This window comes from Micromys minutus, assembly GCF_963924665.1.
Source record: "Micromys minutus genome assembly, chromosome: 21".
Classification (NCBI taxonomy): domain Eukaryota; kingdom Metazoa; phylum Chordata; class Mammalia; order Rodentia; family Muridae; genus Micromys; species Micromys minutus.
In genome coordinates this window covers 40080525-40224703 of record NC_137956.1, presented here as the reverse complement: position 1 = coordinate 40224703, position 144179 = coordinate 40080525, and the positions used below count along the sequence as shown (strand labels likewise).

At 41.4% G+C, this 144179-nt stretch overlaps 3 protein-coding genes across 11 annotated transcripts in view; 1 reads left to right on the top strand and 2 right to left on the bottom strand.

Annotated features, from left to right (window-relative positions):
- Positions 1 to 8067: 8067 nt before the first annotated feature.
- CSPG5 (chondroitin sulfate proteoglycan 5) lies at positions 8068 to 22088 on the bottom strand (the record flags this gene model as incomplete). Of its 2 annotated transcripts, none has more annotated exons than XM_080934799.1 (5): positions 8068 to 8229; positions 14576 to 14732; positions 16633 to 16821; positions 20294 to 21404; positions 21992 to 22088. In XM_080934799.1, the coding sequence occupies 5 exons, from the start codon at positions 22086 to 22088 to the stop codon at positions 8068 to 8070; spliced, it is 1716 nt and encodes a 571-aa protein (XP_080790925.1). The 2 variants fall into 2 exon arrangements, with proteins under 2 accessions (XP_080790925.1, XP_080790926.1); XM_080934800.1 differs by having other exon boundaries at positions 14657 to 14732.
- Positions 22089 to 27200: 5112 nt separating this feature from the next.
- On the bottom strand, positions 27201 to 117801 carry SMARCC1 (SWI/SNF related BAF chromatin remodeling complex subunit C1). Of its 2 annotated transcripts, XM_080934716.1 has the most exons (28): positions 117507 to 117801; positions 114350 to 114469; positions 111639 to 111724; positions 105741 to 105822; positions 103085 to 103177; positions 100060 to 100129; positions 97318 to 97387; positions 92146 to 92221; positions 89125 to 89250; positions 86670 to 86791; positions 83971 to 84095; positions 82794 to 82853; positions 79294 to 79331; positions 77740 to 77861; positions 76826 to 76897; positions 74691 to 74804; positions 73712 to 73865; positions 72896 to 73009; positions 70432 to 70491; positions 65604 to 65862; positions 64255 to 64416; positions 57605 to 57660; positions 55800 to 55914; positions 54029 to 54183; positions 46734 to 46868; positions 43103 to 43364; positions 31980 to 32156; positions 27201 to 29479 (listed from the first exon to the last, which is right to left on the bottom strand). In XM_080934716.1, exons 1-28 carry the CDS (start codon positions 117696 to 117698, stop codon positions 29388 to 29390), a joined length of 3309 nt encoding a protein of 1102 aa, XP_080790842.1. In that variant the 5' UTR covers positions 117699 to 117801; the 3' UTR covers positions 27201 to 29387. The 2 variants fall into 2 exon arrangements, with proteins under 2 accessions (XP_080790842.1, XP_080790843.1); XM_080934717.1 differs by lacking the exon at positions 82794 to 82853.
- A 12916-nt stretch (positions 117802 to 130717) lies between these two features.
- The window catches only part of DHX30 (DExH-box helicase 30), a 29796-nt gene continuing 16334 nt past the window's right edge, over positions 130718 to 144179 (top strand). Inside the window, exons 1-5 of one of the 7 annotated variants that reach the window (XM_080934523.1) lie at positions 130718 to 130785; positions 132463 to 132554; positions 135207 to 135261; positions 139697 to 139792; positions 140820 to 140848. In XM_080934523.1, coding sequence (XP_080790649.1) covers positions 139722 to 139792; positions 140820 to 140848 — 100 coding nt within the window. In that variant the 5' untranslated portion in view covers positions 130718 to 130785; positions 132463 to 132554; positions 135207 to 135261; positions 139697 to 139721. Of the gene's footprint in view, positions 130786 to 131442; positions 131464 to 132462; positions 132555 to 133078; positions 133204 to 135141; positions 135262 to 139696; positions 139793 to 140819; positions 140849 to 144179 lie in introns of those variants that run through there. The other 6 variants (XM_080934518.1, XM_080934519.1, XM_080934520.1 and 3 more) reach the window with 6 other exon arrangements.

Here is a 144179-nt window from a genome sequence, read left to right as displayed (position 1 = left end):
GGGCTGGACAGATGGCTCAGCAGTTAAGAGTATTCTGTTCTTGCAGAGGATCTGAGTTCTTTCTAGCACCTATATGAGGCAGCCCAGAAATACCTGTAACTCTAGTTTCAAAGGATTCAACACCCTTCTAGGCTCCCGCGGGTACTGGACAAAAGTGCAGCACACACTCATACATGTACACACAATTTAATAAATATAATCTTTAAAAAATAAAGACTTGGAGGCCAACCCGAACTCGATATTTTTGTTCTGTGTTTGACAGAGGGTCTCTTGCAGTCCAGGTTGGCCATGGGTTCTCTATGAAGCCAAGGAAGGCCTTGAACTTCTGATCCTCCTGTCTCTACCTCCCAAATGCTGGGAGTATAGGCATGCTCTACCATGCCCAGTTTTATGCAGTTTAGGGAATCAAACCCAGGTTTCATACATGCTTGGCAAGGGTTCTACCAACTGAGCCTGAGCCCCTGTGGCAATGTTTTGGGGGAAAAAAAGAATATGTTTTGTACATGGTAAGGTGGTATTTTGAGGTAAATTACGCTCTTTTTTAAAAAAGATGTATTTAGTTATTGTATATGAGTACACCGTAGCTGTCTTCAGACACACCAGAAGAGGGCATCAGATCCCATTACAGATGGTTGTGAGCCACCATGTGGTTGCTGGGATTTGAACTCAGGACCTCTGGAAGAGCAGTCAGTGCTCTTAACCACTGAGCCATCTCTCCAACCCTTAAATTATGCTCTTAAAAGATATATTCTAGGGCTGGAAAGGTGGTTCAGTGGATAAAGGCACTTGCTCTTAAGCCCAATGACCTGAGTTTGATCCCCAAAATCCATAGACTGGAGGGAGGGAACTGACTCCATGACGTTATCCTCTGACCTCCATGGGCTGCTACATACATATGCTTACTCACGGCACATGCATACAAGCATGCACACATGCACATGCACACACTTGCACACACACGCAAATGTAAGAATAAGAAAACGATGTCAGAGCAGCTGCTGGTAGCTATAAAAACTTGTTCTCTGGCTGATGTATTTTCTGCCCAGCATCTACCTTGAATACACATGAGTTCTGCTTTGGCTAGTTCTGCATTCCTGTGATCAGAATACTCCTGGGAATCCCTGAAGGTTTCAGGGCAGTCTCCGCCCACCGTGGTGGGGAAGCATGGTGGTAGGATCACATGACAGTGTTCTGGTATCGGTGTGAAGTGGACCAAGAGCCAGAGGTACATTCAACCTTCAAAGGTCCGCCCACTTGACCAGCCAGGCTGTACCTCTCAAGGATCCCACGAACAAGGGATTTTTCCTCTCATGTCATCTGTCTCCTTGCTTGCCATCTCTTTTTCTTTGTTGTGGTGTGTGCTTGTGGAGCCACAGGGCCATCCTTCAGCCTTCTCTACTGCTCTTCCTCTTTGTTTGAGACAGTGTCTCCCGTGGAGCCTAGAAACTCACTGATGGACTAGGCTGCTGCTCAGTGAGACCCTGGAAAGTTGAAAACCTGAACTCCCCACGGTGAAAAGTCACCCCACCCACTCGGGGAAGTAAGCAGACAGTTCTTTCAGCTCTTTACTGAGGCTCTCACCACTGCTGTGCTTACTGCTCAGAGACGAGCTGGCCATGAATAGAAGAGATGTCACTAACCTTAGGCTTATGTGTCCCCAAAATACCATCATCCTTAAAGCTCTTTCAGGTCCCTCCCCAGGTTATAATTCGAACAATTTCCTTCCTTCCTTTCTTCTTTTCTTTTTAAGACAAGGTTTCTTAGGACTGTCCTAGAAGTCACTCTGTAGACCAGGTTGTCCTGGAACTAACAAAGATCCACCTGCTTCTGCCTCCTAGTGCTGGGATTAAAGGTGTGTGCCACCATTCCTACCTGCCTCCTCTTTTTTTTTCTTCTTTTTTGAGGCAGGGTCTCTCTGTGTAGTCCCATCTGTCCTAGAATTCACTGTGTAGACCAGGCTGGCCTCGAACTCATAGAAATCTACCTACCTCTACCTCCAGAGTACCAAGACTAAAGGAATGAACTTCACAATTTGAACAAAGAAGGAGACTATAAATCTGGCCACTTAGGCAGATGGGAGGTTTACACAGCAAAGATCCCTATTGCTGGACTTCTCTTAAATACACCAGTGAGTTTTTGATTTTTTTTTTTTTTTATGAATAGTTGTTACCCAGGACTTTGTGGTAGAATCATGTTTTTCCTGACCGATGCACAGAAGACTTAATGGTAGGTCAGGACTTAAGGATAGTGTGTCCCCACACTGCCCCTTGAGCTGCCTGTTAGAAGTATGTCTTTTGTGTGGGAATGGGGCTGGTTGTAAATCCATGATGTCTCATTCGTCAGTCCTGGAGAGCAAACATTAACAGGCCTGGGTGGCATCCCTTTAGCTAAATTCTACTTGTGTGACTTGGTGTCTCCTAACATAACCTGTTCTAACATCAACACTAATACCTTGAGGTTCTTTGGTATCAGGCACTGGGATTACAAGCACATGCTTGACCTTTATGTGTGTGCGGGGCTCCGAGCTCAGATCCGCTCCCTTGCATGGCTAACACTTTACCTACTGAGTCATCTCCCCAACTCCAGTCTGTCCATTAAAAAATATTAGAATTGTGTGTTTGTATGTCCATGATACAAGTGTGTGAATGACTGTACTGATACAGCACACATGTGAAGGTCAGTGGACAACTCTGTGGGACTGGTTCTCTATTTCCATCTTTGTGTGGCTTTGGGGAATTGAACCCATACAGCTAGGCTTGTCTGGGAAGCTCTGTTACTAAGGTGAGCTAGCTCCCCGGCCCTAGCCTTTCCTCAGAGAGAAGATTCAGGATAGAATCCAGGGTGGAAGTGAGACAACAGAGAGAAGCCGGTGCTGTCTGAAAACAGGATGAAGAGGGGCTGTCCTGAGAGTAAAGTAATCTTTGTGCGGGGCATAGAGTCCCCAGAGGTGGAAAACCCTATCAGGAAAGAAGGCAGGCACAGATAGAAATCAATACATCCGACTCTAACACTCAGTCCCTTCTTTGCCACACAGATTCCTGGCAGTGCATGGTGACCCTCCTGAACAGGCTTCTACTGTTTCCTGCTTCCCCTTCAATCCCGGTTTTCCTGTCCCCCCAACCCCCCGCCAGGACACAGCCAGGTCTTTGAGACACATTTCCTAATATGGTCGTGGGAAAACGCGCAACAGAACGCAGTACTTACAAACTCTGGATTTTGATTCACAAGGGTTTTTTTTTTTTTTTAATAATACAGAATAGAGTTTATTTAGGTCATGGGGAGAGTTAAGAGGGTAGTAGAGGCAGAGAGAGGGAAGAGAGGAGTAGAGAAGTAGAGGAGTAGAGGCCATGAGCACGTGGAGAGAGAGTGGGGAAGGGAAGGAGGAGAGGAGGGGTAAGGGTGGGAGAGCAAGAGGGTAAGAGCTCACAAGGTTCTTTTACATAGAATTTCTGTTTCTTTGTGAAAGAATCCAGAGGTGGTTAGTCTCAGAAGGAAGGCCCTCTAGTTAAGAGACTGTTCCATAAATCCCAAACAAGCCACACTGACTGCATACCTACCCACCCCCAGCCCAACCCAATTAGATAAGAAACATGGTCAAGAAATTGTTATATTCAATATACACTGTGCTATCTGGTAATGACAGCAGACTTCAAAGAACTCTATCTGGGCAGGAGTTCAAGCCCGGAACACAGGACTTCTGTTGCCAGTCAATAGGAGACTAGGTAATTGGACCACTTTTTCCTCTAAACACAAAACCACACACCAACAGCGGACAAATATCAAAGAGCTAACCTGGTGCTACTGAGATACCAGGCTGACATCCAGAGAGGGCAGGGACCCAGACAGGTGGGCTGGGTCATCAGGCCTGCCCATGGGGGTCATAAGGTGGCTAGTACAACCCACAGGGTTTCCGAATGTCTTGCAGGGTGGCTGGGATTGGTAGCTGTATTCAGGGTCTATCAAAAGTGGAGTGCTGGGCTGGAGAGATGGCTCAGCATTTATAACGCTGACTTTCTTCTGGAGGTCCTGAGTTCAATTACCAGCAACCACATGGTGGCTCACAACCATCTGTAATGGGGATGTTCTCTTCTGGTGTGTCTGAAGACAGCGATGGTGTACTTGCATACATAAAATAAATAAATCTTTAAAGAAAATAGTGGAGTGCTGGCCAACATTGTCTGTTTGGGGTGGAGACTGCAGGGGACAGTCCCTGAAGGCTAAAGAGTTACCAAAGGTAACGTTGCATGGTCTGACTGGCTTCAGTGGCTTAGAACACATCCACTGGGATTAAACACAGTCCCAGAATTCCAACCCCACTGGTTGTCATAACGGAAGTGACCAAAGAGTCAGGGTGTCATAACAGAAGTGACCAAAGAGTCAGGGAGGAACTCTCCCAGGTCTGAAGATGTGCTAATCAGTTTTTCAGATGCAGTGCCTCTCATTAAATAAAAACTAAGACCGAGTGTGGTAGTTCACACTGTATTCCTGGTACTTGTTTCTGTTTCTTTGCATTTATTTTGAGAAAAGATCTCATGTAGCCCAGGCTGGCTCACTATGTAGCTTAGGATGACTTTGAACTTCTGAGTTTCCTGCTTCCTCCTGCTTTGTGCTAGGGTTATAACAACTTGACACACATAGTTCAAAAGGTATTTAGAGTTGCACCCAGTGCTTTGTGTATGAGTAAAAAATATAAAAAGCATTCCACCACCACCAACATCACCAGCCCTGTAATCAGAAGTTCCGGTCTAGCCTGGGCTACATGATACCCTGTCTCAAAATAAAGAGATGAAACCAGATGATATAGAAGCAAAGAGAAAAATGTAAAATGTGTATGACAGGAGAAACCAAGGAGAAGCAGCCAGAAGTAGCAACAGAGATACATGTCCAGTAGCTGGAATCAGATTGAACACAGGCAAAAAGTTCTAGAAAATTCCCCACTTGTCAATCAGCTTGTCTAGTTAAACTGTTCACTCTCTCTCTCTCTCTCTTTAAAGATTTATTTATTTTATATATGTAAGTACACTGTCACTGTCTTCAGACACACCAGAAGAGGGCATCGGGTCTCACTACAGATGGTTTTGAGCCACCATGTGGTTGCTGGGAATTGAACTCAGGACCTCTGGAAGAGCAGTCAGTGCTCTTAACCACTGAGCCATCTCTCCAGCCCCGTTCACTCTCTTAAATCCACCTCCATTGGCACAATCTGGATTGGGACAATCGGTATTCATTCACTCCATCCTCAGCTTTTGAAGCACTGAGGACTGAACCCAGGATCTTGTGTGTTGAGCAAATATAGCGCTGAGCTGTATTCCTGACTCCTTTTACTGTTCACTGGCACCGGGAGGGCTTCACTGGGTTGCCTAGGCTGGCTTTGAGCTCACTCAATAGCCCACGAAGCTCTTGACCGTGTGATCCTCTCCTGCTTGCTAAGTAGCTGGGATTACAGGCCTGTGCCTGGAGCCCAGCCTCCATTTAAGTCCTTAAGAAGCAAATCAGACCGCTCAGCCCTGTGATGACAGCCTTTCCCGTTTGTCCTCAGGGGCCCTTTTCAGCCCTGTCTCTGAACTCCTTCCCACACAATCTGTTTACACAGCACTGCTTTCCTCGGAGGCTTACCTCTGCCTTGGAGGGCCTCTTCTCTTGTTTCACTCTGAGAAATGTTTCTTATTCCTCAAAGTCTACTACTTAGGTCCACTGGCTTGGCAGCAAGCCCCTTTACCCACGGAGCCGTCTCGCTGGCCCTTCAAAGTCCACTTTGAGTCTCTTTCCTGAACTCTTCCCACCTGTCTCTATTACAGACAGACACACTGTGCTGTTTGGGTCTGTTTCTCAGGTATTCCTCTGTGGTGTGGTGTGTACATGTGTGGATGGGCGCACTCACCCATTCCTCAGACACAGATAATGGAAGTCTTCCTCAGTCACTCTTTACCTTGTTTTTTAAGACACGGTGTCCCGGGGAACTGAGATCTCATTGTTTCCTGCTAGACTGGCTGGCCACTTTGCCTCTGGGGCTGTCGCTTCAGCCCTGGATTACAGAAGCATTACCATGCCTTTTACATGGGTGCTAGGGATTCGAACTCAGGACTTCATGTTTGTGCAGCAAGCACTTTACCAACTGATTGCAACTTCTTGAAGTAGAGATCCTGTTAAGTTTTCATTGTTAATTTCATTCATACTGCTCAGAACAAACAAGGCTTATTTAGGGAAGAATTTTTTTTTCAGTATCTTTGTTCAGTTTATTGGGTTTTTTTTTTTTTTGTTTGTTTGTTTTTTTGGAGACAAGGTCTCCCTGTGTAGCCTAGGCTAGCCTGGATATCTCCTGGCTTCATGAGTGTTAGGATTACAGGCATATGCTGGGATCAAAGGCACAAAACACTATGCTTGGCTATACATGGTCTTTAACAGTAGATGAAACCAGAGTATTATAGATTAACCTGTGTCCCTCCCCCCACACAAAGGTCATATATTGAATCCTCAACCTCCAAAGTGACAGAAGTTGGAGGAAAAGCCTTTGCAGAGATAGCTAGGGTTAAGTCCAATGTTCAGAAAGGCTCACATTCCAGTAGAGTCTGTTTTTAAAAGAGCAGGAAGAACCAGGTGTGCTCCAACACTCATGTAAGCACTTAGGAAGTAGGGAAGATCAAGAGTTCAAAGCTGACCCTACCAGGTTTCTATATAAGACTCTATTTTAAATAACAAAGCAAATGCAGCAGAAAGATCTCTTGGCTGCTAAAATTCCTTCCAGGGGAAATGTAAGCAACCTCTATCTCGCCTAAGGCCAGGAAGACAAACCACAGAATAGATCCTCCAAAGTTCACTTTGGGAAGCTTGCACACACTGGCACAGACGGAGCCCCTTCCCCTATTCTGTACCAACATATATACTCTAGCCCCTCCCTGGGGCTGTGTGCTATTAGGTCAGAGTTGCATACAAGAGGCAGCAGCCAGCAGCTGTGCCGCTCCGCCTCTCTTTGGTGGAGATAAACAGACAGTAAGCCCAGCTGGGATGCTTGGTTTTGAATGGACACAGCTGAACTCGGAAAATGATGGCTATTTTGGCTTGAAGGATGGTCTTGTGCTATGTCCTCTTTTCATGCATGTTCCTCATCCAGGGAAGATGCAGAGAATACAGCTGTCTGTGGGCAAACCAGGAGAAGAGGTCTCAAGAGACACCAACTCTTTCGGGCACCTTCATCCTCTGACTTCTGCTGTCTGAGGTCCTTTTGTCCTCTTCACTACGACAGCGGAAGAAGATGAGGCACCGCCACTGCCAAGATTTCAAACATTTCATTTAAAAAAAAAATGTATTTAAGCTGGATGGTGGTGGTGCATGCCTCTAATCCCAGCACTTGGGATTTAATGCCAGCATTTGGGAGGCGGAGGCAGGAGGATCTCTGAGTTGGAGTCCAGTCTGGTCTATACAGCGAGTTCCAGGAGAGCCAGGACTACACAGAGAAACTGTGTAGGGAAAGAAAGAGGTTTATTTTATGTGCATGTGCACCACGTACAAGTCTGGTGCTGGAAGAGAAGGTAATAATAAGGCGTGCAGTCTTGTGGAACGGTTACAGATGGTTGTGAGCCTTTTTTGGGAGTTAGGGAGCCGGGGTAGAGGAACCGAAGGAAACCTGGAAGAGACTCAGAACTCACAACATCCGAGCAGACAGGAGGCACTGGCACTAAGAAAGTGGACAACTTTTTAAAAAGTTTTATTTCAAGAACCTTGTTGTTGTTGTTGTTTTTAAATTGGTATTCCAAAAAAAGGTGGGTCAAAGTACAAAAAAAAATAAAATAAAATAAAACAAATAAACAAAAAAACCCAAAGTCAGCTGAGTCCCAGCAGAAGCAACATACAGAGAGCACAGACAAGAACCATCCAATATATGCAACCCTGCTCGGTTTCTTTGCTTATTTTAAGTGTTTCCCCCTCCTCCAAAACACATCAGAGCATGCCATGAGATCAGAAAAAGAAAATCTTAACAAATGGTTATGAGAAGCCGACTCTGCCCGAGAGGAGACAACGGTCCTTCCCTCCCCCACCCCCACCCCTTTCCTCTCTTCTTCCTCTGGCTCAGGTTAGGTTATTCTGGAGACAGTTCACCTCCAAGTCATCCTGGTCACCTTTGCCACCTTCAAGTTTGGGTGACAAGGAATTCTGGATGTTAAAGGACTCTTCCTCCTTCAGGCGGGACTTGAGAGCTTCCTGGATTTTGTGGGGAGCGCTGGGGTCATCCTGGAAGAGGAGAGAGTTGGGGGGATTGTCAGGAAGGAAGACAACATATAGAAAGATCAAAGCCATTGTGCCTGGCTTTCCTAGATAGCTGAGAGCAGGCTGGGGCAAAAACATTGATGCTAAGTTTAGAACAAGCCAGAAGAGCCTAAGGGGCTGAAGAGCAGCTGCTGCTGAGGAACGTCACCCTCCTGAAAGCATCCATCCTGACCAGAAGTTCACGTGTAACCATCCACTAGTGGGGAAGTGGAGGCAGGAGAGATGGAAGCTCAGAGCTCGCCATGTACTATGTACAAACAGGCAGGCAGACACGGTAATCCGATTTAAATAGTTTTACTTCAGGCCATTTATCTTTTCTCACAGAGAGGTGGGGAAGAAACTGGTCCACTTATTTATTTATTTATGGACAGGGTCTTACAATGTAGGTAGCCCCTGCTGGCCTGGATTATGTAGACCAGGCTAGTCTCACAAAGATCTGACTGGTGCTACCCGGCTGGTGCTGGCACGAAAAGGTTTTTCCCAGTAAGGATTTCTTATTAACTTTAATCACTTGTATGTGTGTTCATCTGTGTATTTGTGTGTGGGTATGTGCACCTAAGTGGAGGTGACTACAGAAATCAAGAGGCCTCAGGGTCCCTTGAAACTTGACTTAATGGCAGTTGGGAGCTGCCCAATATGGGTGCTAGGGAATCTTCTGTAAGAACAGCTTGTGTTATCCCCTAAGATATCTTTCCAGCCCAAGAAACAGATCCTTCAAATACTTGACTAAGGATTCAAAGTCTTGTGTGGAAAACAGTTTTCATAAGAAGACCTGGTGAGGGAAGATGACTTATCAGTGTTCCCCGTGGGACATACACAGGTCTATGGTGACTTCTCCCATAGTCAACTAGAAGCTAAAGACGTGGGTTCAGGCCATTAGAACTGAACCTGCTGGAGACATTAATTCAGAAGGCATTTGCTCAAGCCAGGCCCCAGGCCTCCTCCAGCCACCTCAGCAGACTCACACGCTCCTGTCAGCCCACACTCAAGCCGATGGTTCAAAAGGCACTTGGCAGGTACACCTGTGTTTTTGGCAGGTACACCTGTGTCCTTGGCAGGTACACCTGTGTCCAGGCACACCTGTGTCCAGAACCTGACCTTGAGCCACATTTGCCTGTTAAGGATTTCTAGGAGGCTCACCCCAGCACAGGCCTCTGACTCCACATTCTGAGCTGTCAAAGGCTGTCATGGCAACCCCTGCCTCATTCCTCATAAAGAGCACTGGAGGGAGCAGGACAGTCAGGGTGAAGCCTCAGCAACAGCTTCCCTGGTGCCCAAACAGTCATTTGAAGACTCTGTTGGCTAAATAGACAGTGCCATGGTCCCCAAGAACGGTAGAGATGGAGCTGAAGAGGCAGCTCAGTGGTTAAGAGCGCCCACTGCTTCTCCCAGAGGACCCAGGTTCAGTTCCCAGCACCCACATCACTCCAGTTCTAGAGGATCCCACACTCGAGCCTCCTCAGATACCAGCAAGCACATGGTGCACATAAACTCACGTGTACACACAATCTGTACTTTTTAAGGGGGTGGGGGAGAATACGCTCATCTTTTTAAAAAATAAAAAAAAATTTAAGTATTCTTCTTAAAATTTATGTTGTGTATTTGAGTACACTGAAGTTATCTTCAGACACACACCAGAAGAGGGCACTGGATTCAATTACAGATGGTTGTGAGCCACCATGTGGGTGCTGGGAATTGAACTCAGGACCTCTGGAAAAACAGTCAGTGCTCTTAACCACTGAGCCATCTCTCCAGCCCAGCTTCTGTTTTTTAAAAGATCTGTTTTTCACTGTGGCCCTGGCTGTCCTGGAACTCACTATGTAGGACCAGATGACCTAGAACTCACCGAGAGAGATCTACCCGCCTCTGCCATTGCCGCCTGAGTGCTAGAATTAGAGGCATTCAGCATCATCCCCAGATTAGTTTTCTGAAGATATTTCCTTAGTTATCTGCATGTGTCTGTGTGGATACACTGTGTTACATGTTTGTGTCAGACAGAAGGGCACCATAGCTCTTCAGTTATCACTCTATTTTTTTTTTTTTTTTTTTTGAGGCAGGAACCAAACCCAGGGCTCATGTTTTCTCAGCTAAGGTAGAAGGCAGCAAATCCCAGCCATCCTCCTGTTTCTGCCTCCCTTGGAGCTGCAGGTGTGCATGTTTTCAGGTGTCCATGAATGAAGGTGTGCCTGATTTCAGGTGTGTGTGACTGCAGGTGTCCATGAATGAAGGTGTGTGTGACTGCAGGTGTGCATGACTGCAGGTGTGCATGACTGCAGGTGTGCATGACTGCAGGTGTGCATGACTGCAGGTGTGCATGACTGCAGGTATAATCGGCTTGCTGTGGAGAGTGCAGGGGTTGGAACTCCAGTCCCCAGGACTGTGTATCAAGCTCTGAACTCCCAAGCCAGCTCTCTAGCTCCTATTTGTTTAAACTCTTCAGAAAGGAATTACTGATTCTATACGCACATGAGCCACCGTGCTCATGTGGAGGTCAGAGTGCAATGTGTTTGACTTGGTTGTCTTTCAACCACATGGTTTCTGGGGATTGAACTCAGATCATCAGGCTTGGGAACAAGCACCTTCACTTGCTGAGACATTTTGTCAGCCCTGTTTGTTTTTGAGACAAGGTCTCTTGTAGGCTAAACTGGTCTTGAACTTAGGTGGCCAAGAAAGAACTTGAGCTCCTAAGATTCTTGTTTTTACCTTCCAAATTATAGCACGGCACCATGCTAGGCTTCCTAGGCTTTTCTTGCTTGGCTACTTCTTAGTTTTTGAGACAGGTCTTACTGTGTTGGCCAGGCCAGATTTAAACTTGCTATGTTTAAATCACGATCTTCTGCCTCAGCCTTTCCAAGTACTGGCCTTACAGGTACGTGCCATTGCATAATGGCCCATTCTTGCTTTACACTTTCTAAGTTCAAGATGGGGCAGGGGATACAGCTCAGTGCTTGCCCGGAATGCAGGAGACTCTTTGCCCAACTCCCACCCCTCCCAAGAAGGTAGGATAGTCTGGAAAGCTGAGGAACACACACAGTAGGGCCAGGAAAACACAGTAAGGCCTGTAGTCACCTCTCCTCTTACAAGAACCAGGTTTCAGGTGCCTTGAGTGACCCTCTAACCTTCAACACATGCTCTTCAGGATACATAGAGGAGCTCTAATGTCACAAAGGTGGCCAAGCCACCCCAAGGTCTCAGAGACTGCCAGCCAGTTCTGGTGACTCAGGCCTGTGATCCCAGGTACTTGGAGGGCTGGGGTGGGAGGACAGTAAATTCAAAGCTACGAAGAAAACTGCCCTCTAGGCTGGGGGTTGGAGAAGCAGGTCCTGAAAGTATGGAGCAGAAAAACCCAAACAGGGATCTCAAAAAAGCTATAAACCCTCTGAAAAGGAAACAAGGGAGGAAGTGTCTAGCCCAAGGTGGGGTTCCTTCAGCCCAGAGCTGATCCTGTTAAGCCCAAGGTCACCGAAGCCACAGCAGACAGGCCATCTGCCTTTGAGTTGGCAGATGTACCTGGTCATGAGGGAACAGGACAGATACTTGGCACACATCCTGGGAACCACTGTGGACCCCTGTCCCCAGTGTTCCACTCCAGCCATATGGGCACTCTATGCCCAGGAGTGATGTGGGCTCAGGCCTGGCTTAGGTGCAAACCTCTAAGGGATGGCAATCTGGGAAGCAGGCAAGATTTAAGCAGGAGACAAAGTGCTAAGGGGGATGGTGAGGAAAGACCAGATAAATAGAACCCCTGGAAGCCCTTTCAGGTGTTCAGAGGACCTAGGTGTCCTCTCTGGTTAGAAGGGTAAGGGACAAAAGGCAGCTGGGGGCTGGGCAGTCTGCCTGTGGGTTTCGGGTGACTTTACTAGAAAGCTGTGCTTGGACCCTCCCACATGCTCTCCAACCCTCCCCTTGCTGGTCTTCATAGAGGGCTGGGCCACAGAGACCAAGCCTGTGGTGGTGACAGTGCCTCACCTTGTTTCAGACGAGGGACGAAGGAAGGGGACACTGGTAAACACACCAGGAACTGATTTAAGATTTTTGAAATCTTTTAGACTATGACACATGAGTTTATTACAAGAGGTAAGACAATAACTATAAAAGAAATAGCCCCTCCATTAAAACATCAGCGGAGAAAACTAGCTCCCTCAAGTTCTCTGCTGACTCTCACAGTGAGACTGCATACACACAACCCAGACACATGCAGGGAGAAGAAGACGCTCCTGGGCTCAAGCTCAGGGGAGGATCAGCAGGTAGGGGTGTGTGTGTAGGTGTGCACGCTTGTATGTGGTGTGCATGTGCACAAAGGGGCCACAGGTGGATTTCTGGTGTTAACCACAGCCTGGCCCTGCACTTCCCTGAGGGCTGGCCCAACTGTGTGTCTGCCATCCTCACAGCCCCTTCTTAGCAGCATCCAAGGCAGCTGACCTGCTCTCTGCTGTTTTCATAGCTGAGTCTCTAAACTCTCCACAGAGAGCCAAGAGCTGCTTGGCTCATGCAGACCCTGGACCCTAGGAGGAGCTGTTTCCTTACCACCCCTTTCAGAGAGGACAGGAGTCAGTGACTGAAGCTGCGGGAAGAAGCAAACCTTCCTGAGGCAGGTTCCACAATTAGGCAGGAACAACTCCATACTGGTCACATCTGCTGCCCCAGGCACACAAGATGACAGGTCCGGCAGAGGAACCACGAAAGCCTGCACAGACCACTGTCCTCTAGAGATCTGCAAACCCTGACTGAATGCACCTCAAACTACCTCCCAGAGCTTTTGATGTTTATTTATTTATTTATTTTTGAGACAGGATCTCAATACGTAGTCCAAGTTGGCATCAAACTCTATTTTTTCAGACAAGCTCGTAAGAGATAGAACTAATAACAATCCCCCTGCCTCAGCTTCCTAAGTATCAGCTTCAGACAGGAAACATTCTTAACCTACAGGAGGGGCCTCTGGACAGAATGGGTCTAGAATATTAAGGAGCAAAGAGCCATCATTTCCTAAGTTCTAATCACAGAGCTTTTCAAACCTCTGCTCCAACACCATTGCTCAGGAGCCTCCCTGTGGTTCTCAATTCATGTAACTGTGGTCTCTATACCGAAAAACTGCTCATCTGGAAGCACAGAGCCTGCATTATGTGCAGAATTCTTGGATCTAGATATGATATAATTTGGTTCGGATGGCTCCTACTTTATTTTTAAGATTCTCTGAGCAGGGTGGTGGAGGCTCGTGCATTTAATCCCAGCACCCAGCAGGCAGAGGCAGGCAGAGCTCTGTGAGGTCCATGGCCCCCTGATCTACAAAAGTGAGTTCCAGGAGAGCCAGGGCTACACACAGAGAGACCCTGTCAAACCCCTGCACCTTCCCAAACAAGGTTCTCTGATAGTATCCAGTATCACTGCTCAGGCTGTCAGTTAGCCTGTGTCTTCAGAACATGGTTATTGTGACCTTTTGGGGGTAGAGGTTCAACTGATATTATGAACATATCCTTCTAAGAACAGAATGAGGAACGAGGCATGTGATTTACCTGTAATCGCAATGTTTAGGAGACAAGGGGAGGATCGGTAGTTCAAACCCATTGTAGGCACATAGAAAGTTTGGGGCCAGTCAGTCAGTCATGACAGTAGCTCATGCTTCCATTTTTAACAATTGGGAGATGGGGGCTGGAGAGATGGCGCAGCGGTTAAGAGCACTGACTGCTCTTCCCGAGGCCCCGAGTTCAAGTCCCAGCAACCACACGGTGGCTCACAACCATCTGTAATGGGATCTGATGTCCTCTTCTGGTGCGTCTGAAGACAGCGAGAGTGTACACATATAAATAAAATATAATAGTTCTTTAAAAAAAAGAATTGAGAGAAGGAAGTAGGGGTGCCCTGCATATTCAATGTTAGTCTCGGAATTAAAAATACAAACCAAGGCACTCCCCACCTACACTCAGATCAGAATTATTCCTAGACTAATGATTCTAGTGGTTTCTGTGCTTGTCTTGGCCCTAAAGAGCATGAGTAAGTCTGCTAGTTGTTAGGGGCCTCAGAAAGTACTGTGTGGCAGGTTTCTCTGTCTGTCCCAAGGGGCAACCTCCACTTGCTTCAGTAACCATCTGGAAATTCCCCAGCTCAAGTGAAGCTTCAAACCATAAGCCATCCTACAAGAGTCTAGTAACTCAGCCTGTCAGAGAATCAATGCACCATTCCCTTGCACCACTGGGTTGCCCTGAGCGCTGATCTTTGAAGCTGTCTGGTGACTCTGAGACAGGGCAAGGGGACCCGGGGTGGGGGTGGGGCAGGGGCATGCGAAAGGGGAGATGTGAGGAAGATGAGTTACCTGACAGACAATGTTATCATAGTGAGCCAAGGCACGGGCATGGGGGGAGGAGACACAGGGAGTGTCGCAAAGTTTCCTTACATTTGGATGAGAGCCCTCGGCAATGGTGGAGAGGGAGAAGTTATCATTGTGGAGCTCAGAAGGGGTCCGGAATTTGCTGGAAGGACAGAAGAGGGAAGGGAAAATAAGTCAAGTCACCGTTGCAAAATCCTGGCAGTGATGCCTCAGCTTTGTGATCAGATACTGTATTACATCAGAGCAGAGCAAGAGGCACCGGGAATTTGACTTGCCCCTGGGAATAAACTTCAGCCACTTAAACGAATCCAATACTTTCTTATCCCCTGGGATTTTTTTATACTTGAAGTAGCACATTGGGACTTTAAAGGACTGACAACGATATGAACAACTGTGACCGTGTTTGTGCACGCCAGGCAATTACAACTGCATCAAGACAACCATCTGGCCAACAGTGATCTCACGATGCCAGCAATTGTAAGACACAATCCAATTGCAGAGATGCTAATATGAGAGAGGAAATATGTATCTCAGAATCAATAAATGTCCCACTATCTGCAGGACTGAGTGCATGTGGCATCCTCAGAGCAGTGACGTTCCTTCTCAGGCACCCACCACCAACAGCTGCCCTGAAGTGGTCCTGTGTCCCCACTCCCTGCACATCCATTGATTCAGTGTAGCCATGGAATGAGGAGCCGAAGGCCGCGGCTTGTATTGCTCTGGAGCGATCACGTGAACAGATTTATGTCCCTGCCTCAATGCACAGGGACAATAGAGGAGGGCCCTCTCAGTCCCACGGCAGTTAGCTGGAAGGTCACGGGGCTGCCGCTGTCTGCACACTTGACCCAGCACAGAAGCAACACATGGTGTTCTTTTTCCCAGGACCCAGGGAAAGTCCTTCAGCCACATTCTCTGTAGGGCATCTCCTGCCAGCAGGATTAATATCAGAAGAAGATGAAAGAAAAGTTGAGGCCAGTGCTCGGTAAATTCTCTTGGGTCTGGGGACTTAGTCTCCTTTTGAGACCCCTGTGACACTTTAAAAATGTTCTTAACTTCGCTTCAACATCAGAGAAGCCTTTCCCTAGTGTATCCGACTGTATGCTGAGTGTTCAAGGTGTGGACTTAACGGTTAATGTGGGTCAGTGGCACAGCTGGAGGGCTAAAAAATGAGACCCTGCATTCCTGTGTGGTCCTCAAGATGCACAGTACAGGAAGTTAACTCTGGTGACTTGTTAATGCCAAACTCTATTCTGTTTGGAGCATGGGTTGAGCAGTGTTTGTGTGAGCATACGTGTGCAAGTGTGCATGAGCCTATACACATGTATGTAAATGGGAACGATTTAATTACAGGTAAAGTGGATCACTCCTACGGGTGAAAGTGGACAATGACCAAAGGGACTATTGCAGACTATGAACAGTGACTACATGGGGCGGGGCTCAAGTGGAGAAAGGGTCTCACATAGCTCATGCTGACCTTGAATTTCCGGTCATCAGGCTTCTACCTTTTCTGAGGCTGGCATATGCTGTCACCCCCGTTTGTGTAGTGCAAAGGATCAAATGGTAGCTTTGAGTACCGGAGGCAAGCAACCTATCAACTAAGGCAACTCCCAAGTCTAAGGGGGTAGCTTTTAAAAGGCAATGCCATGTAGCCTAACATCTCTCTCTTCAGTATCTACTGAGGAGGGGGAGCCAATATATGATAGCAGATTTGAAGGGGCTGGAGTTACTCTATACTGACTTGTGAGTAAAATCCTTGTACCGGCCACTGGGTGTCAAAGACCAGGGAAGCAGGTGTAGACAGGCAGAGCCGGCGGAGTGAGTGTAGTAATTTACCTAGGGACATGGTATATGCTGGTAGCCCTCTCTTTCCTGGGCTTTAGGTGCTGGAACATGGCTGATAGTTATGTAGCCCCAAGGCTTTAACCCAGCACGAGTGAACTTTTAGCACGAACCAAAGGGCTAGAGAACAGTTGCCAAACACCCTCCGAGAACCCTGGGACGGGGCCGTGCATCTGCTGACAAAGCTGCAGGTACAGACTTACTTGGTCCTCCGCAGTTTGGTGTTCTCAGTCTTGAGCAGATAGAGCTTCTTGGCAAAGAACACAGTCATCATGAAGAGGAGGAGCAGCACCAGCGCAGCAGAGCCAACGGCCACGCACATCACCTGGAAGTCGGTGATGATGGACTCACAGCGCATCCCCTTGTGCCAGATGTAGTCCTGGGTGTTACACCTGCAAGGACAGAGAGGGGCTCAGGCGATGGGGCAGGTGGCCCTGGTCACGGCAAGAGCCTGACTCTGATGCCAACCCACAACTCAATAGCCTGCTCTGAGGAAGGACTGCGGGATTGCGGCAGCCCCAGTCGGAGCAGACCTCACCCCTGCCTTCGCTCCAGTGTTTCAGGTATTCTATGAGACGGGCCAGGTGTTCCAAAGCCTGGGATATAAATACATGAGGTGAACAAAGCAGAGAAACTGACTCGTAAGTGACAGGGCAGGAACAGGATTCTGGGCTTTTGCTTTGCAGAGATGCCTAGAATTCTGCCTGCCCTGGCATCAGGTATAAGATGGTGGTGTGATTCAAGGTGACATATTGGAACCTGCCCCGCACGTGGTAGCCTCCATCCCATCTAGTTCCTATGACACTAAAAAAATGGACCTGGCAGACAGATGGATATCCCTTTTTACCCCTGCAAAGGTTCTGCCCCTAAACCTTCTTAGGACTGTGAGACCCCCCCCAGCCCCCCACCAGCCAGCATAGTGAGAATCAACCCCTTGGGGTGGGTTTTCGTTCTTTTGTTGAGTGACTTTCTCTTGCCCTTGGGGACATTCCCAGGCTCCAACTCTTCCAATGACATTGCTGTTTCCATGGGAACCAGGCTGCTTCAAAGAGAGATGTGGAAGGATACAGAGGCAGGCAAAGGAGGGAGGACATGAACCTCGGGTGAATGACAGACTAGAGAAAGGGGCCCAGAGACGAGGAAATTATGCGCTAGCAAAATGGCTCCCTAACACCCAAAACAGGGTGGGGAGATGTGCCTAATAAGGAATTTTTGTTTTCCAACTTAATCTGCCTGCAATGGGAGGTACAATCTGTTTGAGGTTGCTAGGGAATGCAGACCCCTCTAGGTGGGGGCCCTCTCACCCAGTGTTCTAGAAAAGTTCTGCCATAGCTCAGATCCTCTCCCTGCAGTGGGTCAGGGTGACGGAGACAAAGGCATGCTGCAGTCTGCAACCAAAGACTCAGCAGTCTTCTGTGAGTGGAATGTAAAACAGTTTGCGAGCAGTCTCCGGCCTGGGTGTACAAAGCTAAAGAGGAGCCCAGGTTCAGAGATCTGTGTGTGATCTTGGGGTAGGAGCTGAGCAAGGGAAACTAGCTTGTGGAGAAGGCCCCAGGTTGGAGAAAGCAGCTCCGCAGACTGTCCAGGAGGACAATCTTTCTCCTCCCAGAGACTTCCCTGAGAGAGCCCGGAGCTTCTGGTGTTTCCACAGCTCCCCAGAGGCTCTGGATTTCACACTGTGGTAGGAAGCTCGGGGTGTAAAAACATCGGCTTCCAGTAGGATGGAAGATGATTTTGCAGAGACTGCTGTTCCCAACCTGAAGTCATCACCACAGTTCCCCAGATTAAAGACAGTGCAAACTTCACAGAGTCTTTTCATTTTTTGGTGGTCTTCAGCTAGCAAGTTCTTTTTAAGACCACCATAAATTTTTTTTGAAGACCACCTTTTTTTTTTGTTTGTTTTGTTTTTTTTGAGTCAGGATCTCACATAGCCCCAGGTGGTTTCAAACTCAAAATGTAGTTTAGACTAGCCTTGAACTATTGCCTCTGCCTCTCCAATGCTGGGGGAATCACAGGCATTAGTTATTACATTCCTCCTTCACCACAGTTTTTTTTTTTTTTTTTTTTTTTTTTTTTGATTGAAGAACTTACTGTTGGGAATGGCTGGACAAGTCCAACTAGAACTGCACGGTCACATCCCCTGTGGGTGATCTTAGTGTCACCTAGATGATGTCAGGCAGAACTGGAACGCAAGCTTCAATGCCAAGGTGCTACAGTAAAATCTTAAGTACTTCTTACAGGAATAGAAAGAAACATGGAGACAGTGGAGAGATGGCTCAGTGGTTAAGAGCACTGACTGCTCTTCTAGAGGTCCCAGGTTCAATTCCCAGCAACTACATGGTGGCTCACAACCATCTGAAATAAGACACATTCTTCTGGTGTGTCTAAAGGCAGCTATGGTGTACTTACATATAATACATAAATCATTATAAAAAATATGACATGATTCGGGAGTTCAGGGCCAGCCTAGACTACATGACTCTAATGTCTTTTACAAACAACAAGAAAGAGCTGGGCATGGTGTGTGTACACCTAAAGCCCAGCATTCAAAGGCAGACAGATCGCTATGAGTTCGAGGCCAGCCTTGTCTGTGAAGTGGCCATAGCCAGGGCCATACAGTAAGATCCTGTTTCAAAATAAATGAATAAAAATAAAAACAATGGGGGGGGGAAATGAGGCCAGTGGAGGTGCATGCCTTTAATCCCAGCACTTGGGAGGCAGAGGCAGGCAGATCTCTGAGTTTGAGGTCAGCCCTGTGTACAGAGTGAGTTCCAGGACAGTCAGGGATATATTGAGAGAAACCCTGTCTTGAAAAACAAAAACAAACAAACAAAGGAAGGCAGGCAGGAGATCTGTGCTCTTCTTCTTTTCTTAAAGCTCTGCCCAGAACACCCTTGGCCTGGGATCTTCTATAGGTAATGTTCTTCATCAGGGAAATCTCTCCCTGTGAGGTGACTCCCGGGGGTGACATGACAGCAGTGAGTGATGAGGTGTGGGACGGTAGCTTTAGACAATGTCCTTGAAGTCTCTAACTTCTTATCTTTGAAAACATTATAGGAGACAGGAGAGATGGCTCAGTGGTTAGAGCACTGACTGCTCTTCCAGAGGTCCTGAGTTCAAATCCCTGCAACCACATGGTGGCTCACAACCATCTGTAATGAGATCTGATGTCCTTTTCTGGTGTGTCTGAGGACAGCTACAGTGTACTTACATATAATAAATAAATCTTAAAAAAGAGAAAACATTACAGACTTAATACCCCAGTACAGGCGGTTACCAGTACAAACAAGCTGCCGCCCAAAACCACGAACATCCCTTACTGGCAAGGTTTTCTGAAAAGGTTGGCTTGACCACACATTCATGTGGCATGGCTGCTTTGGGGGTGCCTTAGGGGTGCTCATTGACTGTACAAGCCCACAGCCCCTGCTCTGGCTAAATACACACAGCCTAGCAGGAACACTTGGGAGCCATTTAAGCTTCCCAGTGGGGCTCCAGGCCTCCTCCCTTCACAAGTACAACACTTTCCTCTGCCCTCTGAGAAACCCTTTCACTTAGCCTTTAAGGAAAATAATATTACTTCTGAGGAACTTGTCCTGGTGGCAAGATCACAAATAGCTTTTTTTTTTTTTTTCTGACTATGTAGCTCATGTTGGCTTCAAATTCACAATTGTCCTGCCTCAGCCTCCCCAGTGTCAGGTTACTGGTATGTACCCAACATGCTGGCTCTTAGCAAACCTTAGGAATCCTGTGAACGTGTCTCATCTGGAACATTGTCATGCCTCTCAAATGCCCATTGGCTGAGTCTGTCCCATTTATATTTTAGACCCTGTTTTACCAGCACCTCAACACCTGTCACTCCCTTACCTGCAGAAAGCCCCTATGTTCTCCACCAGGTAGCACTGGCCGCCATTGTGACAGTAACTTGGAAAGAGGTCACAGACTGACCGGCAGGAGCCATTGTGCCTGACGAAGCCAACTCGGCACTCCGTGCCATTTTCATCTGAGGCCAGGTCCTTGCCTGGATCTCCGGGGCGGGGCCTAAGAGAGATGCTGCTGCCAGGTACCATCCCCAGAGTATGCTGCGGAGGAACAGCATGCCACCGGCTGGTGGGCTGTCCTGCTCCAGGCCCCACACCAGGCTTTTGAGAGGGCAGGAGGTCATTTTCATCTTCCAGGTCTCCACCTCCTACTGCATCCTTATCCTCCTCCTCTTCCTCTTCCTCCTCTTCCAAATCATCATAGAAGGATGTGGTGGGGTAGAAATCTGACTCATCAAAGGGGGTGAAGTCATCATATAAGTCAAGCAGGCTCCAGGAAGGGGTCTCTCCTTCAGTATCAGGGTGATTTTCTGAGGTTCCTGGTGACACCGGGAAGCCGCCCATGTCTGTACCACGACCCTCACTATCCAATCCTTCAAAGTAATCAATGTCAATTATATCTGAGGCTGGTTGGGTCTCTAGAGTGCTTTGAAGGGGAAAAGTGGGCTCTGGCTTTTGAGGGTCAGGTGTGCTGCTTCCCAGGTTCAGCCAAACTTCCAAGGGGATCTCCTTAGGGAGTTCAGGGCCTAGGCTAGGCTTATCCTGGATAGTGGGGGAAGGAGGTCCACTGGCTTCAGTAGCCTCAGGGATGGCAGGGGGCATCGTAGATGACCCAAGGGCCTCATCAGGAGCCTGGAGCGTAGCTGGAAGGGTCTGGGCGTCGCCACTGCCAGCCTCTGCAGTCACTCCACCCAGGCCTGGACCATCTGCCTCTAGCCAGGCAGTGCCAGTCACTGCAGCCGATGCCTCTAGTGCCTCCTCTGGCCCGACCCCAGGGCCCACCGCAGCCAGCTCACTGCCCGGCTCTGTCCACGAGGTCTCATCTTCCCCAGCTGCTGGCAGGCCAGCATCCTCCCGCGTGTCATTGGCACGAGACTCCCATGCGAGGCCGCTCCTCACCAGCTCTTCAGCCTCGATCGCACTGCCTGCTTCCCGAGCTGTGGGAGGGAGGGCAAGGGGCAGGGTGTCAAGGTGGCATGTCAGGGTGAGAGGCTGAGGGAGATCCTGTGAACACCCTGGGACATTGCTTCGGTTTCCAAGGCCACGCCCCACTTTTAAGGCCCGCCCCTGAATCTGCCTCCCAAGCTTGGTAAATACACATTGCCTATGGTTTCCCGCCCCAAATAGCACCCGCAGTCTGCGAGACGAGGTCAGGGTACTCCCCCAACTTTGGCTCATCCTTGCCTCATTTTCCGGACCCCGCCCCGCAGCCTCGCCCACAAATTGCAATCCAGGCCCCCGCCCCCGATCAGACCCCGCCCCTACCTTAAGACCCCACCCCCACCCTAGCCCACCCTGCTGTCTGCTCACAGGCTATGGGCTGCTCCCCGCTGGCCTGTGTCCTCTACCCCCTACAGGTCCTCTCTTCCTCCCCTTTCCCGCCGGGTCCCGGGCTGCAGGCCAGGCGGTGCCCCGCCCCCTTGTCAGGGCTTTTGGATTCCACCTGGACCTGATGCCAACGAGACCCTGGCATGGGGTGGGGCGCAAGGGGCTGGCTGGGGTCGCGGTCCGGGTGGGTACCTACCCGGTACGGCCCCAGCGGTGAGCACCAGCGTGACCCCTAGAAGCAGCAGCACAGACGGTGGCCCCCAGCCCGGGCCCCCGCCTCCAGCTCGGCCCATTGCGCGGAGCCCCGGCCGCGGTGCGCGTCGCGCGCGGCTTGGCTGCGCCCTCGGTTTGCCCGGCCGCTGTGCCTGCCGCCGGTCTGCGGCCGCCTCAGCCCACGGTGGGAAGCATGAGCCGCCGCATGCCGCCGTCAGCCGCTGTTCTCCGCGCGCCGCGCCTCCCCGCCTCCCGCGCCGCCGCCGCCGCTTGCCGCTGCCGCCGCGCTCGGCGCCGCCCCCACTCCGCCCGCCCCGCAGCACGTCGCGTTGACGCCGGCCCCCTCGGTCCTCCTCGCCAGGGGACAGTCAGACCCCTCTGGCACCGGACGTGGAGAGCGATGCACGCGCGGGGCGGCAGCAGAGACACTGGGGGAAGCCGACAGGTGCACCGTTGGCAGCCCACGGGGTCCGCCTGCGCTTCCAGTGCTGAGAGCGCCCGGCGGCGGACCTCCGAAGAACCCACCCGCCACGCGCGCGCAGGGGAGGCGGGGACGTCGCGGTCTCCGACACCCGCAGGCTCGGGGCGGGGCTCAGAAGGGCCGCAGGGGGCGGAAGCCCGCGCCCCCAGTGTGGAAAGAGTGGAGCCCGGGGCACGGACTCTCAGGTTTCGGTGCCGGGAAGGTTCTCCCGTCAGTCCCTAAGTCTTCACGAGAGCAGGGACAACGTCGACAGAGCCTGGCAAGGAGGCGAATACTACGTTACGGCCTAGACTGTAATCGGATCAGACCTAATCCGTCCACAGCCAAAGCCATTAGTTTAAATCTTGCACAGCCAGGTCCACCCAACGCATTATCGGGCAAAGGGTGAGACCGGTCCCCAGTATTTGGATTTCGTCTTGCCTCCTCTAAATTCAGGGCAGCCTTTTCTACCTCCGCAGGTGCCCAGTACTATCAAAACCCAAGTTCCTGGTTAGATCAGGTGCACGTGGAATGTGGAGGCAGGCTTCTCTGTTCCTAACCCAGGTTCACTGCTTACAGGGAGACCTATTGGAGGGGAGCTTAGTCACCTAGTCTTCCCCGCCTCTGAATAGCCTACTTCTTGATGTTTTATTATCGTCCTAAATGATTTTGTTCAGCTCAGCTGAAGGGCATGGGTGCGATGCTGGTGTTGCTGGTCTCGTTTCTGTCAGACACCAAATATGAACACGATGGAGAGCCATCATTTAATGTCTCACGTTTATCTTCTTGTGGGGGTTGCCTTAGTTCAACACTCACAACTAAGGCTGCACAGCCCGTTTGCCCAGCCTAGAGTCCTCTCCAGGCTGACAAAATCCCAGCAGTTAGGGACTTATATCCTGGCTTGGAAGTGGCTCTGTAGAGCCTGTATGGCATCTATGGAATAGCAACCACACACTTGTCCCAGTTTGGAGTTCCAGTCAAGACAGGACTTACCCAGACAGATATCACCTATTTCTCTGTTCAATTCTTGGGTGGTAGTTGTCAAAAGTGGATGTTGGTAGAATTTCCTACCTCCTTCTAGTCTGCACGAAAGGTCCTTTGAAAGTCCTCTCATGTCTAGGACATGGTCACAATAAAGTGTTTTTTCTTACTTATGGAAAAAAAACTAAGAGTTAGGGAGAGCACTTGCCTAAAATGAGTGAGACTTCAGGTTCAACTCCTAGTACTGCAAATAAATTTTCTTTTGATCAGTATAACAAGTGTACAAAATTTGAAATATTTCCTTCCTCAACTGTTTTGTCCCCTCCCTAGAGAGAAATTTTGCTACCACTTTGCTCGATTTTGTTTCTGTTGTCTGAAATTGAACCCAGGGCCTTGTGTCCATGCAGGTAGTGATGCCAATGAGCTATATATCCAGCACCGATTGGGTATTAAACACACAAGCAAACTGCTGACTGATCCTCTCTAGCACTGGGAACAGAGTAACTGGGTGATGCCTATGAATTGAATGGGGAAAACTCATCCTGTGGTGAGAAGAGCAAGATTTAGCATCAAATCTGTGTGGCCCTAGAGATATCACTGGTGACTCCAGCATGAAAGGGTCTGGCAAGCAGTGTCAAATGTATGGGAAGGGGGTACATAAGGGCTGTGAGAACTAGATAGTGAAAGCAGCACTATCTATAGCTTCCATGTCCTCTGTTCACAGCATGTACCATTTGGGCACCACACATGCTTTAAATGGCAATGGCTTCTTCATGCCTGTTTCCTCCTGTTTTGGTAACTTGTCTCCAAAGTCAAGCCATAAAGACCATTGCCGTGACTGCGGCACAATCCTTATGTGCAGAAGAGACACCTGCTTCACTGAGGCTACTGTGGCTGTTCCCATCACCATGGCTTGGTCTGGACAGAAAATTTCAGTTTGACTTTAAATCCTCAGTATAAACAACAACATACTGAAACTTTGGCTTTTCTTTTTAAGTTGTATTCCTAGGGAGGCTTTTTAATTTTACCCTTTAAGAATTAATTTTCGTGCAGAAATGTTTTGCCTGCAAATATCTGCACAACACTCATACCTGGTATCCAAAAGTCAGAAGAGTACATCAGATGCTCTGGAACTGGAGTTACAGTTGTAAGCTACCATGTGTGCTTTATAGACTCTCATTTCATTTCTTGTCGTTCAGAAGAGGGACCAGGATGAAGAGCAGGGCAACAGAAGTCTTATCTCCTTACCTAGCCCAGTCTCCACTTTCACCTGGGTACTTAATGCGATGTCCTACAGCCCCGAGGCCTTCCCTCTACTTCCCACATACTGGGGTTACAGAGATGTTGCTATGCCTAAATTAGTATTGACCATCAACAAGCTTCTGATCTTAGGCATCCTTTTTGGGGAGGGTGGGGTGAAATAGGTCTACCCACACCACTCCTGGTAGGAAGAAGAGGGCTAATGGGCCTTTGTCTTACTATAACTTCCTCATGGAGATCAAGTGTCCTCATTTCAGAAAAGGGTATCACAAACCTGGGGGTGGTTATTTTGCCAGGCAATGTTTGTTATTATGATGCAAAGGGCTTTTGGATTTATTAACTCCAAAGCCAGTCCAGTTGGAAGAAAACCACTCAACTAACTAGAATGTAGAAGACACATGCTGCCTGGGTAGAGGACTTCTCGGGGACCCTTAGCTGGGTGGCACATGGTCAGTAGATGTAAGAGAATCAGAAGCTGAAGGATGTCCTGGGATACATGAAGGCCTGTTTTAACAACCAGCAGTGAGGGGACATGGGGCAAGGGAGGGATGCTACAACCAAGATGGCTATTACAACTCTGCCAGTGTCAAGACCAAGCCAGATACAAGACCCTGGCCTGTCAAAATCCCTGAGACCTACCACACCTGCCCCAACACCTGCTGCATTGTGGAGAGCAATGATAGACTGCTAGGGAATCAGAAAGATCTTTCCCCTTATTGTCAGGTGCCCACATATGGTGTCACTACTACACTAAGGTCTTCACAAACTACCTTTAGGGCAGGTGATTTCTCCTGTAAAGGGCAAAGCTGCTGCCAACACAGGCTATCTATGTGGCTGCTTTCCATGAAGCTACAGGGGTAAGCTAAGGCTTGGGGGGGGGCACATAAGTGGTTATGGATTACCTCCAATTTTTGCAAACACAGGAACCAAAGACCCTTTCCACCCCTGGTCCCCCCCCCCCAGGGGTTAGAGTAGGCCAGTCCTGTAAAGTACAGTGTATTAACTGTAATTGGTTTGCTGAACTGTCCTCCCATTAGCCACCCCTAACCCCCCCCACAGGTTTTCTCTGTGTAGCTCTAGCTGTCTTCAAACTCAAGAGATCTGCCTGCCTTTGACTTCCCAGTGCTGGGATTAAAGTGTTACCATAGCTAGGCCACTATCAGTGGTCTTAGGCCCTTTGAAAATATAAAAGCTATGAAAGAAGTCTACCATGCCAACTACACCTGGCCCCATTATCCATCCTTTGTTCTGTTTTTCCCAGATGGGGTTTCTCTGTATAGCCTTGGCTGTTCTGGAACTGACTCTAGAACAGGCTGTCTTCAAACTCAAGAGATTTGCCTGCCTCTGCATCCATACAGAGATTAAAGGCATGAGCCATCACTACCTGGCCCATTAATCATTCTTTATGACAGTCTGTTATAAGATCTTTGCCCAAAGGCCAGCCTTTATGATAAATCTATACACTTTCCCAGAATTTAAAGTCTAGCCACCCCCACCCCAGCATATCAGAAACCATTATGCACCCTGAATTCAGGATAATATACAGAAATAGGCCGCCCAGTTCAGAGTTTACACATTGTTTCTCAGTCTTCTCCAGGGGAAAAAAATTTTTTTTGGATAGGTCTTGCTTCTATTACAATACCCTTTCATATTCATATTCACAGGATACTGTGAATTACTTATCCTATGTGAAATGCTACTGTTTACTGTTTTTCATTCTGGTGGTTTGCATGGCACAGCCTGGCTACTTTATTTACAGCCGTGACTTACTTGTAATATAAGGTTACATACCTCCAACACAGCAGGGTCTCCTATTTTTATTGGATAAAATGTCGAGAAGGATTTGTAGAGTTCTGTGCTACCACACAACATTTTTAAGAAGAAAAAATTTAAACCCACATGTGGTGGCACTTGTTTTTAATTCTAGTACTCAAGAGGCAGGTGGATGTTTGTTAGTGCAAGACTGATCTGTCAGTGAGTTCCAGGCCAGTCAAGACTAAACAGTGAGACTCCATCTTAAAAAGAAAACCCATATAGACACACATATATGCACATACTAGTGTGCATGTAAAGGCTACTTTTGGGAATCAGTTTTCTCCCACTTGTGGGCAGCCAGGAGACTGAAGTTATGTCAACTGAACTTGGCTGCAAGCACCTTTTATCGGCTGATAAAAGATTATGTTACATCTAAGTGTTACCTGACCAACTCTTTGGTTCCCTAAGACCATTCCCCTTTAGAGGAGGCACCAGGACACTAGGTTACCTTCCTTCCGGAGAACTTCTATTAATCTTTCTTTGTATATTCAATACTGAAGCACCTTATAAATGATCAGACTGTGGGCTCTTTAGAAGCTTACCAGGACCAGATGAGACTTGAGTACTCTTTCCTTACAGGACACATTATGAAATGGATGGATGAATGCAGAGAATGGGAACAGAATTCATAAATGGTATTTCATTTATTCAATGAAAAAGAGGGACATTAAGCCACTTTCATTCATTTTCTTCCAAATTCTCAAAACTCCCTTCCCTCAATAAAACAAAACCTAAAGGATAAACAACAAAAACCAAAACCCACACTGAGACACACGTTTGTACAAAAACCACACGGTATCCAAGCCCGCCCCTCACAAAATTGGATGGGTGTTATTACAGGAATGATGCCTGACTAATAGTCATGGAAATTGTTGGACTCAGGCTCTGTAGATTATCAACACGGTTAAAGTATCTCCATTTGCATCTCTCAAACTAGAAAGCGATCACATTACAGACCTTAGGTTACAAACAATCACAGTATGAACCAGAGTCCTATTCTTCTAGAATTCCAAGAAAAAGGCAAGTGCTTGGAGTCAATTTACTGTGGGAGAATGGAGGGAGGGGAATCCTGGCCACGGTCAAAAGGCACTGGGGTCTTCCTGGAGGCAAACAGTAAAGTAAGCTTCCAAGGAACAAGCTCACTTCCATTTCCACTCCAAGACTCTGGAGTATACAGAAGGAACAGAGTTTCTTTATCTCTCTCTAGCAACCCCAGGACTCTGGCGGTGACTCGGGCACCTGGTTAGAGGCAAACCCAAGAGTCTCAAAGGCAAATCTCAATTGTGTGTTTTTTGTTGTTGTTGTTATTAAGAAATGCAAACCTACACCTCTCATATATAAAGCTTTAAAACACACATAGAAAATACACCCATAAGGTGTTCTACCTTGCATTCTCAAGAATGAAATTGCCACTGAAATTTCTGCCAAAAACACCCTTTTGCTACTAATGGAAAGACAGAAGGGAGAAGGGGAGGAGGGAAGAAGCTGACAAAACCCAAACCCATCTATTGTTCATCAGCAGGGGTAGATACAGGCTCAAATTAAGGCATTTTTTTGTGGCTTTCTCTGGGATGGTGCCCTGAGCCTTAAAGCCTGACATTTTGGAGCCAAGTGAGGTCCTTGTGCCATCAGCACAGTCTTCACAACCCTGTGACAGGTGGAATGTGAGGTCTCAGAAAAGAAGGTACAGGGGGCTGCTGATCACACGTGGGCATTTCCACTCCCATTCTGCACCTCAGTACCGCTTAAGAAATCCCATTCACCCTGGCTACAGCAAGAGGTAGTTTAGGGATCTGTACCCCGCCACCCTAACCATTGCATGAGATAAAATGTTTAACATAATCTACTTAACACACTTTACATTTTTTTTCCTTTCTTATAGGAGGAAAGTTTAAAAACCGTGTAACAGGGTGAGTGTAGAACAAGCATATTTGGTGAGGGTTGGATAGGACTCCTAAAGGTGTGTAGGTAGGGCTCCAGACTTTTTATCTGTTAGACTGAAAAACCCAGCAAATTCCTCTCCAAATTCCAACTTTCAAAGCTCACACTGCCCTTAGAAAAACAACCATCTAGTTCCAATACTGCAAATCTTTTGCACAGAACCAGAATGGTGAAAGAAGGAAGGAGTGGGCGTGTCCCACTGTCTGTGCTCTTTGTTGTCACATACCAGGCACACTCAGGTACACTGGTGTGTGTGTTCTTCCAGGCAGAGTGGAGTCCTTCATGGTCCTCACCAGGAAACTTAATCAAAGGGAACCCCCCCCCCTTTTCTCATTTAGGTGCATTTATGTGTGACAAGTCTCAGGAACTTTACCAGTAGCACCACTCTTAGCTCAGATAAGCAGAAATAAGGTCACTTACAATGCCTTAAGGTGTGTCCCTCTGTGGCTATCTCCTTCTGCCCATTACCATTTTTTGGTTTCTATTAACTTAGGATACTTTCCTTAAAAACAACCACAACAGAGAAAGAAAAAACAATAATTATAAAAAAAATTATCCATTGAAGCCTCAGACAAAGCTGAGAGAGAGAGAGAGAGAGAGAGAGAGAGAGAGAAACAGAGACACAGAGAGAATACTAATGTCAACAGGACCTGCAGACCAATCACCATCATCTGTCACGTGGGACAGGGGAGACGTGTGGTACACTAGTGAGCACACTAGCCACCACAGGCTTTCCATTGAGTATCAACTAAGGACCCGGCACAGGAAGTATCAGGGAGTGAAGAGACATGAGACTTGTGCTTGGGGTTGTGGAAAAAAAAAAAAAAAAAATCCAGCAAGAAAACCAAGGAAGCTGAGACACAAGTCTTGCCATCCCCATTTCAGCTTGTGGTGGCTGTGGAGGTTCCCTGTATCTTCCAGGCTAGGGAGTAGCCGAGGCGGGTGGGCCTGGAGCAGGAGGTGGAGGGACCCCATCTGCAGGTGGAGGCGGCTGCTGCTGTGGTGGAGGAGGATCTGCAAACACATTCAAGGCAACTCGTCATTGCTGGAAACACAGGCAGGGTTGGGAAAGTCCATTCAATGGAAAGTAACAGAAAGGATTTTTCTTTTTTTCCTTTTTTGGGACAAGGATTTGCAATGTAGCCTAGGCTGGTCTGGAACTTGCTGTGCAGACCAGACTTAGCCTCAAATTCAGAGATCTGCCTGCCTCAGCCATTATGCTAGCATTAAAGATATGCACCACCATCCTTAGGAAGTAACTTTTTATCTAGTAGGCAAGCAATAATGGTTCATAGGCTTACTATCTGAGGTCAAGAGCACAGAAGCCAACTGCTGCTTAAAATACTTACCCTAACCTAAGAGATAAGAGGGAAGTGTAGGAATTCAATCCACCCCTCTCCAAGGACCACTCATTTCAAGAATCACTGTAGATGGGCTGGAGAGACGGCTCGGTGGTTAAGAGCTCCGGCTGCTCTTCCAAGAGGTCCTGAGTTCAAATCCCAGCAACCACATGGTGGCTCACAACCATCTGTAATGAGATCTAATGCCCTATTCTGGTGTGTCTGAAGACAGCTACAGTGTACTTATATATATTAAATAAATATTAAACAAAAGAAAAAAAAATCACAGCAGACATTTTTTTTAAAGAACTTAGTTATATTTCCATTTTATTGTATTCTAATTGTTCCCTCTACCAATTGTGTTTCTTCATTAAATAATCACAGCCTTCATGGGCTAATTTTGTATCTCTATCTTTTTTTATTCCATGGTGTCTATCTTAGCTGGGCACAGGAGAGATATCAATAACTTCTTGCTGATTAACTGTTTCTACCAGAACCACAGAACCCCACTGAGGCAGCTGCTCACAAGCTGGATACTCTTAGAAGGCCTTCAACTGCTATCCTCGGATTTCTGGCCCAAACTAGGTCAGGTCCTGAAGGGAACAATCAGCCTGAGTGTCTGGGGTTCTTTTCTATTTCAACTCCAGCCGCTTTTGTGTACAAAGGAACCCTAGAGATCATTTAATCCAAGACAGTAAAACCTCTAGATCTTGCCAGGAATGAAAATATATCAAGCAAATAATTAAAGTACAGCCACACTATCAGGAATTCACAGTCTATATTCCCAAAAGGTTTCTACCAAACCTCTACAGCTTTTGAAAGCATTCAGAGTCCTATTGTCTCATCCCTTTGTGATCTCCAAGAATACACCAAGTCCTGAGGTCAGGAAGCTACTCATGTAGTGTGGCCTGTCCAGAGTCCAGGAGCCACGTCAGAATCCCCAGATCCTCTAGAAAACCCCCTTTGTGCATGGACTCCATATGCATTCTCAAGGCACTCCTTCGAAGACCCTTCACAATAGAATCCTAAGTCAGAAACAAAGCAGACCAGTGGTCAAGTCCAGTGACATGATCTGATGGTGAGAGATGGCAAACTGGGTCTGCTCTCCTGGAAGTCCAGTTCTTCCTTGCCTGGAAGGTGACTTGGAAAGTATTTTATTACCCACTCTACTATGATACATGACTACAAGATCAAGAGAAGTTATTTTTAAAATGGGCCAGATTCTATACATTCAGTTAATTGAAGACTTTCTTCTCTGTGACTACTTTGTCTCAGCCTCTGGGATTCATATGTCTCCACCTCCTGAGTGCTAGTGGGTGAGCCATAACTGCTCAGAAGGCCAAGGATTCTGGTTATTTATTCTGTCTGTGAATAGGAGCTAATTTCTGGCCACATACAACTTCTTCAGGAATCAGAGATTATGGCTGGATCATTCTCATTGAGCATGTCTACCAAGCTGGAGGCAGACCACAGCCTCGGATATGACCCTGTGGAGGTCAAGGCTTGGGCTGGGGTAGGAGTAGGGCTTATGGGAGAAACAACCTGAATGGGGGCTCTGAACACAAGCTCAGAGGGATGCTACTAAAGTCCACTAGCACCCATCTGATATACTTCTTAGCAGTTTCTAAACCATCTCACTTCAAGTCTATGTAGGAACTACTTAAGTATCAAGAATAGCTATAAGACCTCACTCCTTTCTTTAAACCAATTCCCTTCTTTCTTTTTTGAAAGAAGGGAGTCTTATTATATAGCCTTGGCTGGCCTGGAGCGCCTCCCCCATCCCACACACAAAAACACACACGCACGCAGGCACAAACACCATCTCTGCTCTGAGTACTGGGATTAAAGGAATGCACCCTTTAATTGGACTAGGTCTGGTCCAATTTCTTTTTTTCCCCCTGCTTACCACTTTTAACCCTACAGCATAGAGGGAAAATAATAGCCAGGAACTATGTATGTCAGTTGAGATTCAAACTAGTCAGATTTAATCACGAGTGACAAACAAATCGGTGGCTTACCCACAGACCTCAGTACTGAGTATACAACCTGAGTTTCACACCAAAATGTTATTTCTCACAACTTATTGTTGCAGGCTTGCTACATCTCATGAAGAAAGCCTTTCTTCCTTATCTGTAGCTTCATCTGGGGGAACGTCTTCCCACTGTGCTACTTACACATGCCGTTTGGTGCTGTGAGGGGTACCCGGGGTCCTAAGATGTTTCCGGGCATTGGAGGTATACCAGGAGGGGTAGGGCCACTCCCAGAAGGGTGAATGTTGGCTGCCACAGTGGGAATCATGCGACCGGGCATGGGCTGCCCAGGCATCATGGAGCCAGGGCCTGGTATTTGACCTGTGGAAAGAGATTTAAAGTATTGTTAAGTAGATATTCACTGGGGGTGAGTAGGAATCAACTCAATGTCTGATTGCAGAACACAGACAAAGATTTATTTAGTATGTAGATATATATGCACAAACATGCCATGGTTCAAGCATGGAGGTTGGAGGAGAACTTATTATGTGTGTGAGCTCTAAAGGACTGGACTTAGAAAGCCATACTTGAGGGTAAGTATTCTCATTATCTCACTGGCCTGATGATCAGCTTTTTATTCATTTCTTTGTAGAACACTTAACTGAGGATAGTTCACTGACTGACATCTCAACTTTAGTATAGGAAAGGTAGTTGATATTAAGAATGAATTACAAGGCTGATGTCATGGCTCAATTAGTACATGAATACAACTGGTAAGAACGATTCCCTCAAGAGGTTGTGAGCTCAATCCCCAGCACCACATAAATAGTGCTGTGATATATGTCTATAACCTTATCTGGGTGGTAGAAGTAAGATTTCAAAGTCACGACTGGCTAAACAGAGTGAGCATGAATCCAATCTAAAATACACGAGTCCATCTCAAAACACAAGCAAGCAACAATAAAGGGGAGCAGTTTTGAGAAAGCATCAGGCAAAAAGAACAGATTCACTCTGGTTACTCTACATGAGCACTGGCTTGTCACGCCACATCACGTCACATTGAGTGCCTGGTGCAGACCAGAGATCAGAAAGGACTTCCAAAGGAAATTGGTGCACCAAGACCACCACCATAAAAGGTTCTATGTGGAATTTCAAAGTCCTACCTTTCCCTGACATGAAGCACTGGCATGGTGAGATCACAGGTGGGGTTGGGGTGAGGGGGGAGATTAGGATAAATAACCGACAGTTTCATCTCTTTCCTGCATTTTTACACTAATGATGGGAGACAGAACAAATAATGTCTCTGATTTACTTGCACACAAATACATTTTTTCTTTGAAGACGCAGTAAGTAGACTCTGCTACTGAATGATACATGCATTCAACTCTGCCACTGTAGTCGGCAAGCAGTCACAGATCTAGGTAGAAAGCTCACTTTTGAGCTCACAAGTACAAAACTCTAGCTTGGAGACAAAGGGACACTTCTGGTCATATAAGAAAGGCAAACCACCTTTAGAGTGACACAGTCCTTATCTATCTTTGTGTTACCTGTTCTACCAAGCATGGCTATGACAGAGCTTCAGAAAGATGACAGTCTGGGAGCCTCATCATCACAAAGACAGAGCCATCATGAGGTAATGGCATAACATACAACTGTATAGAAATATCTCAACAGTTCAGTTTCACACCCTGATTCCAAAGTACGGTCTGGTGAATCCATGGACCCAGGTAAGAGTCAAGAGACCAACACCCAACAGGCAAAGTTGAGCAGAGTAACCATGGCCCCCCCCTTCCTCTTCATCTATTCTTGGCATGTGTTTCAAGGCAGGTTACTTGGTTTCCCAAGACTGTACAGAAAAAACCCAAATGGTTCTCCTCCATGGTTTTATTATGATCTGGCACCATCATTCTTTATAATAGTGCCTGATTTTGTCAGTAGTTCCTCTAACATGCTTGTGAGAGGCAGTGTGTGCTGGGTTAGTAAACTTGACACAAACTAAAATTACCAAGAAAGATGATTTTCAGCAGAGAAACTGCCTTTATCATTTTGACTTAGGATATTTCTGTGGTGCATTTACTTGATTAATAATGACTAATGTGGGAGGGCTTGACACACGATGGGCTGTGTAGTTATAGAGGAAAGCAATGGAAGAACAAGCCAGGAAATAGTGCTCCAATCTTGCCCTGACTTCCCTCAGCGTCAACTATGATTATAAGAGCAAACATAAAGAAAGCAAATGAGGACCAAGAACCAATACTATTAACTTTAAAAAAAAAAAAAGTGTATGTATGTATGTATACTGTCCTCAGACACAGCAGAAGAGGGCATCAGATCTCATTACAGATGGTTGTGAGCCACCGTGTGGGTGCTGGGATTTGAACTCAGACCCCTGGCAGTCAGTGCTCTCACTGCTGAGCCACTTCTGCCCACAATATTATTATTTTATAGGGAGTAAAATGAAGCTCAAAAGTCTCAAAGCAATTTGTATTTTATACAGGGTCTACAGTCCAGGTTGGCCTACAGCTATGTACTTCAGGCTAGTCTTGAACTTGTGATGATCACCCTGCCTCAGCCACCAGAAGGATGGAATTACAGCAATATGATACTGTGCATGGCTTCAAACCTTTCTTTATGGAAAGAAGCAGGGAAAATAAAATATACTCAAGCCATCTAACTCAAGGTCCAGTTCTCTTCTCACATAATACTCTGTCCTCATTCTATCGCATCTGTATTGTATCTATTTGCTTATTTGAGATAGGGTCTCACTATGTGACCAGGTGGCCTAGAATTGCCTAGACAGAACACACGGGCTTGACATCAGAGACCTGCCTGCACCTGCTTCCCGATAATAAGTCCATGTGCTGCAATTGCAAGTACAAGTGAGCAGCATCAACACTCCTTCCTTCAGTCTTTTTACACAACTAATTTAAGCACCTTTTACCAGTGAAACATCAATAGCCCCCAATTTTTAAATAAAAAAAAAGTGTGAGTATTGGAAATTGTCTTTAAGTTTTTCAATTTTTTTTCTTTTATGTGCATTATTGTTTTGCCTGCAAGTTTCTGTGGATGAGGAAAACAGAGTCCCTGAAACTGGAGTATAGACAGTTGTGAACTCCATGTGAGTGATGGGAATTGAACCTGGGTCCTTTGGAAAATCAGCCAGAGTTCTTATTCACTGAGCCATCTCTCCAGCTCCTAGAAATGTCTAAAAATTAACATCTGGAGAACTGGGGGGAAAAAAGTTCAAACACTTTTCTCAAGTTCTGGGTTGATATTCAGTGTGTAGCAGTCTGGATGGCAGCGCAGGTATGACTGTGGTCTGAGAGGAGATCATTAGATCCTGAGTGGTTCTAACTCTAGTAACAAATATCCAAGAAAGAGTACAGGAAGACAGTGGGATAGAAACAGCGCTGCAGAGGAATGTCAAGTAACCAGTGGAACTTAGGAGGAACAGAGATACAGCTTCACTCAGATCCCTCATAAGGAATGTGCCAGAGACCTAATCTTCAGACAGTGAGAATAAATTTCTACTTTTTGGACACAGGATCTCATATATTCCAGGCTACCCCATATTCTCTTTGTAGCTGATCATGACCTTAAACTAATATTCATCATTCTATTTTTTAAGTGCTGAGATTACAAGTGTGGGCTTTTATCTGTGTTTTGACGCCTGGTCTTATATAGTGTTGGGGATTACATTAAAGTCTTCACACATGTTCAGCAAGCCCTCTACTAAGTGAGTTATATCTCTAGCCCAATTTTCTATTGTTTTAAGTCACAGCAAATGTGTGATAAACTATGATGACCCAGAAATCTAATGCATAAAACACATGCTACTATGCTCTAGTATTTTAAGAGCTTTAAAAGCATAAATTAATTCAATCCCAGTGAGATTGTTTTGCCTGATGAAGAAAGGGGAAGAAGTTAAGTAAGTAGCTACCTGAGCAATGTAAACATGGAAATGGGGAGCAGGGTCTGAGGATGTAGTATGCCTGGCTCCAGACAGTGTGCGTGTAATCAATGCACATGTGAACAAGGACCAGCCACCCTCAGCCTGTGCTGAGATGTACTATGAAATATGAAGCCCGAGAAATCATCTTTTTTCTTCAATTGCCATAGACAGGATTATGAAGCCATCCTCACTGGAAGTGGGTGGTATCAAAAAAGGAAAGGTTAGAATAAAACAATTCCTTCTGCTTCTGAGATGCATCTAGACTGGATGGCCAGCAAGCCCTAGGGACTCCTGTCTCCACCTGCCCAGCCCCGGAACTGCAAGTGTGCTAAGCCAGACTAGGCAGTTACATAAACACTACAATCAGAGGAAGGTCCTCATGCTGGTACTAGCAAGCAGTCTACAGACTGAGCCATCTCCAGAGCCCCAGAGAAGGTGATGCAGAAACATCCCACTTGAAATAGAAATTAAAAAGACAAATAAAGATAAAAATCAATGTTTTGTTTACCTAAAATCTAAAGATCCTTTTCTTTGGAGGGTGGCATTACCTAACACAAGTATTATCATTTAAAAAAATAACAGTTAAAATATACTCTCACTAATTCTTACAAGCTTGAAGTACAACTCACATAAACCTAAAATACCAAGATATTGCTAAAGAAAATGTGTGCTCTCCCCGCCCCCCAGTTTCTGAGGTGGGAGGAGGGGGAATAGAGGGAGGACAGAGAGGGAGAAAGCTTCAAAACAGCAGTGGCAAAGCACAGGATGGTGGGAGTCTGACCTACATACAAACATGTTTGAACAGCAGGCATCTGAAGCCTGGGAAATGGAAAGGTTTGCTAAAATTAGGTTTAGCTAGTAGAGAAACCTTCTCACTCCCATGTTTATTAGATCACATACTAAAGCCTTACACCTATCATGTCTAATGGGATATTAGCCAAGGATCTTATTTTTATTCATTGGAAGAGTAAGGCGAGAAAAGAGAAAGACGCTGGGAAAGGGACTGTGAGCATAGTCTTGAGCATGTGTCATCCATCCATGTCTGTGCACAGACACCCTCTGGCTGAGGCCCCAGGAGATCAGAAATAACACAATTGGGGCCAAACAAGGGGAAGCCCAGGATCCACAGAGGCTTCTTTCCTGCAGCAACTTCCTGGGGGTGCCTGTCACAGATGCTCTTTGTTAAGGACTGAGTCTTATTGCTTTCTTTGTAGGCAACCTGCTACTCCAGAGAGTGGCAAGGCAGCTTTGTTATCAGACAGTATAAGGTGCCACAGACTACAAAAGGAGCCTGGTGTGATGAGCCATTTTTCTTTGTGGAGCTGAGTCCACAGTACTATGTTCTTGAATACTGCATTTCCCATGGATAAAAGGCTGTAACTGGGGGTAACTGGAAAAAAAACAGACAAAAAAAAAAAAAAAAAAAAAAAAAAAAAAAAACCCCACAAACAAACTTGGATCCCAATAAATATACTAGCTTCCGAGCACCCAACTTGTAGCTACAGCTTGAGAATAAAATACCCACTTCTGCCTCTGTGAGCAACGCAAGGTCTAACTATGCAGACACCCTCTGGCTGAGGCCCCAGAGAACAGAAATAACACAATTGGGGCCAAGTGAGGGGAAGCTCAGATCCTCAGAGGATTCTTCTCCATTAGCAAGTTCTAGGAGGGGAAAGGCTAGAACCTCAGGAAAGACCATTTTGGTTTTTCTTACAAGAAAAAGAAACACAGTAAGCCAAATGGTTAGTGCCTCAACAGAAAGAAACATCCTACTTTTGTTATTCAAATAACTTTTTTTTTTTTTAAACCAAACTACACGCATTAGTTACTTTTTTAGGGATGCTATAGATGGACAGGGCCTTGGGCATGTTGGGCAGGTGTGCTACCAGGGCCCACATGTACTGGTTACATAACTCCCCTGTGGTTGTCTGTGTATTTGTGGGTACCACAAAGTCCAACAGTTGGGAACACCAACAAATGTCTCAGTCAAGACTCCCTAGCTGGGCCAATGAGGTGGTTCAGTGGGGGTAAGGGGCTTGCTGTGAAGTCTACTGATTTAAAAAAAAAAAAAAAACTAACTTTTAATTTTATGTTCATTATTTTGCCTCCATGTATATCTCTGTGAAAATGTCAGAACCCTGGAACTGGAGTTACAGACAGGTGGAAGTTGCAATGTGTATGTTGAGAATTGAACCTGGGTCCTCTGGGAGATTAGCCAGTCCTCTTAACCACCAAACCATCTTTCTAGTCCTAGCAGTAAAGCTGAGAAACTGTTAGGTGTCATTTTACAGCTTAAGGGGAGATAATGAATTGCAGCACTGTCTCTTAACAAATTCAGCAAAACGTAAGATAAGGTAAAAATAGATGTGCCAACCATACAGCAGAACCACTCTGGGATAGAGAGATAGCTCAGTGTTTAAGAGAGCACAATGCTCTTCCAGAGAACCCAAGCACAGTAACTAGCTCCATTTGTGGTGGTCCATAACTGCCTCTAACTACAGCTGAAGGGGATCCAAAGCCTCTGGCTCCAGCCTCCAAACTACCTGTATTCACCCTAACACCCGCATAAGTAAATAAGTAGAAACTGGAGACGGAGAGATGACATTCTCCAGGACCTGGGTGTGATTCTCAACACCCACTTGTTGGCTCACAACCACCTATAACTGCAGTTCCAGGAGATGCAAGGCTACTTTGGCTACTATAGGCACAAGGTACCCAAGTGGTACACAGACATAAACACATGTAGACTAAACCTCCATACACATAAAATAAAAGCAGTAAAAATAAATAAAGATCAATATAAACACCATGCTACATGCTACTACATATAATGTCTTTTTGTTATGAAAAACACCATCTTGGGATCCCCTCCACTCCCCATGCATGCAAAGTTTGTGGAATCAAGATTACATATGCAATTAGTAGAGAGGCGCAGCTTATCGAGTGGGCATCAGCTACTGGATAACCAGCTCTCTGCACTCACAGCCTAGGAGACTCACAACAGTGAACAGTCATTTCATTTTTTTGAAATAAGCTCTCATTGTGCAGTTGTAGCTGTCTGTCCTGTCTCTACCTCCCAAGTGATGCATTACAGGTGTGGGCTTTCACGCCTGAATGAACTTCTATTCTAATGGGTCCTATCACCATTGATGAACAGTTCTGGTTTGTGTGTGTGTTTATGTGTACTCTATCATCCTTCACTTTATTCTTTTCTTCTGAACCTGGAGATTGTGCTTTTGAGCTATGTCGACAGCCACCAAGCCCCGGTTCCCTCAGCGATAGGGTTAAAGGTTTGCAAAAGAGCACACCTGGCTTGTGTAGGTGTTAAGATCTGACCTTGGGCATTTGTGGTTGCATTGGAAATCAACTTCCTCTAAAAAGCCTTATGAATTAATCAATCACTCAGCAATAAATCTGTCTTGACTCTTTTTTCTCCAATTTTCACCGTCACCTGACAAGATTTTCCTGCCCATTCGCTCCACAAACATTCTGGCCAAATACCAAACACTCCCCAGTTACCTGACAGCTGTCTTCAGGTCCTAATGTAAATGCTATGATTTGTGACTACTTTTGTCTCTTTTCTGGTTTAGGGAATGACATTCCTATTAGTAAGCACAGGCTTGAGCGTTCTGCTTTCTGAGTGATGGGCCCTTACCACGACTATTATTATTACTAGTTGCACTGGTAAGAAAGGTCACTATGAAGCCACAGCTGACCTGGAACTTGCCATGTAGCCCAGACCAGCAATCTACCGGACTCCCTAGAGCTGTCATATATTACTGTGCCCCAATCATCTGTAAACTTTTCTAAAACTCAGAAAATGTTAGCTGGAAGAACTTTGTGTTAATTAGCCTGTGTTGCTGGGATAAACTACAGGCAAAGCCCACTTAGAGAAGAAAATAGTTATTTCAAGGACAATCAACACTATAGTTCAATGTGGAATCCAGAAACAGAAACTGTGGAGGAATGCTGCTAACTGGCTGCTCTCTGGCTCCTGCTCAGTGTTCTTATCCAGCCAGGGACCACCTGCCCAAAGAATGGTGATGCCCACAGTGAGCTAAGCCCTTTCATATGAATCAGCAAGCAAGAAAATGCACCACAGGCCTGCCTACAAGCCAATAGGCTCTAAGCAATTTCTCAACTAAAGGTCCCTCTTCCAAGGTGACTGCAGTTTGTCATGTTGATGATAAAAAATAATCCAGTACAGATTTGCTCACAGGTCTCAAGTTGTATCACTGACAAATCAGAAATGGAAAATGACATTTACTTTACCAGTTTCATATGAAAGCCATTGAGATAGTGTGGCAGAGGCAAGCGGATCTTTCTGCTTGTGAGGCCAGCTGAGAACCTGTCCAAACAGCAAAAGTGGATTGGCTGATGCTAAGTACAAAACTCACCAGCTTTGTTGCTTTTTTTATTTTGGGTTGGAAATGGTGTTTCTCTGTGTTATTCTGGAACAGAACATGTTGGCGTCAAATGCAACAGATCTCTTGCTTCTGCCTCCTGAGTGCTGGTGTTAAAGGTATGTATGCTAGATGTGGAGACTCACTTCCTTTTTTTGAGCCAGAGTTTTTCTTTATAACCATGGCTGTCTTGGAATCCACACTGTAGACCGTGCAGGCCTCAAACTCAGATCCATTTGGCCTTCCAGTGCTAGGACTAATGGCTTGTGCCACCAGTCAGCTTTCTTTTCTTCTTTAAATACAAGTCTTACTATGTAGTCCTACCTGACCTTGAATCTACAGTAAATTTCCAGTCTATCTCCTGAGTTCTGGGGATTATAAGTGTACATGACCCAACCTGGCTGGCTGCATCTGCCTGTCTGTCCTGGTTTTTTCTTATTTATTTATTTATTTATTTATGAACTAGTAACAAAATCTTGCTTTCTGAATACAGGGATTGTAGACACAATACCAACTCTAGATGCTGTTATTAATTTTATTAACAGAGATTTAAGCAAGAAACCAAAGCAAACAAACAAAGCAAACCAACCCACCAAACAGAAAACCACTATGTTCATATGATAAAAATTTAAACAGGGCTAAATTTCTGGAAACATTTTTGGCACCATCTACTAATATCATCATTGCATATTCTATAACTATTCTCAATTCAATACACAGAAAATGCGTACATAGAAATGTGTGCAGATGCTAGCTAAAACACATGTTTCTGTTTGTTGACAGCTGAATCAGCTATTCAGATGACTTAAGTTTGAAAAGCAATCCAACCTTTACCAAAAGAATTCACAAATTAAGAGTGGGAACAGATGAACACTACAGAGCGAACAGAAGGATGTAGTCACTCAGAACAGCATACACACATCTCTGACGGTATTAAGGAAGCCAGACAAAAATCACTAGGATTACAACCATTAAACTAGTCACTATATTTGGAAGTTCAGACAGTTGTGTCCTGGGAGGACCAGAGATGAAGAAGAACATGATGAAAGATTGATACAGAAGCTATAATCTCTATTAAACTCATCAAAGTAACACAGTTTGTATGTTCTCTCAAATGGATATTACTTTATATCTTAATATTTTATGTATGTGATTTGTATGAATGCAGGTATAAGCATTAAACAAAAAAGAATGTAGGTGGTGAGAAGCAACTTTTAGAAATCTCACTGACCCATTGTATAGCCCCATATACTTTATATACACACATACACAAATATACATGAAAACAGCTTGACACATTAAAAAATACCCTCTCACAACAAATGATCTTTTCCATTACATATTTTATGTGGAAAAGCCTATTTGGTGAGAAAGTGCAAAAACGACCTTTGTTCGTAAAGGTGACATTATGAACAGACAGCTGGCACCACCTCACTATGAAGAGCTGCATCTAAGGTCATCTGTGTCCGCCTCTCTGCAGCCCAGTGTGAATCCTGGCTCCTCTAAGGTTAGGTGGCCTTGCCATCATTAGGTCCTCAACTGCAGAGCAATTACTTGGAGGAATAAACTGATGTGGGCAGAACAAGGTAATGTAGTACCAACAGCAGCTGCGACTATGGCTAGAGCCTGGTACCGAGCGGAATTTCTAATTTTTAAATTTTAATTTTTAATTAATTTTTCCCATATGCACACATGGGAAAAGTAAAAAATTTCCCCTAGTCACTACAGGCACTTAAAAATTATTTATACTCTTATGTACATTGATGCTTTGGTTTCATGTATTTCTGTATAAAGGTCTGGAACTGAAGCTGAGTCTTCTTAATAGTATATTAATAGGTGAGTTCATGGTGGCATGGCCATAAAATAACCTGTGTCCTCTGGAAGAGCAGCTAGTGCTCTTAACCACTGAGACATCCCTCCAGTCCCATTTGTTTGTTTTTTGAGTCAGAGTCTCTCTACATAGCCTTGACTGCCCTGGAACTTACTGTGTAGATGAGACTAGTTTCGAACTCAGAAATCTTCCTGCCTCTGCCTAGTGAGTGCTGGAATTAAAGAACTGTATTACCACATCCGGTTATGGCTACTTTCCCCCCCCTAAGTTAAAACTAGTAAAATTAACCCAAATATACTTTGGCCTGTGAATAAGATTCATATTGATAATATAAGCTGTTAGATCACAAGTGTGTTCAACTATGGCTTCTACAAGCAAGTATGATTTGTAACTTCTAGAAGAGCATTTAGAAATCTGTTCTATGAAGAACTCAAGTGTTAGGGCTTTCTGAGGCTTCAAAGAGTCTTTCTGTTTATTTTCAATTGCTTCTTTTGCATATGTTGGAGAGATTTGCATCCTCATTTCAAAAAGCTCTGGATCTAGAAAATGTTTATGTTAAGGTTTAAAAATAGTACACTTGTAAAAATGATACAAGTTTATAGAACAACTATGAAGAAAACAGTATCCAATTAACTCATATCCAAAAGGCTGTATTAAAAATGGTAGAAAGGTAATGAGTTATAAAAAGTTCACTACAAGTCTTGCAAGTTTTCTTGAATGGTTACAGAATATTCTGAGTGTAAGAATACTTTCCCCAACCTGGTGCTAGGACTCAGAGGATGAGCATCTCATTACGTACCCCAGGCTGACCTAGAACTCAGAATCCATTGGATTCTGTTTTATGACTGTTAAAACAATAGGCATGCTCACCATGCCAGGCCTAGCATATGGTTACAGTCTGAAGGACACAATGCTGGTTCAGAGGCTGATGTACCCACAGAAGTTACCTTGTAGAGAGGATATTGGAAATAGCTGGCTATATTTATGTGATGATAACAACAGAACTCACTTGTCTATGACTTTGTACATGAACATGGAAAATTCCAACAGGTTTTGTTAGAAATGATTCTTTGGCATGTTCCATGATGATCTGTATTGTAAGATGGACAAATGGGTTCTGTTAGCAAAACTTTCTTCTTACCTGGTTGGGGAGGATGGGGTGGTGGCATCTGATGGTGCATCATGGGGTAGGGAGGGGGTTGTTGATGAGGCATCATGCCAGGGTGGCCTGCTGCCCCAAGTGGGGCCAGCCCAGGTCCTCCTGGGTGCTGGTGTGCTTGCTGAGGTGTCTGGCCATGCTGCTGCTGTTCCATCTGCTGCCGAGCACGGAGTTCAGCATATTTCAATTGTTCCATGTGGAAGTTCTGACGCTCAGTAAGCAACTGCTGTCTCTGTTGTTCTAGCTGTAATAAAACAAAGCAAAAAATAAATAAAAATAAAAAACGCTACTAAGAGGCTTCTGAGGATCATGTGACAAGTAGGACATTTATTTGATGCTTGAATTCCATCCACACCATGCTATAAGAAATCCCTTACCAGGAATGTCCCTATGTTTAATATAAAAGTTGATTTTCCTTGTACTGTATAGGACTGGAGTGAATGGCCTTTGGCCCTACTTTTGAAATATGTGGTTGCTGGGAGTGGTGACATGAGAAGTGAGAGACTGCTGCAACTTGTCTTTCACTCCTGAGGATTCTCTCCAGAAAATTTAGGACTCTGCCATTTCCTGAGGTCAGACACAAGGTGTCCTATGTTCCTGAGTCACTACTGTTCTGCACAGCTTGGCTGTAGTCCCAGTGTGATTTAAGAACTACAGAACGGTGCTGGAGAGATGGCTCAGAGGTTAAGAGCACTGACTGCTCTCCCAGAGGTCCTGAGTTCAATCCCAGCAACCACATGGTGGCTCACAGCATCTGTAATGGGATCTGTTGCCCTCTTTGGGTGTGTCTGAAGACAGCTACGGTGTACTTATATATAATCAATAAATAAATCTTAAAAAAAAAAAAAAAAAAAAAAAAACCCTACAGAAAGTAGGTGCAGACCTGCGTTGTAAACAAGCAGAACCACTACTAATGGAGCTGTGCAGTCTCTGGTCTGTCTCACCTGCTTTGTCTTCTTTTCCAAATTCTTAACTAGCATTTCTTTGGTAGCTTAAACTCATTGATGGCTTCAATGTAAGAAACAAAACAAACAAACAAACCTCTTAGTTAAGGAAAATGGGAAGAATGAATTCAAATATGGTGGAATGTGTCTGTAAGTCCTAGTCCTTGAGATTTAGGCAGGGGAATTACCAGTTTGAAGACAGCATGTAGACCCTGCATCAAAACCCATTATCAACACGAGAAAAGCAAAGAAGTTTTTAGGAAAAACTTATTTTTCCTTACCTAAAACCACCTCTCTTCAATTATATTAATTATTTCTAAATTATTGCTGTAATTTCATTTATTCTCTTTTTTGTTTTAAAAAGGTGGGGCAGGGTTGGGTGTGAACAAGGCTTCTGAATGTGATTCTCTCATAATCCAGAATAGACCCCTCTCAGCCCCCAATCACAGCAATGTCCTGGCCTCAACCTTCTCTGCTTCTTAAAATACACAAAGTAATTAAAAGAAAGTAATTATGTGACAAAAAAGTAAGTAAAAAGGGCAAGTGATTAAATACACACACACACACCTGAAAAGAAAACCCAGTTTAAAGCCAAAGCGTTAATGTAGGACAAGAGTCTCCTGAGGTGTTAGATCGCTATTCCCAACTGCCTCCAGATGGCTCTGGACTTCCAAATGCCCTAGGCTCATGTCTGTTATAGGACAGAAGCAGGAGATTTTAAAAAGCTAATACATCCTGATCTCACCATGTAAGTGAAGTATACCCAACATTTCACTTTTTAAAATTAAAAAAAAAAAAAATCTTCACACAGGTGCCTAGTATTTGATAAAGGTGTCAAGATACAAAAGAGAAAAAACTCCTCAAGTAGTTCTGGGAAAACTAGACACCCAGACATAGAAGAATCTATTGTTACCCTTTCTTTTCCATTGTTATAAAAAAAACAAAAACAAAAACAAAACACTGAAATGTTAAGCTTAAGACTAGAAACTCAGATCTTGAGTTCAAGGCCAGCCTGGTCTATATAGTAAGTTCCAGACAAGGGTACACACACACACACACACACACACACACATTATGAAACCCCACCACCAAAAGGCTAGAAACTTAATTGTGAAAAGAAAGTAAGATACAAAATGGCCAAGTGTGGTACTCATGATTCGACACACAGCATTTAAGAAGCTGAGCCAGATGAAGCAACATGAGCTCGGGACCAGCTGTTGCTGCTGAATGAGCCCTTCCTACCTTAGCTCTGAATTCATGGTAACCTGGTCTACAGTCTTCCAGGACAACCAGGGCTACACAGAGAAGAAACCCTATTTCATCAAACAAACACTACAAATAATAAACAAAATTTAAAAAGCAAGGCAAACAAATTCTTGGTTGAAATGAAAGCTAGAGTAGCCACTGTAGAAATCAGTATGCAATTCCCCAAAACACAAAAAATACGAAAGAATTCAGGTACATACATTCGAATCTATACCACACCTAGATTCCTGGAGTCATGGTTCTTAGAATACTATTCATAATCGCCACGGCATGCAACAGGCAAACAGTTCAAAGAAATGTGCTGTGCACACACAGTGCAGTTTCACACAGTCACATAAAAATGTTTGCTTATGCCCAGTAACACAGGCTAGGCTTCAATAGAGACAATGAGCTTATCTTATATGTAGAAGATTTGATGTAATGATCCTGTAAGCAGGGATGAAAGCAGAGGGCAGGGATTTGGTCCTAAAAGGAACCGACAGGCTAGTTTTCCAGTGTCAGATTCTTATTTCACGGGATAGGAGAGAAGTCTACACAACTTTGAGACTTTGGGTTAAAACAAGATAATAATGGCCCATTTGTCCCTAAGTTATAAAACAGCAGATAAATACATGCTTGACATCTTTCTCTACAGTCCACAAGAGGTTCTTAACTTGCCTGCCAAGACCCCAGTCTTATCTGTAGGAAGGGCTAAAAGCACTGACTGATCAGCATCACTGTTGGGCATAATGAGTACATTTATGTTTCTCGTTTTGTTAATGATGGTTTAGAATATAAATTAGAATATAAGTCTTAGTACACCAACACTGGAACTGACATAAATAGTGAGGTCACAGCCTAACAGCTCACTAAAAAGATTTCATATGGAGTTGCCGAACTGAGGTTTGTGTGAAGGCAAGCATGCACATTCACACAGAAGCAGCAGAACTTAATCAGCTGCAGTAAATGCTGCTTGAAGCTCAACCCCAGGTCTAATTCCAACTATCAGTCAACCTACAGAAGAGGGAAGGAGTGACAGATAAAGTCAAGGTCGTATGTAAGGCGGATATTGTAGAAAACGGACTTGTATAATAAAGATAGGAAAATCAAGAAAAGAAAATCCTGAATCAGACTGGATTTGTAAGGCTTCACCACTTAACCAACAAACATATAGGCAGTCAGTCTAAGAATCAACTTTATTAAGAGGGAATTTTAACAAGTATGTTCACACAGCTAAGACGTACAAAAGAGTTAAAGATTATAAAGTAGAAAAAACATTATAATCACTAGTTCATCAAACACAGGAAATTACAAAATATCTAGACCAATGGGGCAGGCCACACTTACACTATGTAACTTGTATCTCTGAAGGGCACATTGACTTTAATTTTCAAAACATCCCCATGCAAACTCCCCTTACTTACAGCCTCTTTCTCTCTGTCCATAATAGTCTCCAGCTCTTCAAAGTGTCGAAGTTTGATCTCTAGTTTTTTCATCTGTGTCTCAACCAGGAGAGCTACCAGGGACTTGATCTTCCTTTCTTCGACAGCAGCCAGGTGCTAAGGGCAAAGACCACTTCAATTATTTAAGAAAATGCTAAAGTTAAGATTTAGAGAAATAAACTTTGATTTATTTCACTTGAATGCATTAACATTCCTTGGGTCTATCACAAAAATTTTAGGTTTTTATAGACAGAATAAAAAAAAAAGGGGGGGGGGCTCTCCCAAGGGGGAGGCAGCAAAAATACCCTAATGTTTTTTTAAAGAAGCCATCAGAGTAACTTGGTGGATAAAGGTACTTAAAAAACTTTTTTTAACCTGAAATACTGAAATCATCCTACAGAAACCACAAGATGAAGAGAATCTTTTCCCACAAATTGTTTTATGATCTCCACACCATGGAACCCCAATATAAAATCTGTATTTTCAATTATGTAATATTTAAGTCCCAGAAAATAACTGCTTTAAGTCTTTAGAAGACAACCAACTTCATATTCTTATTTAATTATTAAAGCAAAAAAATTAAAATGATTTACTGCTACTTAAATAAATGAAACCAATCATGTTAAAGAAAGAAAAACTCTTAAAGCAACTGTGTTGGGGAAAGCTGAGAAGAAATGAGGCCTAAAAGGCAGCAAAAATGACCTGCCAGTTTCAGATTAATATTTCACAGGAGAGATAGGGCAGAAGTTTATACAACTCCGAGACTCTGGGTTAAAACAAGATAATAATGGCCTATTTGTCCCTAAGTTATAGCAATGAATATATATTCGACATCCCAGTCTATGGCCCACAAGAGGCTCTTAACTTGCTTGTCCAGGCACCAGTCCTAAGTTACTGTCAAGAACGAGAGGCCACCCCTCTCAAGGCATGCTCTTCCAATAAAGAGCCTACCAAGGAGAAGAGGCCATGCAGTAAGGCTGTCTAGCTTAACAGAAGACTCTGTAACATACATGCATGTTATAGCTGGTGTTTTTGCAGTACAACCTGTCCTGAAACTCACTATATAGACCAGGCTGCCCTAGAACTCACAAAAATTCATCTACTTCTGACTCTCAACTGCTGAAATGAAAAGTATGCACCACTGTGCCAACCAGAACAAAGACTCTCAATAAGCTGTACCTACATATCTATCTACATCCCCAAACTGAGACCCTGGGTGAGCTAAAAAGAACAACCAAGATATTTTCTTCCCATGTGTTCTTACCATCCTTTTCTTCCTATGAGTTGTTCAAAGATAAGCGATTTTTTTTTCTTTAGCACCAAACACCCTAATGCAAAACTTTCCTGTTAAGCAAATCATGTGGGGCAAAATATCAAGAGCCACCATGCCAACACTGGAGCAGAAAGAAAGTCAGTCAGGAAGATGGCTGAATGACTCCACTGCTCTGAGCACAATGAGCTGGATTGATTGAATGAAGTGCCACATTACCATACTTGGCCAGACTCTGACTACCTGCAAGGGTCAGCCCATGACAAATTCTAAAGCATATTTTGCTATCTCTTTATCATTACAAGCTAAGTTTGTATGCTTATTTGTACACAAATTGAATATCATGTAGGGAAGGCCCTCTAACCTCTTTATTTCCTATAGAACCTAAGAGTTAATATGCATTTAAGGTAGGCTTCTGAAAGCAAAGTGGAGATTTCATAGGTTTAACTACTATTCTTTAAAGATTATTTTATTGGTTTTTCAGAAGAGGGTTTCTCTGTTTAGCCCTGACCTTTGTGGAGATCACTCTGCAGACCAAGCTACCCTTTAATTCTGGGATTCACCTGTTTCAGCCCAAAGTGCTAGGATTAACACCCAGCTGATCATTTTTTCATGAAAAAAATAGTAGGTGGGCAAATGTCTGTCTAGATGAAGGCATCACATGTTCTACACCTGGAGTTACAGGTACCTGTTTTCCACCCAAAGTGGGTACTGGAAACTAAACTTAGGTTGTTTCTTTACAAGAGCAGCAACTGTTATTAACCATGCAACAATCTCTCTAGCCTTGACTGCCATTCCTTTATAGATAATAACAAGCCAGTATCATGTACAAGTGACGGAGACTATCTCTAAGTAAGAGTTGATGTTATATTCTTACAGCAGTGCACTTAAATCTCTCATGACATACATCAAGGACCCAAATAAACTTTTAAACATCTTAAGCTGGTTATCATTGAGTATTATGTAATTTATAATTTCATTTAAATATGTAACTTATTATTGAGTGTCTGACTGTAGGTGCCTAGTTGCCACAGCAAATCTCTTTTTTCAAAAGAAAACTAGACTTAGGTATTCATGTCTGCAAATTCTTTTCAATCTCAGAGGTTCATAATGTCTTTTTTTGAAACAAATAAACAAGCAACCCCCTCCCAATGTATATGACACAAAATTTAAGTTACAAACAGATGTTAATAAAATGGCATTTCCTCTTCAGCTGTGTCCTACCAGCAGCCCGTCCTGAGAGGATCAGTGTCACTAATTTTAGTCCCACTTTTACGTGAATCTTACTGAAAATTGTAGGATTTGGCACAAAATATTCTGACTCCTTGAGATTTATGTAGGAATTGGAGGCACCCCCATATATTACTAAGTAGAAAATGTTAAAACATGTCTTTTCAAAACAGCAGCTCACCCATACACAAGCTAGAAGGGCCCCCCCCCAAAAAAAAGGTTAAAATAAAAAAATATCAGTATCATTGAAAATTTAAGAATGAAAATCAGGAAAATCTCAGTATTCCACATAACAAGTAACAAGTTATAAAGGAAAAAACAAAGATTTTGTGATTTTTTTTGTACAGGGCTGAAACTTGTCTATTGGTTGAATAACTAACTATTCACGCTTGTCTAGCTCATGTTTGGGCAGCCATGTTGGTGAAATTAGGTTCTAACTTATGAACAGGTTACATTTAGAAATATATATGCATATATATACAGGTATACAATAAGAATAAAGAACAAAAGAGGTCTGATATCTTAACAAACAAAAAAGGTTTTTGAAGAGTTAAAGTATGACTTCAAACCTCTTGAGGTATAATGGAATTCAAATCAGAGGCACGAACAGTAGTAGTCAATTCGGGGTTCAGAGCGCTCATTTCTCAAGTTGAGAACTTAAGACTTCCTTTCCTGTACACGCTAATGAAAACGAAGCACATATACCAGTCGATGCAGGAAAATCCTGCTATTCAGGCTACACATTATGAGAAGCCTGGTAACAGTGCGACCAAGGGTCTCCACAGAGGGACCAGAAGAATCACAACTATTTAATAAAACCTGATGAATGGATTGGGGTTATGCCCAGAAAAGATATGGATGCAGAAAACCCCACAAAAGATGATGAAGAAAAATGAAGTCACCTTAGTTTGTGGCAGGGTTTCCAGTGCGTACATGTTAATTCCTGTTGACAAAGTGGCCCAACAGACCAACCTTTGCTTTGCCATCTATGCACAGCAGTGTTAAATAGAGCTATGATGAATCCAAAACTTAAACCACTTAATTTAAGTATACCCCAACACCTGTGACGTAGCAGCAGCAATGATATATGATTGAGGGGTGAGAAAATGTTGCCCTGTTGACCAGTTCCCATGAACATAAATCCGTGTTTGCCATCTTAGTCTGTTGTAGACATAGAATAGGTTAGGGAGAAATTTGAAGTAAGTAGATAACAATTTTAAATATCTGAGAGAATTTAAAAAATTCAATAAAAGGAACATTATTTCTAAAAGACAATATATCCTGGGTATGAAGTTCATAGTTTATCCCAAAAGTAAGTATCAGGTCCCCCTTCTTTCTAAGTCTCCATACACAGACAGATGGAAACCCAGAGCACCTAGCCATGAGCGACATGCCTGCACACAGCCCCATTTTACTGCAGGTGTGGCCCAGCACATCTCATCAGGAGATGATTTGCAAAATGGACATGTTCCTGGAGGTTCCACATGGCAACAGGGTGTTAAAAAGGCCAGAAGCAATGCATCTGTTTAAGAGCTAGATGCAGAGACTCTAATTACCTCTGCGTGTGAGGGTGACAAACACTGAATAACAATGCTGTTTATAGACACAGCAGAACAAAGTAAGAGTAAGAGAAACTTGGAATGCTTGGCGAAACTTTGCTAATTATAGTAATTTAAGTGAATTCTATGCCCCCTGATTACTATGCAGCACAAAAATGAATATGTGCTATGAGCTCTCAGACCCAGCTATAAGGCACTAAACTCAAACATGAAAGCTAGACAGCAGAAACTGCACTACTATGAGAGATTTAAAGGGAAATGAGCTTTAATATTGAACACTAGAAGCCAGGAGTGGTGGAGCACGCCTTTAATAAAGAGCCTGGGGAAGCAGGAGCAGGTGGAACTCTTAAGCGGAAGGCCAGCCTGGAGTGTGACTCTGAATTGTAAAATAAAATCGAACAAACAAACAAAAACAAACGAAAAACCAAGTAGCAAGTCTTTAACTTTCATGTTCATGAGAAGTGACCTCTAAAAAAACGTATTGATGGGCTGGAGAGATGGCTCAGCGGTTAAGAGCACTGACTGCTCTTCCAGAGGTCCTGAGTTCAATTCCCAGCAACCACATGGTGGCTCACAACCATCTTTGATGAGATCTGATGCCCTCTTCGGGTGTGTCTGAAGACAGCTTCACTGTACTCATATATACGTAAAGTAAATAAATATTAAAAAAACCTTATTAGTAATATGAGATTATAATTATATAAAGTAAAAATGGCACAAATAACTTGTGAAATGACTCTGGGTGATGAAGTGTGTCTTATGGACTCATCTTGATTCCGAGGGCCTATATGAAGACAGGAGAAAACTAATTCTGTAAAGACAACTCCCTAAAGTCATCAACTGACCCTCACACACACTAAATGTGGAAGTTTCTGGAGGTCAGTCACCATGCATTTCTGGAGCGGGCGCTGCTCACATGGGTGAGATCATTCATGAACACTTCAGAGCTGAAGGCTCATCTGCCCCACTTATTTCACCATAAATACTAACAAACGGGATGACTCAGTGGTTAAGAGCACTGGCTGCTCTTGCAGAGGACCCTAATTTGATTGCAAGCACCCACATAGCAGGTTACCTCCATCCAGTTCCAGGAACCAGGTATCCTGCCCTAGTTTCAGCAAGACCCAGGCACAAACATGATACAGATGCACATGCAGGCAAAAGACCCATACCCATGACAAAACCAAATTAACCCGTTTAGAGAGAAAGCTCAGCAGTTTAGATTCTGTACTGCTCTTCCAGAGGGCCTAATTCAATTTGATCACCTATAGCAGGTGGCTGAAAACTACCTATTTATCTCACATTTCAGAAGATTCAATGTCTCTGGCCTCTATGGGGCGTGAAACATTTATGAGGCATATACTCACACAGATACATACTTATACATAAATAAAACAAACACAAAAGAGCATGTCAACTGCACTGTGGGTAATGGGATAGTGGAATTAGGGAAGAATTGGGAGAGGAATATCTCACAGTGGCTGGTCCCTAGCACAAGAGTGAAAGGTACTAGAAAAGTCAGGGGAAAAACAAAGATCAAGGAACCAAAGAGCAGCAAAGGTAACAGGTCTAAAGTAGGATAGAGGGAAGCTCTTGTAGTCCCTAGTCTATTGCTGATAAGATAGTCCTCAGCGATAGTATGTACAAGTGAGAATTCATATAGATCTGAGCATGGTGAAACACACATTATCCCAGCATTCAGAGGCAGGGTGACCATGGCTGCATAGTGATTGATATCCTGTCTCAAAATAACAAGCAAAACTCAACACAGTTCGATGCACAAATAATACAACGAAAGGCATGAAGAGAAAACTTTGCAAATCAATCCTCACCTATATTAGTTCTTCTACACAAGACCATGCCTCAAAACTCACAAGAGCGCCAGGCATAGCAGCGCACAACTTTCATCCTATATTTGGGAGGCAGAGGTTGGTTGTGGTAAAATGGGTAAGAGAAAAAGCATATAGATTGAAAAGTATCTTTGAGCACAGCATAGTTGTGCATGTCTTTAGTCCCAGTCTCGGGAGGCAAAAACAGATGAATCGTCAATGAGTTTGAGGCCAGCCTCTCTATATAAGAGAATCCAGGACAGCTAAGGCTCTATTACACAGAGAAACCCTGTCTCAAAAAACCCCCAAAAAACAAAAACAACAAAGCAGCAGCAGCAGCAGCAACAACAACAACAACAAAAACCCAAACAAACAAAAAAAAAAAAAAAAAAAAAAAAAAAAACCAAACCCACAATCCAAAAAAGGTGCCTTTGAAAAATATGTGCAACAATAAATATGCAGGATGCACAGGTATTACACTAAAAAGCAGGTATGTCCCCAGGCTGAGTACCACTGGAGATGCTCCAGGACTTATAGCCACCTGAGTCTGGGCACAAACTCCAAACGATTCTGTATTTTGAAATGATTTACCTGAAAATTTGCTATGAATCACACCTACAGCTTTAACAGATAAAGTATTCACACTAGCAGAGTGGTCTGAAGAGCCACGAAAGAACACCTGCAGACATGTGTGAGGAAATGCCCAAGATGTATTGACTAGTAATGTTCCAGAAACTATTGAATATGATAAATTATAATGGAAAGAAACCACTCAGGAAGAATGAATGCAAATTTTCAAAATTTTCATATATTCATCTTTAGAATGTTTTAAAATGCTAAATTAGCACGAAGCGTGGGAAAATAACATTTTCCTGTCTTTTTGAATATGCAGTGCAGCCGATACTCTGTTATAAATAGAAAAAACCACCCCCAGAAAAGCTGGCAAATTCAAGAAGAAAAAGCTATTTTAGGTTCTCTCTTTTCAGTCTGTAATATCAGGATGAAGTATTTATACAAAAAGGAAAACTTTGTCTTTAAAATCATAAATATTTCAATCTGGTAAAATTATTGGAACAATGGTTCCACAGTCAGTTTCCACAGACAAAATAAAAATAAAAAGAGACGCTTCGAGGGAATTCAGACTATGTGTTCAACTGTGGCCTTTGCAAAGCTAAAGGCAACAATGAATGAAAACCCATCACCCATAGGACCGGATCTACTCTCAACACCCTCCTTCTGCCTGGGGATTTCTTAACCTAGAAATGCCATTCAAGCAAACAGTCATCCTGCTGGGAGGCAGGCTCTTTATACTAAATGTTCCCAATTAACTAAAAACAATATGACCATTCATGGCTTAACAGAGCATGGGAAGGGGCTGTTGGGGCAAACCTTGGCTTTGGTAGCAGCTGAGGCCAGAGCAGCTGCTGCGGCTGTGGCAACATTTCCTTCAGAAATCTCGTGTTCCACTTTCTTCTTCCCAGTATCGCTTTCTCTTTCTTTACATGTATCAGTGAGCTCTTTGTTCTCTTCATTCTCCTTTTCTTCTGAAAATTATTTTTAAAAAAGCTTTATTAGGGTATAACTGCTTCAGGACCCTTCTTAACCACTTTTCCCACACGATAAACTAGGGCTGATGATGTTACAACCCCCCTCCCCTTTTTAAAAAGGAGTTTCACTGAATCACCTTCCTGCATTTAGGCACACATCCACGGGGATATTTTGGAAGTGGCATACTTTGTCTTTGTGTCATTTTTCTCAGGACAGTTCCTCTGGATATAAATGGCAAGCTTGTGAAAATACAGCCTAAGACTCTATCTGTTCAACAAGCAGCAGAATGATATGAGAAGGACCCCCAAATCTGAACAAAATCAGACAGGAAAAATAATACACCACAAGTGTGAGACAGACATGATGGGATGTTAGTGCAACGGACAGAATAAAGTGGCATAATTTGGGCAGACACAGTAACACACCTCCAAAAGAACAAGGGACATAATAAATATGAAATAGGTTCTCTTTGACCCCTCTCCCTCTCTGTCCCCTCTCTTTCTATACCTCTATTCCCTTAACCCTCCTTCCTCTGCCCCCCAAAACAAACAGGAAATAGGAAACAGATACAAACACAGACCAAAAGACAAGCAAGGTAATTTAAATTTGCTTAATGTCTATTGAAAACAAAGAGATAAAGTAGCTACCAGAATAAGCTCTGGTATCTAACTGTTAAATAAACCCAAGAGAGAGGCAGGGTGGTACCAAAACTTTAACCTTAGCACTCTGGAGAGCTGAAAAGTCAGCTTCTCTAGAGGCTTAGTCTAAAGGATAGCAAGTACAAAGACTGCCTAGATTATAGACTCAATTTAAGGCTAGTTTGGTCAGCTTAGTAAATATCAGGCCTAAAACAAACAAACCACCAAGCAGGGCCATGAATTTGGCTCAGTGGTACAGTATGTGAAATACTGTAGGCTCAATTATCCCCCTACACCTTAAATCCAAAGGAAAAAAGAAAAAAAAGAAAAAAAAGAAAAAAAAAAAACAAAAAAAACAAAACAGCATAGTGGCAAAAGCCTGAAATCCTCTTGTTTGGGAAGAAGTGGAAGGAAGATCAGGAGTTCAAAACAAACATCAACTACAAAGCAAGTTTCAGGTCAGCTTGTGTTATTTGAGCCACTGTCTAAAAACAACAGACATGACACTATCAAAAAGTGATCAAGAGAACTCACTGGCAGCTCTCCCCAGAACCACAGCTCCTCTCAACACCTGAATGTCAGCTCATAATAGTTGAGTACTCACAATTGTTGAGAACTCTAGTTCAAAGGGTCCAACCCTCACTTCTGGCCTCCAAGGGCAACGCACACAAGTGGTAAACAGATATGCACAATGTGGTACATAGACAAGCACACAGGAAAAACACCCACACACAGAAAAAAAATCCAAGAATTAAAACATACACAAGAAGTTGATGCATAAGATCTCTGAGTTTCACACCAACCTGGGCTACAAAGTGAGATGTTGTCAAAAAAAAGCATATAAACAATTCTATAAACACTAACAAAAAAAAAATTGTTCTTAACATGTTTAAAGGAGAAGGTATTTCTGTACTAATGACCAGAACTTCTCCATTGCCTTTGTAAAGTTACAGGATTAACAGGGCCCAAGTCACCTGGCTTGACATCCTCACTGACGTCACTGTCTTGTTCCTTCTCACTGTTTTTTTCATTCTCTCGATCTTGTATTTTATCACCTTCATCCGATTCATTCTCCACTTTATTTTCTGCCTGTAAGTCATAAAAACAAGAGAGCAGCCTGTCAGGACTGTAACCATCTGAAGCAAACAATAGGTTTCATGGATGATGGCAAGCAATAGACTAGATTTGGAAGGGCCTGGTAAGGCAGACCTAAAGAAGAGAGTAAGTCTGAGATATATATTTGTAACCAACTGGGTTGTCATGAGATGATACAACTCAAGCATATAATGCCTGATGTGTCTGCACCTCTATTAATAAAGACCAGGTTTACAGTACACAAAAAATATAATTTATTGATTAAAAAAAAAAACATAAGAACTACATACACACAGTGGATTTGCGCCCCCCCCATGTATATGCATGCATGTTTGTGGGAACATATGCCGAGAGGTCTGTGGTTGACATCAGTAATCAACTCCAATCACTCTTACACCTTATTCAATGAAGTGGGGTTTCTTAAAAGTCATCTTGCTTGGGGATCCAATCTCTGCCTTCTGAGGCTAAAATTATAGGCAGGCTATGATGGGCACCGGTTTTTATATATTTATGTGGGTTCTAGTGACCCAAATGACAAGGGTGATCCCTCCACCTCTCAAGGGCTGACAGAGGAAACTGATGAAATGATTTTGTCAAGGCACTTACTGATGGCTTCAGCAACATAGAAGAGTGATTTGTGTTGGTGACTGAAAACCAACTCAACGGTTCAACACCTGGGTATTTTGAAATCTGTGACCTTAGACAGACTACAGAACAGTCTGTAAAAACTGGAAAGGCTGCAGAAAAGGCTCAACAGTCAAGGACACTGGTTTTTCTTCAGAAGACCCAGGAGGAATTCCTGGTATCCTCTTAGCCGCTCACAACCACCTGTAATCCTGTACCAGGAGACCAGATGCTTTCTTCTAGATTCCTCAGGCACCAGACATACAAGTGGTGCAGATGTACATGCAAGTAGAACACACACACACACACACACACACACACCCAAAGAATAAATAAAGAAAAGCAGGGTGCAGGGCATCAGCATTGAGAAGACAAATGAAGGTAAAGAACCTGTGAGTTGAAAAAACATTGATCAACAGTAATGAGTTCCAGTCAGCCAGAAATTCATAGTTAGACTTGGCCTCAACACAAACACAACAACCCACGACGAAAGAATAAAATGAAATTGAGAATGTAAAACTACTTACTGTGTGGTATCACTGGAGAACGGTACCAACTGTATTAAATGTAGTTTTGCCTTAACTATATAATGTCATACTACTACATGAAACCACAGCCTCAAATCCCTACTCATGTATATGCACACAATGAATCCAGAACCTCCAAATCAGTCTTTACACTTCTTTTTGCTCTTTAAAACCGATCTCAAATGTCAGCTCATCGTCAATTGTTTATTTAAGTATTCTACTGTTGGCAGCTAACTGTCCTAGAAAATCACTTAATATTATGAAATTCTCCTCTAGAACAAATATAAAACACAAGGCATACAATTCAATATTCATAAAAAACAACTGTTATAAGAATACTCCTAATTGTGAACTGCAGGGCACAAAAAGAGAACTGGCTGTGGAGGGAACCAGTGAAGAATCAGTGTGAACAGTGTCCATTCTGCTAGACTGTAAATCCACTGGTTGTCCCTTGAAGAAGACTTAGGATATCAAAAAATCTGAAAACCAGCACAGGGAGGACTGTTAGTGAAGAGACATCTGGGCAGGCTTACCTTTTCAGGCTGCTGACCATCAGGATCTGTTTCCATCTTCTCTTCTTCAGACCCTTCTACAAGTGAAAGAATAAAAAGAATATAGAAATGTGTAAAAAAAATCTGTGTATTGTAGAGCACCTGAAATAGTTTTCTAATTGAAATAATTAATCAGTAATCTGGTTAAAAAAGAAGTCGGATGTAAATAACACATACTTTATGAGTAGGTAAAAGGGTATGGGAGTAATGCTGTCAAAATAATGGTCTCAAAAGCAGGGCAGTGGTTAAGCTGGGAAGGGATAGCGAGACAAGATACCAGGGTCGACAGATAGGACTAACACGATGTTATCATTTCTTCTTGATGTAGCTCTCTTGATTGTAATGATTTTTACTTGAGAAAATGAACTATGCTTACATAGATTTTCTGGATATAATAATAGTAAATGTAGCTCATTTTATTTAACAACCATCTAATGAGTGCATAATCAGCACTGTAGAAACATTGCTTAGTCCTGAATTTGAAGAAACCATAAAAGGACCTAATTCTGGCCAGGGAGAGCAAAAGTCAACCAGTCTGGACACAAGGGTGTGACCTGCCTTAGCCACAAAAGTATAAATGACTTCAAAACCATGAAAAAAAGGAGAACACATATAGTCAAAATAGCAATATTAAGGAGACAAAATATATAATTGTGTATATGTGGTCCCAATTCAAGATATGAAAAAAGTTAGAAAGCAGGAGATAATGTTGCTCTAGACCACGTAGGAAATACCTAATACAGTTTAACAGAAATGAGCTTAAAAAAATTATTTAACATATTTAAATAATTTTTAAAATTTTAAGAATTAAAAAAAAAGATTTCTTCATTTCATTTATGTGAGTACACTGGTTTTGTCTTCAGACACACCATAAGAGGGCACTGGGTCCATTTACAGATGGTTGTGAGCAGTGCTCTTAACCATTGAGTCACCTCTCCAGCCCAAAAATAAAAAATTGCTGTTAGAATTGAGAAAAAATATGATCTGAAGTCAGTCTCTGGAATGGGGTATAGTGGAAGGAGTCATATAATGTTATAGAAAAAGAATATTGTTTAAACAAAAAACAAAAAAAACAAAAAAAACAAAAAAACAGGAAAACACTTGGTTTACTGGTTTTTCAATACACGGTTTCCCTGTGTAGCCGTGGCTGTTCTGGAGCTTGTTCTATAGATCAAGCTGGCCTTGAACTCAGATCTGCCTGCCTCTAACAACCAGCTCAGACAAAAACAACACACTACTGATCAAAATTTTATACCACTGTAAATAAATGCAAGTATTTATTATCAGTAAGAGAATTTTAACATTTTAAACTGGCTTGTTTATAAAACACAATGCTCAAATTAGGAAAACAGTTGTCTAGTATTTTAACATGAGTCCACCAATCTCCTTGCTTCCAGAATAATGACGATTAGCAGCTACCTTTCCAAAGGCAAAAAAAAAAAAAAAAAAAACAGTGTCAGAAGTAGCACCAAATCATGCAAACTCTAGGTCCAGGACTTGAATGGAACTATCTCATCAACACATAATCACTGTCAAAAACTTAAATCGTGGTCAGTCGAGTCAAGCTCGAGGAAGAGAGAACCCTCTGATCCTTTCATAGAATTGCGCAAAACCAAAGCCCGTGTGGTTCCAATTCAATGTCCAATCCAGCTCATACAAACAGCACTAATTTGAACTTAGGGGCTTTTTTTTCTTTTTTATGTATCTAGAAGTTGATCATATATCTAGTTTGTCGCCATCCCCAGCACTGAGGTTAAAGGTGTGCTACACTGATATCAGGTAGGGATTTGATTGAAAGATCTTTTTTGTTTTTTTTTTTTTTTTTAAAGAAGAACATAAAGATGAGGACACAAAGGGCAAGGGAATTGGATTTGAAGTGGCAAAAGAATGAGCAAGATCCATTGTTATTTTTTATGAAATTTTCAAGGTAAAAGAAAATAACTGAATGACAGGAGAAAAGACAACAGAAAACAGCCAAAAACTGATACAAAATGAAGTTATAACATAAATAAAACAAAAAAGCATGAAGCTAACTCTATTTAGAAGGAATATTTAAAAAGACGAGCTGTTGCTCTTGTAAAGGAGCTAGGTTTCATTTCCAGCACTGACTGATACAGTGGCTCAAAACTATCCATAACTCCAGGACCAGGTAATCCAATGTCCTCTTCTGTTATTTGAGGGCAGTAGGCATGCAGATACAGATATACATGCAAAAAATCTCATATTCCCAGAAAAAAAAATCTAAACAAAGCAATAAAACAAAAGTCTCCAAGAAAGCCAGGCATATGTATATTTCTTTAATTGCAGCATTAGGGAGGGAGAAGCAGAGAGAGCTCTGTAGGTTTGAAATCTTTTCTCTAAAGACCAAAAAGTAATGAGTAACAAAATGGGAGAAACGACATGGAAAACAGTTAATAAAACATTTGTATAAAAGAACCATGAGGAAACAGCAGAAGCCAAAATTAGCTCTTTCATGGATTGACCCAGAAATAGAAAAGAGAGTGAAGCCCAAATGAGGGAAGCTCACAGAAGTGGCATTTCGAACTCACTAACAACTAGCAGGGACTCTCACACCAGGTAGTGTTGAATAACTGCTAGTCCAACAAAAACTGACACACAAGCTTTGGGGAGAACGGTGTTTCTTAAATTGCTAGTAACTGTAGGATTTGTTTGCACACAAATTTACAAACGAGAAAGAACGGACAAGACTGAATGTGTTCCAGATCTGAAGAACAAATCTGATGAAAATGATACCAACAAGAACAAAGCTAGTGATGTGAGTCCACGGTCTTGATCTGTCATCTAGTCTAACTATATACCCAGCTACTCTGTAGTAAAGAATCTGTATTAGAATGCGATGAAGAGTGTACACAGATGCTTTAAGAAATCTAACTGTCCATTAAGAATGGGAACCCAAACTGGACTGTAATCACACAGAACATATTTTACAGAAGTGGATTAAACAGCTACGTGGATCCTATAACAAATACTGACTAGGAAAAAATTTCTCAGAAGTGAAAATATCCCATATTTTACTACGTTTAAAACTTAGCAAAATCATACATAACGTATGTTGCTTAATTGTATCTATGTGATGAAAGTAATTAAAAAGCAGAAGGTGAGACGAAAAGGGAAGAGAATGATCAGTAATGCTCTGATCTTAGTTCAGATTTTAAAATGGAGCTTTTGGCTTATGGTGCTGCCTCACACCTTTAATCACAGCACTCCAAAGGCAGAGCCAAAGACGGGTAAATCTATGAACACAAGGTCAGGATATTCCACATAATTAGATCCTGTCCCAAAATTTATGAGGACATACTAAGCTGGTAAGATAGGAGAAGAATGTTAAACAGAAAATGTAGTTTGTAAATAAATTCCAAACATCATAGGTTAATAAATATGCACCATCATCAAAAAACGTGATAGACATTTTTGCTTTTGAAAATCACCCACAATTTTATATTCCCTTTGCACACACTCACATTATCTATGGTAAGGCAAGCCATAGTTGATGTCAACTTTTTAAAATTGGTTGTAATTCTAAGATAAAAGTCTATCTAAATTAATATCTTTATACAATAATGGAGCCGGTAAAGAACCATTGAAAAGAAAAACAGAAAAAGTTCTTATATGTATGTATTTATCTTTTAATGCAATGAAAACAGCTTCTGTTTAGTCTGAATTGTCACCCTATTCATTTATTGATAGCTCTCTTACTCTCTCTCTCTCTGGGAAACAAGTACAAATTTAATTTAATTTAATTTCATGTGTTTGCATATTTTCCCTAAACATCAGTGTGCTGTGTAGTAGCCTTGGAGTAGAGATGAGGGTATCTGATCCTTGAACTGAGTCATGGATAGCTGTGAGCCTCCATGAGTGCTGGGATCTACCTTTGTCCTCTGAAAAGAAACCTAGTACATCTGGGACATCTTTGTAGCCCCTAAACTACTATCAACACTAGAGCAGATGCAGACTTCTTTCTGTTACCATTTTGATGGTGTTAATAGAGCAGAAGGCTCAAAATCCTTTGACCCATATTGTAGGATGACCCACATATGCAGAGTTAAGAAAATAAATAGAAGATATAATTTTAAGCTTTGAGGACTGAAGAGATGGCTCAGAGGTTAAGAGCACTGACTGTTCGTCTAGAGGTCCCAAGTTCAATTTCCAGCAACGACATGGTGGCTCACAAACATCTGTAAATATAATTGGATGCCCTCTTCTGTCTGAAGACAGCAACAGTGTACTCATACACAAAATAAATGAATAAATCTTCAAAAAAAAAAAAAAAAAAGAATAAAAAAATATTAAGCTTTGAGACAGGGTCTCACTATATAGTCTTCGTCAGCCTTCTACATGCTAGGACCACAGATATGAGCTACAAAGTCCTACTATAATTAATTTTCAGAATTAAACAAGATGGCACGTAGCATAAATAGGGAATCAGTTGCTAAAGTCATTCTAAAAATAATGCGGCTAGCAAAATAAAGATGGGAAAAGAATCAGAAATCATTTTTTAAAAAGCTGAAGGAGTTGTAAACTTAAATGCTTGTGACAAAACGATGTTCCTATTAAATGTATTCTAAATAAGTAATGAGGTCTCAATCTTTATTACTGAATCAGCTCTGTGGTTATCTACTAGGAACCCTCTCTGTTTCTGCACTTCTACCTGCTATCTTACTTGATACAAATGCTTTGTAGCAAGATAGGTATGTGTATACTTATCAAGACAAAAAAGTGCCTAATTTGACACAACAGACCTAAAAAGGCAATTATATATGTTATGTAACAAAAATTCATCTCCCTCATAGAAGGTAAGATGAATCAAAAAGTCACTTAAATCTTACACAATTCTTAATGATTACAGGTCCGTAGTGGCTGGTTTTGTGTCAACTTGACCCAAGCTGGAGTTATCACAAAGAAAGGAGCCTCAGTTGAGGAAATGCCTCCATAAGATCCAGCTGTAAAGCATTTTCTCAATTAGTAATCAAAGGGGAAGGCCCAGCTCATTGTGGGTGGCGCCATCCCTCTTAGGTTCTATAAGAAAGCAAGCTGAGCAAGACAGGGGAAGCAAGCCAGTAAGTAACATCCTCCATGGCCTCTGCATCAGCTCCTGTTTCCTGACCTGCTTTGGTTCCAGTCCTGACTTCCTCTGGTGATGAACAGCAATGTAGAAAGTATAAGCTGAATAAACCCTTTCCTCCCTAACTTGCTTCTTGGTCATGATGTTTATATGCAGGAATAGAAACCCTAAGACAAGGTCCAGTTATGAACTATCTGGAAGACATTTAGACTAAACTGGGCTGGCATCAAACTCAAAGGTATATATGCCTCTGCCTTGAGCCCTGGCACTAATGTTGTGACACCAGGCCTACCTTGGAAACTCGTTTTTAACCCTGATGAGCGGATCCAGTTGGCCCCTTTTCCACATGAAGACAAACTGAGACTTGCACAAGATTGTTAAATAGCTCAGTGAACAATCTGCTAATGACAGTCTTCCTGATCTTCCTGTTTGTTGAAACACAACTCAACATGCTAAAGATTCTCTAAGGAATAAAGCTGTAGACAGTCAAATCTTGAGACCAAGAACAGAAACAGGATTTACAGTAAGATGTCTGACAGACGAGACCTTCACTACCCACTAACTGCATGCTCATTTCATCCTTTGGATGAATGCTATGTCCTTAAAAAAAAAAAAACTATAACTGGTAAGACAGCTCATCTGGGAGAGGCACACCTAAGCCTGACTCCGGGCTCAGTCCCCACAGAGTGGGAGGGAAAATAGCACAGTGCTGTTATACTCAGGCAATAGAGAAATGTTAACGATGGATGCTTAGGGAAGTGACGAGATAGTTAAGTGGTTAACAGCACTGGTTATTCTATCAAAGTATCAGGGTTTATTTAGTTCCCAACATCAACACTGGGTGGCTTGAATCTGCTTGTAACACTTACTCCAAGGGATCCTATACTCTCTTTCTGGAATCTACTGGCACCTGCACTTACACGAATATATAAGGAGAAATATACAAAAAATATTTTTTAAAAAACTGGTATTCATGTTAGTTACTGAAGAAAAACATCCTTATCTCTATAAACCACTTGCAATCTACTTCATGTCCACAAAAACATACTGTCTACAACTTAATTCAAAATAATTAAACAAAAATCTCTTAAAAACTAAATGTTATTTAGATACGTACAATATAGTGATGCCTTAGATTAATAGATTAACAGAATGCATGATAGTAATGGGAAGACATTTGTTGTCTTCTGTCCTCCATGTATATATGGTCACAAGCATGTACTAACTAGACATATCACTCACATACATACATACATACATACATACATACATACATACATACATACATACACACACATCCACACACCCATAAATACTTAGTAACTGATACTGTCTAGATACCAGGCACAGTTTTAGCTCTTGCTTTCTCTGCACCATGCCCCACTTGCCCACCCAAGAATGTGAGAAAAATAGCATATATTAAAATTAAAAGAAAAGTTATATATTGATTGTTTTGATTACTTACGTGTAAGCAAACCCCATAATTTTGCACACTGACAGGAAACTTAAGCATCTATAAAGCAAATGCTGCATGCAGCATGTGACTCACCAAGCTTCTCTGGCTCATCAGGCCCCGTGCCTGCAATACAGCTGCTCTCCAAGCCATAGGTGGGATCCACCTTCCCAGAGGCTCTTGCGGCTTCCTGTACTTTCTTGACATGTGCTTCAACCAATTCTAGGGGTACTTCTTCTCGGACACGAGAAAACTCCTCTGATACAAGATCACAGAGAAAATAATATCTTAGTTTTGCAGAGCTATTTGCTCCTACGTGTGACTTAGATTAACTGGCACAATAACATCAGTTTGGTTACAGTGGCAAAACAAAATCAATCCAATCACTTCTTCAGGTTTTATCTAAAACATTATAGTACCTTCTTCATGATACTTTAAAAATGTTTAAAGATCTATTAATAGCAACTAAAATTTTAGTCCTAATTTTACCACTCTGCTGGGTAGACTGGAAACCATAAAAACACCAAGGATCAAACAAACTTAAAAATAAAAATCCTATAATATAAAAGATGAAATAATGTTATTGAAAATATATTAAGTAGCTTCCATTCTACAGCTCTGCCAATATTCTAATGTTGTAAAACTTTTTTTGAGTGAAACAATGTGTATGTACATGTATGCTGGTTGAGACAATATCCACTACAGTCCAAGCTGAGCCTCAAACTTGTGATTCTTTTCCTTCTTCCTCCAAAAAGATGCAATTTCATACTGTATGCCAACATATCTAGCTGCTCCTCTAATTCCACAAATATTCTACGGGCCAGCAACATGGTTCAGTCAGAATGAACACTTGTGACCTCGCTGACAATTCAATTCATGAGGCACACATGGTAGGAGAGAGCTCACCCTTCCACTACTAATCCTCTGATCTTCAGACATGTATCATGGTGAACACACACACACACACACACACACACTACATTTTAAAAGGTGAAAGAAAAAATGTTCTTAAAAACTGTATTTTCCTATGTTATCTTTAGGGTGTTTTGTGATTTATAAAAGAAATGTATATTAACACAAGTGATATTCTTTAAAAGATTTGTATGTATGTGCAGGGGTGAACTTGTGTCTGGGTGAAAGTCTGCTGGTGCAATCTAGTAGCCATGTGTACAGACTAGAGGTTGACATCAACGAATATTCTATCAGTTCTCCTTCCATGTTATCTCTGAGTTACTATCCCTGCTAGGATGACTAGTGAGACCACTTATTTCTGTCTCCCAGTACAGATGCTATAAGCATATACTGGAACTTCCAGCTTTTATTTGGGTGTTGGAGATCCAAACTCAGAACCTCATGCTTGCACAGCATACACTTTATACACCAGAGGCAAATGTTGAGCTCTAGACTTTAGTGCTGGAGAGGAAGCTTCCACAGGAAGTGCATACCCAAAGCTGCTTTAGCTGCTGCAGATGCTACACGAGGGTCAACAACAGATGCTAGGAAGGCAACAGTGCTCATCACAGGGTTTCCCGATTGGCTGAAGGGGACAGGCTGGTACGCTAGGGGCCCAAGAGAAGCATCTGAATTTTCAAGGTATGGGTCCTCAATGGGAAGCCTCAAAAAGTGGAGGATGCATTCGTCCTGAGTACGACTTCCAACATGTTCTGAGACTTTATTCCAATCATCTTTGTACATCTCCAGAGCCTAAGTGAAGAGAGAAACAAACGAACATTAATATCAGATAACAAGGCAGTAATATAGAAGAAAAGAAAAATGAAGCCAGTGCTTTCCCCCCCTTGTGTGTGAAAGGGTCTTACTATGTGACACAGGCTGGTTTTCAACTTCCACTAATCCTGGTTCACAGGCTCGGGTGCTATGATAAGAGTCCTGCAAAACCAGGCTTGCTAAGATTCTGCAGATAGTATTTCTAAACATTTGAGGTAGTGATGAACATGCCCTTCAACCCCAGCCTTCTGTACACTGAGACAGGTTGTGAAGATAACAGAGTAGACAAGATTCTATTTCAAAATAACATAAATGTACATTAAGATAAAAAGGTAATCTGAAAGTTTCCCTTATAATAATTTGTCAATTAGACAACAAAAAATTTAATAAAATATTTGCACATTTTAACATTTTTAAAATTAATCAATACTGTTTACATAAGAACTTCCAAAGAACCTACTCTGGGGTGGTAGTGAAGGATTACCACTAAATATCAAATTATGGTCTAAAAGTGTAAGAGAAAATAAAAACGCCTATATTTCTCTAATAGCAATGAACAATTCTAAATTTGAAAAATATTGAGAACAGTATTAAAATGAAATAAAAATTGAGTAAATTATGTGGAAGACCAACAGGATGCAAAGAAACTAAATCAAAGTGAAAGAATGCAAAGACAGACAGACAGAAAAGACACAAACACGGTTACTTTATTAGACCTTTCCATGATCAATTCTTTCAAGCTAAAGCATAACTTCTCAAAAAGAGGGGCAAGTGAAAAGACTGAGAGTTGAATTCACTGTTCAGTATCCTGACAATGCTAGGAGAGAACAGACACTAACGTCCTGCCGCACACACACAAATATGCCAAGGTCTATAAGACAGCGTATTTTTAATAAAAACTAAGACTAAAAGATTGAGAGGACAGAATAGACTGAGTTATAAAATTTAAACTTTTGGTAAAAATCCTGAAAAACTTTCAAAACAATAAGAACAAAATCTATATGGCTAACTACAGAAAATATATAGTAAGAAAATATAAGTGTAACAGATGAAATAACTTGTCTTCACCTTTTAAGGCTTGCTGATGTAATTTCTCTCTGGTGGCATGATGTCCTACCATGCTTTTCTGGGGGCTGGGGGCTGGGGGCTGGGGAGGGGATCTGAGATTAGAAGCATGAAGATTGAGTGTGTTCTAGGTAAAAGATCTTCCTTACCTATTTACAAATCTGGAAAAGGTTAAATAAGTGCTCTCTCCTACCTTCATTGATTTCACATTTCATCAATATTTAATCAAAGCATCCACACTTCCTTTCTCAGGCAGAAGGGTTAACCAGAACCCAAGACAATTCTATGTTGTCTCTCAGATGAGCAGTTGACTCAGGACTCTCATACAATGAACTAGAGCCATCTCACCTTTTACCTAAATCTTCTGCATGTGCTTTGTGCCATACAACTCTACATACCTATTTTGATCTTATGTCACACTTGTGATTTCCTTAATAAAAGTCAATGTCCAGTCATGTTTATCTGCAGTACCTGTCATAGTGCTGAATCAAAGTGCTAACTAAAATTCATAAACCACAAGAGCCTGAATTAACATAGTGCAATATTACATCCAGGGAGATAGTATTTTTTCCAACCTCTAGAACTCAAAATCCAACTTGCTACTACTGAGATACCTCCCAATGATGACATTCAAATGTTTATAAAGAAAGTATTGCCTGTTCTGTTGTTTGACTAGATATGGCTACTACAGACACACAGGCCTGAATGCTTGGCCCACAGAGAGCAGAACTATTGGAGGTATGGCCTTGTTCGAGAAAATGTGTCACTGTGGAGGGGTGCTTTAAGGTGTCCTATGCTAAACCTAGTCCTAGTGTGTTTGTCTCCTATTGCCTGTGGACAGAGAACTCTCTCAGTTCCTTCTGCAGTGACATGTGTATGCTACATGCCACTACACTCGCCATAATGGACTTAAACCTTGGAAATTGTAAGTCAGCTCCAATTAAACCGTTTCCCTGTAAGAGTTGCTTAATCATGGTGTCTCTTGACAGCAACAGAAACTCTAATATATCTATCTACCAAAGATGAACTAGGCTCTTATTTGAAGACTCAACATTCAGAGGGGGAAAAACATTCATAAAGAGAAGTTTTAAAATGGAAGACCTATTCACACAGTGCAGATGATTATCTGACAAGATGGTATATTTCCCGAGTTGTATATAATTTTGATGTTTCTCATCAAGCTTTTCCAGTTTTTTAAAAAAGATTTATTTATTTATTTTATGTATATGAGCATACTAACTGTCACTCTCTTCAGACACACCAGAAGAGGGCATTGGATCCCATTACAGATAGTTGTGAGCCACCATGTAGTTGCTGGAAGTTGAACTCAAGACCTCTGGAAGAGCAGTCAGTTCTCTTAACTGCTGAGCCATCTCTCCATACACAAGCTTTTCCAGTTTGACCTTACACGGTAACTACAAACAAACACATGCATAGGGGCCAGGGAACGCAGGCTGCTATTCTAGAGGACCTGGGATCAATTCACATAGCATCTACATGGCAGCTCACGATGGCCTATAAATCTAGTTTAAGGGTTTCTGACAACCTAACACAGACATGCATACAAGCAAAACATCAATAAATATTAAAACACATCATCAACAACAAAAGCAAGCATATTACCTTGTATTTCTAAAAGAAATGTACTATACACTATATTCTTTCTCTTCTATACAGACATTTTACCTTTGGTTATTTTAAATCTTTATTATGATTCTAGTATTTCTTATAAAAATAGATAAAGAATATAAACGAAGGCTTTAATTTTCCATATTTACCAAGAAATTATGCTTTAATAACATTAAAGTAAAGCTGAATATGGTGGAATATGGCTTTACTCCTAGGATCCAGGAAGCAGAGACAGGCAGATACCTGACTTGAGAGCAAAATGGTGTACATAGTGAGTGGTTTCAGGACAGCCAGGGCTATGAAGAGATGACCTCAAAACTAACAAACAATGGCAGTCTCAAAAACAACCAGAAAAACAACTAGATTTATCCTTTAGGAAAAAAAATCTAAATTTTCTTTGGTTATAATTCAACTCATAATTTTGATTGGCTTACTGTTCTGCAGTTTATCTTGGGAACTTGCGAATAGGAATATCTATGAGTGTGCACAGAAACCAGACATGAAAGTCAGGCTACATACTTCAGTATCAGTCTTCACCTGATATTTGGACATAGGGCCTCTTTTTGAAGCTGGAACTCACTGACCAGCTAGAGTGCATGGACATCAAATTGCATTAAAAAGCCAGTTATTTGGCTCATCAAGTTAAAGAACTTGCTGTCTCTCTTGACATCTTTATGGGTTCCACACATTTGAAACACTAACAAAGCCCCTAATTACCTCCTTTCTTTCTCCCATTGATAGGATCATTGAAGAGTGCTTGCCACCAGCACGTCTATTTAAACTGTCTTCCCTAGTGGCCTATGTCACAGAAATGAATTTCCCAATGCTCTGAAGACTGGAGGAACACTATTCTCACTGTGTACACCAAAGGTGCAAATATGAAAGGAGAGACAGAAGCTAGTATTGGGATCTTAGGCAAAGTATCCTATATAGATAGTCTGAATGATCTGGCCTCTTGAATGCTGGGATTACAGGTGTGCAGCACATAAAATGTCACTGTGTGTGTGTGTGTGTCTTTGTATGTATGCATGCATGATTCTGGGTTTTGTTTTGAAGGTTTTTAAATTATTCTATCTAATCACAGAAGGCAAAGAACTTGCAATCTTCAAATGCTAAGATTAGAGGATGTGTACCCAGAAATCCACCTTTTAAGCTAATGTTTGCTCTATATAAACTGCTTTTAGGAATGGTGTTAATAGTAAACAATGCTGCTGAGCCTTATTTCTTCTTAGGAAAAAAAAAATCAACATAAACATGTTGATAATCCCTGCCTCCTGCTTAAAAGACAACCCCAGCATAGGACCCACCTGCAGCAAAGAAAATGTGCTACTGTTTACACATATAGCAATTCTCTTCAGTGTGTTCAGGGCAAACTAGCTCAGGAATTCTTACCTCACTCTGTATTTACTATCCACTTATCTTATATTTTTGTTGTGAGCCTGTTCTTTAACTTGTGAGTCATCTCTTCAACCCCATCCACTAATCTTAAAGGTAGATATGCAGGTAATTTAAAACCTCAGTGTGCAGAAGGAACTGCTGCATTTTCCACTTACAGTACAATAATTTCTTCTCATGTCACAAAGGTTCAAAATAGCACTAAATAACAATCTATACTTCCTCTGAGTATGGAGCACACACTCCATGATGGGAGTCAAGAATTATGATTGTAAGACAAAGAGCCACCTGCTTAACACCAACACAAAAAGGCTAGACTAGAAAATCTTAGTAGTAACAAAACTCCCCCAAAAGTATCTTTTTAAATTATTGATTGAGAGGGAATTAAAAAAAAAAAAAGTAAGAAAAAACTTACATGCATCAGCTGTGAATAAGGGCCCCCATCACTGTTCAGCTTACCTCTAGGAGCAGAAGGGTCTCCTGTTCTGTCCACTCCCTTCCGGCACTAGCACCTTTACTCTAAAGAAACAAAGTCAGAAATTATTTACTAGTCACAGATGTATGAAGATGGCGCTCAGGAAAGATAGCTTTAAACTCGAAGAAGTGTTTTATTCAGACCACCAAGAAGAGTCCTCCACTAACTAAACATTCAAAAACATCAACAGAAGGTGTGGCATGCTTCAACAGCTTGTTTTCATTAGTCATAGGAACTACTTATGTATTATTTCAAGTTTAAAAGAAATTATCTATTTATAAATTAAAAAAATAATTTAAAATTATACAAAAACTATCTGTGAACCAACAAGACGGCTGAGAGGGTTAAGGCTCTCTCATCCGATCTGACAGGCGGAGTCTGACTTCAGAACTCAAGAGTGGAAAGAGAAAAATGACTAAATTTAAGGTAAGTGCTTTCACCTGCTAAAACACCTCTCCAGCATCTTTATTTCTTGGATTTTTTACTGAAAAGAACAAAATTTTAACCAAACCAAAAATTTATTACATGTTGTCAATTTTACACACAATTCTATGGTTGTGCCAGAATTTTTGTTTTTATCTCCAAGGACCCTAGGGACAAGTGCTAGTTATCATAGTCAAGCTAAGATTATGTTTCTATTCTTAAACATAATCTTTTAGCTAAGAGTACTTGTCTAAATACTTGTGTTAAGACTTAAAACATTAACTTACAATTTGTCAGTCTATTTTCAATTAATATTTTTGCACATCATATAAAATGTAGAAACTTCCATAGCATGTACTTCTTTTCCTACCTCCAGATCTTTGTGCTGGATATGGGCATGGTCTCTCAAACCCACACATCATGGAACTAAACACTTAATGTTACTACTTTTATTTTGTGAAAGGATCAAAGGCATAAAACTGCACAGAGCAAAGAAAAAAAAAGTTCTGTTTTTGATTCACGCCTTTCAAGGACGCTCTGTTCATCTATTTCCGTATTAAAATGCTCTGGTAAATTACAGTTGAAGGGGATGGAGGGCTAAGAATATGGCTACTCTTCCACATGGTAGCTCTTAAGTGCTTGTAACTCCACTTTAACAAGATCTGATGACGTCTTCTGGACTCCACGGCAACCCAGAAACAATAGGAAATGTGCAGACACTCAGGCACAGAGGATAATCAAGGGCACACCATAAGAGCACTATTGAGGACACAGCTTCAAAACCTGGTTTCCACAAGACAGCTCACAACCATCTCTTCTTCTTTAAAAAAGATTTATTTATTATAAGTATACTGTAGCTATCTTTAGACACACCAGAAGAAGACATCAGATCTCATTACAGATGGTTGTGAGCCACCATGTGGTTGCTGGAATTTGAATTCAGGACCTCTGGAAGACCAGTCAGTGTTCTTAACCACTGAGCTATCTCTTCAGCCCCACAACCATCTTCTAACTTCAGTTCCAGAGCATCCAAAATTCTCTTCTGGACTCTGTACACACAAAGACATGCATGCCGGCAAACTCCTATACACATAAAATGCTAAAAATGTAAAGTGGGCAAGACTAACTAACAAGGGAGCAGCAATGGTTAGGAATAAGGAAGCCCAAATGAAGGGAGTATCCAAACTGTTGGGGAAGACACGCTAAGAGGAGGAATCCCAAGAAGGAGGCATCGTATATGTTCTGGGTAGTTTGGAAGCGCTGCTGCTGTGAGCCATTGCTGATGCACGGTAAGTCTATCTGCGCTCATTTCTTTTCATCCTGAGGAACTTTGTGTGATATTTGGCACTTGTTAGTGGTTGCTGGGAACTGAACTCAGGACCTCTAGAAGAGCACTCAGTGCTCTTAGACACTGAGAAATCTCTTCAGCCCTAAATGTAAATATTTTTGTTGCTTCTAGAACAGTATTACCCATCACAGTCAACTTATCAATCCTACTTCTCTACTTTTTTCTCTTCCACTCACATAAATTAATTCTTCGGCTGTTGCCATGTTTCCCGCACTTTTTTCTTATTGCTTAACCTGCTTTAAAATCTGAATAGTTGAATCAACACAGATGCCCACAAAGATTATTACAGAATTCTTTTTTAAAAAATATTTAATTATTAATTATATAAGCACACTGCAGCTGTCTTCAGACACACCAGAAGAGGGCATCAGATTCCATCACAGATGGTTGTCAGCCACCATGTGGTTGCTGGAATTTGAACTCAGGATCTCTGGAAGAGCAGTGCTCTTAACCACTGAGCCATCTCTCCAGCCCCTACATGATTCTTCCTATTTATTTTAACTTACTTTTCAAATTGAAGTTCCTTATACACCCCATTCATATTTATTTAAATATCTATCTGATAATCTGAAAGGCTACCAGACTTGAGCAAAAACTTCACTGTCTCCTGGCAGAGACTGGATTTGCTATAAAACAAAGAAGACACATGAGTAGCCGCCGTGGGATTATGTCTTTACCTTTGCCAGTGTTTTCTTGGAGTAAATATCAGTTCGAAGACCAAAGTTCTGCAAGTCAATTGGTTTTTCCTTGTTCTTCTCAGGAAAATTTAACATCTGTTGAGCAGCAGGGACCTGCGAGGCAGATTACAAAATGACTGTATTTACTGTTTAAATGCAAAGGCACACGAGTTTTTTTAAAAAATTACTTTAGATTGGCTGATTCTCTTAATAAGCTGGGCATGGTATCCCATGCCTTTGCTCCAGAGGTCAGTTTACTGTACAGAGTGAGTTCCAGAAGGGTTAAGAACTACACAGTGATGTCTCAAAACTGAAAGAAAATAACCACTTTCAGCAAGAACAGAAAAACTAAGTATAACTCCACAGTAAAATGTTGGTAACTCAATGTGGAAAAAAACCCAAACAAACAAGTATTTCTGGTGCTCTCTTTAAATCACAGAAGATAGGCATTTTTCTGCTAATATATATTCTCTTTGACAGTGAAGAGGAAATACAATATGACTGTCCTACAATATGTTTATACAATATGAATTTGCCACAGTAGTCTTTTCAAAACAATGCATGTCTACTTCTGAAATCATGAGTAAAGTTATTAATAAGGGTTTTAAAATACACACTTCCCAGACACAGACCTAACAACAAGTTTCTGTATTGTCTAAAGGTATCTGCATATACCTTCAACATTTTATACATATTTGCAGAAATGAAAAACAAAATCTTATTGGTTCTGAATAAGAACCCCAAGACTATTAAGAAGAAAGAAGCCTAAGACAGGAGTAACAAGGCAGGTCCCCAGAGATGTCACAGCTAACTTACCTGAGGTGATCGAAGATGCAGAGGTACAAGGCCAGAGGGTGTGTCAGCTAACACATTGAAATGAGGAGTGGGAGGAGGTCCCATTGCCATGGGTCGACTTTCTGGATCAACTTGGTAGTTAACAAGACCCCACTGCTCTAAGAAGGCGTGAACCCTGAAAGATGAACACTCTTTAAAATTACAATCCAGTGACTCAGTTCCATCTGAAAACCCATAATCGTGCAATTGAGAAACAAAACAGAAGGAAAGATGTTCTCTGTAGGCTACAAACACCAACTATCTTGGTACTGTGTTAGAGGAGAATACACATCCTGAAAAACAATGTCAAATAATGAATGTGTTTGTTTCTATCTTTGAGGTGGTACTAATATACAGCTCTGGCATCTCACTGTAAGTAACAGGCTGTCCCTAAAAGTACAAACCTCTGCTTGCCTGTAATTGAGGCCTGGGATTAAAGGCACATACCACCATGGCCATCAAATAATAGTTCTTTTATTACAGAAGATATAGAACAAATCCCTGGTCAATGATGAAAGAACTGGTTCTCCGACCCAAGAGAGAGAAGGGAATCCAAATTTAAATTGTCTTCTGGGATGGTATATAAACTCCCCCAAATCCCTTGTCATTTTATAATCTGACCATAAAATAAAAAATACAACCCATGAAACACAGATTACGAAAATACAGAATCCCTGTCAGCAGGAAGAAGAGTGCCCAGCTGAGCTGGTCAGATAGGAAGGTGAGATCTTTTGGAAATACAGTTCTGCTCCTAGCACATACTTTATGGTGCTCCTAACTGCTCTAGTGCCTGCTCCAAAAGACTTGATGCACCCCTCCCCAGAGTTTAAGCTTACCCTTGGCACACATGATACAGTTAAATAAAAATAACAAAAACCTTAAATACAAAATTAGCTAGATATATAAAACAGCAATGGATCTCTAAGCATCTACAGTACAGGATTGAAGTCAAACACTTTACCTCATCACAGCACACACATCTCCAGTCAGGTTTCGCCGACAAGCAGTGCTGGTTAAATATTCTTGAGGGTTTAGACGGTATGTATCAATCATAAAATTTCGATATGCCAAGTATCTAAAATACAAGGGCAAAATTTATAACATAGACAAGCATCTTTGGATAAAATATTACCAAAGCAAAGCTAAAAATGCTTGACAACCATAGAAGCCCCACAAAAGACAGTATATACCACAACATTGGTAACACAGCAAATATTAACAATTCAAACAAATTCAGAACCAATAAGATGCAAAGCAAGTATATAGCACACATAAGGTAACTTGAACATTTGTTCTTGGTTGCTAAGCAGTGTTCTCCATACTGTGTGCAAAGCAGCCCACCTAATACTCCAAATCACTATACAATAAACTCCTTCTTTCCGTTTACTCAAGGAAACTGACACACAAAGCACTTTAAGAGCTGTCTTGAACTGAGGGCTGGACAATGATTTAGCTGAAACTTGCCTCTGAATACTCGCACTTCTCAATGTGCCTTAGTCAGTCAGACCGATGACACAAGGTAAGACAAAAGCACAAAGGAAATGTAAAGAAACTGTGCCTCCATGTCCTTGAGGAGTGTATTTCTGCCACAAACCATTTAACAGAGTATTATGGATCATGACATCTACCAGCAATTATTTATCAAAAAGCAAAAGAAATGAGTGAGAACATACAAGGGCAGCTACATAAAAGCAAAAAGGCTACTGTAAAAGCGTGGACAGACAAAAATGATTTAAGTTACAAGATGAAAAAGGCTAGAATAGAAAAGTCTAATTTTAAAGAGATGACTCCCAAATCCTTACATATTTAAAAACATGGAAAAAAAAAGTCAATCCAGGTTTTGAAAGTCCAATCTGGATTTAGGTGACTCCAATACAGCACTATCATTAGCATGTTAGGAAGTGCTAACTCTGACATCAAGACACAGAATCTCAAATTAACATGGAAAAACAGGATGAGAATGTATTTACTGTTGCCTATGCTGTGCTATGTACTTCACATGGGTCATTAAATCAGTTCTCCAAGACAGGGTAACTACAAAACAAAATTATTTTGGCACTACACACAAGAAACTGAAATAGATTAATGCTCCAGGAAAGAACAGCTGTGAATGACTTGCAGAAATAAGGGTTTTGAGGAATAGCCTGGGCATGATGGTATACACTTTGATCCCACCACTCAGGAAACAGCAATGCAGTTCACTGTAAGTTCTAGGCTAGCCTGATCAACATAGCAAGACCCTATTTTACAAAATAAAAAGGCAAAAACAAGGGCTGGAGAGATGGCTGAGTGGATAAGACTGCTCAGTCCCGAGTTCAAATCCCAGCAACCGCATGGTGGCTCACAACCATCTGTAATGGGATTGATGCCCTCTTCTGGTGTGTCTGAAGACAACTACAGTTAACTTACATATACTAAATAAATAAATCTTAAAAAAAAAAAAAAAGGCAAACAAATTTTTACAAATACATATAACATGCCACAAATAGATATACTTCCTGAAGAGCAAACTCCTTCCAGTTTACTTCCAAATCAGAAATTTTAACTCAGTTCAAATGCAGTGAAATAATCTTATAACATCCTTGTTATTAATAATTTAGCACGAGAATAAATATTTTGCAACCTGCAACATCATTATATGAGATTGTATGCAATCCTAACACACAAAGAAACCTCTAGTAAACACCATTTATTACATTCAATATTTAAATGCTAGAACTGACATACCCTTCATCTGAAGTTTAGAAAGGAAAAAACCTAAAAATTACTTTGAAGTTAAAATGGCAGAAAAATAAATAATTTTTGAGTGGCACTCACTATTTAAGAAGTAACAACCACATGGGAATTGTATCTGAAGAATTAGGAGAGAGAAGGCTCAGTGGTTAAAAGGACCTACTGCTGGTCAATCTTGTGGATGACCTCAATTTGCTCCCAATCTTGCAAAGCTCTAGCTTCAAGAGAACCAGTGCTCTCTCTTGGCCTTCACAGACACTACACACAAGTGGTTCACATGCCCATTTGGACAAAAAACACATTAGACTAAACCAACAAATCCATGCTATGAACATATAAAGGTTTATAAAACATTGAGCTCACATTTCAGGAGTCTTGGATTTGTTTTTTCCATTAAAAAACTCAGGAAGAGCACGCCGTTCAATCACATGAATACTGAAAGAGAAGAGGGAAGCAGATTGGAGACTGTTTTTGAAAGAGCATCAAACCCTAAAATCGAGCTATATATTCTTCACTTTTCAAAGGAAAAGTAATAAATTTCCTATTGCTAAAATTAGTTTTTCTAGAGAACTTTCTTTACATGAGAGGGAAAAAAAAACACAGTTAAAGCTTTATAAGTACTGAGGTTTTCTATTTTCTTAATTAACTTCTACTGGGCACACTGGTTCAAGTCTTTAATAGCAACAACTGAGACAGTCAAAACTGACATGCCCAATGTTATCATGGGGCACAGCACAAGACCCAGTCTCAAAATAACAAAAACTAATGGAACAATAGCAATTATAAACATTATCACTAGGACAATAAAAAGGCTCAAAATGAAAAGGCTCTTTTGGAAACTGGATAGCAAAAAATTCACCTAGCGAATACAATAACATGATGCTGACATCGGCCAAGCATTAAAATTATAAACAGAGATTCAGATTCCTAAACATTAGGCTATCATCCTGTGGTAATCTGCAACTATAAAATTATTTCACTGACACTTCCTAACTGTAGTTTTGCTACTGTTACCAATCGTATATAAGGATTTGGTATCCTGGATATCTGATATGCAACGCCCAAAGGGATCATTACTCACAGGCTGAGTGAGCGCCATTGCATGGTAAGAAGAATAAACACACAAGGCAACAAGAAAATAAGAGTATGTTAAAAAAGGTAACTGTCCATGATGTTTATGAGGCAGGCTGGGAAGAGTGTAAAACAGTACACCTGATGTGAAGGCAAGCGTCTCCACCCTGTTAGTACCATGCTTCAGGTGGGAAAAGACTACTCACCAATTATAATCAAACCAGGATGCATAGCTGGGAATAATGATGTGGTTGGTCTGTTCTGTCACATTGTCTTCACCTGGATCAGCGGAGCGACTTGGATCACCTTTGCTGGGATCTTCATCTTCCTATAAAAAATGGAAGTGTTGTTCACAGACAGAACAGACAAATCGTATACATGATCATTTAAAGGACTGAGAAAGCAATCCTCAAGCATAAACATTCATTGCTAAAAGTATGAAGTGACAGCAGACTATATTTTTCCTTTATAAAAAAATAGAATGCTCAAATTATCTAATAATAAGAAAACTATCAAATAAAAGAAACACTATGATTCAAGAATTGTTACATGCATCAAATCTTTTTTCACAAGAGCTTTTCAATTCTTTAATCATTATGTTAAGTGCATGTAGTATCTAGCAGGGTGGGAAGGTCTTGAGTGTCACCTCATGGGTGCTGAACCCTCTGGCTGTAAGAGCAGCCAGTGCTCTTAACCCTGAGGTGACACTGAAGCCTTTCACCAGACTACTAGCCTTATTTATACAGCAAGTTCAAGGACAACTAGGGTTACCATAGCAAGGCCCCGTATGGGGCCTCCATGATCAACTGCACACAATGTAGCATATACTCAAGCCTGAGAAAGGTTAAAAAGAATGACCTTAGCTGCAATCTATATTACACCCCTACAAACAGAAAGGTGATAAAAATCAAGGTCAGGCATGCTACACTACTAATAGAACTGACAGGTACACCATCAACAACACAGCCAACTATGATTGCTACTTTGTAAATAGGGGAGAGTAGGGAACTAAAGACTATACCCTATGAGGTGATCTGGGAAAATACTAAGTTTGTTTTCAATAAGATTTTTGACTAAGAAATACAAATATTGCCAGGTGGTGGTGCACTCAGTAGAGCCAGGTGGACCTATGAATTCAACACCAACCTGGTCTACAAAGCAAGTTCACAGCCAGGGCTAAATGAACAAGCACTGACTGTCTCAAAACAAAACAGAACAAAAATCAAAACCAAAACAAACAAACAAAAACCCAAACGAACACCAAACCAAATCACCACAACAAAAAAACCACCCCAAAAAACAAAATCAAAGTTAACCTCCTCCCAATTCAATTATTATTAGGGAGTATGAAATTTAACTGGATGTGGTAGCTAGTGACAGGAATCCTAGCATCTTGAAAGACAGCCATGAGGTTTAAGGCCAATTGGAAAAGTTTGAAACTCTTGACAAACAAACCAACTAGGTACAGTAGTGTATGCACATGGTAACCTACTCAGACCTGGCTGGGATCTGGCCAACCTGATCAAGAAATTGAAATGATGCAATAGTGGACCAGGTGACAGGTGCTTGCCTAGAATATATACAAACAAGACCCTCAGGTACAGTGAACAGCAGTTAGGTAGGAAAGACTTGGGGATCAATAGTTCAAGGACATCCCACAGGTCAGTTTGAGGCCAATCTGAACATATACAATTCTGCTTCTGCTCAGTGCACATGTCTAAAAGAATCTTCTCTCATCTCGGGCCTAAATAAACTTTTACCTTTCCTCCTGTTGTAACTGCTTCTTCATCCTGCTCATCTGCAAAATGAAAACAAACGAGTTGTCTTAATAATCACGCACTATTATTTCAGTTATGTATAATCTTTACACTTTACAAAACTAGTGCTGGACAGAGAAAATCAATAATAGGTATATACTGTAATTTACAATCATGAATTTTATACAAATGCATGAAGATGGAAGGTCATACCAACCTTTAAGCAAATGGTAAGTTCATAAGTTCTACAGGTATAATGATAATGTCACAATAGCAATCTAATTGATAACAACATCTTGTAAGAGATTTGAATGAAGACCCCATCTCCTGAGGATGGGTAAAGCAGAGTAAAAGAATCTAATAAGTGACTAATAAGACACGACAGCCTAGCATTACAGAAGAGTTGGAAAGATTCCAAGTTTGAGGCGAGTCTGGGCTACTCAGCAACAAAAAGTACATGCCTACTGTTCTAAATGCTGATTATAGAATGATAAAAAAAATCTATAGAAAATGCAATTAGGGAATCAAAGATGACTCTGCAGTAAAAAAAACTCTTTATTACTGCAGAGGATCTAGGTTCAGTTCCCAGCACCCAGATAGTGGATCAGAACTTTTGATCTACTCCTTTCTAACCTCCGTGGGCACTGCACATACATGGTCTATATAAATACATGCAGTCAAAACATTCATCAACAACAGCAACAAAAAAAAATTTTTTTATTTTAATTTTAAGCTAAACCAGAAGGTGGTGGTGCACTTGGGAGAAAGAGGCAGAAAGATCTGAGTTCCAGACCAGCCTCATTTACAGAGATACACAGCAATGAAATCATATATGAAATCCCTTAAATAGAAATGACAATAAAACATAAAAAGGAAATGCACCAAAGTATCTCATGTAGCCAGGCATTGGAGCTCACACCTTTAACAACAAAAGAGGGCCAATCTCTTTTGAGTTCAAGGCCAGTCAACAAAATAAAATCCAGATGAATCACAGACAACAGTGACACCCTGTCTCAAGAAAAAAACCACCTTCCCACCACAGACAACGATGACTACAACAACAGAAACAACACAAAAGCCAAACAATGTGAAGTGATGAAGGCCCACACCCCTATACCCAGCACTGGGGAGGAAGAAGATGGATCTCTGGGTTCCAGGCCAACCTCGTTTACAATGCTAGTTCCAGGATGGCCAAGGCTGAAAGAAAAAAACCCTGTCTCAAGGGGTAATAAGAGGCTGATGTCACAAAGAACACACACACATCCCCCCAAGTCTCTAAAATTAAGTATGCTCTATATATAGTAAAGACAACACTGTTCACAACAGTGCATAGTAACAGTAATCACTGATGAACACAGGACAGAACCAAACATGGACCACACAAATTATTATTAGAATACAATCTAATTTCCACATCAATTCAGAAAAAAAAATTACTATTCCAATCATAACATTTATTTCTTCAGTAAAACAGAGCAAAAAGTTTAATAGTAAAGTATATGTGACAAATATCCAGAAGATACCTAGGCAATACAGAAATGAACATCACTGACCTGTTAAAAGTAATAGGGGATTCAGGATGAATAATTATGTTAGAAAGTACACAAAAAAAAAAAAAAAAAAAAAAAGGGAAGGAAGGCAGGGAAGAAAAAGAAAAGGGAGGAGAAAAAGTGTGGTGTTGCTTCTAAACTGGCAACACTAGTCTCTGACCAGATGCTGCTGCAATAAGGGATTAAAACTGCAATTTAAGTCTGCAGTGAAGCTCAGTGGTAGAGTACAAGCCTTGCATGCATATGGGCTCCATCCACCCCAATTCCTCCCCAAAACCAAAAGCTTTCCAATCTTTGACATGTTTGAGTAATTTAGACCAGTCTTGACACCTGAAAAAAACCTGACATCAGCTAAGAGACATCCATCCTTATTCATGAGAATCCTAATTTATGCTATTCAAAAACTGTGCTATGGTTCTCTGACTGGGCAAACCACACCACTTTGCCCCCCGCCCCAATTCCTCAACCATAAAAAGAATATAAACTTATATAACTATATAGCAGAAGGAACTAAATAGTTAACAACTCTGAAAACAAAAACATAGGCTTGAGGAGTAAGAGAGATGGCTCAGTGATTAAGAGCACTCAGAAGATTTGGGTTATATTTGAAGAAACTACACAGCAGCTTAAAATAGTCTGTAACTCCAGTCCCAGAGAATCTGACAGGCTCTCTTAAAATTGGAGGGCATTGTACACATGGGGCAGACACATACTCAGTCATACATCCAAACATATCAGTATAAATAATTAAAGTTGAAAAAAATGCATTTGATATGTCACAATGCCCTTGTCAAGGCTCATACCACAACTAAGTCAGAAATAAAACAGGACAGCAGCGTTTAAAGATCATGCAGCATCTTTAGCCAAACTGTCCAAGGGAAGTGGTATGTTCTAATACACGTGTACAGTATGTCCTAAGGAAATTAGGGCAATCTGTGTTACTATTTCTTTTCTTTTACTGTGTTCACAGCCTTTAGGATCTTCTCTTCACATAAGCAACTATACACCTTGACATAAATCTTTATGGTGGCCTTTAATCACAGTGCTCAGGATGCAAAGGTGCCTGTTCTACATTGTGAGTTTCAGGACAGCCAGGGTTACACACAGAAACCCTGACTCAAAACAAACAAGCAAACAAACCAACAACAAAAAGCCTGTTGGGGCATAGAAGCACAAACAGTAAACATAGTAACTAGAATAGTGTCAGGCCAACCTGGTGTACACATAGTTTCCAGGCACCCAGAGTACAAAGAGACATGACTCAAGAGAAAAAACAAACAAACAAATCCTCGAAAATAAATTACAAGTTGCCACTGTTTAGCAGAATTTCACAGTGAGGAAATCCAGTTATAACCTTCCACACTGTCCATGCAACAGGGAGAAATTAAACTCTACTTATAATTAGGTTTTCTCTTTCTGGCCTTTGAATCAGTAGTTTAAGAGAAAAATAAATATATGGAAGGAAAAAATAACAATTATGATCTGATAATGACATCAAAATAAACTACAAACATTGTCAAACTATGTCTGTTTATCTTTTCTAACATGCTGTCATTAGAAATGCTGTTTAAACTTTAGACATTAGGATACAACCATGCACCACTGTGAAGTAAGACAAGAGACAGAATGTGAAAAGATGGAATGAAAAGGGCTGGGAAAAAGTTCCACAGTTACAGAACACGCCACACTCAGGGCCAATCCTCCGAGTTCCACTGTGAAAGAATAGTGAGATCCCAAGAGCTGTCTTCTGCCTCAAAACCCTTAACTGCTACATTCATGCCTGCAAGCACATCATATACACAGTAAGAACTTGAAAGCATGACAATACAGGAGGCAACTGGTTAATCCTGAAGAGCAGTAAGAAGAACAAATGAAAGTAACATCTGAAGTAAGTAACAGTATTTAAGGAGCTGAAACAGTCAGGAGAGAAGCATTTGCATCTGTTGTGTTTACCTAGATCTGCCACGGTGCCTCCTTTAACTGGTGTGTTTTCACTGTCCTTTTTGGGGTTTACTAGAAAAGGAAAACAAAAGAAAGCCAGAATCGTGTTAAAAGAAACACACTAATTTTAGGTGAGGAGCTCAAGTGATGGCTATTCAGTTAATGGCAAAGTGGGTTAGAATAACTCCAATGCCAAGGGATCTGAAACCCTCTTCTGGCTCCCCAAGGCCTATGCAGTATACATAAATGTAGACAAAATATCCATTAATATAAACTAAACAAAATTAAAGATGACAACATGATAGAACATGAATAAAACATTGATGCAAATCACAAGTTAGTATAGCTCTAGCCTCACCTTTATTATAAAAACCTAAAGACACTAAACCACAATCACCCCTGCCCAACCTACAATCATTCAAATAGCAGTATAATTCTGTTCCACAATGCAGAAAAGTTAACTGGTCAACAAAAGGGCTGGGGGGCAGGGGTGATTGTGTTTCTTCTCTCATAATTACTATTTACTCCTCTAAAAAAACTTTGGGGGAAGAGAATGAACGTGTCGCATGTACTAGGCAAGCACTCTCCAGCTTAACTTCTTCCCTGTTCTTATTTTTAGCTTTCAAAAACAGGCATGAAAATCAAGCTTCCTCAAATTCAAGCAAGATATTGCTGCCTAAGACTCCCAAGGACTAGAACTTGGATTAAATAGATTGACACACCACTACACAAAAGACAATTTAAAATGTATGTACCTACTGGATCAGTGTTGTCTACTCAAAAAAAACAAAACAAAACAAAAAAAAAAAAAACAAAACAAAAAACAAAAAAACCCAAAACACCACATAAACAAAGCACACAGTAAGACTCATAAGTAAAATGAAAAAATAGGAATCTTTAAAAACAGATAAAGGGAAAATCTATTCATATTGGAATGTAAAGAACTATGTGTATGGCTGTTGTAGTAGAAGCCATTAATCCCAGCACTCCGGAGGTAGAGATGGGCATGGCCAGATCTCTGAGTTCCAGGCAAATCTGTGTCTACATCTGAGTTTCAGGACAGCCACTGCTATATGGAGAGATGCTATTTCGATAAAGTCAAAGAAAAAACGGTATACTAAGAACCTGATGTTACTCATTTTTATGTTGAAATAACAGCTAATACCAGGGTTTGATGCAAAATACCAACCATTCTTAGGGAGAACCACTTCCTCTATATTCGGCACAGGTGTTGGGTCTTCCATGTCCTTGGTAAGATCTTCTTGCTCATCTTCCTCCTTTTGACTTCTACGCTTCCCATAAAGGCTAGCTTGTCTAATATACATGGGACAGAAAAGAGCCAATTAGAGATACTTTTAGCCAAATGCCTCATATTCTTTCTAAATTATTAAATTCTATCTAAACACTTTTTTAAATGATTTATGTATGTGAGCATACTTTAACTGTCTTCAGACACACCAGAAGAGAGCATCAGATCTCATTACAGATGGTTGTGAGCCACCATGTGGTTGCTGGGAATTGAACTCAGGACCTTTGGAAGAGCAGTCAGTGCTCTTAACCACTGAGCCATCTCTCCAGCTCCGAAACACTTTTAAAAGTAAGAACTAATCAAGTAAATTACACACTTGACTCAAGTAGCATCAAATGAGCTTCAAACTCTAAGTGATTAGTACGTAAAATAGGACGGTCACCCTACTATTCACATGAGGAGTCTGAATTAGTATAGTAAAAGAACTCCTGCTCAGGATACACAGAATTTAATCAACCTATACATGATAAAATGAAAAAGTATTTTAAGATATGAACCAACTCTATTTTCTTGAGATACCATTTTAGTGCTAAAAGCTAAAAAATCCTCATATTCCTTATGAAAAATGCCATTGCTTTCTCTCAATAGTTACCATTTATTAAACTACAATATGGTTGAAAATTAAAATAAAGAAAAAAGGCACATACAGTGTGATACAAACAAACAAAGAAGAAAACACCAGGGCATGGTGGCATGTGACTATAACTGAACCACTCAGGTGGGCGGGCAGAAGAACTCTATATGGACTACTATTCACCTCAGGAACAGGACAAGTTTCAACAAACACAAACACACCCACACCCACACCCACACCCACACACACTAGGAAGAGTAACAAGGAGAGAACCAGTACTGGTGCATGCCTCCAATCCCATTCCTCTGTCAAAGTCAGAAGCCTGATTTACCTAGCCAATTCCAGCAGTCACAGCTACACACACACACACAACCTTTCTTTAAAAAGTAGCATGAAAATTCATAACAGGAAAAGGAAAGACCCTGGAGGCAGAAACTAATACAAAGGGGCATGGAGAAGTGCTTACTACTTTGTTGAACTAGCACTCTTGTGACACCCAAGACTATCTATCTAGTTCAGAGGTGGTGACACATGCAGTAAGTAGAACCATCCCACATCAACCATCAAAAAATAGAACCACAGGCTGGTTCACAGGGTAGGCACATTTATTTAATGGAGGTTTCTTCTTCTCTAATGAATCTAGCTTGTTTCATGCTGAGGCAGGTAGATGGCTTTGAGTGTTAGGCCAATCTGTTTACATAGTGAGCTACAGGACAAACAAGACTACAAAGACACTGCCTCAAAACAAACAAACAAATAAAAACATAGCAAAGCAGGATGGGCTGGGTGGTGGTGGCACCACATGTCTTTAATGAAGAGGCAAATAGGAGTTCGACACCATCCTGGTCTACAGACTAAGTTCCAGGACCTACACAGAACAACCATCTCAAATCATTCCCCACACACCCACCACAAACAAACAAAAAACAAGACAACAAAAAAAGCAAACAGACAACCACTGCCAACAACAACCAAGCAAACAAAATAGTCTGCATTCAAGAGGCAGAGGCAGGTAGATCTCTGGGTTTAAGGCTACAGAGTCCAGGACAGCCATAGCTATATGAGAGACCCTGTCTTGAGGACAAAAAAAAAAATAAAAAAATAAAAAAACCCAAACAGAAAGCAAAATAAACAAATGTATGTTAAAATACCCAAGTCTGAAATTATCAAATATTTATTTATAACAGAATTTACCGAATATTACCTATACTGTAAGCATAACCTTTAGGCACTGTATTAAAGTTTTGTTTTATATTATTATTAATCTATTCAATTACAAATCCAAATTGTTACTACAAGACTGTTAGGTATGGTGTCAGGCTTGTCAGAACATCCAGCAGCTCAATAGTTAGTTCCAGGTTCTAACTCTTCTGTCAGTCAGTTTAATCACGAAAGAAAGAGATCAAGTCCCAGAAACAATAACTGTATGTCTTGGATTTGAGCTCAGGATATACTCAGTTTTCTAGAGTAGGATAACCGCTAACCCAAAGCTGTACTACCATACCTGCCTCCTAACTAGTAATAACAGGCATGTGCCACCACACATGGCTCAGGACAGGATTCCTCAAACGCCTTACTTCCCACCTTTCCAACACGTACTTACCTACAAGGACAAAAAAAAAAAAAAAAAACCAAAACCAAAACAAAAAACAAAAAACCAACTATTCACAGCATGATTATATAAATTAGACTCCTGTCAAAATTTATCAGGCTGGTAAAATGGCTTGGGGGCTGATGGCACCTGCCCTGATAATCCTAAGCCCCACACTCATGGTAGAAGGTGAGAACTGCCTCCAACAATTGACTTATGACCAACACACATGCACACAAATAAAACAATTTAATGTAATAAAAACAAGTTTAAAAGACAAGCTATCAGAACAAAAAAAACTTCAGCCATTAGGATGACTATTGTTTGGCAAAAAAATCCAACATGAATACAGTACCTAGGAAAGCCATTCCAAGTTTCTCTCCTTAACTTCTGATTATGCTACAAACATCTTACCCTTTCTTCCCACTCTTCTTCCGGGATTCTGTGGGTGTGGGAGGAGGAGGAGAAGGGGAATGTTTCCTCTTTCGAGCATTGGCAGATGCTTTTCTATCTCTCCTTTCTGGACTTCTGACTGGCTAGGAAGAAGAAAATGAAAGTAAGTACCAGGCAACTTTATCAGTTCCTCAGTATCTATAAACCCATGTCCAAAGGTGACTTCCATACACTACCAGATCTCCTGCATCAGAGCAAATGAAGCCACAAAATTAAGCACTAATTACCAGCAATGAAGAAACATTCCTGACCATCTAAGTCAGTCATGCTCAACCTGTAAATTGTGATCCCTTTTGGTGCTGTAACAAACCCTTCAAAGGCTTGCCTAAGATCTTCAAAAATAGACAGCTTTATATTACAGTTCATAAAAAAACATGTAAAAGATTAAACACCAGCACAACTGGAGTTAGGAAAGAGCAACAAATATAATTTTATGGTTGGGGTCACTGCACCACAAAAAGAGAAATTGTATTAAAAGGCTACAGGGTAAGAACTACTACCATCCTACCAATTGAACTAACCTGAAATGCTAATCATAATCCCACATATCCTCAAAGTAACGACAATAAAGATAGAGCTGAACCATAAAAAAGAAAAAGAAAAAAAAAAAAAAAAAAGAACATTACTGCTCAACATTTCATCTGTCAGATGGGAAAAGTCTACATGCTACTGAAATTAGACATTACAGCCTCAAATGATGCTGTCAAAAGTGGCATTTATAAAACAGCCAACCACTTCGGAGGAGGGGGTGTTGGCACCTTTAAACCTGGCACTTAGGAGGCAGGAGAATCTCTAACTTTGAGACCAGTCTGGTGTAAAAAGGGAGTCAGGTAGACACAGAGAAACCCTGTCTGGAAAAAAAACTAAACACAAAATCCAAATATTTTCAAATAATTAAAAATAAAATCTTACAATATACAGTGTGAGAAAGGTGTTCTAGTATTAAGAGTACAGGTGTAAAAACATGAAGCCTCTCCATTTTTTTTCAGTTAATGGTTTAACATATATACATTCACATGCGTTCACACACACAGACACACTCACACACACAAACACCAAAGAAATCATAAAATGAAAAAGAGGAAGTTTGGTTAAATATACTTTGTATTCTCAGGACTGGGAAGGCTGAGGTCGGTCCTGCCAATCAATTGCAGACTACATAGCAAACACAAATTTAAAAACAACAAAAAAAATGAGACAGGAAGTTAAAAAAGCAAAACAAATTTAGCTGTCATAAATGAAAATGAACTTAGAATCAAAGGTCTCTTCACTGGACTATCACAAACCCTTAACAGTTATAAAAGGCTATCTTCTTGGTCCAAATTCTTACTCTAGTGATGCATCTAGCCAAAAAGTTGTAAGGTTTTGTTTGTAGAGACAAGGTCTCACTATGTAACTGTGGCTAGTTTGAAATTGCTATGCAGACCAGGCTGGCCTCAAAAACACACAGACCTATCTGCCTGCCTCTGCCACCCAAGAGCTGGGATTCATAGCATGCACCACCATTTCTGGCACAAATATTACTTTTTATGAAATCATCAGTAAATAGCCAGAACTTGAACTTCATTTAATCAAAATATTTTTGGGTAGCATACAAAGTAATATGTTTCATTGTGGTATTTTCTTACAAATAAGGACTTAGACTTAATAGTAATAAAAACATTAAATGCTAAATCCCCTATTTTCAGAAAACACTGCAGCATGTTAATTCTCAAAATATTTTAAGTCTAGTATTTTATCTACACTGAAGTTATAATATTAAATAAAGACATCCAGTTTCCCTACGAAAAACTGGTAGGTAAGTTAAGCTATCATGTGGTTTTATTTAAAGGCATGAACGTTATTATTACCTTGTTGGCTAAATTTTAAAATGCAGATAAAAATTAAAATGAGAGGCTGCTACCCATATGGCAGCTTACAACTCTCTGTAACTTTAGTTTCAGGGGATTTAGAACCCTCACATAAATATACATATAGGAAAAACACCAATGCAAATGAAATAAAAATAATTAAAAACAAAAACCAAGAGCTGGTCAGATAGGACAGCGGTGAAGAGCACTGGCTGCTCCAGTGTTTGATTCTCAGCACAGCCTGTTCTGACAACCACCGATGCCACACGTGTTCATGGCGCACACGTATACTCCCAACACCCGTATACACTAAATGGTTCATTTTAAAAGTAAAAACTTACATATAATGGAAAAATCAGCTATAGAATTAGCATACCACTTGGCCCATTCACTAAGATTTCTATTCCATGCTCTAGTAAGATGCCAAAAGGTTAAGTCACTTAGTAACTTTGTAGGTGTATGTCTTAGGTGATGGCCCTCAGTGTGTATGTGTCAGATTATCAAGAAAGAAAATGTTTAGAAAATGTAAAACAACCATGGTCAAGAAACAGTGCCAAGGGAAATACCTCTTCATTCTTTGTTGAAATTCGTTGGCGAAAACTCACTGGCTTTCTGTTCTCATCCACTTCGTAATCCTCTTCATTCATCCATTCATTGAAAATATCAGTGTCCAAAATCCATTTTACATGAACCTAGAACCATATCAAATTGGCATGACTTGGCATTAGAATATTTCCTCCTCAAAAGCCCCGGAAGGAGGGGGCATAGAGTGCTTGGTTGCAGTGAATGAGAGGCACAAACTAGCAATTGCAACAACTATAAAGCTCCTTTCAACACTGAAAATAAGCTGTGACATGGCAGCCAACAGAAGACAAGATGGCCTTGTTCAGGCACTTTCCCTGGGAGAGGAGTATCTACCCCTTCTTCATAGGATATCAACAACAAACCAGTATGATCCCACCAAAGTTTAACTTGAGGAACTATGAATTTTATTGGGCCTGCTTAAAGAGCATGAAAGTCCAAAAACAGCTACACTATAAGAACCACTACTACATAAGTATCTCCTTTTTACTCATCTTGCAGTCTGCATAATCTCAGGATTGTAAGGACATGCGTAATTACAGCAGAATTACATACAGAAAGTTAGGAGACACAAAAGGCGCAACCAGAATCTAGGTGAGGGTCCAGTGAACCTCCCCAACACTCCTCTATAATGCAATGATGGCAGTTAAGTGGCCTGATCTTGGAGGTGTGTAGCAAGTAGTCACAGCTACTTAAAAGGATGGCTGCTTGAAGGACAATGCATCCCAGCAAAATCATTTTATAATGTAAGACCCATATTGGTTGTTCTGAGTTCTTCTTATTATTTTTTAAAGAGTCTCACTATGTAGCCTTGGCTGGTCTTAGAATTCTTAGAATAGATGTCAACCAGCTTCCTCTAACTCAGAGATCCACCTGCCTCTGCCTCACAGGTACTACAAGTGTGCATCACCTTTCTCAGCAACTGTTTAATTTTAAGGGGGAAGAAAGATGGACTAAGATGACAGAGTCAAGGAGGAGGACAGAAGATCTGTGAGGTCATCAGCAAAGCTGTGCCTTCAGGACTCTGCCAAGAGTGGGAGGATTAAATCATGAAACCGATGCTGACCAGCTGGAGAGATGGCTCAGTGGTTAAGAGCATTGACTGTTCTTCCAGAGGTCCTGAGTTCAAATCCCAGCAACCACATGGTGGCTCACAACCATCTATAATGGAATCAGATGCTCTCGTCAGAGAGCTACAGTGTACTTAATACATAATAAATAAATAAATCTTAAAAAAAAAAAAGAAAAAAAGAAACCCATGCTGACAACAATGGCAATAACCTTGCAAAAAATGGTGATGTCAAAGGGACTAAGCACTGAATGCTGTCACTGCAAGTGCTGGAAAGACTTAAAAATGTGCATTTGGATAACTATTCATTATGCATACTATATATACTATACATACATAGTATAGTATGCATACTATACTGTACATTTCAAACTACTGTTTTTTTTAAATCCAATTTGTTTTTGTTGTTTTGTCAAGACAGGGTTTCTGTGTGTAGCAATGGCTACACTGGAACTTGTTCTGTAGCCCAGGTTAACCTCCAACTCAGAGATCCACCTGACTCTGTCACTCAAGTGAAGGGATTAAAGGAATATATATACCAAAGGTATGTGTTACCACATCCAGGTCACCAAGTTGTAGTTTGCTCTAATTAGAAACTATGTTTTTAATTTCATAAGAAATTAAAATTGGGGAAGGGGGAGATGCCAAATAAAAATTAAAATTAAAAATTTCCTAAGGAACTTTTCTGGGACTAAAGAGACAGCTCAGCAGTTAAAAGAGGCTTGGCTGTTCTAAAGGTTGTGAGTTCAATTCTCAGCAACCACACAGTGTGGCTCATGACCATCTATAATCAGATCTGATGCCCTTTTCTGGCATGGAGGGTGCACATGAAGATAAAGCACTCATACATAAAATAAATAAATCTTTTAAAAAAATGTTTTTTTCTGGGAAAAGTCAGCAATGGACTTCATTAACTGTGTACAAACAAAAGTCTGGTTCACTACAGTATTTTAAAAATCTTTTAAAATTTTTTTCATTTATTTTATGTTTGTGAGTACACTTGCTGACATTTCGGACATCCCATTATGGACGGTTGTAAGCCACCATACGGAGGTTGAAAATTGAATACAAGACCTCTCTGGAAGAACAGTCACTGTTCTTAATCGCTGAGCCATCTCTCCAGCAATACAACTCAATACAACTTTTGTTGATCACCTTTAATCCCAGAAACTTGTGAGACAGGCAGGTGGATCTCCGTGAGTTCGAGGCCAGTCTGGTCTACAGAGGGAGTTCCAGCACAGCCAGTGATACACAAGATTAATTCTGTGTAAATAAAACAATAAGTTTATCTTGGATTATCATTCCTGAGTGTAACATATTCGTAATTTGTGGTGAAGGCCTGGCATTCTCAATACCTTTAATATGGGTTGAACAAGAGACCCCATTTCTCACACTCTGGCTTGGCTTTGGGCTCTTCTCAAGCACTGCATACATTAACTCCTAAGACCTCAGTACAAGGTGGTCAGAGTCACAAATATGCTCTTGAGTTGAGGGCATTAAAAGGACCACACCATTATACATCTTTTTAGAAAATACTTTGTATCTGGACATGGGCCTCCTCTTGAATACTCATGGACTGAGGCAAGGTGATCATTACAAAAGACCAGCAGTGATTGAAACTATAATCTCAAGGACAGCATGAGCCAGAGTGACAACAGCCTTCCAAGAAAATTAATTTATTGTAGGGAAAGGCAATGAAATAAAAATAATTTGTGTGTATTCTGCCTACACGAACATCTATGCATCATGTGTGCTGAGAGCAACACCTTTCCTAGGACAGGAACTTTCTACATGGCTGTTGTCTTGGAACTCAGTATGTAGACCATGCTGGACTTGAATTTAGAAATCTGCCAGATTCTGCCTCCTAAGTGCTGGGAATAAAGGCATGCACCACTATGACCAGGCAAGAATAATTTCTTTTCTACAGATCCTTTACCTTCCATGGCTTTTCTGGGATTGGTGCATCTTCAATTTCAGCATCAACATCATTACTGTGGATCCAAGTGTCATAGCTATAAAGCAAATTAAACAAGCAAATAAATTAGAGCCATGTCTTGATTAGGAAATCTATTCAAGCACTAAGGATGGATATATAAATATAACAAGTATTATTAGGAAAACATTTTAATAAATTGGTAGGCCAGAATCATGGGTAAAGGAATTTGCCACACAAGCCTAACAAACTGAGTTGAATTCCTAAAAGTCATATACAAGTTGAAGAACTGACTGTACAGTCTTCTGACCTCACACATGTGCCATGGCATGAGTACAACTACCCTCACACATATTATATGTAAACACAGTAACAGTGCTTTAAAAATACACATTTGGGGCTGGAGAGATGGCTTAACGGTTAAAAGCACTGACTGCTCTTCCAGAGGTCCTGAGTTCAATTCCCAGCAACCACATGGTGGCTCACATCCATCTGTAATGGGAACTTCTGGTATGTCTGAAGACAGCTACAGTGTACTTATATACAAAATAAATTAGCAAACCTCAAAAAAAATACACCTTTGTTCCATCACTGTTAATAAGACTGAAACAAGTCAAAAACTGTCTGAATTAGTTAAAAAGAATTCTAAACAGATGTTGCTCATTGCTCAAAGCATCCCCTTAAACCTTATCCTCCTCAGTACCATCACCGGATATTTGTTTTCTCTCATATCCCGCCCTCAGGCCTTCAGTCTCACTGCTAGCTTGTACTTTTGGTCATTTTAAACATAATTAACAGAAACATTAGATATTAATATTAACTATCTTTTTGATAGAGTACCTTTCAAAACAATTCTTTCCTCTTAGTGATCTCATTTAGGTTTTCAACGTCACATTCCATTTTTTAAAGTCATTTCATTCACCCTTTAGTCTTTTTATTTATTTTTTGTGTATGACTACACTATGACCGTCTCCTGACACAACTCTTAACCGCTGAGCCATCTCTCCAGCCCATCATACTCCATTTTTTAAGTATTACATCTGTACCTTAAGTGATTCTGAAACTCCAAATCCAAACAGTCAGTTTTACATTCCTCAGTTCATGTGGTAACTGTTCTGAACCAAGCACACTCAAAGTACGTTGAGTCAACCCTCTGCCCCACTCATTTCCTATCCTGTCCACTGCTCTCCCAAAAACTGAGGCTTTCACATACCAATACAAAGATTTCTAAGGACTCCGTGCTGGTTGTTTTGTTGGAGACAATTTGACACAAGCAAGGGTCATCTGGAATGTGGGAACCTCAACTGAGAAAATACCTCCATCAAGATAAAATAAAGGCAAGGCGGCAATGTTTTGCTGATGAGTTATGTAGAAAAACCAGCCCACTCTGGCTAGTACCACCACTGGACAGGCAGGTCTGGGCTAAGACAAAGCAGGCTGCCAGTAACCAGCATTCCTCATGGTCTCTACTTCAGTTTCTACCTCCATGTTCCTACTTTGGCTTCACCTTCAATAATGGAACCAAATAAACATTTTCCTTGCCAAGTTGCTTTTGGCCGAGAATATAAAAGAAATAGAAACTAGGACAGACTCCAAACTACTAAGATTAAAGTAAAAATCCTCGCAAAAACATTGGTTTCTGTTAGGGTTTCTACTGCCATGATGAAAATACCAAAACTAAAAAGGAGGGTGGAAAAGGAAAAATTTATCCAGCTTACACTTCCAGATCATAACCCTTCGTTGGAGGAAGTCAGGACAGAAACTCAAGCAGAACTGGGACCTGGAGGCAGAACTAATGCAAAGGGTGCTGCTTCCTGACTTGCATTTACATGGTTTGTTCAGCCTGTTAACTGATAGAACACAGGACTGCCAGTCCAGGAAGACATCACTCACAATAGGCTTCACTCTTTCACACTGATCAGTAATTGAAAACACTGCCTTACAGCTGGATCTCATGGAGACATTTCTACAACTGAGGCTCTTTTCCCTCTGGTGAAGCCAGCTTGTGTCAAGTTCATACAAAACCAGCCAATACATGTGCCAAGGTCTCACAATCTGGCCTTCCTCTAGGCTCTCTGTGTTGTCTTCTCACTCTTCTGTAAAGACTCGGTGGCATCTTAGACATATGGCACTAAGTCAGAATGCACTTCATATCTGAAGCTCCTTAGAGCTTGGACTGTTCTCCAATGTCACAATGTCCACAGATATCACTTCTTATCACATCTCCCTACTCAAATATCCTCAGATCAGCAAGCAACAACGCAGTGCTACAATCATTAAAGCAATTCTAAAAATTATAAAAATAACATAGTCTTCTAAATAAAAAGATTGTTAAAGTTACTATACTGTTCAATAAAATTACAACATGACGTGAAATGACCTATGTTATGTATAAGGCCTTGAGTTTGATCAGATCTTGAGTTGGCATCAGATTCCATTATAAATGGCTAAGCCAACCATGTGATTGCTAGGAACTGAACTCAGGCCCTCTGGAGGAGCAGTCAGTGCTCTACTGAACAATTTCTCCATCCCTTAGACATACATACTTAAAATTTAACAGAACTAATGACACACTGTCTTCAGTTAAAAATATAATAATGCCAGATGCAATGATATATGACTGTTGTTCTAGTCCCTTGGAAAACTGAAGACCAGGCAATAACAAAAAGTGAGATAGGAAAAAATAGGAAAGAGGGGACACCAAGGGCACAGGGTATATATTCCCAGAAATTCTAAAGGCTTAGGTAAAAGGACTGCTAGTTCAAAGCTTATCTGCATAAAGAGATTCTACCAAAAGCAAAAAGCCAGTGAGGAAAGAGGTAAACAGCAATATAATTTCTGACAAGAAAAACATCAGAATTAGGCATTAAATAATTTTATTCATAATACTTGACATGCATAGCTCTTTGAAAAGGTTAAACCTAATTTGTCATAAACATTAGGAAGAAAATCATCTTTAAGAGCAGGAGAGCTGGAGCCTGCCATGGGGTAGAAATGTGCTCATTTTCTCACCATCTGAGACAAGGGGAGAGCTGGCCAGCTTTGGCACTGAACCAGCTGGGAAGTGCTAGAGCGAGTTCACCTTCATGGTGTGGATGAGGGAATGCTGGTGGCTGGATAGCTCAGCCACTACCTAGGTCGGGATGCAGGGCTTTGAGTTGGCTCACCCCAATTCATCTACACGATATATGAACTACTGGAGAGGGTAAAGGGGGCAGTCCTGCAGATCCAAAGCTACAGGATCTATGACACAAGGGAACAAGTGGACACTTGACAGCGGTCCCTGTGAGGATCTGTATTAAGCTAGAGCAGAAGCCAGAGGCTTTCAACCAAACCAATGACTCATGGTAATGAATATCTAAAAGTAAAAATGTGAACAAAAGAGTATACTATGAGACACACTGTAGCTTCTATAAGATTTTTTCTTTTTCTTTTGGTGGGAAGTTGCAATGAAGGAGGGAAGATACAAAGGAGTAGAAAGAGATGAAAGGAACTAGGACATATAATGTAAAATTTACAAAGAAAAAAACAGTTTTAAAAAATTTACTTATTTTATGTGAATTTACTAACTTTTTAGGAATATATTATCTGCGTGTCTGTACACCATGAGCATGTCTGATGCCCACAGAGGTAAGGAAAGGAATAAGATCTTATATAATTGAAATTACAGACTGACATGTGCTTGCTGAGAACCAAGTTTGAATTCTCTTCAAGATCAGTAAGAACTCATTAATGAACCAACTCTTCAATTAATGAACCAACTCTTCAGCCCCCAAGATTCCTCTCTTAAAAGACATACATCTTAATTAAAGGCTTAATAACATGCTAAGAGATCCCTCTGGCAAATAAATCTTTCTCTTTGAGAGAAGTAAAATTATGCTATGCTTTAAATATGAAGTCTTCCCTACAAGGTCCATAGGCTAAAAAATATAACTGGACCATGAAGAAGTTAATTTTATCAGTTGACCAATTCATCGAATTCATGTTTGAATAAGATTATTAGGACAGGCAGACAAGAAGAAAGAAATTGATGTGCAGCAGTATACCTCCACAGGGACATCTTGGCTTTGCAACTTCTTGTATGACTCTGTTTCCTGCAGCACACCCCTTACACAACAATGCTGGGGCATACAAGCATATAGTAATAGCCAGGCAACTATAATAAGAAGGTAACTCTATTCTTAAAATTTACATGTTCTTGTTTTAAACCAGGGTTTCTCTGTATAGCTTTATAGCCAAGTGGGCTTCAAATTCTGTGATGGCTTAAAGGTGTAGCCATCATTTCTGCCTGACAAAAATCTTTATGCCAGAGCATACATATTGGAGTTGTCTATGTGAAGACAAGAACCTAAAGGCTCAGACAACAGAGTAATGAAAAAAAAAAACAGGAATTATGCAAATTTCCTCAGTATATATGTACTTGCAAATGTCATTAGAATGTCACATTGCATTTCATAAGTATATGATTATGTGTATGTATTTAAAAGTTACACAGCTTTAATAGTTTAATATTTAAAAAGATAAAGTTGCTTGAGATGTAAAGCACTTACCCCTTAGTATGTATAAAGACCTGGATTCAATCCCTCACCCACTCCTCAGAGAGAGAGAGAAAATAAAAAGGGAACAGGCATGGTGGTACCAACTAATTCTAGCACAGGGGAGACAGTAGTAGACAGCAGTGCTGAGTCTGATAATAGCCTATATGGTAAGCTGTAGGTGAGCCAGAAATATATAGTGAGAACCTATGTAAACAAGTTGATAAATAATACAAATTTGAAATAAAAAAATAAATAAATAAAGAGGGGCTGGAGACATGGCTCAGTGGTTAAGAGCACTGACTGCTCTTCCAGAGGACCTGAGTTCAATTTCCAGCCACCACACGGTGGCTCACAACCATCTGTGATGGGATCTCATGCCCTCTTCTGGTGTGTCTTAAGATAGCTATAGGGTACTCATATAAATAAAAAAAGGAATAAAGAGATAGATGGAAATATGGACATGCAGCTGGTGGTCAGAGTACTCACCTTTAATCCCAGCACTTGAGAGGCAGAAGCAGAGGCAGGCTGAGTTTGAGGCCAGCCACCCATACACAGAGAAACCCTCTCTGGAACACCAAACAAAGAAAGAACATGCTATTATCAAGACCAACATGATCACAAGGATAGTGAAGATTACCTATCTGGGTAGAAGCCCCAGTGCACCAGCACCTGCTTGTCTCTCCTCATCACCGGCCTCAGCCACTCCTCTGAAAGTAGAAAATGCATCAGAATATAACCTCCATTTAGTTATGATTTAAAAACATTTAATTTTATATGTATGTGTGCCCCCAAGTGTCATATATGTATACAACATATGTGCAGGATTCCAGGTCAGACAAGGTGTCCGATGTTATTGACAGCTGTGAATACACTTGTAGTTACTGGGAACCAAACACTGGTCCTCTGCAATAGTGGTTTAGTGATCTAAATTTTAAGTTTTCAAGCTGAAAATCACTTGTCATATTAAAGGAACATTTCTGGAGCTGGAGCGATGGCTAGTTAATAAAATGAACTAGATACCAAAGTTAAGATATTCATTAAAAAGCTGAAAGATAGAAGAGCTGGGTCAGAGAGTACATGTTTAATTTTAAATAACCCAGGCTCAATTCCCAGCTGACAGAAACTGCCTCACAACCATCCATAACCCAAGTTTAAACGAAAACAACAGGTACATACGAGATGTATATACATGCATGCAGGCAAACCATTCACACAGAAAAAGTGAAATAAATAAATCTAACTAAGAAAGGAATTAACATTAAGGTGAATGTGGTGGTAATGCATACATATTTCCAGTACCAGGTGAGTGGAAAAAGGCAGGCCTCTGAAGTGCACAGTCCAGCTCATCTTGCCAACTAAACAAGGAGCTGTTAAGTCTATTGTGAAAATCTAATTCAAAATGGTGAAGGAACTGAGAGAATGGGGGTTGGGGATGGCTTCAGTTCCTAGCACTCCTATCAGGAAGCTCACAACAAACCCATGTAATTTCAACTCTAGGAGACTTAACACCTCTTCTTCTGGCCTCTAAAAGCACATATTTCCATACAGATATAAACAATAAAAATAAATCTTGAGGGCTGGGCGGTGGTGGTACATTCCTTTAATCCCAGCACTTGAGAGGCAGAGGCAGATAGATTGGAGATGTAGGCCAGAACGGCTTACAGAACTAGTACCAGAAACGCCAAAATACAAAACTCAAAAACTGCCTTGAAAAACAAACAAACATGCATAAATGTAAGTCTTTAAAAAAAAAAAGGAAAGTGATTAAGTCTCAGTGTCTATCTCACATGAACCAGGAACTTCCTCATTGTGTGATTCTACTACAGGCCCAAACCCTGAATCACAGACATGTCATTTACCATATGGGTTCCAGGACATGACCTTGGGTTACCATCCTTTAAACACTGAACCGCTCTCTAAAACTACTAAAAATTGCCTTAGGAACCCTAAATTTATCCCGCAAATCATGCCAGTCTGGACAAAAACACAAGTTCCAGGATAGTCAAGGTTACACAGAGAAACCAATTTAGAAAATAAAACAAAACAAAAATGCCAAGGAAGAAATTTAAAATACCAAGTTCCAGGATATGGAGGGATCCTGTCTTAAAACAAGCAAACAAAAAAACGGAAAAAACAAACAAAAACTAACACATTTAAGAAACAGAAAAAACAATGAATAAAAATTAACTCTTTTCTCTCTTTTGTTGTTGTTGTTGTTGTTTTTTTTTTTTTTTTTTTTGTGACAAGGTTTCTGTGTATTCCTGGCCATCCTAGAACTCTGTAGAACAAACAGACTGGGCTTCAAATCTCAGCCACATACATGCCTCTGCCTCCCAAGTGATGAAATTATAGGTGTGTGCCACCACTGCCCAGCAAATTAACTTTATTAACATATGTGTTCAAACAGAAAATTAAAGAATCTGATAACAGATCGCTTGCAATATCAAATCAAAGGGAAGAAACAAAATTAAGTAAGTATAAAAGATTTATGAATACTTTGAGCAGATCAATAAATAACCCTACAAAGCAGCAGCATTTGGGAGTTGAGGCAGAAGAATTTCAATTCAAAGCCAGTATGAGCAACATTGTGAGATCCTTAAAATAATAATAGAGGAAAAAAAACTCTCACCACTTTAATGTTAAGAGTGGATATTCATGACTGGAAACATTTGGGCCAATGTGATGGCTCAGCCAATCCCTACTCTTGCCAATGCAATTTTAGTATCACAGGACCCTATAGGCACGAAGCCAATTCACATAAGCTCTATGTCCTCTGGCTCCTACCAGCTCACTGTGGCACAGGGTTCCTACATGTACACACATAACAAAGTAAACAAACTTAAAAACTGAGAGAGAAAAAATAAGTGGGAGTACAGCGTGGAGAGAAAACCCATAGCCCAGTGGGCAATGGGTCCTAGTCCTACACCCAACATATTCTCAGCATTCAGTAGCTTGGCTACATAGAAAGTTCAAGTTCAGCCTGGGGTATATGGAACCCTGACTCAATTTAGATAGATATTTAACCATAGTTTACTGAACTCTGTGATATTCAATAATCATCTGCCTCAGATATCCCTGTATTTTTAGCACTTCATGGCAAATATCAATAGTATAAAATTGGTACTACATTAAACAAACAAACAAAAAAAAACTGATTAGAACACTGAACAGCACAGGGTTAAGTCTCACTTCTAAAAGAATCAAGTGATCTAATCTCAGACTAGCATATTATGCAAGTGATATATTAAAGAAAACAAAGAACTCTACATTAATTGGTGGTGTACTTTTATTTAGACATTTTTTTAGAGGAAGGGTACGTTATTTATACCCTACAGTATGATGTATGTGTTAAAGAGCTTACCACCAACAGCCAACTTACCATCCTCTTGTGAGGAAGGATATGGATAAATATGGTGGGAAGCTTTTGACTTCTCATCAGTAAATGTCCCCTGAAAAGCAAATAAATAAGTGACATAAAAATAAGGCACACAGCAAACAAAAGCAAGCCATTAGATGTGGATCCAAAATCTATAAGAAACATAAAAGCATTTTTTAAAAATCATTTGACAAGTGAAGGGATAGTAGTTAACAATAAAAAGTGTTTCTAGATATATAAGGATAGAATATTTATCAGTGTTTTAATTATTGAGTTTTTCAAAGAGAATATTTATGTATACTTTATCAACTATCATGAATCTAAAACAAAAAATTTTTCTAAAAACCAAACTTATTGAGTAATATGTTAGTATTCAATGTTGTACCTTTACCTCCAATAAGAATGCCTCAAGTTCTTAAGATTATTTCACAACCATTATAAACAATGAGCAAGAGAACACAACAATGTAAGAGTAACTGTAAAATGTATTCACCTCAGAAAATTATAAAGTTTTAGCCAGACGTCAAACCTAAGAATGTGGGAAACCAGGAGACTGAAGAACTAAAGGCCACCCTCAAATGTACGAAGTTTAACACTAGTCTACACTACTTGAGACTGTCTCACAAAAACAAACAAACAATAAAACAAAAACAACCCCCCTCTCCAAGTTTCAAGTTATGTAGCCTATGCTGGTTTCTTGCCTTAGCAGTACAGCACCAATCATCACTAACCGACAGGAGATCTGACACATAAACTGGACCTTTGTCAACAGATGGGACCCTCAAATCAAACAGTGTACACTGCTCCTGTCATTTTATGTCAATGTTGAAACACTGCTATGAAAATTAAAGGTAGGACTGAAGAGATGGCTCAGAGGTTAAGAGCACTCACTGCTCTTCCAGAGGTCCTGAGTTCAATTCCCAACAACCACATGATGGCTCACATGAGATCTGAATCCCTCTTCTGGTGTGTCTGAAGACAGCTACAGTGTACTCATAATAATAAATAAATAAATAAATAAATAAATAAATAAATAAATATTTTTAAATTAAGGGTAAAATATGGCTAGGCCAAAGACTACTAAATATATCTTAAAACAAAACAACTTCAATGCCATGTAGGCTCATTCTTGATACTACTCAAACAATAAAAAGTTCAGTATTCAGTTTTAAGTAGCAACTCAAGGCATCTTCTACATTTACTCATTATTCCAAACCAGTAAACATAATGACACTTTATCTGTAGAAAAATAAAAAAATTAGAACTACATAACATAGTTATCTGCCTCATAAGTAAGGACTTCAGACTCACTAGATTATCAGAATACATTTCTGAATGGTTATCAGGTGGAAAAAAGTATCCATAGCTAGCAATTAATGAGCCAATGGGCAATAGTCTACTTAAAACCTTGGCCAGTGGAGTCTATCACTACTGCACTGAACCTAAGCTCTATGGTCTACTACCTAGATGACAAAGCAAGTCACTCTGTGCAATTCATCTATGAGGTAGAGTAACAAATTTTATGTTTATCAGTGTTTTGCCAGCATGTATTGTTGTACACTACCTCGGTGCCTGGTGCCCAGGGAGGCCAGAAGAGTGTGTTGGATCCCCAACAACTGAAGAAACAGAAGGCTGTGAACTATCGTGTGAGTGCTAGGATTCAAACTGGGATCTTTTGGAAGAACAGCTAGTGCTCTTAACCAGAGTAACCTTTCTAGCACAATTTTTTAAAAATGTTTTTATTTTATGTACGTGAATGTTGTGCCTGTATTTGTCTTTCCACTACATATTCCTGATTCCTATAGATGTCAGAAGAGAACTTCAGATGAACTAGAACTAGAATTGCAGGTGACTGTCAACTACTGTAGGTGGCTGCAGAGGACTGAATCCAGGTCCTTAACAAGTGTTCTTAGCTACTGAACCATCACTGCAGCCCTGAATGGGAACAATAAACTAATGGTTCTCTGCTAAGAATTTTGTTGGGCAAGTAAGATGCCGCAGAGGTTAAGCTTGCGCTCTACTATTTCAAAGGACCTTGGCTCCCAGCATCCTAATATGAGCAGCTCTGGGAAGCCTGATACCCTCTTCTAGTCAACAGGTACTTTCATATACAAACATTTAAAAATAAGTAGTAAGTAAGTATGACTCAATGACAGAAGCCTTTTATTACCCCAGTACTCCAGAAATGGGGACAAGCAGATTTTAGTGAGTTCAATGCCAATCTGGACTACATAGTGAATGCCATGCCAGCCAGGACTACATAGTAAAACCCTGCCTCAAAGAGATAAGAGACAGATTCAGTGTTAGCCATTAACTCATTTAAAATGTTCCACTGAAGTTGTGACTACTGTTCAAGACAGTATTATTATTAGTGACTCCGTACAATGCTATAAAGTCAAAGCTAGAGTACGTTAAAACTCAATACAAGAGGCAAGCATTGTGTAAAGTCCTGGTTTTGAACTCTAGCATCACCTAGAAGAGTTTAGAAAACGAACTAGAAAACCAAGTATCTCTTTTAAGAGTATCCTTGGAAAATAATCACCACACCTTATTAAATAATGAATAAGTTAGTCATAATAAACATTACAAAAATAAACATTGTCTCTAGAAATATTTGTAGAAATAATTCCTAATTTTTGCTAAAAAGCAAGAACTAGCAGGTTAATTTATTCAATTTCTGGTCCTTAACAAGCATAGGAAGCTAAACTTCATATGACGATCACATAACAGACACTCCAAAAGAGAAAAGGTTAATTTGTTGGAAGTAGTAGTACTTATTAAAGAGGACGTCCAAGCCCCACCTGACAACACACTGTACTATTTATACATTACATAATAATATACAGTGGAGGTTTGAATATGCTTGGCCTGGGCAGTGGCACTATAAGGAGGTGTGGCCATGTTGGAGGAAGTGTGTCACTGTGAGGGTGGGCAATGAGACCCTCCTCCTAATCATGTGGGAGTCAATTTTCTAGCCTCCTTTGGAACAAGAGGAAAAACTCTCAACTCCTCCAGTGCCCTGTATTACCTGATGCCGTTTGATGATATCTTTCAACTTGTTAGCCAACTTCAAATCAATGTCTGGAATGAGGTAGATGTTGGGTCTAGTCAGACAGTTGTTCTGAGAAAACAAAAAGAGAGACTTTGAAATTCAAATGGTCTTCAGATGATGTCCACTCACTGCTCATCATTCTTTTTTCTTCATGCACACCAGAAGAGGGCATCGGATCTCATTACAGATGGTTGTGAGCCACCATGTGGTTGCTGGGAATTGAACTCAGGACCTCTAGAACAGTCAAGTGCCCTTAGCCACTGATCTCCAGCCCTGTTCATCATTCTTATATCTTATTTTTATAATTGTACATGGAGATGTGTACATTATGGCACACATGTAGTCATCAGACAAGCATGTGGAGTCATTCTCTCTTTTCCCCATGTGGGTCCATCAAGCGCCTTTACCCACTGAACCATCTTACAGGGCAGGGGCCTACAATCATTCCTTGTTTTAATGGCTAAAATTGATTATTTAAACCTACAATTCTTAACATATGAAAAAAAAAACCTATTTGGTTTTTGTTGAGGGGTGGGGTAAGGCAAGGTTTCTCTATGTAGCCAGATTTCTCTCTGTAGACCAGGCTGACCTGAAACTTAAGACATACACATCCCTCTGTCTCCTTGACTGTTAAGATTAAAGGTGTGTAGCCCTATGCCTAGCCTGCAAAACATCTTTTGATACACAATGATAGTCTTATCTCAAAATAAAACCTAATTGGCTCAAGTAGGCTACTTAAAATCATCCCCAGATCCCTTCTGCAGCCAAAGACTTTTAATCATTTGAATGAAATTACTGCTAAAATACAGCAAGGTAAAAGACAGTAGGACTTTATTCCTAGCATTCAGGAAGCAGAGGAAGGCTGATCTCTGTTGAGTTCCAAGAGAGCTGGAGCTACATGGTGAGACCTCTATCTCAACCCTCAAACTACAATAAAGAAGTAAAGAAAGATGAACGGATAGATGGAAGGCAGGAAGGCAGGCAGGCCAGGGAGAGTGTTTACTGGATAAAGTCCTGAATGAGCATAAGGAGTTGGTTCTGAATGTCCAGTGTTCACACAGAAGCTGAGAGTGACGGCACACCTCTGTAGTCCAAACCCATGTCTCCCATGTGTGAGAGACAAGCTATCACACCAGGAGCTTCCCCACCATGCATTAACCAGAACGGCTATGTCCAGGTTCAGTGATTCTTTCTCAAAGAGACTGAGAAAGATCACAATGGTTAAGAGTACCAGCTGTAATTCCAGAAGACTCAAGTTCAACATGGCAGCTCACTCCAGTTACAGGGAATTGATGATCTCCTCTGTATGATACACACACACACACACACACACACACACACACACACTACTCATTCATAAACCAATAAACTAAGATGTTTTTAATCAGAGCTAGTGTAGTGTGATGAAAATGTCTGCTGTGCAAGACCATGAACCCAATTTCAATCTGCAGCACCACAAGAGGGAGAAAACTTCCTGCTCCATCAGCTGTTCTCTCCCTCCACACACATGCCACAGCATATGTACCCATAATTACACATTATGCAAACACATATAAATAATTTCAAACCAGGAGGTTTGAAATTAGGACATGCCTTTAATACCAGCTATTGGGGGGCAGAGGCAGACAGATCTCTCTAAATTCAAAGCCAATCTGGTCTACAGAGTGAGTTGCAGAACTACACATAGAAACTGTCTCCAAATCAAAAGAAACAAACAAACAAAACTCTAGCAACATGAGCAGCAAGCCGTAAGCTAGAAATATCCGTCAGTGGTATAGTTCCTGCCTGGCTCACGCTCTAGGTTCCATCCTCAGCACCATAACTCCCCACACCCCCCGAAAAAAGGGAAAAAAACAATACTAAAAAACCTGAAAACAGAAATTTAAGCACTCTTACATTCAAATTATGATCCAGCTGAGAAAAAAGTAGGTATTTATAACATCACCATCAAGAAGAGTGCTTATAGTAAAGAGAAACAGAACAAAAGCAACAGGCTGTGCTGGTGTATGCATTCATCTACCCTCAGCACTCAGGAGGCAGAGACAAGAGGATCTCAGTGCTCTATAGCTCCACACACTCCAAGAAAGTTAATTCAAATAATAAGTAAAGTAAATAAAGAGAAAAATCACACGTGTCTTCAATCCTGCACTCAGAAGGCAGAAAAAAGAATCTCCTTGAGTTCAAGGGCACACAGTGAGTTCCAGGACAGCCTAGTTCTAGTTTACATAGTGAGTTTGAGGAAAGTCAGGGCTGAAACACTGTTTCAAAAGAAAAAAATTTTGGTTTGACACTCATTAGTGTTAGATAACCAGATTAAATACAGCTCTAATCCCAGTATACATAAAAACAATACAATTATGTACTTCAATAAAGTCTTTGCCTTTATCTTTTGCAATCTAATAAACACGGTCTTAGAATTAGAAGTATATTAAAGGGTGAAATAAACTTTTAGGTTGAGGTAGTGACTTGTACATCTAAATTTAGGAATTGGGGCTCCCAAGGCAGAATTGTTAAGCTGACCTGGGACTAAAGCCCTAACTACAACATGACAGAAGGGAAAGGGAGAAAAAAACCGAGGCAAAGGAGAGGGATGGGACAAGGACAACAAACAAGGCCTAATTCTCCAACTTACCTGTACCAATGTTTTTTCAATATTCATGAACATTTCAACATTACGATCCATTCGGGATGGATTCTGAAGATCAAATCTTCTCCTAACGGAGAAAAAAAGCTTTACTAAGTTCATCTTCAGACTTCAACAAGTAGGAATTAATTTAAACAAATTTAAAAAGCTTAGAAACTAAGCTAGCCCCACAGAATCCACACTTGAAGAACAGATTCAAGTTGTCCTCTGACCTACAAACACACACAGATGCACGAGTGCGCTTACACATGTGTGTATTCACACCCACATTTAAAAAGGTTAAATTTTCTTTAAAGATATACCCCAGTCAAGCAAAGTACCAATATCATGAATTGCTATTTTTCTTCAAGTCTAAGATGTTACACGATATAGAAGAGTAGTTCACAAGGCTAGACAGAGTTTGTGAAAGAATGCTTACTTAGCATATAAAAAAGATTGGATTCAACCCCGAGCACTACAAGGGAAGAAATGTAAAATAATGGTATTCCACAGATTTAATGACAGAAAATCACGTAAGTAAACACAGAAAAGTTTACTCAGCATATATGTATTTAAAGCCATATTGTTTATGGCTGGCAAAATGGCTCAGCAGTAAAGATGATAGCTGATAAAGCTGAAAACCTGAGTCCCATCACTAGTACCCTCAGGGTAGGTGAACTGACTACAAAAGTTGTCCTCTTACTTCTACATGGATGATGCTTATACCCATGAATACATACAAAAGAATTTTAGTTACTGGGTTGCTGGGCTTAGTGGTACATGCCTTTAATCACAGTACTGAGGAGGCAGAGACAGGCAAATCTCTGTGAGTTTCAGGATAGCTAACACTACAAAAATCAAAACCCAAAACAACAAAAACCCCTATCTCTGAAAAACAAAAAGATATTTTAGCTATTTCACCAGACAGCATGACACACAAATGGGTGCCACAGCACATGTGTAGAAGTCAGAGAAAACTCTACAAAGGAAGATGAAAGCTATGCTAATCTCTTAGGCCTGGTTAAGCACCCACATCAGGTGGCTCCCAACTGCCTGTAACTCCAGCTCCAAAGGATTTAGTGCTATACACCCCTAGAGAATATATACATAACCCCAAAATAAGTATATATACATAAATAAAAAATAAAAATGTTAATTTTTCAATGATCCATGTTAAAATTATACTCTAAATTCCAGCAAATTCAAAAATACGTATGTATCTCCAGTGTTTGCAAAGTAAATGTAGGAGACAGTAATGAACCTTGCAGACGATATTCTTACCCCAGAAAACATCTACAGTAAAAGTAGATCTATAAAAGTTTCTACAGTCAAGCTTTATATTTTACAAAATTCACTAAGATTGGGTGGTGATGAGCAAAATCAGTAAGGAATTACCAATGATAACGGTAATTTATGAGACCTTAAAATCCAACGAGTGGGTTGATGTCGGGGAAACTGGAAAAAGGTCTAGAGACACATCTTGGAAAGAGACACAGGAAAAGAGACAAATGTATTTAAGCACACAAAAAGTTACTTTCAGCTATAGGTATAAATTTAAGAATAAAGTTGTTGGGGCTGGAGAGATGACTCAGTGATTAAGAGCACTGACTGCTCTTGCAGAGGTCCTGAGTTCAATTCCCAGCAACCACATGGTGGCTCACAACCATCTATAATGGGATCTGATACCCTCTTCTGGTGTGTCTGAAAACAGCTACAGTGTACGCAAATAAAATAAATCTTAAAAAAAAAAAAAGAATAAAGTTGTTTTGAATCTTTGTTACATCATAATTTAAAGCCTATATTAAATAAAAAGGCAGTATTTAAAGTATGCTATTTAGCAGATACATTCTTCACAACTTACAAGATCTAAACTATCTTGGTGCTAGAAAGACAAGTTGCAGAAGACCACTCCTCATGGCAGACATGAGGAGTCTAGAGAACTAATTTTTTGGAAACAAATTTCATATGTTCCTAGCTGGCCTGAAAAATCACCATGTGGCTGAGAATCGTTAAACTCCTGATCATCCTGCCATCCATCCTTGTGCTGAGATTATAAACCAGTACCATGACAGACATCTTTGAGCACCTTTTTGAAAATACAGATTGAATATCTGATAAGGTTAGTATAAGGAATCTACTATAAAGAACTGGGAGGGCTGGCTTTAGTTCCTGACCTGACTTCCCTCAGTCAAAGACTGCCTTAGAAGTGTATACCAAATAAACCTTTTCCAACCCAAGTCCATTCTGGCTAGAGTATATAATCACAGTATAATGGCTGAATGAGAACTGCTCCCAAAGGCTATGTTTGTATTTTTGGTTCCCAGATAGTAAAATGGCCTTGTTGGAGAGGGCGTGTCATAGGGCGTGCTGCTGGGTGTGTGTTTTAAGGTTTCAAAAGACTGCAGTGGACTCAGTGACTCTGCACTAGCTACGTGAGAATCAGGATGTAAGGTTTTAACTAGACTGCTCTAGCACCATGTCTGTCTACTAAAGCCCCCATTTAAATGTTTTCTTTATAAGAGTTGCCTTAGTCATGGTGTCTCTTCACAGCAATATAATGGTAACTAACACACTCAACAACAGAATAAAACTAAATCAACTTAGTTACAAAGATTACAAAAGAGAAAAAATAATAATGGGATACTTGAGAAACAGAATTCTTTTAAATCATTGGCACAAATGTTAATGAGGCTGAACCTGGTAACTCAGGACTATATCCCAACTTTTCAAGACTGAGCCATGACAGTTTAAGTTCAATGCCAGCCTAGCCTACAGAGTGTGTGTTACACTAGCAACTTCAAAAATATATTTATTAAGCAGAGAGGGAAAAGGGATGTGGCTTAGCGGTAGAGCACTAGTCATGCATGCTCAGATAGGCTGGAGAGATGGCTCAGTGGTTAAGAGCACTGACTGCTCTTCCAGAGGTCCTGAGTTCAGTTCCCCAGCAACCACATGGTGGCTCACAACCATCTGTAATGAGATCTGATGCCTTCTTCTGGTGTGTCTGAAGACAGCTGCAGTATATGCATATAAAAAGAAACAAACAAACAAACAAAGATACTAGCATGCTGAGTTCTTAGCAGTAAAGAGAAAAGAATATAATGAGTTCAACAATTATTCCAAGTAGCTTGGTTCAAGATTAGAGTCCATCATCAGAAATGCCAATGTAGAAACTGAACCTGAGATAACAGCTGGTTCCTTATGGCTTGCTCAGTTCTCTATATCTTGTTTAGTTTGCTTTCTTATTTTTTTGCCACCTCTGTACTACCTCCAAAGTGGGTTGGGCTTTCCCCATCAATTTAAAAAAAAAAGAAAAAAGCTCTTACAGGCTCACTATACGCCCCCCCCAACCGGTATTTTCTCAATGAAGGTTCCCTCTCTTTAGATAACTCTAGCTTGTATCAGGTTGACAAAAAAACAAAAAACAAAACCAAACCAACAACCAGAATGGTATAACTCACTGAAAAATTAAAAATAATCTTAGAGCAAGCTACACACACGTCATTACTGGGCATATGCCCAGTACACTGGTGTATGTCAATGCAATGACAGCACTCTCTTGTCCTGCAATCCTGTTTACAATGGCCAGATGTGAAACTACCGACAAGGCATATAAGCAGCATGGAAGGCAAATCACCCAAAAAAAGCAAAATCATACCATGAAAGCTACCTAGAGGTTGACAGTAAGAAGCCAGCATTGGCAGGGTATGGAGGTATAATTCTAGCACTCTGGAGGCCGTAGTGGGATTTTTTTTTTTCAGGCCAGACTGGTGTATATAGGAAGAGGTTTAGGCCATCCAGGGCTACATAGTAAGATACTCTGCCTCAGACCCCAGCACTAGTCTTCTGTTGTATCCATCTCCTAAGACTCCAAATCAAAACATGGATGAAAGACAGAAAAAGAACTAAGGAACATTTCTAATGTTTATGAGAACACCACAAAAATTTAAACAAGATGAACCAGAAAGATGGCTCAGTGGGTAAAGCAGTTACCCCTCAAACCTGGAAAGCTGAGTTCTGTCCTGAGTCACATCCAGATGAACAGAGGGAGCCCACTCCACACAGGATGTCCTCTGTGTGTACATTATACGTACATACACATGTGTTTTGAGACAGGATAGTCAATTTTTTGAGACAGGGCACAAACACAACAGTCAAAAAGAAAAATAAGTGGTAGATGCACCAAATTTGCACAACAAAACTAAAATAGAAGCAGAGCCCAGGAGTCCATCAATGAAGAAAAAAGAATGTGAGGTAGTATGTAACAAGGTGGGTGGCCTCGACCTCCTCAATGCTAGGATTATAGGCATATAAATTAAAAGATGACAAAGAATAAAGAAATAAATCAATGTGGGTTCTGGAGACTGAATGCTGGATGTCAGTTAAGTAAATTGCTTTTACCCTCTGACCCATATCTCCAGACACTAGAAAATTTTAAAAGCTAAATACTTATGAACTCATTATCCAGCTTGAAAAAAAATAAAGATTTAAGGTGGCAGATATGGTAATTACAATAATTTAAGACTAGGAGCATAGCTCACACGAGAGCCTGTATATAGCATATCAAAGGCATATGTTCAACCACCCGGCATAATTAAAACCAAATTTCCCTCACTTAAACATTATGTTCACATATCAAATAATCACGTTGTTTCACACAGTTATACAATTATATATATATATGTATATATACATATATATACACACACACACACACACACACATATATATATATATATATATATATATACAGTAAATTTTTTTTTCTTTGATACCTTTTGGCTAACAATATAACACACTAACTTTGAACCATTGAAAATGCTTAGCGGATTAAGGACTTGGCACCAAACCTAAAGAGCAGAGTTCAATCCCTGAAACCCATGTGGTGGAAGAGAAGTGACTCCCACAGACTGTCTTCTGCCCTCCACAAATACACCATGGCAGGCACATGCCCACAAGTAAATATGAAAAAAATGTTAATAAAAAAATTTTAAACACTTATCAATTTTATGTATCTGAGTGGTCTATCTGCACACATACTTACATACCAGAAGAGGACATTATATTTATTTTATGTATGTGAGTACACTGTAGCTGTCTTCAGACACACCAGAAGAGGGCATCAAATCTATTACAGATGGTTGAGAGCCACTATGTGGTTGCTGGGAATTGAACTCAGAACCTCTGAAAGAGCAGTTAGTGTTCTTAACCCCTGAGCCATCTCTCCATTTTATTTTTTTAAAGGAATTAACTATATCCTTCAGAAGAAAGCCAAGTTACTAAGAAAGTTTGCCACATCCAGAGATAAGCCTCTCAGCACTCCAATTCAGAAAATAACCTCTTCACAAATTTGCAATTAAATTACCAAGGATTCCAACTCAACCAGTCTGGTCTACATAGTGGGTTTTAGGACAGCTTAGGCTACTAGGAACAACAAAACTACCACAAGTGAGTGAGTGACTGAGTGTGTGTGTTTCACAAATAGTTTCCTTGAAGATGTGTATGTATATATATGTATATATGTGTGTGTGTGTGTGTTTGTGTGTGTATTAGGACAAATTCTTAGCATATATGAGGCCCTCAATTCAGTTCCTAGTACCCCAGAATGAAACATACTATTTATTTCCCTAATAAAAGCAGTTTTGTTTTGTTTTTCTGAGGGGACTGTTACAAACTCAGAGATCTGCCTGCCTCTACCTCAAGTGCTAGAATAAAAGGTTCACACCATACCTGACTGAAACTACAATCTTGAGAAAGTCTTTAAAAAAGTGAAATAGTGAAAATTTTTAAAAAGGCTTTACCTTACTATTAAATATTAACACCAATATTCTTACAGAATCCTCTACATATGATTTCACATAAAGTATCATCATCACATCAAAACACGGAAATGAATAAAAAACTTACCAGCCCTGTTCATTTTTATACTTGTAAGCAGCCCCAAGAATGTGACACAAGGTGCCTCCAGCTTTGAAATCCATAAAACACTTTGCCTAAAAACCACAAATTGTACAAGAGAATAAGAAAAAGTTCCGATAACATATTCATTTTATATTTGAAACCTAAAGAGTTCTATCTGCTAAAACAAACGTTCTACCAGTCAACTGCCAGGCCTGTTTTAAGTCTGGTTTCCAGATACCCGGCTAATCTCAAGCTCACTCTGTAGCCCAAGGAAGCCTTAAATACTTTTACCTCAGCCTCCTAGTAACCTAGGTTATCTAGCTCATGGTGCTATTTTTTTACTTTTATCTTATTTGTAGTTTTTTTTTTTTTTTTTTAAAGACAGGATTTCCCCGTGTATCCCCTGGCTATCCTGGAACTCACTCTGTAGACCACATTGGCCTCAAACTCAGAAACTCACCTGCCTCTACCTCCCAAGTGATGTAATTAAAAGGAAGGAACCACCACTGCCTAGCTTCCGTTTAAAAACATGTTCTCATATAGCTCAGGCTGGCCTCAAATGAACAATGCAGCTTGCTACCTTCATCCCTTAAGTACTGAAGAAACAAGAATGAGCTACCACAACAAGCTAAAATAAAAGAGAGGGTTTTTTACCTTCAAAATTATATTTATAGCTGGGGAATGAGAAATCCTATTTTAAATAACCACAAATAAATAAAGAAAGAAAGAAAATCACATTTACTGGGCTGGAAAGACAACTCAGCACTTACTACTTTTGAGGTTCTCAACACCCAAAGTGGCAACTCACAACTATCTAAAACTCCAATTCTAGGGCTCTGAGGCTTTCCGCTGACGTCTACAAACACACAGATACAAAATAATTAAAAATTTAAAAATTTTGTCTTTAAAGGTAAATAAATAGTTGGCAGGAAGGACCTAGTGGTGACTTACATGTTAAATCCCAGCATTCAAGACAGAGGCAAGAAGATATAAGGCCAACCTGATTTAGAGTGAGTTCCAAGACAGCCAGGGCTACAAAACAGAAACCATGCCTCAAAAAACAACTGTCTTTCTCATGCAATTTCATTTTACAGAATCACAAACCAGAAAAAAATTCTTTCATTTGAGAAAATGTTGGCTTCAATTTTGAGAGCAAAAGGAACACATCTCTTCATCTGGCCCTCGGCCATAAATTACTTTTAATTTTCGTTTATGACTAAAAATATCCTCTTATCAGTCAACCCTTTCAGTAAATAATGGCTTTGTTCCCAGGAGTTAAAATCCATGTCTAAAGCTCCCTTGTAATGTCATTTTGGGTGATGACACATGTTCACAATTAGGAATAACAAAAAAAATGAGAATCATGTATCTTTTAAAGATTTCTTGATTTCTTTTATGTATGAGTACACTGTAGCTGTCTTCAGACACCAGAAGAGGGCATGAGATCTCACTACCGATGGTTGCGAGCCACCATATGGTTGCTGGGAATTGAACTCAAGACCCCTGGAGGAGCAGTTAGTGCTCTTTAACTGCTGAGCGGAAAAAACAGAAAAAGACAAAGACGTTTTAAGAGTGTGTTCTTGAGCTGAACAGATGCTCAGCGGTTAAGAACACTGACCACTCTTCCAGAGGTCCTGAGTTCAAAACCCAGGAACCACATGGTGGCTCACAACCATCTGTAATGAGATCTGATGCCTTCTTCTGGAGAGGTACCATATAATTAATAAATTAGTATTTAAAATAAAAAATTAACATTAATTTAAATATTAATATATTTTTAAAAAGAGTGTGTAGGTTCCTTTCACTGTGCAGGTTCCAAAGATGGAACTCTGGGTTATCAAGCAGGGTAGCAGCAAGTGCTTTCATCTGCTTAGCCACTTCACTGTCCCCTGATGTGATTTTAGAAGTACAGAAATTATTTCAGACCTTTAATCCGAGCCTGTCAAGTAAGACTATTATAGAACTTGCCTAGTATGCACAAGGCCCTAGGCTCAAGAACAGAAAGAAAAAGTCTCCAATTCTGTACAAGCATGCTTTTGCTGTGGCTCTCCACTAGAGTACTACAGTTATCTCACTGCTGAGGACACTCCTCCGGTTCATTGTTTTCTTCTGTATAAATTTATTTACATACTGCATGTGGTAGAGAAGATAGCAAGTACTGTGCTTGCTACTAAGCCTGATGACTTGAGTTTGTTCCTTGTGACCCAAATGGTGGAAAAATTGACTCCTGGGAGTTGGTCTGACCTTTACAAGCATGCTATGGTAGGCATGTGTCTACATACATATACATACATACAAGTAAATAAAGTTAAAATTTTAATTAACACACACACTCTCTCTCTCACTGCTCTAACAGACAAGTATCAGTATAGACAACACAGCAGAGAAAAACCATAACAGAAAAATATTATTTCTTCAGGGTTGTTGCAGAATATAAAAGACATTAAATGGCATAGCCCAGAAGAATTCTACCACTATGTTAAAGATGACAGCACATACCTGTAATCCCAGTTGAAGAAGTGAAGGCTGAAGGAACAGTTCATAGCTAGCCTCTAATACAGACAGCTCCAGGAAAGCCCTGGGCTCTGTGAGATTATATCTCAAAACCAACCAAACAACCAACCACCTCCTCTGTACAAGTTCCTCCACCCCCTATATTGCCTGGCAATAATAAGGACACCTAAAAGTACAGAACGAGTTCATGCACTTGCACTTACAGGTAGTTTGGTGAAGGCTGGGTTAGTGACATGCTTCCCAAAGGCATCTTCTTGGAACTGTAGAAGCTGCACTACCAGTCCAGCCAGTGTTTTATTGGTAGGAGCATCCGCATGAACATACTGCAAGATAAAGACATGGATTCAAAACCTGGTACAGCTAATGCTGGAGATAAAGCCAAGTTATGTTAGTTCCTATTAACGACTAAGTAATGGCACTGTACCACATTTCAGGTGTATAAAGTTCACTCTCCACTGTAAACAATCATAAAAATAGTACATGTACATTCTTAAAGGCAGATCATAAATGCTAGAGATGGCTCAGCAATTAAGACTAGATGTTCTTACCAGCACCCAAATGGGAGTTAAGAAATGTCTGTAACTCCAGCTGGAGAGCCCATGATCTCTTCAGGTCTGACCACACCAGTCATGTATATGGAGTACACAGACATATAAGCAGGAAAAACACCCATAAACATCCACACAAAAATAGACAAGCCGGGCTGGAGATGGATCAGTGTTTAAGAGCACTCACTGTTCTTCCAAAAGACCAGGGTTCAATTACCACATGGCAGCTCACAACTGTAACTACAGTACCAGAAGATTTAACAAATTAAACAAAACGTACATAAAGTAAAAATAAATAAACCATTTTTTTAAAGGCAAACCAATGGTAAAGACGGGAAGTATTTTCATGACAAGGAAAGAGTAAAAATTAACTGTAAAACGTTTGATAGAGTTGGAGGAACGGCCCAGCACTTGAGTGCAGTGCTGCTCTTCCAGAGGATCCAGGTTCGATTCCCAGCACTCACGTGGCAGCTCACAACCATGCTAATTCCAGTTCCAGATGATCCAAAGTTCTCTTCTAGCTTATAAATATACCAGGCAAACTTTGGTACAGAGACATGCAGGCAGGCAAAACGTTCACACATAATCTAATCCCAAAACTCTAGACTTGAAAGGCATACCTGCAAGGAATTGAAGACCATTCTGGCCCACAAAAGCAGTTCTGGGGCTTCAGAGTATAGTGATTTTTGGTTTTTTGTTGTTTTTTGAAGTGAAGTCTTATGTGGGCCAGGCAGAAAGAAAAGAGACCCTCCAATCTCATTTGTTTCATATTAATTGCTGATATTAAATTTCTGTTTTAGTGCTAAAGATGGTTCAGAAGATAAGAACCATTGCTGCTCTTCCCAGAGTCCAGAGTTCAGTTCCCAGTACCCACCCCATGCAGTTTACAACTGCCTTTACCTCCAGTTCCAAGAAATCAGATGCCCTCTTCTGGCCTCTGTGGAAATTCACATACACGTCATACACACAAACCTTTAAAAAACCTTTTAATTGGGGCTGGAAAGATGGCTCAGTGGTTAAGAGCACTGACTGCTCTTCCAGAGCAAATCCCAGTAGCCACATGGTGGCTCACCACCATCTGTAATGAGATCTGATGCCCTCTTCTGTGTCTGAAGACAGCTACAGTGTACTTATAATAGGTAAATAAGCAAATCTTAAAAAAAGAAGAAACCTTTAAATTGTATGTTCTAACTACACTTAAAATGTAATAGAATTAGTGAACCAGTGGAGTGGTACATACCTATAATCCTAGGCAGAAGACAGGCAGGCAGATCAAAGTTAGAGGCCAGCCTGGTCTACACAGTGAGACCTTGTTTCAGAAACTGGGATGAAGAGGAAGAGGACAGTTTAGTGTACACCAAAGCACAAATAAGTCAACTCTGTTTCTTACTTTGGCCTTGGATATGGTCACTTCTGAAAACACCAGTGTTATTACCAAAGCAACCCAAGATCCCTTGTCAAACACAAATAGGCTTCACTAAGCTGCAGACACTGAATGAAATGGTTCAGATTAGTTTGTCCTGTTTTTAGTTTTTTAAGACAGGTTCTCATATTGGTAGTCTAGGCTTCCCTAGAGCTTCTTAGGGAACAAAGGATGGCCTTGAACTTCTGATCTTATCATTCACACCTCTTAAGACTGCAGGAGTGCCACCGATGCCTGGCTTAATTGTGTTGCTGGGATTCAAACTCTGGACCTAATCCAAGCTAAGCAAACGCTCTACAAAGTGACTTAAATCCCTAGGTCCTAGTTCAACTTTTCATTCATTCAACAAACACTAAAGAAGTATTAAGGAAGATGAGGCAGTTAAATGTCAACTGTGAACCAGAACATGGAATTTGCAAATCTCAACACCCATTCTGGGCGCTCAATGGGGTAACCCACTGCTACTGAATTTAAGAGTGGAGGAAATGTTTTGGCTGTTTTACCATATCAAGTAAAGAAGTCACTCTATAACATTTATATAAAATTGAAATTTTACTACAGGTATTGAGGCCAGTAAGGTGGGTACACACTGGTAAAAGGCCTTATGACCTAAGTCAATTCCTGGACCCATATGGTGTTAGAGAAGAATCAATTTGCTTAAGTTGACATGCAAACAGGAACGAGGTGCACCAATTCAAAATAAATGTAATTTTTAAATATATTAACAAAGGGTTAATTCATAACTTCGTAAAACAACTGATTATGCAGAATTTGCATTTGGAAGTACAGGAAACACGAGATTTTTTTAAAAAAACGATTAACATTACAAAAAGTATAGATGATATAAACTGAGCTCTCGCCTGTCCCCACATCTTTACAAAGTGCAATGAAGTAGAAAACCAACACTTTTAATTGTCCTGTATCATTCCTACAATGCAAGGTTTAAACCTACACTAATCCACAAGGCCATTCAAGGTCCCGTACGAATCCACACAAGGTAGCAAGCCCTTAGTTACCTAACCGCTTAACAACTGATCTCTAAACAAAACTTCAAGATACTTTTACTAGGATGGGCTCTTTGTTCACACTCCTAAGGCAGCTAACAAAAGAACAGTTCTGCGACTCTGTCGAGCTCCAACTCTTCGGCATGTAATAGCAAGAGAGCTGGAGCTTCTTCCCACGCGAGTGCGTGGGCCCCAGAGAGCCAGCAGCGGGGCCAGGTCGCCGCGTGCCTAGAGTGGCCCGTGGGGGCGTGGCAAGCGCCGAGCCGGCCTTTGTTGTCCCTCGTGGCGCGCGGGGGGGAGGGGCGGCCGAGGCTCCCGAAGCCGGCAGCCACCACCAGCACCGGTCGCGTGGCTCCTCCGTCCCCACGGGCGCGCGCGAACCCACCTTCTTGTAGTGCTTGCCCAGCCAGACTCGCACCGAATCTAGCTGGGACACCGTGTCCGGGCTCTCCCAAAACTTGCTGGCCGGGCCCCCGTCCTTCCTCCGGTACACGGCCAGCCCGGAAGCCGCCGCCGCACCCCCTGCACCCACGGCGCCTGCTGCTGCTCCCGGACCGCCACCCGCTGTCGTGGCCATAGTCACCGTCCGTCGAGTCTACCGCCCGGCCTAGCCTGGCCCTCGCGGTGTTTCCCGTTCGCACCCGCGCGCGCGCGCGCGCAGATACCACCTCTTCCTCCTGGCCCCGCCCCGCCAACCCTCTTCCGGCGCCGAGGCGCGGCCACGCCCCTTCTGGACCCTGGAGCTGCAACGGACAGGCGCTGCAAGCGGGCATACGCATGCGCAGCATGCCTATTTTCCGCTACAGACACACGCTGCCCGCCTTTTCTCTATTCTCAGTACTGAGTTCCAGCCTCTGGTCTTGGTGGACACTACGAATGATTCTCCCATGCTCACTCCGTAAAGAGGTCAACAACCTCAAGGAGGTTCTGTATCACTGTTTGAGAAAGCCGTCTACGGTATGCAGTGCGAGCCTAGGGGCCCACCCTGAGCGCTAGTAAGCAATTCCTGCCACGCCCGGAGGCCGCGTCAGCTTTTGGAAACCTGTGTTCAAGATCCAATCTGCTCTAGGCTTCTTTAATGTTTCCCGAATCACACCAGATGGTTTCTGCCTTGTCGGTCTAGCTCCAGCTACTCCCACGACCTCGACATTATTTTCCTTTGTGATATTCGTACTTCAGGAACTCTGAAATTCATCACTTTTAAAAGTATTCCAAAAAAACAGTCCCTTGAGGGAAATGGTAATCATGCTCACCCAACGGTTTTTTTATTATTATATCATTGGAGTTAGGAACAGGACGCTTTATCTATATTGATGAATGAATGGTCTGTATGATGGCTGAAAGTTTAAATTATAAACAATGTGGCTGACTGTATTGGAAACGTGAACATAATATATGATCCAGAAGCTCCAAGTGAGGAGGGGTGATGAGTTTGTCGACCTTTAAAAAAAAAAAGATAACCTGGAGGTTTAATCCTAGGAGGTAGAAGCAAGAGGTTCTCTGAGTTCCTGGACTGACTGATCTACATACGGTTTGAAATCCAGGACAGCTAGGGCTACAGAGAAACCATATCTGAACAAACAGAATAGCCTATCTCAGGCTATGGATTTGGCTCAGTTTTCAAAAGCCTGGCAACCTGAGTTGGAACCCCAGGACTCACATAAAAGTGGAAGGAGAAATTCTTCACAAAGTTATATCCTGACAGTCGAACTGAGTACTGTGGCACACATACATTACCTACACTTAATTCTGGCTGGAAAAGGCACACACCTTTAATCTCAGGACTCAGGAGGTGGCTGAGTTTTAGGCCACCTTGATAACATAATAAGTTCCAAGACTACGAACAGAGACTCTGTCTCAACAACAGAATGTAGCAGGGCAGTGACCTAAGTTCAGTTCTGAAACTAGGAGAGAACCAACTAACTTGCTTGTCCTCTTGTCATGGCACATTCACACCCACACACATAAGCAATGTAAATGTATGAGTGTAATTTAAAAGTTCTTTTAAGAAGAAAGAAAAAACTACAGGTGGTTGTGAGCAGCTGCCCTATGGGTGCTGGGAATCAAACTCATGTCCTTTGCAAGAACAAGTGTTCTTAATTGCTGAGCCAGAAATTTATCTGAAGCATCCCTTTTTTCAAGTCCATTGTGTTCATTGTTGAGAGTACAATAGAGACATTAAGATGAATAGGAACCCTGTGTGATGGTGAAGAACTTTAAATTCTAGTTTGAGAAAGACAGGTCAAGGAGTTTAAGATTATCAGCTACCTCATACTCCAAAACAGTTTACATGAACATGAGATACCCTTCATAATAGCTATGTTGAGGGCCTGTGAAATGGCTCACTAGGAGGGTAAGAGCACTTTGATCAAAGCTTAATGGACCTCAGAACCCATATGAAAGTAGAGAACAATCTTTGAAATCTGTGCTATCATCTGATCTCCCCACACACAAACCAAAAACAGTTTTGTTTTGAGGCAGGGATGTGCTATAGCTTAGATTAACCTGAAACATGATTTGGCCCAGGCTTGTCTTGAACACATGTCAATAATTAATTACTCAGCCTCTCCAAGGCTGGTATAACTCACCACTCAAGGCTAGAAATCAAATAATGTTTATATTATATTGTTATTAATGTTTATATTGTATATTTATATTGGAATGTCACATAGTTTCTGATGAATAGGAAGAATTGCTAGGTATCAAAAATTAAAATGCCCAATATAGTAGCAAATGTTGCTGATCCCAGGACTCAGAGATATAAGCAAATCTCTGTGCCTTTGAGTTTATAGATTGAATACCAGAATAGCCAGAGCTATATAGAGATTCTATCTCATAAAACTAAACTAAAAACAAACCAAAAAAAAAGTCCCACACAAAGTGCCATGTGATAGTGGTTCAGTCCTTTAATCCCAGCATTAGGACACAGATCTTTGTGCACTTGTGGCCAATCTGCGGTGAAATTCTGTCTTTTTACAAAGGAACTCAAGAAATGGCTGAGCTGTTAAGAGCACTAGTTCTTCTACCAGAGAACCTAGTTCAATTCCTAGCATCTAAACAGAGGTATCTGTAACCCCAGTTCCAGGGGACCTGACCTGCACTGTGCAGGCAACACAGCCATTCATGCATGGATGTATATATGGGAAAGCACAGATCTTGTTTTACAGAGCTGTAACCCCAATTACTCAGAGGCTCAAGTAATAGGATTGAAAGTTGTAGTGAAAGAAAAAGAAAAAAAAAAAAAAAAAGAAAGTTGCAATGCAGCTTGGGTCACAAAGAAAGCTCAAGGTCAATTTGGGCAAATTAATACAACCCCTACCCAAATCAAATCAAAGCTAGATGAGGTAGCAAGAGGTGCAACAGGAAGATCACTGAAATTAAGTTCAAGGCCATTGTGGCTACACGATATTAATTACCCAGGCTGATTGAAACAACAAAGATATGTGAAATAATTGAAAGTGAAGCTTGGGAGTGAGGGTGTTGTAGAGATGGCTCAGTGGCTAAAGGCTCTTGCTGCCATACCTGATGACCTGAGTCCCTAGGACCCACATGGTGGAAGGAAAGACAGACTCCCACAAGTTGTCCTCTTGTTCCAGAACATATGTTAACATGCATACAGATTCATGAACATTCACCTCTACACACAAATTTAATAAGATATATTTTCTAGAAAGTAGAGTATGGTGGCACATGCCTGTAATCCCAGCGCTGAAGGATGAGGCATTCAAGACAAACCTAGGGTATATAGCTAGTGTAAGGCTAGCCTAGGACACATGAGACAGACTGCAGAGAGAGGTTCCAAGGTGCCTAATTGGGCATAGTGTTATGTTGAAGCACAGCATGAAGGCCCACAGATCTTCTGAGAAACCAGGGATGTTAAACATGGAAGACGGTCTTTCCAATGGGAAAGTGTAAATGTTCTTTCATCCAGAAAGCTGGTAATTGGAAGTGATTAATAGCTTGATGGTCTACATTATCTGTTGAAGCCAGGCCATATCAAGCTTCTACAATCAGAACTGAATGTGGCTAGTAATTTAAATAATACTTACAGGCAAGGACTCCTCAAGATCCCACCTCCAGGACCAGAGATACCTAATAGGCTAAATGACCCTTACATTGTCTGCACAACCAAAGGTTTCCTCAAAGCTCCGACAAGGACCAGAATTGATTAATAGACCAAATAACCTCTATGCTATCTGTATGACTATGACTAGGCCAAATCCCTTTTTAGACTCTTAAGCTAGTACAGGTAGCTAATAGGTTCATTTCTAGAACCTATCTTCTTGGAAGAAATTATGTATACCCTGAGTTCAATTTCCCTGTAATTATGCTTCCTTGGTATGGTGGTTTAAATAGGTTTGGGTCCATAGATTCATGTGTTTGAATGTTTAGACCATCAGTAAAGAGTGGCACTGTTAGGTGTGGCCTTGTTAGAGGAAATGTATCACATTTTCAGTTCCTTCTCTAGTATCAAGTCTGCCTGCATGATGCCATGCTTCCCACCATGGATAATGGACTGCACTTCTGAAACTGTAAGCTAGCCCCAGTTAAATGTTTTATAATAGTTGTCATGGTCATGATGTCTCTTCACAGCAATGGAAACTTTAAGACACTTGTGCAATGGGATTGTATTACACCAGGAATCTTATTTCCAAATTATACTGTGCTTCAATTTATTCAGAATGAACCGACTGGCATCCTTGAAGTCTTGATCTAGCTTAACAAAAATCAATCTGAACCAAGTTTTCATTCTCATTGCTTTCCAGTTGACTTCCCTGTCTGTCTTGACCACCTGCAGAGACCCTTCAGTATTATAATACAAGTACTAAGAAGACTGAGGGATAAAATTTGTGAGTTCAAGGTCAACTTGGGTTGCATATATGATAAAACCTTGTCTCAGGGCTTGAGAAATGGCTCAGTGATGAAGAGTACCTGTTGATCTTTTAGAGCACCCAGGTTCAATTCCCAGCATCCACATGGTGATTTAGTCATCCATAACTCCAGGTCCAAGGGATCAAATGCTCTCCTCTAACCTCCTTGACCTCCAAGCATGTGGTACACATAATGCAAGCAAACACACTAATTAATTAAATAAATCTAAAAAACAAAAACTTGTCTCACGAGGTGGTGGTGGTGATACATGCCTTTACTCCCAGTTTTGGAGGCAGAGGCAGGCAGATATCTATGAGTTTGAGACCAGCTTCACCTACAGAGCTAGTTCTAGGGTAGTTGGGGCTACACAGAGAAAACCTATTTCCAAAAAAAAAAAAAAAAAAAAAAAAAAAAAATTAAAGAATCCAACCTTGTCTTATCCCATTTACCCTCACAAATAGAGTGAAAATTTGCAAAAATAGTACTTTGCAGATAAGATACCAAAGTACATGCTAAATACTGAACCTTAAAACAAAGATACTTGAGCTAAAGAGATGACTCAAAAATTAAGAGCACTACTCTTCTAGAGGTCCTGAGTTCAATTCCCAGGAACCAAATAGTGGTGCACAACCATCTGCAATGAGCTCTGATACCCTCTTCTGGTGTCTGAAGACAGTTACAGTATACTCATATACATAACAACAAAACAAAGATACTAAACCAGCTAGATGATTCACTGGATGAAGGTGCATGCTGCCAAGCCAAACAACCCCGAGTTCAATCCCTGCATCCCTGATGGTGGAAGTTGAAAACTGACTCCTAACATCTGACTTCCACATGATCACAGAAGTGTGCACATGCTAAAGCAATGTAATTTTTTTATTGTTTTGGATTAAGAGCAGGTGGCACCATGCCCAGCCAAATAAAAGCAATTAAAAAAAAAGATCTTTAGGCTAGAGATGTAACTTAGTGGTAGAGTGAATACTTACCAAGCATGAGTCCCTAGATTCAATCCCCAACAACGCCAAAAAATGAAGCTACAAATGCATTCATGTGTGCATTCACATATGAGATGATTAGCCTTAACTGTCAACTTGACACAACTTACAATAATTGGAACTGTCTATCCTAGGCAGTGGAGATCCTTAACTGTCTAACAGTAAAGAAACCAAGCTGGGCACAAAGTAGCAAGTGAGTATGAATTCATTTTCTTTGCTCTTGCCCAGTTGTCTAAACTGGTACTGTGGTTTCCCTTTAACAACAGACAGTAACTGGGGAATTTAGCTAAAACAACCCTTTTCTACTCTACATTGCTTTGTGTGTGAGAACCTATTTTATCACAGCAACATAAATGCAACTAAGTATATGCCTGTTTTCTATAATTTAGCTACAACTATGAGCATAACAACTGTAAAAATGATCACGGGAAGATTATGAATCCAGCCTGAGCTTTATAATGAGATTTTTAAAAAGTCCAAAGTTAGGACTACCTACCAGTGAGACAACGGCTAAGGTTGCTGATGGCCTGAATTCAATTTCTAGAATCCCTATAGAAGAGAACTGATTTTTGGAGCTTCCTCGGATCTCCACATGCATGCCACATCATGAAAGGTGCATGCCTACATATTTACACACTCAAAAAGAAAACAAAAAGGATGACAGCCCTTAAAAAATAATGTGCTCCCCCCACACACACAATGTACAGAAGTTAAAATTGGAATTATTAAGAGTAACCTTTAGAGAAGTTGTCACTTCTAAAAAAGAAAGGAAGGCTGCTCAAGTTTGGAGAGATGGACCAGTGGTTAAGAGCAATTGCTGCTCTTTCAGAGGACTAGGTTCCATGGCTAGCACTGAACATTGGGTGGCTTACACTAACTGCATTTAACTCTAGTACAAAGGGTTCAAATGCCCTATTCTGGACTTTACATATACCTATATGCCCAAGGCACACATACAGTCACTAAAGTATACATATATATAAAGCTGTAACATTTAGAAATAAAAAATAAATTAATAAAAATTCTTATTTAGGAAAAGAAGCAGAAGCAGCCAAGTGTCTTTCCCCCATGATCCCAGTATTTGGGAGGTAGAGGCAGGCAGATCTTTGTGAGTTCAAGACCATCCTGATTTACCGAGCAAGTTTCAGGACAGCCAGGGCTACAGTTACAAGAATACAATAGTGACCACTGCTTTCCTCCAGCAATAGAAGAACCACATTTCCCATTTACAAATAAAATAAAAGACTCATTGCCCCTCTAGCCTTTGGCTAAGATCAAGTACATAACCAAAATTTTATTTATTTACTTATTTATATTTATTTTATGAGTACATGGTAGCTGTACGCAAACACACCAGAAGTGGGCATCAGAGCCCATTACAGATGGCTGTGAGCCACCATGTGGTTGCTGGGATTTGAACTCAGGACCTCTGGAAGAGCAGTCAGTGCTCTTAACTGCTGAGCCATCTCTCCAGCCCCCAAATATTTTCTTGACAGTCTGGGCACCAGGCTGACCCCAAACTCAGAGATCCTCCTGATGCCTATATCACCAAAGTGCTAGGATTAAAGGCATATGTCACTACCACCCCAGATATTATTTTTCTTAAGATATAGTATCATTTTGTTACTAAGGGTGGCTTAAATTCCTGGCTCAAGTGTCTTCTCACCTTGGCCTTTGAAAATAACTCCTACTACTATAGGTAAATTACTACTGTGTCTTGCTCATAATTATCTGGGTTTTTTTTTTTTTGTTTGTTTGTTGGTTGCTTGGTTAGGTGTGTTTGTGTATGTGTATAATGTGTGTTGGCTTGAACACACGCGGCACACATGTACAAGACAACTTTGTGAAGTTAGTTTTCCCCTTTTACCTTTACATAGGATCTAGGGATTTAATTCAGGTCACTGTATTGTGTACCTGAGCCATCTCACTGACCCATGCATATCTTTTGATGCATTTATGTCCTCTTGCACAACTTACCAATTTTACCACGTTTTTCACATCCTCCTTTTGTTTCCTTTACTACATTCTACTCAAATTTATGTCTTTTTTTAAATCTAGAAATCTTACTATTGTGTATGTATATGATGTGTGTGCATGAATGGGCATGCCATGGTATGCATGTGAGAGGACAACTTTGAAGGGCTAGTTCTCTCCTTCCACCTTTACATGTGTCCCAGGGACTGAACTGAGGTCACCAGAATTACATGGCAAGAAAAATTACCCACTTAGCTGTGAGTTTGAGGACAACGTGGTTTACACTGTGAATTCTAGGCCAGACAATTCTACAGTGAAACATTATATGAAAAGGAAAAAAAAAGGGTGATACAAAGTAGGCAGAGTTAGAAATAATCGTTTGTGGTTAAACATCCTTACAGTTGAGCCCTGGTTGTTTTTCCTGTATAAGAAACTAAGACACCAGGACATTTGCCCATGTGTGCCCTGATGAAGGGTCTGAATTAACAGACCTGACCGCATTATAATATCAAGTACAGCATGGTCTTTGAAGCCCTTACGTCCTTTGTGGGCTGGGAGGGAAAAGGGTCATCTTCCTCCTATGAGCATGCCACCTACTTCACACTTATGAAAATGCATATGGGCATTATGGTGCACACTTTACCAGAGGACAAAACTTTTGTTGTTTCTCTCATTACACCATGAGTTCTGGAGACAAAGCAACCTTCTCAGCAATCTCAACTCATTCTTTTTAAGTTCATAATATAGAACCCACACACTGTTCTGTCTGGAGGCAGCTCATGCTCTTTGGAGTATTGTTTTTGCTTGGCTTTGCTTAAACTGTGACTCAGCTGTTCTGGTTATTGAGACTTAGTCCTAGAGCTCATGCCTGTCTCCCTCTGCCTCTGCTGCCTGAGTGCTGGAAGCAGAGGTGTGTGTTACCACGTCGGATGAGTATTCGTTTTCACATGTCCTACATATCATTTACTGTGCAGGTCTGCTCTAAGGACCTGAGCTTTTGTTTTGAACATACAAAAACACCATGTTAAATCCACTATGGCTCCTCTACTTTGTCATTCCTTTTTTTTTTTTTAAGATAGTGTCTTATGGGCTGGAGAGATGGCTCAGTGGTTAAGAGCACTGACTGCTCTTCCAGAGGCCCTGAGTTCAATTCCCAGCAACCACATGGTGGTTCACAATCATCTGTAATGAGATTTGATGCCCTCTTCTGGTGTGTCTGAAGAGACAGCTACAGTGTACACATATATATAATAAATAAATACATCTTTAAAAATATATATAAATCTTTTTTAAAAAGATAGTGTCTTATGATGTTGTGCAGAAATATCCAGAAATAAGCAGACACAATTTGGAGTTCACACCCCAGAAAGTAACATGTCTGAAGGAGTGGGAGAACCGCCTTCGTGCAGTACAGATAACTGTACTTGGAAATACATGGTTCTTCACAAGTCAAAATGTCAGCAAAACAAAAACCTCTACCCTCTAGGTTTCGAATCTGCCCTGCATTTAAAGCATGAAGGCCAGAGAAATGGTCAGTGGACAGGCGCTTCTCACACAAGCCTTCTGACTTGAGTTCAATCACTGCAGCCCACATATAGGTGGAAGGAAAGAACAAACCCCACAGTTTATTCTTTGAGCTCCACAGTACACTGTGGCACATGCATATCTCCTCCACCCCCACTTAACAGTTTTTCAAAATACAAAAATGGCAGCCTTCCAGGTGCTGCTCAGATCTGTCAGCACCACAGGTACAGCTGTGACACTGGAGCAAAGAGCCAGTGACCATCTCTACACTCAGTTGTCAGAAGCCAGTAAGCACTAAGAATGGTATATAGCCTGACATTTCATGGGGGCAGGGTTGAAGGGAACAGGCATGGTGTCCAGCATCAGGGAGGAAGAAGGTGTACCACATCCCACTCAGTTTGGGTTCTGGAAGCTCAGCACGTTCATTTAGGGAAGGAATAAAGATAGACATCCAGACTTAGGTACAGGAAAGCTGAATCGATGCAGGGTCCTGGAAGCTCAGCACATCTATCAGGTACCGCACAGTGGGGAGGCAGGGGGATGGGTTGACTAGTCTTGGTAGGAGGTCTCTGAGGCAATAAACATCCAGGAGAAGCTGCAGTCTTTGCACACACTGGTCATTGTTCCTACATGCTTATACTTGGCCCATTAAACAAAGCTTTGGCATTTCTTTTGAGCTTCACCCAGGTACGGCTTTGCCACTTCCACGGGGCTAAAGCCTTGGAGTCCTTGCCTGTCAATAGTAGACATTACTCAGGACTTCTTCCATTCCCTACACAGGAAGATTTCTAAATTCAAGGTCAGTCTGGTCTACCATATAGTGACACCCTGTCTCAGAATCAAAAGAGCTGGAGAATGTGGCTTGGTGATTAAGGCACCTAAGAAGCTTGAATGAGATTCTGGGGTAATCTCTGGTCTGAAGATAACAGAGGGCGGTGGAGGAAAGAGGTGGGTGTGATGGTCAGACTGGAGTCTAACCAGGCTTCATTTCCTAAGAGTGTGCTAGTGCAGTTCAGTAACAAAGCATATGCTGAGGGTCGCCACAAAGAAAAAAAAAAATCAGGGAAGTCTCTTAATGTGACATTAAAAAAAAAATGTGTGTGTGTGTGTGTGTGTGTGTGTGAGCTCGCATACAGAGCACAGGAGCCAGAGAAGGTGTCAGATCCCCTGGACTTAGAGTTACAGGTAATCGAAACCCTTGACCTGAGTTCTGGGAAGGGAAACAGGGTCCTTACAAGTGTAGTATGTGTCCTGAACTGTGAGCTATTTCTCTAGACCTTCTTACTTCTTCTGGTCTTTTGTTTCTTTGTTTTGTTTTCATTTTTCATTTTTGAGACACTGTGTAGCCCTGGCTAGTCAGAGATCTTCCTGTCTCTGCCTTCCAAGCATGAGAATTAAGGTGTGAGACACTAAGCCTGACTTATTTTTAAATATTTTGTGTTTGGTTTTTGTTTGTTTGTTAATTTCTTTTTGAGAAATGATTTCCTGGTGTAGCCCTGACTGTCCTAGAACTTACTCTGTAGACCAGGCTGGCCTCAAACTCAGAAACCCACCTACCTCTGCCACCTCCCATTGCTGGGACTGAAGGTGAGCATCACCACCTGCTATTAGTTTTTCTAATTCTTAAATATCACAGTTATTGCCGGGAGCAATGGCACAGGCCTTCAATCCCAGCACTATGGAGGCAGGGGCGGGGGGGGGGGGAGGGCAGGGAGATCTCTGAGTTAAAGGCCAACCTTGTAGTTCCAGGTCAGCCTGGGCTGTTTGTTACACACCGAGAAACCCTGTCTCAAAAAACCAAAAAAAAAAAAAAAAAAAAAAAAAAAAATATGAGTATTTATTTGTGTGTGTGAGCGGGTGCACCATAGCACGGCATCATGTACATGGAGATCAAAGAACAGTTTCCCCAATTTGGTTCTTTCTCCTATGTGGACTCTGGTGATTGTCTTGCTGGTCCACTTTAATTTTTTTAGATATTTATATTTTTTTCTGTGTATAAACATTTGCTTGACTTTATGTCTATGTCTAGGCTGATGGAAGCAGAAGAAACATTAGATCCCTTGGAACTGGAGCTATAGAGTGTTGTTAGCCTCAATGTAGATGCTAGGAATTGAACCTGGGCCTTTCTAGAAGAGCAAGTACTTTTAACTGCTAAGCCATCTATCTCTCCAGCACCCACTTTCTACTGGGACAGTGTCTCTCAGTGTAGCACAGGTTGGTCTCAAACTTGTAGCAAGGGTTGTAAAAAGCTAACACATTTAATTAACCTGCTGACCACAGTGAACCATTTTAGCCTCAGGATATACTTCTCAACCAGTTCAAACACACTTGTCACTCAGTAGGCAAACCTTTTCTTAAGTCCTGGTAGCACTTCACACCTTTCTAGCATTTCTTTCCTTTGGCTCCACACTTTGTCAGCTTTTCTATTAGACATGAAGCTTCCTGAGGCCAGGATCATATAATCTGCAAACCTGCCTATAAATAGCAGTCTCTCAAATTACCAGCACAAGGATTTGCTTTCTTGTTTGAGATGCAGTCTGGGGTAACTCAAACTGGTCTAATTATGTATCTAAGGCTTGCTTTGAACATCCTGTTTCAACTTCCTAAGTGCTGGGACTCCAAGTATGTACCAAACATGTGGGGCAGAAGGATTTCTATATTTTGTATTAAACAAGTAATTCTGCTTCACTTGAACTCCTAGAAATAACTAGAATACTTTCCTTCCTTCCTTCTTCTTCATTTGAGACAAGGTCCATGTAGCCTTGACTGGCCTGGAACTATTTAAATGAGACCTCTGAATGCTCGGATTAAAAGCACACTATCATGCCTTTCTTGCCAATCCAGGTTGGGTTCTAACTCCCAGTTGTCTTGCCCCAGCTTCTGGAATAGCTTAACTCACCCTGTGCTGTGGCAGCCAGCTAATAACATTGAAATGGCTGCACAAAAAAAAAAAAAAAAAAAAAAAAAAAAAAAAAAAAAAAAAAAAAAAAAACAACGCATAGGAAAATGTGCTGGAGTTATGATTCAGTGGTTATGAACACTTGCCTGATTAGTAGTTTTTGTTGTTTTGGTTTTTGGTTGATTTGACACAGCTAGAGTCATTTGGGTAGAGAGAATCACAATTGAGAAACTGCCTCCACCAAGCTGGCTTTTGGGCATTCTCTTGAATCACTGATATAGGCAGGGTGGAGGTTTGGGTAGGGGGCCACCCCAGGGGAGACAGGAAATCATGGCCTGTGAAAGCCATGAGAAATAAGGCAATGGTTCCTCCATAGTTTTTGCTTAAATTCTTGGTCTGATATTACTCAGTGGCAGATTGTCACCTATAAGATGAAGTAAACCTTCATCCCTAAGTGGCTTTTGGTCATGATATTTTACCTCAGCAATTGAAACCTAAGATAATGGCGGGATCCACAGAGTGTAACTCCAGCTTCCAGGGATCTGATGCCACGTCACCTGGTACATTCTCACACGTATACACATAATATTTTGTCTGTTTTAAATTACGAGCCATTGTATTAGTTCTCCAAATATCAAGAACGGGCATATCCTCAAATATTGTCTTTCCAGCTATGAACTACTGACCAACGCCTCTCAGGTTCCTCTACCGAAGGCGGATTCCACTGAACCCATGCTTCATTCTGCTCCGAGCATAAATAGGGAAACCCCCTTTCCTCGCTCCTGAGAGGCGATGTGGCCTACGCTCGGAGTTGTCTCTTACTACACATCCCCCTAAGCTAGCAGCAAGCGCTACCCTGTCCTTTGCCTGGTTTATGTGTCTGTGAGGCAAAATGGCTCACCTCCCTAAAAGTGCAGAAGACCAAGGGGAGACACGCAGGAGAGAAAAGGCGCAACACAGAGGTAAGGCTGGGGATGACGAGAAGAACCAGAGATGGCCATCGGTCCCCAGCTCCCGCCGGCTCCCACGGCACAGGCCACGCACGTTCCTGGCCGCTCCGCCGGAAGTCCCGCCTGCGTCTGGGGCTACAGCCGCGCGCCCTCCGGCCAGTGCCCGGGTACGGGCTCACACTGACTGTCTCGCTCTGTGAGCTCAGGAACACTAGAGACAACCTAGGCAGCCGAACGCCTCGCGAGCCCCTAAGAAGCCCCATCCCACACTGGTGGCCAGGCGAAAGGCGCAGGCCGGGCAGCTCCGGGGGCCGCAGGTGGGACTTCCGCCTCGGAACCCGGAAGGGACCGCGCCGTCGCTGGTGGGAGTTGTAGTCCGGCCGTAGTTGGGGGGGCCCGCGGCTCATGCGCCGTGCACCGAGGCTTGTTTCACATCTGTAACAACAGGTGAATTGGGCTTTTTATTCTACCCTTTCGCGCCCCTTGAAGCAGCCTGCCACGGTCGGGGGTGGTCGGCACGAGGAGGGGTCCGGAGTCCGGCCGGCGGCCAGGCGGAAAGTGGGAAGGAGGAGCTGGCGAGCCTGAGGAGCAGGCCGGGCATCCTAGGCCTGCCCGGGAAGCCGGCAGGGCCGAGCTCTGGGCAGCCAGGCCTCGGCCTGCCGTTGCCATGGAGCCGGGGCGGGGCGGGGGCCAGACCGGTCCGTCGGGGCGGGCCTCGCTGCCAGGGGCTCGTAGGAGGCCGAGAGAGGCGGCTTCATTGGCTCGACGACGCCTTAGCCTCAGGGGATGCTCGATTTTCCCCAGGCTGGGCCCGGAGGAAGTCTCCCGAGTGCCCGAGACCTTTGTCTGCCCCTCCTCCCACTGTACGGTCTTGACCGTTCCTCCAAAGGGAAGCCTGATGCATTTTTTTACTCTTCTGGTTTGCCTGATTTTGCACCGACCTTTTCTGTGTGGGAGGCTAAGGGTTGAGGTGTTCTTTGTTTGCTGGTAGTGACTTGTCCCATTTTGCAGGGAAAGACCTAATGCATGGTGGGTCCTTTGTTTGCAGTGAAGTGGAGTCCTAAGGGTCCTCAGAACCCTCGAGCCAAGAGTACTGCGTCTGTGCGTTTTCTAGATAGTCCTTGTGTAAGCAACATTGGTCTTTTAATTGCGGCTTTCCAATGCAGAGACAGTTCATCTTACAACCCCCCAGTTCGTGGGTGCTGGCCATGCACTGTTACTAGTAGACTGCTGCAGTCCAGTTGCAAGGTCTCAACTTGTTTTTGGATGCATCCTACTGGCCAGAGTAAAATCACACATTTTTCTGATGATTTTCCTTGGAGCAGTTTCTTGGAAGGCATTGACCCCACTGCCATGTGCCATGCAACCCTGGACTACATTTTATAAACTTAAATCTTAGAGTCTGACATTTCCAGGCAGGAGGGCTCTTTCGTGATTTTTATATATTATTATTATTTAGATTTATGATAATGCTTTTTACTTGTACGTTTATATATTATTTGCCAACGTTTATATTTACGTAGGTGTACCCCACCTGACACCCAAAGATCATAACTTTTCAGTGTTTTAATTTATGAAGCTATAGTCCAAAAGTTTTATCAGCTTTTGGACTCCACGTATTCTTTCAAAGAATAAACATGGTACATGTAGAATACAAGTTGATATGTAAGGAAAGTAGTATAATATTAGTATGTAAACCATGGGGTCAGAATTCCATTCTGTTCTGATGCTGTAGAATCCCGAGTAAATTATATATCTGAGCTTCCATTTATTTCTTGGGGAGAGAATATTCTTCATAGGGTAGCTTCAGGGATTATATGAGGTCAAGTCTAAGGGCATTCTTTGTAAACTGTGAAAATGTTTTTGACATTGTGATTTTCCCAGACTGGAAGTATCATTTTAGGTAGACTGGTATTATAGCCTCTGGGCTTGGAGAAAATTTCTTATGGATGCTCCATGGCACAGTTCACTTTTGGTGGGTCTAGAAGAGATCAGGGTCCTCTTGAGTGAGGAGGCTATTGTGTCAGAACTTGTTAAAGTTAGTACATTGATTTCTGTGGTTGGTATAGTCTTGCTTCCCAGTGAAGGTTGCCACTCCAGTGAACTTACCCTGTTACTTTCCAGGAGGCCCAGCCTCGTGATGAGGAATAGCAAGGAGAGAATTCAGCTCCAGTTCGAAAGCCTGCAAAATCTGAGCCCCTTACTGCTTTTATAAGGTAAGGTGACTTAGCCCTGCTCACAGAGCTGTGGTATGCATTTTGCTGTACTGTAAAGTGTGTGGTTGGCCCCATTTGTAGGAGTATTGTTAATTATTATTTGTTTGGAGACATCACTTAAGCAGTCAACTAAAAGTTGTGTTTCCTCACAAAAGAAATTTTGACATACTAGAATTTAATGTATCTCTATAAATTATATTAAACTGAATCAAAATTTTTAAAGATTTATATTATTTATATTAGTGCACTGTTGCTATCTTCAGACACAGCACAAGAAGATGTTAGATCCCATTACAGATTGTTATGAACCACCGTGTGGTTGCTGGAATTTGAATCCAGGACCTCTGGAAGAACAGTGCTCTTAATTGCTGAGCCATCTCTCTATTTTAAAATATTGAATCAAATATTTTAAAAAATATTACCATATTACAAGAGAAGCACGCTTTTTTTTTGGATCTCTGTGAAATGTTCTAGAACATGATAAGATGAAATGATTTGATATCTTGAATCTCATATTTTTTGAGATGAAGACAGGAAAAGACTGTGGTATATGAAACTTTGTTGCCAAGAGAGGACCCAGAGACTTTAAAAGCAAACTCTGCTAGGCATGGTGACTCCTGTCTGTAATCCCAGCACTTGGCAGCCTAAGGTAAGAGGGTTCCTTTGAGTTCAGTCAGTCTGGGCCACAGAGTGAGTTCTAGGCCAGACTGGATAACAGAAGGAAACTTTATCTAAAAAATACCTCCCAAAATGAAAACCAAATTTAAAACAAACCCCAATCTGTTTACATGCAGATTAACTTAAAATTTCCTAGCAAGAAAGTATGGGACTGTGGGTAGTGCTTAGTGAGGCTTAGTGGTAGATTAGTTATTTAACATAAACAGGCCTTGACTTTAATTCCTAATACCAAACAACCTAAAACACTTAGGTTTCCTTTAAAATTAGGACCTTAAACTGCACTCTTTTTCTTTTAATTTGTGTAGATGGTGTTGATAGAATGTAACTTCTCTGAGTAAGTGGCATTGTCATTGGTTTTATATTGAAGTTTTCTCTCTGGAGAGCCCCTTATGGTTTGTTTTTTTTTTTTTTTTAAGGATTTATTTGTTTAATTATTTATGTGGGTACACTGTTGCCCTCTTTAGATATGCCAGAAAAGGGCACTGGATCTCATTTCAGATAGTTGTGAGTTACCATGTGGTTGTTGGAAATTGAACTCAGCACTTCTGGAAGAGCAGTCAGTGCTCTTGACTGCTAAAGCCATCTCTCTAGCCCCTAGAGTATCATATCTTATTGGTTGACATTTCCAGCATCCCTGGTGAAGAGGAGGTCATAGTGTGGGTTTGAAAGATCAGGCCTGTTACTGCCCACATCCCCACAAGTTGTGAATGAAAGGGATTAGCAGTCAGGAACAGTAATTTAGGCCCTCCTAGTCTAGCAATGTTGTACATTAACCTAATATGCAAAACATTGTGTAGATTTTTTTAAAACTAAATTTAATGAGGGTTACTGGACCTAATCCTATTCCAGGAGTGCTTTTGTTAAGACCTCTAAATATGACTTTGAGTATTTTACAAAACAGTATTACTAAATTATAAGTGTTACTTTCCCCGTACTCTCTAAGTAGAGTTCTCAGTTAAATGTATTAATAAAAGTTAGGCATGGCGGTACACACTTGTCATTCTTCACTTGGGAGGTGGATGTAGGAGTTCAGAAAGTGAAGCAAATTAACAGAAATATGAAGGGAAGAAGGTACTAATCAGTAAGATGAGGTGCATACCTATTATCCCAGTGCTCTGGAAGTTGAATAGGGTAGTTTGAGCTAGCCTGGGCTCTATAGTAAAACCCTATCTCCGGGTAATAAGAGAAAGACATCAAGACTTCTGACCAGTAACTGCTCTAATGTAGTATTTATAATTTATTATTAATAATACCATTAACAAATATTACTTAGAAATTTACCATGCATTTCAAAGAGACTTCACCATAAAAAAAAAAACGTTTAAATTATTAAACTTAAAACATGAACTCTCAGTCAGTTCTCATTCCAAAAGGCTGAACTAGGTTTTCTAGAAACCCACAAGCCATTAGTCATCAGGCAGTCCTTATTCCCGTTTCCTGAGACCACTTGCTCTAGAAGGTCCATATGGAATTTAGTTTCTTCCTGGAAAGCCCAAGAAAATTTCCAATTATTGTAATTGGTGGAACTGTGTCTGTATTGACACCTTTATTGCTTTCTTATTTAACAGGCTTCAGGAATTTTAGAACAGCAAAAGCACAAAGCTGTCAGTTAGAGAGCAGCAAGGATAGAGTGGAGAGCTGGCCTTCTCATCCTCCTTTTTCTCCTGATTTTCTAAGGCAGGGTTTCTGTCTGCAGCCCTGGCTGTCTTGGAACTACCTCTATAGATCAGGCTGGCCTTGAACCCACAGAAATCCACCAGCCTCTGTCTCCAGAGTGTTGGGATTAATGGTGTACTCCACCACCACCTGGCTTGGCCTTTGAATTCCTAAGCCTGGGGAGCAGCGGTGGGGCTCACTAGTTTCCAGCGTCATTTTCTTTGTCTTCTGGATAATGTCTCTGCTCTTGCAGTCTTTGCAGATTCTTGAACCAGGAATAGTAATCAACATTCATGGCCTTTTGACCCTCCTTCTCAGGATTCCAGCTTTCTCTCCTGGCCAGAAATGTTCAGCCTGGACTCATTCAGAAAAGGTAAGCATGGGACTATCTGCAATTCCATGCCTGTCTTCTGTGTGATTGAACACTAGGAAGGTTGTGAGCATGCTCTGCAGTGTGCAGTCCTCTGACCCTCTCAGAGTAATTTCCAAGCCCTTTTCCTTGCCTCCCCAGCTCAGAAATGATGTTGCCTTTTGCCCTGGGTTTTGTACCCTTTTTGCTGCCCGTCTCCCAAAACTTCCTGCCTGTTCACTGTTTATCAAAATCCTTCCTGTTTCTCTTTTTTTCCTTCCTTTTTTTTTTTTTTTTTTTAAATTGTGTGTGTATGTGCCTGTGTGTCTGTGTGGTATCTGCCCTGGCTGTCCTGGAGCTCTGTAGACCAGTCTGGCTTTGAACTCAGAGATCTGCCTGCCTTTGTCTTCTGAGTGCTAGGATTAAAGGTGTGTGCCACTTATTAAAATTTTCACATTATATTTCCTTATTTGTGTATGTGAATGTTTGTGTATATGTATGTTTAAAAGCTGACCAAGGGGCTCAGTGGTTAAGAGTACTAACTGCTCTTCCAGAGGTCCTGAGTTCAAATCCCAGCAACCACATGGTGGCTCACAACCATCTGTAATGGAATCTGATGCCCTCTTCTGGTCTGAAGACAGCTACAGTGTACTCATATACATTAAATAAATACAATTAAAAATAAATAAATAAAAGCTGATTAAGACTCTGGTCTGAGCATGGTTCACAAGGAGAGCCAGAACAGAATTTCCTTAGCTGCGGCTAAGTAGATCCTCCCAATGTATCTACTCTCTCTTGTGTTCATAGAGGCAAGGAAATCTCCAACTCAGCGGTGGCCTGTATGACCCACAGAATGGGGCCACAAGACTACCAAGTGTACCAGAAATGTCCTTCGTTACTCCATCTATTTTCATAGAGGCTGAAAAAATGAGTTGCTGCTTCTTTTTTTTGAAATGGAGGGAGTGCTAAGTAGAAAGATTGAAATGGAGAGTACTGTGGACAGCACATTAGTTTTTGAACTGAAAATCTAGTGTCACTTAATTACTTTGTGTCTCCTTACTAATCTGTGGGTTTTGTTGTCCACTCATAAAGGGTGGGTGACATAAGTTCCTTTGTGGTAGGAATATCTGAAAAACAGTACAGGTTTTGTGAAGAGCAGAGCCTAGTGTTGTGTAATACTCTTTATCTTTTGAGAGAGTCACAGGTCAGACTGGCCTCAAACTCCCAGTCCTCCTGCTTCCACATCCAGATTACACTGTGCTTGGGTTTGACCCCAGAGGTCTGTGCATGATAGGCAAGCTCTCTACCAGCTGATCAGATCCCCAGCCCTTGTTAACATTCTTGCATAATGCTCCCCAGCTAGCACCTGGGTCAACATTTCCTAGATCTACTTGAGCTGAGTGAGTAGTACATGTCTTTAACCCCAGTACTTGGAAGGCAGAGACACATAGAACTTGGTGAGTTCGAGGCCAGCTTATTCCACATAGTGGTTTGCAGAGTAGCCAGGGTTACACAGAAAAACCCTCTCTCAGAAAACAAAACAAAAAAATTAATTTGTCTTTTTTTTTTCTAGACCAAGGCTTGATTGGCAGGTGACATCCTTTTGTTGTCGTTCTTGTTTTGTCTTATTTTTTGAGACAGGGTTTCCCTGTGTAGCCTTGACTGTCCTGAAACTCACACTCTGTAGTTCCAGACTGGCCTCCAACTCAGAGACCTGCCTAACTCTGCCTCCCAAGTGCTGGAATTAAAGGTGTGTACCACTGTCACTTAGCCTGAGAGGTGACAGTCTTACTGCTTTCTTGTGTATAAGGCAGCGTGGCCTTAACAGAAAACCTGGACCTAGATTTCTGGTTTATATGCTTGTACTATATTCACTGGCTGGTTGGAGGTCTTAGCTGGATGACTGAGCCTCTCTGTGCCCTACTTCTTTATTATTTGAATGGGTGAAATAAGCACCTTTCTGACAGGATCCCAAGGATCAGATGAATTAATTCATATAAAGACCTTAGAGCAGGGCCTGACTCTTTATGAAGGAACAGTCCACGTTATCATTAAGTAGCTGCAGGATAAAGTGTGGTCTAATTTCAGATCTTGCTTTCTAACCAAGGAAATGTTAAACATATCTACCAATAATCTTTTTGTTCTGTTCTATTTTATATGGAAACAGTGTTTTGATAGTAGTCCAGACTGGCTCTGAACTCTCTATGTCTTAGGCCAGGCTGGCCTTCCTCTCTCTGTGAATGTTCTGGCCTTTCTTGCATATTGAATGTCTGACTGGTTTCTTGGCTGTACTGTCACAGGATGGGGACTCACACACCAAGCTCAGTCTTGTGTAGTTAGCACATAACTTTTAAAAATCACTGGATTAGGGGTTGAATGGGTAAAAGTACTTGTTGCATGGATTTGATGACCTCAGTTTGATCTCTGAATCCCACATAAAAGTGGAGTTGTCCTCTGACCTCTACACACAGTGTGGCACCTATGTATCCAAAGAAGACACACATGTAGAATAACTTAAAACAAACAAAAATCCCATGTATCAAGTCTACAAAGAAACACTAGATCAGTAACAAGAATTCACATTTTTTCCAGGTGTACATCAGAAAACTTTTGGTGATATTGTAGGACTCTAACAACTTGTGTCCTGTTAATGAAAACTTTCATGAGGGGGCTGGAGAGATGGCTCTGCAGTTAAGAGCACTGACTGCTCTCCCAGAGGTCCTGAGTTCAATTCCCAGCAACCACATGGTGGCTCATAACCATCTGTGATGGGATCTGATGCCCTTGTCTGGTGTGTCTGAAGACAGTGATAGTGTACTCACATACATAAATAAATCTTAAAAAAGAAAAATCAATACTTAAAAAAAGGAAACCTTCATGAGGTAATAGTCATCCAGCCATTGATCTATACTTCCTGGCTTAAGAGTTGTAAACACCATGGCTGTCCTCAGACACCAGAAGAGGGCATCGGATCCCGTCACAGATGGTTGTGAGCCACCATGTGGTTGCTGGGAATTGAACTCAGGACCTCTGGGAGAGCAGTCAGTGCTTTTAACCGCTGAGCCATCTCTCCAGCCCCCTGTAAACATCTTTAAACTGCACCTTTACCTACAGTCATCTCGTAGCTGATCCCCAGCCTATTCTCAGGTTTTGGGTTTTTGTTTTGTTTTAATGTAGTATTCCTAAGAATAAATGAAGACTTTTTAGATAGGGATGGAGAAGTTAGCTAACCATTTCCAACTGTACCCTCAAGGCAGAGCAGAAATCAATTCAAAATTAAACCTTAGTTTAGAAGGCTTCTGTGCATTTCATGTGTAACACTGTATATGTTTCCTGTAAAAACCACACACCTCTAGTATCTTAAAATTTATAGGAGAAGTAGGAGTATGATTGAAACCCATCGTGTGCATGTATGAGGCTTCTTTTTGTTTTTTAAGATTTGTTTGTTTATTCTATGTATATGAGTACACTGTAGCTGTCTTCGGACACACCCTGAACCGTCTCTCCAGTCCCCAGTTTGGAGCTTCTTATAAAAGTAATTTGTGGCCAGGTGTGGTGGCTTATGCCTTTAATCTCAGCCCTTGAGAAGCAGAGGCAGCAGGATTCCTGTGAGTCCCAGGTCAGTCATGGCTGTTATAGACCCTGTCACAACAACAACAGAGGTGATGTGTGGCTGAGAAGATGGCTCTGTAGGTAAAGCTGCTTGTTGCTAAGGTTGAACACCTGAGTCTGATCCCTAGAACTTGTAGTAGAAGGTAAGAACAGATTCCAGAGAGTACACATACACAAAGAAGTAAATATAAAAATAAAATTTAATGTAATTTGTAGGTCGTTGTTTAAGTAGAATTTAGTTTCTTAAATGAAGCATTTGGTATGTAAGTTGATCACTTTAGCATTTCAAATTGTAGCTGTATTTGTTTGTGTTCCGTGGCACATTTAGAGAGGTCAGCCAGATCTCTCTCTCTGCTGCGTGAGTCTGGGGATTGAACTCCTGTCATCTGTTCTTAGGACAACCAGGGCTACACAAAAAAAAAAAAAAAAAAAGTGTCTCAAACAAAGATGTGTGTTAAGACTCATAGAGAGGCCAGATGTGATGACATAGACCTGTGATTCCTGCACTTGGGCCTAAGTGTTCACATTATCTTTGTTATATAATGAGTTCAAGGCTAGCCTGAGCTATTTGATATGCTCGCTCAGAAAAAACGAAACCAAGCAATCATAAACTTCATAAAGGATAGATGTGGTCGGAGGGCTCCTAGAGAGTCAGAAGGATCTTCTACAAGGGTGTTCCTGGCGTCTGTAAGCCAGGCACTGTTCTGTTGTACGGCATGGCTGCCCTCTTCTTCAGAACCCGGGATTGACTCTTTAATATTTTCCTGAGGCTCACTTGGATTCTTAGGGTGAGTTAGCTCAGTAGTGTGCACTGTGAAGAGCGAGAACATGTTTTCTCTTTCTCCAGATCGGACCCAGCACAGGCAGCGTCAATGCAAGCTTCCCCCACCCCGCCTTCCACCTATGTGTGTCAACCCTGCTCCTGGAGGGACCATCTCTCGAGGTAAGAGAGGAGGAGTCTTGCCTCCAGTAAGAGCTTGGTGTGAGATCCATGGGTAGGTGGGTGGCAATGGAAAGCCTGTACTTGGGGTGTGCTTCTGGAAAGTGAGTCACGAGGGTGGGCTTGGCAGAGAACACAGACCTCAAGTGAGAAAATCCTTACAACAGGTTTTTCATGGTCCTTGGCTATGCATGTTGGACACTACTGTCCCCATGGGCTTCATATGTGGCCTGGAAGTAATGTTAGGATGAGTTACCTTGTTAAGCACAAGATGGAGAAGCTTCTACGCTAATAGGAATTCCTAGACTCTTCTTGTTCAAAGGGGAAATGCTTGAAACAGGGTCAGAACAGAACCTTGACCCAGCCTGATAGTCTCCATCTCTGATGCTTGCATACTATCTTCCCAGTACCTCAAAACACTTTACTGTCATTAAAGTCTACCTGACAGTTCTTTGGCAATATGGCATATATTTTTGACAGGGCAGACTATCTCACTGCCCAGATGAATGATAGTTCACCTCATGTCAACATGTACCTATGGATAGGAACAATAGTCAGAGCACAGGAACATCTTTTTTTTTCCCCCTCCAACTTGATTCTTTTCCATTTGCCAAGACCAATATTCCTGATGGCCTTTTTGTCTTGAGAGGCTCTCTTTACCGCTGGGACTGCCTGTTCATATCCCTCTGCCTACTGGAAAGAACAGTATTTTAGGTCATGGAGTTTTTGCTACATCTGGGATGAGCCTGCCTAGTTTCTATATAGTACTTTGAAGGTCAAGAGCTCAGAAAAGGTGTGGGCAGCAGTTTCTGTGGCCTGTGATGCTGCCGTGTTTCAGGCAGTTTCTACTTGCTCTCCTCTGTTCTACCATGGCCCTGACCTCTGACAGCAGTGTAATAGAAATACATACTTGTAACCCTTCTGACCACCTGACTTAGGTTTTGAAGAAATGCCACCCCCTACCATTGCTAAAACAAGAGTTGATTGCCCTTTTTTTTTTCTTTCTTAAAATGCCCTGTAACTCGAAAAGGCTGAACGTTAACATTTCCAACATGGCAGGTGAGTGGCTCTGAGAGTGTTAGATGTGCTGTGGCTAAGCTCGGAGACTGTTTGTTTGCCTTAGCTAGGAGTCAGGTAGGCCATGCCCCCTTGAATGTCAAGAAGTATGCTATTCCCTGTGTGGTGACCCATAGGTGCTTTTTTCTTGCTGTGCCTCCAAGAGGCATCCACAGGGTGTGCAGAAGACATCTTGATGTGCATATATAGTTAAGTTTTCTCTCTCACATGCTGCTTCTGTTTCCTTTGTGTGTCTGTGTGTGCATGCATGTGAGTGTGCTGGTGTGTGCATGTGTTGAGTGTGTTGGTGTGTGCATGTGAGTGTGCTGCTGTGTGGTATTAGAAAGGCCTCACGACGTGGTGCTAGCACTCTTCCATTGAGCTATTTCCCTCCTCCTACTCCTTCTTTCCCTTTGAGATGGAGTCTTGAGAGTAATGCACAGGTGCCTTCCAAGTTCTAGCTCAAGCAATCCCCTTTCCTTTGCTTCTCAGTAGGTGGGTTATGAGTAATGCACCTGGCACTCTAGAGGCTTCACTGGAACTTAAAAAGGAGCTGTGAGGGGCTGGAGAGATGGCTCAGTGGTTAAGAGCACCAACTGTTCTTCCAGAGGTCCTGAGTTCAAATCCCAGCCACCACATGGTGGCTCACAACCATCTACACTGATCGGATGCCCTCTTCTGGTGTGTCTACATAAAATAAATTAATAAATATTAAAAAAAGAAAAAAAAAAAAAAAAAGAAGGAGCTGTGAAAGCGAGATGTGGACCTAAGCACCTGTAATCCAATAATGATTAGGAGTTCCAAGACCAGTCTTGGCTACAGTAGTACGTGATATTTTATCTCCCTGTACCCATAGAAAAAGAAGGTATGTGGTAAAAATAGTATCTCTGGTGTTCAAATTAAATAAACAGCATGCAGAAGACAGTGGCCAGGGCTACACAGAGAAACCCTAGCTTGGAAAACCAAGTCATCTCCTTTCCAGACTTGTCCCCATACTACCACCAATCTCTTACCAAATCGTTCCTCCAAATAAGGGAGAACATGTCAAAAACAACAACAAAAAAGCCTTACCTGTAGATGTCCTCTGCATTTTTTCCTTCCTGCCCAGAACTGAAGCATGGGGCACTAGAAATCCTGCAAGCTAATCTGCCCAAGGCCACAGTTTGCTCTTTCCTTGCATTCCTTATGCAGTTGTGTCTTTATGGATACAGGGCCTGATGTTAAAGGATATGGGGCTTTCACATGGAGTGCTTACTGGACTCCAATAGCTCTTCTTTCATTCATAGCTCCAGTCAGCTTAACCATGGCTTATCGTTTTGAATATGATAAGTTGAGTAAGTTGCCACATGCTGGCTGAGAGCACCAGTGTTTTAGGTGTTGATAGACCCCTCTTTCCTTCAAAGGTACTGTGTTCAGAGAGCTTCAGTTGTCTGGGTTTCCTTCTATTGTCTTTGGTGCTCACTTCCTAAACATGCTGGCTTACACCTGTAATCCAGCATGTGGGAGGCTGATGCAAAAACAGGATTGCTACAAGTTTGAGGCAGCCTGGGCTACATAATTAGTTGTAGTTTAGTCTGAACTATAAATACCATGAATCAAAATATAAGCAAAGCTTACATACGCTCCCAAAGACTCACCTGCGGACTCAGATCCTTTACACCTTGATTCTGTTTAGTGGCGATGTTCTGCTTGATCCAGAAGTGGACAAAATCTCTTGAGTGCTGGTGAGTTGGCTCTGCAGGTAATAGTTTCTGCCATGCTATCCTGATGACCTGAGTTCAATCCCTGACACTCACGGTGGAAGGAGAACTAAAAATTAATAAAATATGAGTTAAATAAAAAGAAATATCTAGGGGCTGGAGAGATGGCTCAGCAGTTAAGAGCACTGACTGCTCTTCCAGAGGTCCTGAGTTCAATTCCCAGCAACCACATGGTGGCTCACAACCATCTGTAACGGGATCTGATACTCTTTCTGGTGTGTCTGAAGACAGCTACAGTGTACTCATATACACTAAATAAATACATCTTTAAAAAAAAGAAATATCTAAGTTAGTAACCCTATATTTAATATATATTGGTTTTTTTTTTTTTTTTTTTTTTTTTGAGATGGGTTTTTACTCTGTAACTTTGCTTGGCCTGAACTCTTGGAACTCAGGGATTTGCCTTCTTCCTTCTGAGTGCTTGGGTTAAATTTATGAGCCACCATGCTTAGTTACGTTTTAGGTTTTTCTGTCATGTTTTTCTGTTGCAGTTAACTCTGTCATGATAGCAGGAAAGCAGTAATTGATATTACATAAGCAAATTAGCATAGCTGTGTTTCACTCAAACTTCCTTATAGAGCTAAAGGCATACTTCAGTTGGCACTATTTTCCTAGCTTGACTTCAGCCCCCAGCACTGACTATATCAGGTGTGCTGGCACATACTGTGCTCCCTGCACTCAACAGGGTCAGTAGTTCAAGGTCATCTTTGGCTAGCTAGCAATAGCAAGTGCAATGCAAGACTGGAGTGAAGGATACTATGTTTCAAATACTAACAAAGGCCTTAGAGCAACAGCAGTGGCCTTGATTTGGTATGAAGTCAATAAGGTTTGCCAATACCTACTCTAAACAAAGGCCTTCCAAAATCCATCTGAAGAGCTGCTGTGATTTTATAGGACTCACTGGTATTTGTGGAGTGAAAAATTTGCTCAAGGTTATGCCAGCTCTTAGAACTCTGTATAATTGATTTTTATTGTTATTCTACATTCTTGATATGATCCATGTTTTTTTTGTTTTTGTTTTGTTTTATTTGAGATAGGGTTTCTCCATGTATCCTTGGCTGTCCCAGAACTCAATCTATAGATCAGGCTGGCCTTAAACCTGCCTCTGCCTCCCAAGTGCTGGGATTAAAGACGTGTACCATCACTACATGACGTGGGCTTTTCTTTTTAGATCTTATTTGTTGTTACTGTGTATAAATGTGTGTCTGGTAAAGGTGAGCCAGTTCTCCCCTTCCATGTTTCTATGAGAGGTTAGTCACTGTGTTGCTGACTTACAAACCTAGCTGGATTTTAGTTTTAGAGTCAGGGTCTTGTTTTGAATCCTAGGCTGACCATGTATCTTCCTGCCTTAGGCTATTAAATACTGGGATTATAGGCATGAGCTGCAATGCCTACCTTTTCTTCTTGATGATTTGTTTTTATTTTGTGTGCACTGGTGTTTTGCCTGCATGTGTCTGTAAAAAGGTGTTAGATCCCCTGGTACTGGAGTTACAAACAGGTGTGAACCACCATGTGGGTGTTGGGAATTGAATCAGGTCTTCTGAAAGGGCAGCCACTGCTCTTAAACATCGAGC

What these genes read in the sequence shown, in the direction of transcription:
- SMARCC1 (XM_080934716.1), bottom strand. Translation starts at nt 117,698, where the DNA reads ATGGCCACGACAGCGGGTGGCGGTCCGGGAGCAGCAGCAGGCGCCGTG. An exon ending in TATAAAAATGAACAGGGCTG is followed by an intron (nt 105,823 to 111,638) that starts GTAAGTTTTTTA and finishes TTTCTCCGTTAG; the next exon opens with GAGAAGATTTGATCTTCAGA. An exon ending in AGCAGCTAAAGCAGCTTTGG is followed by an intron (nt 64,417 to 65,603) that starts GTATGCACTTCC and finishes ATCTTGTATCAG; the next exon opens with AGGAGTTTTCTCGTGTCCGA.